Source organism: Panicum hallii, chromosome 6 (assembly GCF_002211085.1).
Source record: "Panicum hallii strain FIL2 chromosome 6, PHallii_v3.1, whole genome shotgun sequence".
NCBI classification, from domain to species: Eukaryota; Viridiplantae; Streptophyta; class Magnoliopsida; order Poales; family Poaceae; genus Panicum; species Panicum hallii.
In genome coordinates, this window is record NC_038047.1 from 36,780,532 (window position 1) to 36,920,206 (window position 139,675).

At 46.3% G+C, this 139,675-nt stretch overlaps 11 protein-coding genes and 2 long non-coding RNA genes across 21 annotated transcripts; 8 read left to right on the forward strand and 5 right to left on the reverse strand.

Moving 5' to 3' along the window:
* The first annotated feature begins 16,088 nt into the window (after nt 1-16,088).
* On the forward strand, nt 16,089-20,147 carry LOC112898559 (lipoate-protein ligase LplJ-like). Of its 3 annotated transcripts, none has more exons than XM_025966897.1 (5): nt 16,089-16,430; nt 16,903-17,446; nt 17,556-17,794; nt 18,108-18,256; nt 19,601-20,147. In XM_025966897.1, the coding sequence occupies exons 2-5, from the start codon at nt 17,259-17,261 to the stop codon at nt 19,844-19,846; spliced, it is 822 nt and encodes a 273-aa protein (XP_025822682.1). In that variant the 5' UTR covers nt 16,089-16,430; nt 16,903-17,258; the 3' UTR covers nt 19,847-20,147. The 3 variants fall into 3 exon arrangements, with proteins under 3 accessions (XP_025822682.1, XP_025822681.1, XP_025822683.1); XM_025966896.1 differs by having other exon boundaries at nt 16,960-17,446; XM_025966898.1 differs by having other exon boundaries at nt 16,971-17,446.
* Nucleotides 20,148-34,372: 14,225 nt separating this feature from the next.
* Nucleotides 34,373-41,819, reverse strand: LOC112896949 (DEAD-box ATP-dependent RNA helicase 29). Its single transcript, XM_025965079.1, has 11 exons — nt 41,290-41,819; nt 39,823-40,984; nt 39,674-39,731; nt 39,415-39,516; nt 37,373-37,409; nt 37,184-37,260; nt 36,987-37,039; nt 36,189-36,270; nt 36,061-36,111; nt 35,390-35,525; nt 34,373-35,000 (listed from the first exon to the last, which is right to left on the reverse strand). The coding sequence occupies exons 1-11, from the start codon at nt 41,759-41,761 to the stop codon at nt 34,690-34,692; spliced, it is 2,541 nt and encodes an 846-aa protein (XP_025820864.1). The 5' UTR covers nt 41,762-41,819; the 3' UTR covers nt 34,373-34,689.
* LOC112896950 lies at nt 34,902-36,558 on the forward strand. Its single transcript, XR_003229552.1, has 2 exons — nt 34,902-35,037; nt 36,230-36,558. It is a non-coding gene; the product is annotated as an uncharacterized LOC112896950 (long non-coding RNA).
* A 619-nt stretch (nt 41,820-42,438) lies between the features above and the next one.
* Nucleotides 42,439-47,829, reverse strand: LOC112896449 (RNA-binding protein 25). Of its 5 annotated transcripts, XM_025964413.1 has the most exons (9): nt 47,305-47,416; nt 47,079-47,179; nt 46,898-47,003; nt 45,965-46,788; nt 45,676-45,828; nt 44,729-45,095; nt 43,971-44,645; nt 43,307-43,848; nt 42,439-43,012 (listed from the first exon to the last, which is right to left on the reverse strand). In XM_025964413.1, the coding sequence occupies exons 4-9, from the start codon at nt 46,241-46,243 to the stop codon at nt 42,761-42,763; spliced, it is 2,268 nt and encodes a 755-aa protein (XP_025820198.1). In that variant the 5' UTR covers nt 46,244-46,788; nt 46,898-47,003; nt 47,079-47,179; nt 47,305-47,416; the 3' UTR covers nt 42,439-42,760. The 5 variants fall into 5 exon arrangements, with proteins under 5 accessions (XP_025820198.1, XP_025820197.1, XP_025820201.1 ...); XM_025964412.1 differs by lacking the exon at nt 47,079-47,179 and having other exon boundaries at nt 47,305-47,446; XM_025964416.1 differs by lacking the exon at nt 47,305-47,416 and having other exon boundaries at nt 45,965-46,218; nt 46,752-46,788; nt 46,898-47,284.
* Nucleotides 47,830-51,309: 3,480 nt separating this feature from the next.
* LOC112896299 lies at nt 51,310-52,208 on the forward strand. The gene is made up of 2 exons (XM_025964229.1): nt 51,310-51,469; nt 51,635-52,208. Exon 2 carries the CDS (start codon nt 51,668-51,670, stop codon nt 51,938-51,940), a length of 273 nt encoding a protein of 90 aa, XP_025820014.1. The 5' UTR covers nt 51,310-51,469; nt 51,635-51,667; the 3' UTR covers nt 51,941-52,208.
* Nucleotides 52,209-66,856: 14,648 nt separating this feature from the next.
* Nucleotides 66,857-69,913, forward strand: LOC112898485 (protein CHAPERONE-LIKE PROTEIN OF POR1, chloroplastic-like). Its single transcript, XM_025966816.1, has 5 exons — nt 66,857-67,041; nt 67,150-67,250; nt 68,381-68,763; nt 69,191-69,267; nt 69,347-69,913. Exons 1-5 carry the CDS (start codon nt 66,962-66,964, stop codon nt 69,495-69,497), a joined length of 792 nt encoding a protein of 263 aa, XP_025822601.1. The 5' UTR covers nt 66,857-66,961; the 3' UTR covers nt 69,498-69,913.
* A 177-nt stretch (nt 69,914-70,090) lies between these two features.
* LOC112898484 (2-oxoglutarate-dependent dioxygenase AOP2-like) lies at nt 70,091-71,529 on the reverse strand. The gene is made up of 3 exons (XM_025966815.1): nt 70,963-71,529; nt 70,539-70,863; nt 70,091-70,458 (listed from the first exon to the last, which is right to left on the reverse strand). The coding sequence occupies exons 1-3, from the start codon at nt 71,394-71,396 to the stop codon at nt 70,237-70,239; spliced, it is 981 nt and encodes a 326-aa protein (XP_025822600.1). The 5' UTR covers nt 71,397-71,529; the 3' UTR covers nt 70,091-70,236.
* A 496-nt stretch (nt 71,530-72,025) lies between these two features.
* On the forward strand, nt 72,026-72,812 carry LOC112897975. Of its 2 annotated transcripts, none has more exons than XR_003229800.1 (2): nt 72,026-72,314; nt 72,420-72,812. It is a non-coding gene; the product is annotated as an uncharacterized LOC112897975 (long non-coding RNA). The 2 variants fall into 2 exon arrangements; XR_003229799.1 differs by having other exon boundaries at nt 72,446-72,812.
* A 6,162-nt stretch (nt 72,813-78,974) lies between these two features.
* On the reverse strand, nt 78,975-80,579 carry LOC112897088 (probable inactive 2-oxoglutarate-dependent dioxygenase AOP2). The gene is made up of 3 exons (XM_025965284.1): nt 79,974-80,579; nt 79,517-79,841; nt 78,975-79,421 (listed from the first exon to the last, which is right to left on the reverse strand). The coding sequence occupies exons 1-3, from the start codon at nt 80,324-80,326 to the stop codon at nt 79,152-79,154; spliced, it is 948 nt and encodes a 315-aa protein (XP_025821069.1). The 5' UTR covers nt 80,327-80,579; the 3' UTR covers nt 78,975-79,151.
* Nucleotides 80,580-86,663: 6,084 nt separating this feature from the next.
* Nucleotides 86,664-87,750, forward strand: LOC112897631 (2-oxoglutarate-dependent dioxygenase AOP3-like). 2 transcript variants are annotated; one of them, XM_025965977.1, is made up of 4 exons: nt 86,664-86,732; nt 86,824-87,090; nt 87,174-87,304; nt 87,382-87,750. In XM_025965977.1, the coding sequence occupies exons 2-4, from the start codon at nt 87,024-87,026 to the stop codon at nt 87,502-87,504; spliced, it is 321 nt and encodes a 106-aa protein (XP_025821762.1). In that variant the 5' UTR covers nt 86,664-86,732; nt 86,824-87,023; the 3' UTR covers nt 87,505-87,750. The 2 variants fall into 2 exon arrangements, with proteins under 2 accessions (XP_025821762.1, XP_025821763.1); XM_025965978.1 differs by having other exon boundaries at nt 86,824-87,304.
* A 15,462-nt stretch (nt 87,751-103,212) lies between these two features.
* On the reverse strand, nt 103,213-103,872 carry LOC112898263 (probable 2-oxoglutarate-dependent dioxygenase AOP1). The gene is made up of 2 exons (XM_025966619.1): nt 103,564-103,872; nt 103,213-103,506 (listed from the first exon to the last, which is right to left on the reverse strand). The coding sequence occupies exons 1-2, from the start codon at nt 103,870-103,872 to the stop codon at nt 103,213-103,215; spliced, it is 603 nt and encodes a 200-aa protein (XP_025822404.1).
* A 769-nt stretch (nt 103,873-104,641) lies between these two features.
* LOC112897182 (putative ankyrin repeat protein RF_0381) lies at nt 104,642-111,642 on the forward strand. Its single transcript, XM_025965424.1, has 12 exons — nt 104,642-104,830; nt 104,923-104,976; nt 105,530-105,697; nt 105,803-105,934; nt 106,796-106,935; nt 107,754-107,840; nt 107,958-108,086; nt 109,227-109,379; nt 109,904-110,005; nt 110,658-110,825; nt 110,920-110,999; nt 111,203-111,642. The coding sequence occupies exons 1-12, from the start codon at nt 104,785-104,787 to the stop codon at nt 111,249-111,251; spliced, it is 1,308 nt and encodes a 435-aa protein (XP_025821209.1). The 5' UTR covers nt 104,642-104,784; the 3' UTR covers nt 111,252-111,642.
* Nucleotides 111,643-121,246: 9,604 nt separating this feature from the next.
* Nucleotides 121,247-129,950, forward strand: LOC112898264 (protein TANC2-like). The gene is made up of 15 exons (XM_025966620.1): nt 121,247-121,292; nt 121,395-121,460; nt 121,997-122,164; nt 122,278-122,409; nt 122,677-122,816; nt 123,625-123,711; nt 123,830-123,958; nt 125,020-125,172; nt 125,564-125,659; nt 126,132-126,299; nt 126,419-126,498; nt 126,837-126,914; nt 127,057-127,085; nt 128,848-129,134; nt 129,897-129,950. Exons 1-15 carry the CDS (start codon nt 121,247-121,249, stop codon nt 129,948-129,950), a joined length of 1,713 nt encoding a protein of 570 aa, XP_025822405.1.
* Nucleotides 129,951-139,675: the final 9,725 nt, after the last annotated feature.

Consider the following 139,675-nt stretch of genomic DNA (forward strand, 5'->3'; position numbering starts at 1 on the left):
TAACAATCAAGGAAGCAAAGAAGGACACAACCAGCCGTCGAGTCGACAACTTGGTCAATGCGTGGCAGCCCAAAGTGATCTTTCGGGCAATGCTTGTTGAGATCGGTGTAATCAACACACATCCTCCATTCATTATTCTTTTTTCGTACAAGGACAGGATTAGCTACCCACTCTGGATGGATTACTTCTTTAATAAATCCAGCTGCGAGGAGTTTAGCTATCGCCTATTTGATAGCCTCACGCTTATCGTGGGCAAACCTTCGCAGGCGTTGCTTTTTGGGCACGGCCTGTGGGTGTACATTCAAGCTATGCTCGATCAGCTCCCTGGGCACCCCTGGCATGTCCACTGGTTTCCACATGAATATGTCTCGGTTAGCCTGAAGGAAGCTGACGAGCGCGAGTTCCTATTTGTCACCTAAGCCCGCGCCGATGACAGCGGTCTTAGACGAATCACCCTCCTGGAGCTGGATCGTCTTGAGGGCCACATCGTTAGTCGACTGGATGCTCGACTTGCTGGCCTTTCTCGAGGGAATCTCCAGCCCGGACTGGGAGACCTGCTGCGCAGCCACGAGTACTTCCCCTGAAGCATCTAGCACACGAGTAGTCGAAGCGTACAGGATCGCCTCCTGATTGCAATCATACGACTTCTTCAAGTCGCCTCGGAGAGTAAGTACTTCACTTAGTCCTGTCATCATGAGAAGCAGATAAATGTAATGTGGCACTGCCATAAACTTGGCGAGTGCCGAGCGACCCAATATTGCATGATAAGAAGATTCGAAGCTGGCCACTTCAAATTTGATGAACTCAGTGCGGTAGTTCTCCCTCGTGCCGAAGGTAACTGGGAGAACTACCGTACCAAGTGGGTGTGCCGCGTTACCTCGAACGATGCTGTAGAAAGGGGACTTGCTCGGAACCAGCATGTCCTTGAAGTCCAGGCCCATCTTCCTTAGAGTACTGGCGAAGATGAGGTTGAGACCGCTCCCACCATCGATGAGCACCTTGGTGAGCCTAACCTCACCCACCACAGGATCCAGAACTAGAGGAAACTTGCCGGGCTCCGAAAAGCTCGTCTACTGATTGTCGCGGGAGAACGAGATAGGGACCTCCGACCAACGGAGTGGTCATGGTACCGCCGGCTCGACGGATATGATCTCCCGGAGAAGCAGCTTCTGGTCCCGCCTGGAGCTGAAATCCCCATCTCCCCCGAAGATGACGTTGACGGTCTTTGAAGCGTCCTTGGTACTCTTGGTCATCATCCTCGGGTTCTTTGTCCGCAGGCTTCTTGTTCTTCTTGCCACCACCGGAGTTGCTGAAAGTCCTCCGGAGGTGGTAGCAATCGATGGCCGCGTGATTGGCACCTGGATGCCATGGGCACTTCTTCTGCAGGAGCTTCTCAAACTCCTCCTGCGTCGTCGACTTCTTGCCCCGCGAGGGACGATCCACAGCCGCGATGAGATCATCTGGCTTGCGCTTTCGGGGTGGACCCGAATAGTCCCGCTGGCATTTGTCGTTGTGGTTGTCGTTTGGGCGCCTCAGATTGCTATCTTGGCGTCGTGGAAATCGCTCCCACATCTTCTCCTCCTATTCGGACCAATCGTGCATCATATCACGAAGGCCCGCAACAGTCTCGGCCTGTTCCGCCCAAAATCCCTGTAGATGCCTGGGTCGGTGATGCTGTTGTAGAAGTAGTCGATGATGTCATCCTCCGAGATGTTCGCGATGGTGGCGCGGACGTCGAAGAAGTGATGCGTGTAGGACCGCAGGAGCTCATTATGTTCCTGTTTACACTGAGCAAGATCGTGATGAGTACCTGCGCGAGCAATCGCTCCCTGGAAGTTATCAATGAAGACCTTCTTGAGCGGCTCCCAAGAGTCGATGGAGTTGTTGCTAAGGCTCTCCAGCCATGTGAGCGGCACAGGGTCCAAAGCCATCGGGAAGTAGACGACCTTGGTGATGTTGGAGCCCCCTGTGACCTCAATGGCCGTGGAGTAGCAACGTAACCACTACTAAGGAGCCTGCTTGCTGTCGTACTTGGTGATGCCGATCGGCTTGAAGCCCTCAGGGTACTTGTAGCTGCTGAACCATGCGGAGAAAGCTGGGAATCGATCATTACAGTCAGTACCTTCGGTTTCGACTTCTTCGCGGACCTTGAGCCTGGAGTCGATCATGGACCGCGCATCGCGGCCTTCATAGATGTGCTGGCGCACGTCTTCTGGAGGAGGCCAGAGATTAGCCTGTCGCGGATTTCCCCCTGGAGGTGGCTGCTGCCTCCCGCCAGGGGCCTGGCTCCCGCGAGCGTTGTCGTTGTTATGGCTGGGCTGAGGTCGAGGGCGTCCGCCAGCCGTTCAGCTGTGAGCCTGGCTCCGACTCTTACCCACGCGCTCCTCCCTGATAGTAGATGCCGGGTTTTGCTGATCTAGCTGGATCCAGGCCCTCTGCGCGTAAAGAAGTGCTTGACGCACATTCGGATCATTACTGCGCTCGAGTATGGCCGTAACCCTGGCAATGTTGGCCACCGGGGTCCTAAAACCCCGTTCACTTACGGCGGCAAATTCAGGGTCAAGCTCACGATGCATAGATCGCCTACGCTCATTGGCCCTCCTCCGCCGGATTGTACGGGCCCTGTTCCTGGCCCTCCGCGCCTCACGATCAGCGTCCTTCTCGTCGTTGGTGTTGGTTGTGGCCTCGTCTTCTGAGACCGCTTCAAAATCAATGATGGGGAAGTTGCCATCGTCCTCGCCTTCTTCCACCATCAGCACCTAGCGAGAGACGAGCTCATCAGAGCTTGCGTCGACTAGTTCAGTTGACTCCTCTACCACGGTAGCCAACGGCCTGCCCTCCTGGAAAGGCAAAGGTTCGAGGTGGGCCACAAGTCGACCCTCAGCCTCGAGTAGATCGGAGAGCTCCATGCCCCTCCAATGTACGAAGCGCCCCTCCGGTATGGAGGTAATCATCAGATCACTGGCGCCGAAACAACCCGAAGCCCCTCAACACACGGTGGCTTCAGGCCCTCCAGATTGGAGCAGAAAATCCAGGTCCTTCTCTAACGAAGAGAGGGACCCAGAGATGTCAGCCTCCTGAAAATCAGTGGCCGGATTGCGTGAACCGAGTTGGGATCGGTTAAGCGAGTCCTTAGATTGGAACGAGTCCAACCTAAGGGAAGTTGCCGTAGCGCTTGATGAAGTCGAGCTGGGTGCTGACTCCATCTTGGTCTTTGCGGTGGATGCATGGATCAGCAAGTCATCGAGATCATCGACGAACTTGTCGAGATCGCCGCGAAGATTCACCACGGGAGTCTTTCGCTTCATGTCAACGAACAATCGCCGGAAATTGCCCACACCATCTGCGATGCAGACCCACGAGCCAAAAACAAATGTCGTGCCCTGAGAGGGAGCTGACCTGGAGAATCGGAAAGTTGCCATCGAGCTCACCGGTGGATCTTCGACGCACTCCCCTACTTGGCGCGCCAGCTGTTGGTGTTTTACCGGCTGCCCACCGAGGGATATACCCAAGGTGGTAAGTTTTGGTGTGGAGACACCGGGATCAGGAACTCGAAGGTGCAAGGAACACAAAGCTTAGACAGGTTCAGGCCGCTAGGCACGTAATACCCTACGTCCTGTATGGTGGTTTGTATTGCCTTTGGTGTAGATTGATCTAGAGATCTTGTTTTGAGAGGGGTCCCTGCCCTCCTTTATATATCCGGGAGGTCAGGGTTATAAAGATACTAACCAACACCAGCTAAGGAATCGTACCAGAACATGTCTCGGGTAGATTCCTTCTATATCGGTTAGCTCTATCTCCTACTTAAACGGGATAAATAAGAGATAACCGAGATAAATAAGAGATAAGACGATCTTAATCTCTTAAACCTCTTTAAACTACGTTATGTACATAGTCCCGTGGCCCCAGGTCTGACATCAGGGTCTCGTTCATCTCCTGCTTGACCTGGGACAGATCGTGGTGAGTGCCCGCTCTGATCATGGATCCCGGGAAGTAGAGTGCCTTGGTGGAGTTGGATCCCCCTAAGACCTCAATGGCAATGGAGTAACATCGAATCTATTGGCGCGGATCTTGCTTGCCGTCATAATTGGGGATTCCGATTGGTTTAAAATCCTTGGGGTAGGATCTCACAGTGATGTTGGAGGTGAAGGCGTGGAAGCGGTCGTTATCATCGTCATCGTGGTACCTATCAGGCGGTCCCTTCTTCTTACCTCGATGATGCGCCGCGCATTGCGGCCATCATTGATCTTCGGCCTAAGATCAATTGTGGGAGCGTCATGAAGTCTATCTTCTGGTGGAGCTTCGCCTTGACACCTTGTGTCGCGCAGGTTTTGAGGTGGGCGAGTGGATTGTTCTACCTCTTGCTCAATGTTGCCACGTGCGGACTGCTAGCCCTGGTTGCGCTGGCAATTGTCGTTCCTCTGGTGCCCGGGGCCTCCTCCAAGGGTGCGGCTGATTTGCGCGGTGTCACCATGACGCTCAGACCTCGAGGGCATGTTCCGAGTGGAAGACACTAGATGTTGCCCATCGAGTTGCACGAGTGCACGCTGGGTTAGATACTGCAGCCTTTGTATCTGGGGGTTGGGTGGTAATTATTGAGCTAGAAGCGCTGCTTCTGCAATGGCACCAATCGGTGTACAATACTCCCAATCCACGGCTGCTGCAAAAGCGTTGTTGAGATTCCTTTGGTACATTGGGTTGCGGGCGTGGTTTTCCATGTTTCTCCTGTGCTGGGCGTACTTGGCATTCTTCAAGCGTCGGATCCTTCTGTGCTCCTCATCCTCATCCTGGGGGGGTGTCCGCCGTGCACTTGTCGGCAGACACGTCCACGAGTAGTTCGTCATCGTACTCGGGACTCGGCTTGTCGACATCCACATTGCGAATGGAAGCCATGTAGACTTGATGATCTGGTGAGTTGTCAGTCGTATGGCTGTACTCAAGTAGTTCTATGCTGCCCTCTCCCCCTTCGAAGATGGGAGAGAGGGTTTGCCCTCTTGGAAGGGCAGTTCCTACGTGAAGACCACAAGACGGGAATCGTATTCGAGTAGTTCAGAGGCTCTAAGCCCTTCCAGTACACAAAATGGCCTTGCTGTGTAGATGTTATGATCAAACCTAGGTGATTACCCAAAAAGGAATCGGGGTGGTCATCGAGTTGTGAGTGGTTGTTGAGAACGGGGGCCTCCCGACAAGTGGTGGCTCCCTCGTCTTCGAGTCCCCCTCGCTTCTGACTTGAAGATGTAGTACTAATCGACGAGTACTCTTCGTTGTAGTCCGAATAGTTGTCAAAAATAGGGGGCCCCCGACAGGAGGTGGCTCCGGCGTCCTCGAGTTTGGAAAAACGATCTAAATCCTCCTCCAAGTCGGAGAGGGACATGGACTGTGTGTTCCCCTCAGATCGGTTTGAGTCGATTCGACTAGTCTTGGTGCAACACGAATTGAAGTCGTGTCGAAAACGGACATCCTTTCGATCTGCCTGGCTAGATCAGGGAGCAGCAACTCGTCGAGGTTGTCGATGAACTCGTCGAGGTCGCTGCTTCAAGTTGTTGTAGAGGCCTCCGGCTTCCAGGAGTCAACTAGGTGGCTGTTGAAGCCACCCAAGCCGTTGGCAACGCAGATCCAGGAGCCAAAGACCAAAGTTGTGCCCTCGTCAAGCACGGTGCTGGTGAAGCTGAGAGATGTCATCGAGTTCTCCGGTGGATGCTCGATGAACAACCCTACCTGGCGCGCCAGCTGTCGGTGTTTTACCGCCACGCCCACCGAGGGATACCCCAAGGTGGTGAGTTTGTAGGTAGGGCATCGCCGAGATCAGGAACTTGAAAGTGCAAGGAACACAAAGTTTAGACAGGTTCAGGCCGCCGAGAGCGTAATACCCTACGTCTTGTGTGGTTTGTATTGCCTTAGGTGGTGATCGGGTGATCTGATGTTTGCAGGGGGTCCCTGCCCACCCTTATATAGTTTGGGGGGATAGGGTTACATGGAAGTTCTAGTCGGATACGAGCCCAGGAGTCCTACCCGAGTACTTTTCGGGTAGTTTTCTACTGTCTCAGAGTAGTTTTACTATGGTATGAGTAGTTCTACTATGCTACAAGATGTAGGCCACGTGCACAGTCCTGTAGACTCGGGTCTGACAGATCCCAACAGTACTTGAGAGGTAGCCGAGATTAAGATGCAACAGATCATTGAATGATCTATCTTCTATTTCAATAGGATAAAAGCTAACTAAAGCAAGCTAAACAATGAGATGATAGATTAGAGGAATATCAGCCGATGCAAGATTAATCAAGACAGGATAAATGTGATTCTACCACATCTAGCAAAAGATCAAACAATGCAGCCTTACAAGATATGATAAGAACTGATAACTGGTAGATGACCTAGATGAGATTACAGCGATGCGCCAGTAATCAAAGCCTAGAGCACTTGAGGATGGCGATGCTTGCAAGTGAACCAGAGGTTGAGACGATGCAGCCTTGTTCACCGAAGATGACGTAGAGTAGCTACATTACTCCTACTCCAAGGGTTTGGCGTGAGAGCCGAAAAGGTACATCGAAAAGATAAATTGTATTGTATTGATCAAGAGATGTTTTAAAATAACCCTGGGTGTACATATTTCTACCCTGGACTAATGATTCAAGACTTGCCTAACAAGAAAAATCTAAAAGGAATATTAAGATACATGGACTCTAATTTTCCTTAGGTAGAGCCGTTGCTAATGAAGCTTTCTATCCGACTTGTCCGTGAAGAAACCAATATTTAAATAAACCTCCTAGACTCCAGCATAAGCATTAAATCCCAATGCTCTCTGGACAAGTCAAACTTGTGAATCATTAGCATGCATGCCCGCTCGTTGCATGTGATCCCTGTCGATGCACGCTAGTAGCCGATGATCTCCATACTTTAGATTACATCGGATTTAATGACAAAATCCGGTGTCAACAAAGGTATACTTGTATTGCTTCTATTGCAAAGTCAAAAACTGGATCGAGGGAGAAGAACAAGTCATACAATCAGATCAAGATGTGCACGTGTATGGATACAGTGGATGATTAATGGTGGATGAAATGGAAACTCCTGTTGTATGATCTCTCTCCCTATGTAAATCTCTTTTTGAGAACATGGGTATATTCTTCTTCTTTTTCTTGGACCTTCATGTCTCCAACCTTTTGTTTTTCTTTTTTTAATACTTGGACCTTCATGTTTCCATTTTTTGATAGCCCACATCTCTTTTATAACAATAACTAGAGAGGGATCAACCAATTATGTGGAGCTTTTATTTTATGGAATGAAATGGATGGTACAATGCTAACTTCTCATAGAAGCATAGCAAGGGGTTTATGGTGTGCACGTGAATCTTGATCATGAAAGGATAAAAAGAATTCTCACGAGGGTCACAAGAATTTAACAAAGCTCAATGCAAACACAAGCAGCATATGTGTATGGGGTTTTCACAAAATCTCAACATATGGCTTTGGTAGGACTTTGGCATATCAAAGAGGAGCTTTGCAAAGGTTTTTTAAATTTTCCAATAAATTTCTCAAGCACTCAAACATCAAGAGTGAAGATCATCTCATCAAACCATATCTCAAATATCAACTACTAAGATGAGCATGCTTTCCTAAATATTTTTATTCACAAGCATCAAGATGATAAGCATGGAATAAAGCATATGCAAGCCAACCATGGGAAACATGTTTTCAGCCAAGGTTCATTTTAATTCTAAGTTTAACTTTTATATGATCAGAGATGGGATTCATTTAAACTCATGAATCAAGGAGAGTAGAGAGGTAGAGGATGCATATACCATCGCTCTTGAAGAAGATGAGGATCGAGGTGAGCCAGTGGTGATTCGGCCAAAACACTGGGGCGGCCGACTCTCTCTGGTGCACTCACCTTGTCCCTTGTCATGTTGGCGCAGTCAATGTTGTGCAATACCTATGTGGGAGATCTCTAGTGTGTATGTCAATGATGAACTTGAGAGATCTCCCCCACAATTATGGTTGTACCTGGTGCTTTTATTCAAAAAAAAAAGAAGGAAACAAAAGGGGACTCTGCTGGTTTGAGAACCAAGGAGACTTTATTCAAAAAAATGGGTTTTTTTAGGTTGGACAAGATGCAAGAACTAACACCATCTCCAAACCAAGATAAGATTTGGCACGAAGGAGCTTACTTGGGATACTTACATACCTCACCCACACTTGGAGTTTGCATTGCTGAGCAACACAACTCAAGTGTGTGGAGTTCAAGCTTCCCTTCATAATCGTTCTTCACCAAGAACTACCATAGTGTCGTAGTCGGTGTAGCTCTCATGTTCTTAGGCGTCACCTGTTAGTCATTCTTTTTAATCTTCACCTAAAATGGTTAGCAACCAAAAATACCCTAAGGAAAGTTTATCCTAGAGACATGATCTTGCTTTTATTCGAAAGGGAAATGATAATCCGGGCTATCTCCCGGTAGTGCTTTGTTTATGGTCAAAAGCTCAACCATGGGGACTTCCTCCTGCAACTATCATTGGCGATGTCGTTCCCCACTCACCACCAATTGCTGATGTGTCATGAAGTTTTAGTTGCAAGGTTAGTGCCATAGGGCATCCACGAAATTTGCAATGTTTGTGATAAACATATGCATCTACAACTAGCCTTCTAAAGGTCTTGCAAGACAGGACCTTAAGGTGGTTGCAGTCCTCGTGCGTGCTCAGGGCACAAAGCATGCCTGACTCTGGAGAGGCCTTGAATGAGCGTGGTCCTTGTGGTATTTCAAAAATGAAGCTGCCATGCTCATCTATGGAATCCTTTCCTTCAGGCTCCAGAGTCGGCGCCTCGCAAAATTCCATGGCCCATGGATTCTCTATCTCAAGAGATTCATCATGAGAGATCATGGTTGGATCTCAATCGTGGTTGAGAACAATGTACTCTGGGCCAGTGGGAAGAGGCTCAACCTCGATTGAGGGTGATGATGATTGATCGTTTTCACAAAGGTGAAAGATTTCTTCCGAGTCGTGCTCTTCATGAGTGGCAAATTTTGCAACCTCAAAGAGAACGGGCTCAGATGATATGAACGGAGATGCATGCACCATCTTCTCGAGTGGGTTTTGCTTGGGAAGAGACTTCACCATAGGATTTTCTAAACAAGAGGTAGCGGTGGTAGAAGCGGTTTCCCTAGGCTTTTCATTTAGGCTCCCATGAGATGCATCGAGAAGTTTTTCTAGCGGGTAGCCTAGGAGAAGATCAGAATTAAGGATGTTAAAGATGTGGAAGTCTAGGTTGACCTTGATTCTTTCTATTGTGAGCGGCACGACACTTGCGACCCCCCGACATTTAAGGATGTGTCCAGACGGACAACTTCTGAGGAGCTTGTCGGATGGTCTTAGTGGTACATTGCCCAAAAAAGTGTACACTAAGTGCCATGGCATGATATTGACCTCCATATTGGGGTTAAGATGGGCTTCTACGATATCTCCCTTTATAGAGCAATGAATGATCGTAGATGGTGAACTAATCCAAATCGCTTCGGAAAAGCATCTCACTCCATCCGACCATTCCTCCTCTATGGCCTTCTTGAGAATTGCTTCGCTGGGAGAATCAGGAGAAGAAGTAGGTATCGTAGGCTTGAAGGACAATTCTGTCAATGGAGTTCCTCCCCTAATTGGGCATCGAAGAAATTTGAGGTGTTTGTATGGTTTCTAGATGGATCATCCTCGAATTGGGAAGGGAACTTCGAGGGTTGAATTTCTTCTCCCTCCAATATTCCTGGTTCGAACGAGGGTTTTATGGCTGAATCTGAGGATGTGGAAGGTGGAGGATCGGATTCGACCGCTAGAAGATCCTCGTGGCTAGACTTACGCTCTTCTCGGAGGGGTCTGGGCTTGACTGCGAAGGTGGTGTACTCGATGATACTGTCTAGGATTTCCCTACCTTCAACCGGAGACTTATGGAGAAATACCCCTCTAGTGATGAAGTCGAGATAATCGGCGGAATCCTTATCGAGACTCTTATAAAAGGTGTGAAGAAAAAAAGGATTGAGTATCGATAGGGTAAGGTAGGATTTCACTAAGAGCGAAAATCTAGCACAAGTTGCTCCTATAGTTTCCTTCTCATTCTGCTTAAAGAAAGCGATAGAGAATCTCTTTCTAATGTTGTCCCAGCTACCTGCGGTAAATGTGTACCATCGCTCAGCCTTCCTTTTAAGAGAGAAGGGGAACAACTTCCACCAGAGGACATCTTGTGTCATGCTTGCAGAGGCAAAGCGCGAACATAGCTGCTCAAACTCACATAGATGGTGGTCTGGGTTTTTCATTTTTTAACCCAGAGAAGGAAAGCTCCTGAATCAAAGCGATAAGGCCGGGACAGAGTTCATAGCCAGATGTAGAAGATAATGGTAGCTCATAGAACTCGCCCCTTGGGGTAGAGAGGCTGTGAAAAGAAGGCTTCTCCATGGGTAGCGGGGGTAAAGGTAGAAGGAAAGAAAAACAAAAGATACAAGGACGATTAGGTATGAAGAAAGATGCAACAATCGTTCCCCAGCAACGGCTCTAGAAAGTTTGTTGGGTATTTTAGCGATGTGCGAATAAATCCGCAAGCACACAGATACCGATGTAGCTTTCACCTTAGAGTATTCCAAGGGTTATCAAATCCGAGGGAACGTGTGTGCACTGACTTCTATTCTAGTCGGTCTAAGGACACACGACGATAGGTGGCGAGTGCAGAAAGGATTTCTAAGGTAGCACTATAGGTGAGTTAAAGGTCGATCTCTCGGGCAAAATACTCACTTCGGGCACCGGCTTACTCCTGGTCTGCCAGGCGACTCCGGTCAACAGCTCGACGCTATATCCGAACATGGAGGGTTACAAAGGACCGATATGGCTATCACCACCTACGGCCTATGTCTAGCAATCCGTAGGATATAAGTCAAATGAAGGATAACCCTTAGTCTAGACACCACATCTACACTACTGATTACTAATGTAGTCTAAGTATAGTTGAGGTCTCGTAACAAATTACACTCCGTAGCGGGCAAACCCGTGAGTAAGATAACTCATCTCACTTAGATATAGGTACTACTAGTGTATTCTATAGACATACATACGAGCACTTAAAACTATACTACGATAGTAAAGGAATAAGGCTACTCATGCATATTAAAAAAAATCAAGTATAACACTATGTGAAAAAATTACAAATACAAACTCACTAAACTCCGAAGAAAGGCAGCGGACACTTCGCTGATAGGCCCAAAAGAATGCGGCGTGGGACTCGCTCCCGGAAATATTACCGAGGTCACGCGCGGACTTTTTTCTAAAAAGGGGATTAAAAAAAATTTGAAAAAGGAGTGCCAGTTGGAGAAATTTAGAGAAATGGATGCCTCCCGCCCGCTGAACGGGCGGAAAGGAGCCTCCCGCCCAACCATAGGGCGGGAGGCTCAAAAAAAATTTCCAGGGACCTCTTCGCGAATAAGAAAACTTTTCTTATTCGCGAAGAGGTCCCTGAAGCAGGCCTCCCGCCCAGCCAGTAGGCGGGAGGCCTCCCGCCCGGCCACTGGGCGGGATGCCTACCGCCCGGCCAGTGGGCGGGATGCTCCTGGTCCATTTTTGTTATATTTTTTCATAGATTTTTTATTTCAGAAACTATTTGAAATTCAGAGTTTTTTCAAATATAAGATTTATTCGCCATACTCTTATGTATGCATATAAAATTTTAATTCAATTTTACGAAGAAAATTACGGTATCTAAAACTCGTACGAAGATAGTTAAACGATAACGTTTGCAACGTAGAATCTAAATATTACGATAGTACAATACATGAAGCCATTAAAAATAAAATAATATGATAATGAACATTACAAATATTACAAATACATGAATCCAAATATTGTATCTTCAGTCAATGCGGCAAATATTACAAATACGCATCCAGGTCTGATAGAATCTCAACGCAGCAAATATTACATATGAGCAAACAACGTTTAAATAAAATTACAACTAAATGATGCCTGATGACGTACTAGCACTCGATCGGCAACGTCTCCCACTTCTTGATGCAACCGGAGGTCTTCCATCTGTAGCATCACCTGTAGGGCCAGCTTCAGCACAACTGGGGCCAGCATCATTGGTTGGACAACGTTTATACGTGTGTCCAATCTGATTACATGCACTGCAGCGTTGTATCCTCGGACGGAGCTCTGACTCATCCATATCATTACGAATACGCCATGACTGACGGCGCCCTCTCTTAACCCGTGATGATCTTGGATCTGAAATATATATAACAGGATTCGCTGTCTCAGTGAACGATCCAACCAAACGGAACCCATAAATCTCATACTGCCAGGTGCTAGCAATTGTCTCCTTTCTGAACTAATGTGAAACATATATATCGACAGGATGTCCAATATCCGCACAAGCAGCCATTACATGAGAACAAGGTAAGTGCAGCAACTTGGGCCTCATGCATGAGCAACAACAAGTTCCATCAAACTTGAGAATGCACTCCTTTACAGGAGTTTGACGTCTCATGCCATGTCGCGCCCTGTCTTTAGGAGATACCTCAAACTTGAGCTCCTGTGTTCCACATTGCCGTACATCGTGTAGCCGGGCGCTTTCTGCCTTCTTAGTCATATATTCTGTTACCTTGAATCCAAAATTTCTGTCTGGATCTCGCATGAATACCTGATTTTTAGTGAACCGCTCCCGAAAGTAATCGGTACACCCGCGGACAATGAATTCAACAATTGCAACCAGTGGAAGCCCACGAACATCTCGCAGCACCCAATTGTAAACTTCCGCGAAGTTGGTGGTCATTATACCGTACCTTGCACCATCGGTATCATAAAGTAACGCCCACTTCTCCTTAGCTTCATTCTCAATCCATTCAGAAAATTTTTTCACCGTTGACCCAGACCTTCTGCGAGTACGTGCAGTATCTGTCGGCAAAGGGCACAAAGCCTCTGCTTCATCCTGTGCAGTTATGTTTTTTGATGCGTCCTCGGCTCTTTTCTTCCCGGTCAGTTCATCAAGTTTGTGCCACTGCTTGTTAAATTTTTGCTGATTCGTTTCCTTGCATAGCCTCTTGAACATATCCATAAGGTGCTTGTTCTTGAATTGCCTGAAAAAGTTTGCACCGATATGCCTCATGCACCACCTACTGCGAATATCACGCCACTTGGGCGGCTCTCCGGTCTCCACACACCCCTGCTGCAAATCTAGAATTGCCCTCAGTATGCCGGCGTGACGATCATGAATCAGGCAGACATCTTCCCTATCCCGAACGACTGCAAGCTTAACCCGTTCCAGAAACCAGTACCAACTGTCTGTGTTCTCACTCTCAACAAAAGCAAAAGCAACAGGCAACAATTGATTGTTTCCATCCACTCCAATAGCTGTCAGCATTTGCAATCTATACTTTCCTGTGAGAAAGGTCCCGTCGATGCACAAGATAGGCCGGCAGTGATGGAATGCGTTAATGCATGGACCCAAGCTGAAAAAGACCCGCTGCAATTTGTGGGGCGGACCTTCTCCTCTGTCTAGAGTTTTCAGGTCATAGTAGCTTTCAGGATTTCTCTGACATAGGACGGCCAGCATTCGAGGAACATTATCATATGCAGTCTCGAACGTACCAAACCTCATCTCCAACACCTTTTGTTTTGCACTCCACGCCTTGCTGTATGAGATGGTATACTTGTACTTTTCTTGAATGTACCTGATAATAGACTTTGGTTCATATGACAAGTTCTCTACTATCATCCCGTACATCTCATTTGCGATGTATTGCGACGTGAGGTTGCGATGGCTCTTCTGCACCCCAGGCAAATGACAAGTGTGCTGAGTGACAATGGAGCATTCCCAATAATCTTTCCATTTACCCTTATAGGCATGCACCCCCCATGGACAGCCATCCTTCACACATACCACATCGTACTTACGAGATTTGCACTCGAGTGTCTTAAACTCTCGCATAAGAGAGAGAGACCAGCACTTAACAGCTTCCTTCACCTCTTCAATTGAGTGGTACCTTGCACCCTGGATAATTTCATTCTCCCTGCAATCTGAAGGCCAGCTACATCCGTCATCTATGACAAGATGACTGAAGTCGCTGCTTACCCAATCTTGAGGCACATCATCGTCATCATCAGACGAATCGGCATTCATTACTTCATCCAATTCACGTTCTTCGTCTTGCAGCTGTTCAACAATAAAGGGTATGTTCTCCCCCTCATCAGCCACGCATTGAGGTGCTGCGGTGCCACCTGCCTCAATGTTTGCCTCCTCAACTTCTTCATCAATATTTTCATCCCCCGGAGCAGCTTCAATGTTTATCAAAGGGTTTTGGTGCACACTGATAAGGAGTACCAGTGGCCACTGCCAATGACTTGCATTTTGCAGATAAGTTAACCAGTCCTCGTTGCTTGCAAGTGGCATAAGCTCCCAGATCAAAGCGTGAGTGGTACGATTTATGACGCATTGAACACTCACAGTGTATGTCTCCTGATTAATCCTTAATCCCCTCATTAACCAGTTGCATAGGGATTCAAATGTCCTCTCGTGCGGTCTGGTAATTCCTCTGACCGCACAGTTGAATTCACTTAAATCTACCCCGTTCGGCCCATAAATCACATTTCCTTCTCCGTAATATATACTGAAAATACCCTTCTCGGAAGACATATCTGTCAATCATTAATAAACTAGTTATACTACATATTAATACACAACGAACGACGATCCTAAATTTTAGCGACTCTCAGATTATATTTTACAGATTCTAAACTATTCAGATTATAAATTATACTAAAAACAAATAAAAATACTAAAAACTATTCAAAACATAACTACTTTAAGAAATATTTCCTAAATTATAGTTATTTTCAAGTACTTATATGGCTAGAATGAGAATATACCTCAAAATCGACGTGTGGACAGGGCTTCGCCGCTTCCTCTTCTCTCTTCCTCTCCTCTCTTTCTCTTTTTTCTGATTTTTGCTGGATAAAATGGCATTTTTGGGGCAGGTTGCGGCTTATATAGCCTGTGGGGGGACCTCCCGCCCTACCAAAGGGCGGGATGCCCTCAGCACAACATCCTGCCCTTTGGTTGGGCGGGATGCCCTCCCAGGGACCTCTTCGCAAAGAAATTGTTTGCGAAGAGGCCCTCGGGGGACATCCCGCCCGCTGGGTGGGCGGGATGTCCCCGGCCCAACGCGTCCCGCCCGTTCAGCGGGCGGGAGGCACCTATTTCTCTAAATTTTCCCAACTGGCACCCCTTTTTCGAATTTTAGTTTTTTTTAATCCTTTTTTGAAAAAAAGTCGTCACGCGCGTGGGTAGCTGTTGATCTGTCGCAGAAGGTCCAATGCAGGTCTGACGCGCGCATGCAGCAGCCCAGAAGCCTGTACACAGGCCCGAGCGATTGCGCGCGCATGCAGCGGCCCACCCGGCCTGATGCACATGCAGACATTCATTGAGTTTCGTGCAAATGTAGACTCAAACAAAAAAGCAACAGTTTACAAACTTATAATTTAAATCAAATTTAAATTTTATCATTATATTGCTTATAACAAGATTTTTAAAACTAGACCACACTTAACTATATTTAGATGAATTTTATTTCTAAAACATCCTTTTTGTAAAACTTGTTCCCGCTTAAAAAAATGTTTCAGCTTCTTAATAAAATTGTGAGGCTGGAACAATTATTTCGGCTTAAAAGAAAAGTTCCAACTTCTTAATAAAACTATTCCCCTTTAGAAAAAATATTTCACCTTAAAAATTATTTAAATATAGCTAACTGGGATCTTATTTTGAAGATTTCATCATAAGGAATTCAATGGTGCAATCCAAATTTGATTTGTACATTTCAGTTGAAAATTACAAATTTAGTTGCTTCAAATCTTTATTTTGAACCTCTCCTCGGGAGGTACTCACGTACCTTTTCCGCGGTAGATCTGCAGTCAGTCACACATGCTACTAGCGCCCCTCGCTCGCACTCTCCACGAGTGGCGGACCCAATAGGTAGTCCGGATAGGCCGGAACTACCCTAGATTTTGATCAAAAAAAAATTTAGTACTTAAGACTTTTTAGCCAGATGGAATAAACAGCCCAACAATCAACCCTAGCCCACCTCAGCCCACGTACGCGCCGCCAGACGTCCAACTCCCCAGTCCCGACTCCCGTCTCCCAACCTGGCGACCCGCCCACCGCCGGCCGCCGACCGCCAGCGCCGGGCACCACCGCCTACGAGGTTGTGCCTCCGCTCCACGCCGCGCGGTCTCGACGCTCGACTCCTGCATCCCGCTGGGCGTCGGCCCCTGCTTGGGCGCGCCGCTCCCCCGCTCCCGCTGGCCGTCGGGGCCCCGCGGCGGCGCACCTCGGGGCCTCCACGGCTGCACGCCAGCCGGCAGCCGCCTGCCCGCCTCCCGCCCGGCTGCCGGCCGCCCCTTTTTGGTACTGCTGGTCCGTACTTCTGTCTCTCACTCTAATCCATGATTCCATTTAGTACTGATTCCATTTGTATTGTTTCTGAATTCAGACATTGAGTGATTAGTTGAATATTCGGTGCATCCATTTGTATTGTTGTTGTGTGTTCTTGATCCTTAAATTGGCATTGATTCTACCGGTGGCAATTGCAACTGTGGAAGGAGTATTTTCTGGATTGAATCTAGTGTAGACTTAAATGAGAAATCGCATGAGTGATGAGTTAATGAATGATTGTTTGCTCACTTTTATTGACGGTGAAATTTTCTCTAATATAAGTGAGGATGACATAATTCACACTTTCATGGCCATGAGGAAACGTATAGCAAAAGCATCAGGCTAGACTAGTGTTGTCATCTTCTATTTATGTAAGATCTTATTGATGTTACAACTTTTTATATTGTAAATTATTCGAGTTCTAAACTAATTTGTTGAATTGAATGTATTATAGGACTTTTTTACTTTGCTATTAGATAATACTGGATCGCGCTTTGAAATTTTGTGCCAGGACTACCCTAGATTCAATTCCTGGGTCCACCGCTGGATAGAATAGAAGGAAGGGAGTCTACCTAAAGCCAAATCTCTGATCGTCGCCCTCCCTCCCCTAACGCCGCTGAATCATTCCGTCGCCGCTCAGCGCCCACCCCGCGCGTCCGTTTGCATCGAGCCTCCGGACGCCGGGTAGCACCCATCTACCGCCGCCCTAACCTCCTCCGTTGAAGCCTGAAAGCTCATTCGGGAGGGGCCGCACGCCGCCTGCTTGACGGAATGCGTCACTGAGACCGGTACCCTGTCAGTCAGCCAACAATGTCCGTTACCGGGTCAGCCGTAGGGCGTGGCGCGGCTCGTCCGCTCATGCGGCTGGTCACCATGAGCGGCGCGCCGATCCTGCGGCAGCTGCACCTGGAGGAGCGGCTCCTGCGCCGCACGGAGGACAACTGGTGCGTCATCAACGACGGCACGATGCCTCCCACTATCGTCATGGGCGTTTCCGGGTAAAATTTTAACTTCCTCCCGGATTTTGCTAGGAAGGATGGATCCTGTCTTGCATTTCGCCCCCTTGCGACCTCTGTCGAGTTGCTAATTCAGCTGTCGTGATGGCAGGAGAGTCTCGGAGCTTGTCGAGATAGAACCCGTCCTCCGGGACAGGGTGCCGGTCGTCAGGAGGTTCAGTGGAGGTGGCACCGTCATTGTTGATCAGGGGACGGTGTTTGTGACATTCATATGCAATAGGAGTGCTGTCGAAGGGTTGCAGCCCTTCCCGAGGGACATCATGTCATGGAGTGGACAGTTATATGGCAAAGTGTTTGACAGATTTGGTGAATTTCATCTGCGTGAGAATGGTACAGAAGATCAGCACAAAGTTTCATCATTTTCCAAGCTTAACAGTGAACTGCTTGTAGCGAGCAAAAATGCCATGTTTTAATGCAGTGTATTCCGGTGTATCTTTTATGGATCAGAATTGTAGCCATTTTTCATTATATTAAGTGGACAGGGTTTATTATCCTTCAATTAGCATAATGTGCTTCTAAATTCGAATTCACTTTGTTACAAAATTACCTTGGCACCAGTATGTATCCCAGATAACTGATTTGCTATGTTCAAGATCTGCAATACTGTCCAAGAGATTAACTTCTTATGCGTTTGTTTTTTCAGACTATGCATTTAATCATCGCAAGTTTGGTGGAAATGCTCAGTCAATAACAAAAAATCGTTGGATTCATCACACATCATTCTTGTGGGACTATGATGTGAAAAATATGGATTATCTCAAAATCCCGAAGCGTGCACCTGAATATCGACTGGTACGACTCTTAACTGCTTATGTCCTGATCTGATTTGCAGCATCCTTGCAGATAGAAATTGAGAATAATGTTTAGCTATTGACATCTCCAATCAGATTATCAAATTTGAGCATCTTTAGTTTTCATTTATATCTGCGCAGATGTAACTGGGTAGGAAACTCGTACATGAGTAGCGCGCGTGCTATCATGTTCACTGGTTCCTAAGCAATTGAGCTGTAAAACACTGAACAGTACTATGTTAATTTTGTTTCCATAACCACCTGAAGTGAACTTTTGGCCCTAATTGTTGTGAACCGCCAGTAGTTGTTGCAATCCTTGATCTGGTAAGGTCCAAGAACTGGTGGTATTTGATTAATCTTGGCTTATTTTACCAACATTAGTGATTACTCGACTAAAAAGAACCATCCATTTTTATTGTGTAAGCAAAAGTTTCTAGAGTGACTGCTAGACCAAAGGGTTTAGCAGTACTAATACGGAAACATGGAAAGTTTGATGAGTTTTACTGGAAGTGCTCTATTGTTGTAGTTGAACGATGATCTCGATGTCAAGCAAAGCACTGGGTAGAAATAAAGTAGACTGGCCTTTTATCAATTCTGGATGTGAGGATATAGCATTGCCCAAAATAGTGCAATAAAGTCAAGCTGTTCCAAATAGCGACTTAGCTTCACTAGTTGATTTCTGGTGGAAGTATCACCTAGTAATGGTATGGATTGCCAAACCTTGGTGCAGACCCACTTTACACAAAAACTGGCTTTTCTGATTAACCATTTCCTTTTTGTGATGACTCCATATGAAGGTGGAGCGAGACATTTTAAAGGACAAAACTATTGCACTTGGGTCTATACCAGAGTCGAGCAGTACTGTTTTATCATGTAACTTACATTAACATACCTGAAGAAATAGAGCTCATTCGCTATAAGAATTTTCTGAGCACATGTGAACAGTAATCAAGTAGCTGAAAACCAGATGGTATTATACTGCGAACTGATATTGGTTTCACCACTGGTTGTTGACTGTCTTGATTCTTGCACCTGTATTTAAATGGAAATGGTGCGATGTCCATGGAATTTGGCTGGGAATGAGCTGAATTTGGTTTTTAAAAATGTTGAACTCTGCCTGTGTAGGTTTGGTCCCAAGCTGTTGAACAATCCCTATTTGGATTTTAAGAATTGTTGTAGATGAACTGTACCCATTTCAGAAACAGTATTACACATGTTCCTGGTCGTGTATGATTTACAGTTGAATGAGCCTATTTCAGATATAGTATATCACTCATTTTCTACAGATTAGGTTTACAATTGGCAATTCTCAACTTAGTGTGTGCATCTCTCATTCTCTTTTCAGGCAAGAAACCACACAGATTTCTTGTGCCGCATGAAGGAGTATTTGCCTTCGCGGTCAGTCTTCACTGATAGGGTCATCACGGCCCTGGGAGAACACTTCTCAGTCCAACCCACAGACTTGGAAACAGTGCTTTCTACCGTCGAAGAATTCTTGCCTTCAACAAAGCTGTTGTCTGAACAAGACCTAGAGGAAATTGTTTCCTCCAAAGAATCCTCCCTTAGAGTACAGAAAGCAGAAGAGGCATGATCATGATTACATGAACTCTTTTCTGCTGTGCAATCTGAAAGCAAATCGTCGGCAAGTGTCACACTACAGCTTAATCCGAGCAATTTTGCGCATATATTTGCTGTGATTGGAAGCGATATTGGAACGGTAAACCAGGAAAAATTTGTCCCTTGTCAGTTACCCACCGTTTGTAGTTGTAGCTTGATTGTTTCTTATACGTGCTACTCTACCTCTGAGAACACACTCCTGGAAACATTGTTGTATTCACTGATAGATAACGGAGTGCCCGAGCAATCGATTCTGGAAACTGAACTGGTGGCTACCGCCTGGAAATAACGTGTATTAATCTCTTGCAATTTGCAAAGTCTGCGTTTGGATCCGCACGCAGAACCGGCCTGGAGCGCGCGGTTGGTCGCGTCGTCATCGCGAAACGCCCGGCCGACGAACCCCGTTCCCCCACCATGACGCCGGAACAGTGGCGCGTCGCGTGGTCCGCGGGTGACTGGCACCGCCGCGCCGCACCGGCCAGGACCAGGCGCCGCGTCATGCACGAACGCGGCTACAGCGGCAGCGGGGGCGCGTACGGCACCGGCGACGGCCGTAGAGGATCCCGGGCGCCCGACCGGCTCTGTGGCCTGCGTGCGTGCGGTGGGCTGCACGAGGGATGAGAGGGGAGAATCCTCTGCCAGATCTCGATTGCCTGCCGGTTGCCGCTGAACTGCTCGTGCCTCACGCCGGCTAGCTGCCCCAGCGAGCCCGCCGTTCGCTTCGATCGCCGTCACGTGCGGCCGCGCGACGCCCGCACAGGAAAGAAAAGGGTCGGACGTGTCGCCCGTCGCTGCCACGCGCCATGCGCCACGCAGCTCTATCGGCGGCGGCCGTCGCGCCGTGCGCACACGGCCGGGCTACAGATCCACGGCAAACACAATCAGGCCCGTTCGGAGCGCGCACGAGCAAACCACCACCAACCGTGCGATCTCTAGCAGCCGGTCCGGTACCGCGACCTCCAGAGGAGGGGGACCGATCCGGACCAGGTTGCTGTTCGCGCACGTACGAGTGGTCCGAGCGATCCAGCGGGAGATCATGTGCCGTCGCGGTCTCGGACCAGCACACGGGAGCAGAAGGGCCGCTCGCCCGGCTAGCTACCTTGCCGGCGCCGGCGCCGGCGGGGTAACCACGGGATACACGAAACCACTGTACCAGGACCCCGACCGCGCGGCGGCCCTCCCCGCCTGGCCGGCCGACAAGCGACGCGCGCGCGCGCCGTGCGTGGCACGCGGCCGCGACGGCGACCCGCATGGCTCCACGCGGCAGGTGATGTGCCGCGACCTGCAGACACACGGTCGAATAATCCTCGTGCAGGGCGTGGCGCGAGGCCGGGAGCTGGATGAGGAATTGTCATGGCCGCCGCCGCCGCCGCGAACGCCGTGCGCGCGGGGACGCGTGCCAACATGCCGCCCGTCCGTTCCACGGACCGTGTCTCGATGGGCACCCGCAGCCGGAGGCGCGCGCACCACGCCGGCCGGCCGCCGCGGTATCGCGGCGGCAGGAGCGGCAGAGTCGCGGCCGGAAATCAATAGCCTAGCTAGCTAGCTAGCTTGGTCACGGGTCGCGACAAGACCCGCGCTGTCGTCTGTGACGAGGAATATACTCTACGTGACTACCTCGCTCATGCGTACCTGACTGCAGGTGTGTTCCTTTCATAGGGCGTAAAGTTTACATCTCTCACATCAAAAAGAATTTTATTATTTAAAAGTATTAAATAAAATCTAATTATAAAACTTTTTGTACAGATGGGCGCTAATTCGCGAGATAAATTTAATGAGCCTAATTAATCTATAATTTGCCACAGTGATGCTACAATAATAATACGCTAATCATGGACTAATATACCTCATTAGATTCGTCTCGCGAATTAGCCCTGGGGTTCTGCAATTAGTTTTGTAATTAAATTTATTTAATACTTCTAAATGACAAGATTCTCTTTGATACGATGAGTCTAAACTTTAGTCTCTAAAAAACGAACACACCCTACAACTGCCGATCGATAGTTTCCAGGTATTAGCTGCGAACGAACGTTCCTAGCGCACAAACACCAGTCGGTTTTTCTCTTTCCATTGTTCTAGCTTTCCCTTGTTCTAGCTTCCTCGGTACCTCCTTTCCTGTTGCACATACTTCTTCCATATGCATATGCATATTTTATCCATTCCTCCTTTCTCTACCGTCATTTACTCTTATTTTTCCCTTTTAAGATAACGGTGTGCGAGGGAAAATATAATAAGGGTAAGTACCTTAGAGTTGTCTAATAGAGTCGGTTTAAGAGGTGATCTCATGCAGTGACACGTCATCTTGAGGCGACTCGACATATAACCTGTACAATAAGTTGTTGTTTTTGTTGTCTCGTAGTAGTACCATATCCCTAAATTGTGGAAATAAAAAAAAGAAATACTATGAGTAGTATGACAACAACAACTCGTATAATGGTGAGAAAACGGTCTCATAGTCCTTAATTACGATCTCATAGTCCTTAATTTTAGCTTATGAGGCGGTTGTTTCGCGAAACAACCATTTTGTTCTTTCTCTTCCCCCTCTCTCCTCCACATCATCAAAAATCCTGCATGGAACTGCATGAGACAACTTATGAGACCACTTACATGTAGCAATATACTTACCCTAAGCGTGAGATTGCTTTCACAAAAATTCAAAAGCAGAAGTTAAATGTTATTTTATACGTTCAAATTGAAATGAAGAAAAAGACACAAAGTAACAGAAACATAACTAGTGTCAATATTTAGGAAAAGAAATATTAGTACTATACATTTTTTAAGCGTAAATATTAAATTTGAAATAATAAAAACCCTACATGAAAGTAAAGCTTTCCGTGTTTCTCTCAACTTGTAATTACATGAATAAAACTCATGATGAAATCATGAAAAACTTACACCTCACGTGCCCAAAACTTTCAATGTCCTAACTTTTAACTTACATACTCGAATATTAAAAACTTACAAATCGCGTATACTAAACTTTCTACATCCATAATTTTCAATTTACAGATTTAAAACTTCATACTCAGATTTAAAAATCCTTTTGAATCATGTACACGATTCTTCTCTACATTCCCTCTTTCAATTCACATACTGAAAACTTCACAATTGACTTTCAGATACTCTCAGACCATGTATACAAAACTTTGTAGATCCCTAACTTTTAATTCATATATTTTAAAATATATATATCTGAATTCGAGAAACTTTCAATTGTAAGACTTTGTACAGTCTACTTACAAAATTCAATTGTAAGATTTTATACCAAAAGAATATTACGAAAAAACATACAATACACATTATACATTTTTAGCTTTCAAGTGACACATCAAAACCTTTTGCAACCAAGATTTAAAAATTTTGAATCACACATTCAAAGCTTGTAACATATCCAACTTTTAACTTGTAAAATGAAAACCTTGTACTCCAAATTTAGGAACTTTCTGGTATAACATTTCAAATTTGTACTTCTAGATTCAAATGTGTACTGGTTCATCAAAACATTTAAACCCAAAGTACTGATATTAAATTCCCACTCCACTCTTAATCTGGTAGGAGCAAGGTAGGTGATTGGTGGTACGGACTTGCCGGGATGACGACGGCGACACCGGCGCCGCGCCTTACAGTGGTGACGAGCAACCGAGCCGGTGGAGGCGTGAGGCCAGCTGTAACACCCTAATGTAATTTTTCCAAATTTTAAAGAATTTATTTGGGCTTAAATAAAATTTTCAGGATTTTCCCTAATTTATCTTGCATTTAAAGCAATTTATGACACAAGAAAATAAAATTAATTATTATAGGATCAACTTGCTTGTGCATTCATGCTGGTGCATCGTTTTATTTGTGTGAGTGCATAAGGTTTGAATTCGAATTTATTTGAATTCAAATAGTTTTATTTGGATAGTTTGAGTATAGAAAAGGAAAAGAAAAGAAGAAAAGGGGGAAGCAGCCCAACCCAGCCCAAGCTCCCCTCTCTTTTTCCCCCCCGGGCCCATTTTTCCCTCTCCCCCTCCTCTACCCGCGTGGGCCACGCCCCGGCCCCCTTCCTCCCTCAGCCGGCCCAGCACTCCGCGCGCCCCCCCTCCCTCCCCTTCTCTCGCTGCCACACGGGCCCGCTTGTCGGCGCCAGCACCCCCCCCCCGCTCGCGCGCCGCTCTCTTCTCTCTCTGGCGAGGTGGCCCCGCACGTCAGCTCCTCCCCCTCCTTTCTTTCCCCCTCCCCTGTTTCTTCCCCGCCGGCCGGCCGCTCGGCCACTGCCTGTGGCCCCGCTCCGCCGCGCCCTGGGCTCCTTCCTCCGCGCTCGCAAGGCCCGCTGGCCAGCGCCCGAGCCTCCCCTTCCTTCTAGAAGCCGCCCACGTTTGGATTAGGTCAACCCGCACGAGTTCGCGGGCGATGCGGGGGCCGTTGCGTGAACGACCCGCACGCCGAGGCTGTCGCACCCTTTTTCTTAGCCCGGCCGCTCTCTCGCGCTTCCCCTCGGCCGCCACTGCCTCCCTCAGCTCCCCTCTGTGCCCTAGCGCCGCCGTGCCGCCGCTCGACCTGAGGACAGCGCCGCCGCCAAACCACCCTGCGCCACCGCGATTCGACACCGGCGCCCTCGATCTTCGGCCTCCAACCGTCGTCGCAGCACCCCGGTGTGGTAAGGAGCGCGCCGTGCCCCTTTTCCCTCTCTATCTCCCTCTGCGCGTGCGCGTCCCCCTTGCCACCGTGACCTCGAGCCGCCTCGCCGTGGGGATCACCTACCCGAGCCCTAATTCACCTTCTTGAGCGCCTAGATGGGTTCCCCACGTCGTGCTCGACCTCCAGGACTTGACCTCGTCCCGGATGGAGGCCGGACGGCCAAGATCGGCCAACGCCGGCGAGGCGCCGCCGCGGAGACGAGCTCCGGTGACCATCCCGCCACCGGCCGTGCCCCTGTGAACCCCAGCCAACCGATCCGTATTCAACGCATAGGATTAGATCGCGGTTGGGTTGGATCTGAGCCACGGGATCTAAATCCAACGGACGGAGTCCACGCGTACCGGTTCGCCCGGGGTTTTAAATCTGAGCCGTCCGTCGTCGATCCAGCGCACCGTATTAGATCTGAGCTAAGGGAGAGTCTGGAGCGTCGGATCGAGATCCGACGGCTGATACGCGTAGATACCGTTTCGCTGTTAAGATCTAATCTGGACCGTAGAAGTTAGATCCAACGGCCCTAATTAGAGCGTACCGCTTCGGCCTGGCGTTCTTGCTAAAGAGCCCCTATCTTTTAGAGAAATCAACCCGCAGTACTCTTTAGTTCAAAAGTATTTTCGTTTAGACCCCTGAGCTTTCCAGTTTTAGTGCCCGCCGTCCAAGCCCCGGGTTTTCACGTGCTAGCCCCTGTGTCTACCCTTTATTTGCGTTTAGACCCTCGGTTTTTGCGCAGAACCCCTTAGAACCTCCAGTTTTCTTATAAATAGGTTCTTGGATCTTGTTTCAAGCGTAGTTTTCGCGTCTTAGCTCCGTTTTAGGTGTTCTTTATGTCCACGCGATCGTTGTAACGCGTAAAATAGCTTTAGAATAGTTTTGTGTGCTGTTTCTATGTAATGTTGTACTGTTTCTTATAGTTTGCTATTGTTTGTGCATGTGTGTATGTCTGGACCATGCTTGATGATCGTGAGTAGACGCGGAGCCTTTGGACCAGTACCAGGAGCCACCATCTTCTGAAGCTTTTGAGCAGCAGCAGGAGAACTTTGAGGAAGGCAAGTATAACATGAATATCCTATCACTTTTTAATATAATTTCATGCTGCATTTTAATTCTGTATGCCTATAAGGATTTCCTAGCCACTTTATATCCTTTATATATATCCTTTGGGTTGCATTTTGGTTAGTTGTGCTAGGTTGCTGCGCTATAACACACCTCGGTCCTTTTAATTAATCTGATTAATGGTTATATGCAACTTAATTCTGAGAGTGGCCCTCTGTGCTGTGTGCTTGAGCGGTCCACGTCTCCTTAAAAGGTGTTTTTGTTAGAAACTTGGTTTAGGGGGCCAGCACGGTGCTTAGTGCTTGGTTGGCTACTCTCCATAAGGACCGGTTCATAGAGCGACAACCTGGGATAACCGCGCAACCACAAGACTGGAATGGGACGGTCTTGACTTACTAATTAGGTCATTTTGGTTCGGGAGTAACTTACCTGCGTGGGCAAGAGGGGTGGTAAGCTTCAATGGTCCCTGCTCCTCCGGCTTGGTCTGTGCTGTGTGTCTTGTACCCCCGGAGGTGGGCCCATCGTCGCTGATCCAGAATCTTTAGCGGTTACACCTTACTAACGTGATCCTTTGTAACGGTCTCGTAGTGTGCTTACTAGCCATCTCACCTAAGGAAGTGTGATGAACCACTAGCGTAGCTCACGACTTGTGGGTAAAGTTGTGCAACCTCTCGAGAGTGTAAAACTGATATATCAGCTGTGCTCACAGTCATGAGGGGCCCAGATCCTCCTTTTGATTAGTGGGGCTATCAACCTTTGATTAGGGAGATTCCCCGGGTGGTTTTGGTTTGGGTGGTTCTCAGTAGTTCTTAATTAATATTGATTAATTTATTATGCAATTGGGTTTATGGTAATTCATCCACTTGTAGCAATTAGCTTAAATAAAATCTTGCCAAGACTAAAAGCTAATGCAGTTGAGTCAGCCAACCTAGAGCCTCATAGTTTGTGTTATACTTGTTGAGTACGAGTTTGTACTCACTCTTGCATTTCTACTCTTTTGTTCTCTTGGATATCTTCAACTGCTGCTCAGTGCCCGGCAACGTGGAGGACTACGTCAGCGGCTTCGACGACTTCTAGGCGTTTGTCTCCCAGTCGACGTCCCTGTGGCGCCCAGCTCTTCATGTACTTCATTTTACGCTTCCGCAACTCTTGAACCGATTCTTGATTCGGTTGTAATAAAATAACTCATTTACGATTTATATTAATGTTTTACGTGATATGTGTTATGATATCTTGATGATTCTGTTGTATATATGCGTGACTTGATCCTACCGCATATATGATTGCTCGATTTATGTTCTTTATAAATCGGGTGTGACACCAGCCCTGCTGGCTGGCTCCGCTCTGGCCACGAGCTAGGCAAGATCTCACTCCGCTCTGATGAGCAGGAGCTCCTCCGTGGCTCCATGTCGAGTCATAAAGGGAAAATGAAAAAAGAAAAGAAAAGCGATAATAGCAGATGGATCCAGTCCACAATCCTGACTATCGCCTGTGTGCCTCCATGTGCGGACTCGCTAATTATGTCACGCGTCCGTTCGTTGCTAATGCTCGCGCGCTCTATAAGAATTTTGGATCGATACAGTTATATATACAGACACATATAAAACAATTCGGCTTATATTCCAAAAATCAAGTTGGCGCCCCAGAATGCTACGAGATCATGCCTGGACCGACCTGGGGGAGGGGGAGCAAGGCTGGTACGACGGCGACCACAAAGCAACTGTACGAGGAGGAGTGGCCCGGACCCTGGCGACCCTCCCGGCCGGCAGGCCGGCGGCGCGCGCGGCACCCGTCGTTCTCGCGTCGCTCCTCCGATCCTATCCCCATCCCACGTATAGGCCTGGCAACGGGTACCCGAAACCCAAGACACGATGGGTAAAAACTTCGTTAGGGTTTGGATTTGGGCAAATTGTTGGACCCACGGGTCTGTTAATGGGAAAAAAGAGGATCCAACGGGTATAGTGGGTACGGGTTCGTTCTCCATGAACCCATACCCATTTACCCATGGGTAAAAAAAATCCAATTAAATCATTTCTTGTTGGCTGTTGGCTGTTGCAGTTGATGACAAAGATAAGAATGCTGCTTCATTTTGGTCTTGTCTCCAAGATATTCAAGAAGGTCTTCAGGAACTTAAAGTTTAATCCATCAAGTATTTAAGTATTTTGAGACTATATCAGTTCTAATTGTAATTAGTTTCGGCGACTATCATTTTAACTTTTGAGACTAGCATTTTGAGACTATATCAATATTATTGTTGCTGAATGGTTTGCTTAATTTTATTGTTGAATGATTTTTGTTTTGCTGGAGAATGGTCCGTTGTATTCAATGTTGATTTGGGTATGGGTACCCATCGGATACCCATCACCCACGTGGGGATGGGTATGGGGAAGAACCTAAACCCATGAACGGGTATGGATTTACCCGTGGGTATGGATTTGCCTTCGTGGGTGTAGGTTTGGATGGGTAAACCCGGTGGGTTTGTACCTATTGCCAGGCCTACCCACGTAGCTAGGTGTGGGCATTCGATCGAGTTGGGTCGCGCGGCGCGCACGAGGGAGAGCGCCATGGGGATCGACGGACGGCCGATCGCTCGGCCACGGCCGCGTACGCCGGCGTGCACGGACCCCATCGCTCATGATGGGCATCTCCATTGGCCGGATCGGCAGATGGGCACACGACCGGACACCGGGTCGCGGCCTGGAATCAATGGATTATTGAAGGACCTATACCTAAGCGTGTACGAGGGCCGCAACACGCGGCGTGGCTATATACCATCGCCTCAAGAATTTGGTGAGACCAATTCGGCCCACTATTAGTTAGCGCACGAAGCCCAATAGCTATTTGGCTCTATCGTGCAGTGGGCTACTGGGATCCGCATACTTTCAGTGGATCAACCAGCTGTTGTACTACTACTGTGTTACTAGTGCTTGGTGGGCTTGCTGCAGCACCTGCTAGCAGTTCTCTTTGTAGTTTTTTTCTTTTCTTTTCTTTTCTTTTCTTTTCTTCTTCTTATTTTGTTTCTCTTTTCTTTTCTTCTTTGTTGCTTGCTTCCTTCATGCTTTTTCCTCATTCCGACCTTGCTTCCTTCATGATTTTTCTTTCTATTTTCGTTTTTCTTTTTAATTTCTGTTTTAGTAATTATTTTATAGATATTCCTTTTTGCTTTTCTTATTCTTTGCTTTCTTATCTCTCAATTCAAGAAGTGCATTCGAGTTCTGACCGAAATTGTTGAATAAAAAGAAATATGGGTAGAACCAGACCTCTCCTATATTGAATATCCTATCATGGTTCTTGATCAAAAGGAAAAGGTCACCGGGAAGAAAGTGCTTGAAATATATAAAATCCAATTGAGTCATCATATTGAAGAAGAAGCCACTTGAGAAACTGAAAGCTATCTAAATCAAAATTTCAGAGGTTTTCTAAATTCCACCACAGGTACATGCACTTTCCACACTAAGCTTAATTATCCGAATCTCGGGACGAGATTCTTTTTAAACGGGGAAGGCTGTAATACCTTAGGTGTTTAAATTGCTAACACAAGACCATGCATCAAGCATCACGCATAATGCCCAAGAAAAATTCAAACAATGCACTTCATATGTGTGTGTATGCGCATATGTATGTGCGCAAGTATAGTGTACTTTTGTAGGCTTTCATAAAAACCTCAACATGACTAGCAATATGCATTCACATGTCCATTTTGATAAGTTCTACGAAAGAGTAGTTGACAGCATGGTCAAAATTTGAAAATTTTCACATGAAATAACAAGTTCTTTAAGTCCTAGGGAATCTAAATTTAAAATAACTTTCAAACTATAGCTCCAATGAACTTTGTCCTAAAACGAAAGTGATAGAATTTTAAATTTTCCACAACTTTCATGTTGAAAGTTTTCAAGTCTCTGTTTGAAATTTTGAATTGAATCCAGGCCTCTCTTTCTCTCTCTTTTTCTCTCTTCCCTCTCCTCCCCTCTCCTCTCCCAATGAACTCTCTGTTTCTTCCCGCCGCCGCGTCCGGCCAAGCCAACGCCCGAGCTCGCCGCCCGGCAGACCGGTAGCAGCCGCGCTCGCCCAACCCCGGCCCCCTGCAACTGCAGCACGCCTCCCTTCCCCGCACGCCACTGCCCGCCCAGCCCCGCACGCTACGCGGGCTTTGCCTGCCGCCCCGCCGCGCCTCTGCACGCCGCCCCCGGCGTCCAATGCCGTGCGCCCAGCCGCGCCCGAGCCCTGCCGCACCTCCCCACCCGCCTCCAGCCCTCCCCCCCTCCCCTGGCGCCTATAAATGCCGATCCCTGCCTCCTAACGCGCGCCCGAGCACCACGACCACCACCTCCGCCCGCCATTAACGCCGCCGCTAGGAGCTCGCCGTGGAGCCCCACCCTCCGGCATCCCTCCGCCCCGAAGAACCCACTGGATAGCTCGCCCCCAACCCCGTGAAGCTCCTCGACCCGGCCTCCCACGCCGGAGCGAGCCGGAGTTCGCCGGAGCGAGCCCGCACCGCCGCCAAGCCCCTGCTCCACGCCGACGGCTCAACTCCGGCCACCCGAGTCCCAGACGAGCCACTTCCCAGGTCTCTCTCGCGCCTCTAATGCTCCTCTCCCTCTTCTTCCCCATCGACGGCGAGCCAGCTCGGCCGTGTCCCTTCCCCACCGTGAGCCATGGCCGAGGGCCACATTGCAAGGATTCAGATTTTTCCAGGGCCCTTAGCGCAAAACCCAAGGGACCTCCCCGTAAACTTTCAATTCAAGTTTTGAATCCATACCAGTGAACTTGTAAATTCGATTAAAAATTGTATATAAATCCTAAAAATACAAAATAAAATATGTTGTGATCCTCTTGGTGAATCCTACAAGCTTTGCACAGGACCATATCTAGTTTCTAAATATTTTGTGTTCTAGAATAAAGAGTATTTTTATAGCATTTCATTGTACCTCATGTTCTAGGAAAGTAATGATGGTGATTTTTGGAAAGTGGATTAGACTCTAGGATTGTATCTCTGTGTAAAGGTTTCAGGACCGGAGCACCTCTCTAGCTCTAGTTGTTTTTAAATCTTGCTTCGTGCTCTAGTTAGGTAGATTTATTTATTTACCATGTTCTACAGTGATTATAGAGATGAAACATTTACATTAGTGATATTTTGGCATATATATGCTAAATAAAAAAATTTAGAATTTTTTCTTTAGTAGAACTTGCTCATATGATTTTAGCCATGGATAAATGCATTAACTCAAGATAAATAGTTACTGTGCTTAGAAACTTATGATATTTTTACCAGAGAGCATATTCAAGTAGTTATTCTTGCTAGAAAAATGTGAGGTTCAGAAACTCAGTATATCTATCAGTTAAAATAAATCTTGAATAATATAGATATATTTTACTGTATTTTCCATACTCTGTGGACTGCTCAATAAAATCTGATACATTCACAATAGAGTTACTATAGATTTGTGAGCACTGTGGAAAATTTGGAGCACCAATACTTGCATGTTTCGTTCTATATAAATAGAACTAGATTGTAATAGTAACTATTTATTTTATTTTTCATGTTTAATCTGCTACATAAAAAGAGCTAAAATTTATACATTAAACTAGTTACTCATAGAGGTACCTTGTGTAAACATTTCAACAACAGAAATCTTACCTAACTACAAATATAAATTCCCACATGTGCCTTGTGCTTAATTATGAAAATAGAAAATTCCGGCACGTGAAGAACACACACTTACCTAATGAAATAAGTAAAAATAATGAATATTCTATAAATGATTTTCCAAGGAAATATAAATAAAAAGTTCCATAACTTCCGAGTTTTGTTGGATTACTACTTTATAGTGTAATAATTAATGAAGCTTCACCATCAAAATAACTTATACCTATACATTCATATAGAATCGACCGCTCTCGCAGACAGAACCTACGAGCTGGTGCCGGAGCCCGAGAGTGAGCAGCATGAAGCTCAAGTGAATCTAATTGAAGTCGCTGGAGATCCGAACCAAAGTTCGGAAGAGCCCAAGGCTAGCGTTGCTCAGGAAGGTAAGCCCGGAGCATAAACCCTAATATTGTCAGTTACATGAAACGTTATACTTCTATTTACTTGTGCATTAAGTTTATAGAAGTTGGTTGAAACCTTAGTTGCATGATCCTAGGTACCTATACTTTGAACACTAGTTGTAAAGTTCATTAGATTTGCCATGCTAATAGTACTTCAATAAAATTTGAGTGATTTCCTATCACTAGCGAGAAATAGGAGTTGTTTGTTTACTTACTTTGGAACCATAAGGTCGATGGGCGGGGCTGTTTTAGAATATTTATGTTGATGATTGAGGCCCCGTCTGTGTAGCGAAAATGGCTACTTGTTTTACCTTTTCCTAATTCTACTTCCATAGCTTCCGTAGCATTTTCTAAATTGTGTATACTTTCATCATCTAGGAAGTCAATATTATTATCAGAGTCATTGAATATATCACTATTATATTTTTCTTCTTCTTCTTCTTCATAACTTTCTAAAAGTATATTATTATTTATATCCCATTTTTCTTCTTCATTTGGAACCATATCTTTTGGGAGTTTATGACTAGCATCATTTTTTGCAAAACTTTTATTTTCTTCTATTATACGTGAACTATTTGTAGCTAGACTTTTATTTTTCTGTAGCTTTTTAATTCTAGAAATTTCTTTTATTAGAAAACGATCCTTTTCTCTTATCTTAGGCCAATCTATTGTCATTGCATTTTTATATTCCCCATCTATTTTCTTTAAGATTTCTTCATAATGTTTAATTTTATCATTTAAAACTAGTTTTTCCACACATTCAGATATACTATATCTTCTGCTATCTGATGCTTCTGAGTCTAAGTTTCCTATGGATTTTATCTTATAGTTTGTAAATCTAATACTAGTTCCTCTTATGTTATTGTTATAGCTAATATAACCCTCAAGTTGTTTTAAGGTCTTGCTTTCTATAAGCTCATTTATTTTCCATTCTTCTCCCGCTCTTTCTTCAGAACTAATTTTTAAAGGGCTCATAAATTTTATTCCTTTTGACTACATACTTTCAATTACATCATTTACATTTACTTTATATCTGGTACCACTTCTATTAGTTAGTATTTCTATAAATTATATACTAACCAAAAGATTTGTTCCTTTAAAATCTTCATAACCATTTGTTTGAAACCCAAGGCTCATTTTTTCTATGAATACTTTTATAGGCATTATTAGGTCTGGAGCTATATAGATGATTAGATTATTTTCATTCATATCTCCTTCAACAAATTCCATTGCTGCTTTATTTATGCAGTCCCATCTTTTATCTAATAGTGATATTAAAACTTTTGTTCCTAATCTTTTTCTAGTCATCCCTTTTATTCCTATAATATCATACCTTGGTGAATATATTTGTAGCTTGAATATTTTAATACTTACTATTTTTAGTTCAACTGGATGTGTTAGGACACTTAGTTCTACTTCTCTTGATATTCTGTATAGTCCACTTCTACTTTCAAAGATTTCCATTTGATATAGTTGTTGTGGTCTTAAGCTTTTTAGTGTATTTCTTTGGTACCTTTCCATATCTCTATCCACATCTATGATTTCTTCTAGATTATCAATATCATCTGATTTACATTTTAATCGACTAAACAGAGTGAGTGGCTTGGAATCTTGTCTTACTAATTGGATGTGCTTGTCTCTTAAGGCTTTAGATAATTCTATTTTTCTGAATTTATTTATTTATTTTTATCTATTTTTGGATTCTGCGGTATTTTTAGGATATGTCTTCCACGCCTAAAGATTTGATAGTACCACTATCAAATTAAGGGAATGGGAATGTTATTGAAGAGAGAGAGAGAGAGAGAGAGAGAGAGAGAGAGCTGCTAATACAATCTTCTTGGTAAAAAGAGGGATTTACAACATGAGGTGGCTTATATAATATATATGATGGGAAATGTATAAGTCCCTAAAATTCAAAAGGAATTAGAATTGGGGATAAGGGATTTAAGTTTTGAGGTGGGGAATTCCGTACGCTGGTGGCTTAAGAAGGATGTAGAGCTAGGACTTGAACTATGTCATTTCCGGGATGTCTGAGACGGATGTTGGCACGACATGACAACACGACATTATGATGAGCTAGCTAGTAGGACAATCGAAGGCAAATTAATCTCTTTTAGCCATTATCTATACTCCGCCCGTGTTTATTTACTGAATCTGCTAAACTTCATCGGGTCAGGTAACCCCAATAAAATCCACTAGCTCCGATCCTAGTGGTAGGTGGAGTCAGCGAAAGAGGGTTGAATCTGGACCCAATGATATTGAAATTTAACGTACAGAAATGTTGATCAACTTCGAAGGAGGTATGTAGAGAAAAAAGAATTGTTTGGAACGTTGTCAACCGCAGGGTTCTGCTTCTGCAGTTCATCCCTTACGAAGAGGCTGAAGCTTAGATTTGAGTTGAGGCGTGTGCAGGCTCCCCTACCCACCATGTTGGCCAAGATGCCGGGGCTCTCTGGTCTGGCTTTGGCAACCAGTTGGCGGGTGGTAGATGCCGCCTTAGCAGTTTGCAGGCAGAGGGCATCTCGTGGTCGCCATGAGCAACAGGGGCAGGTGGGGTCGGTGGCGGTGGACCGTCACGTCACAGAAAGCTCCAGCCGTCGTCCGTCGATTCGTTTCCACGGGGGTAAAACGCGCGCGCCCACGCATCGCACCAGACAACGGTGCCCAACAAACACCTCGATCGGAGGAACTTCGGCGGGCAAGCAATGGCACACCATGTGTATTGAAAAAAAAACGTAGACTCTACTTGTATGCTAACAAGAAATATACCAATGAGGAGAATCTTGCTTCGTCATTGATCCACATCCACGGATCCACCCATCAAAACACATGACACAGTGGTTTCGCACTAAGGTCCTGCCTATCTTTGCCCACTACCAAAAATCAAAGTGTCAAACAAAACTGTGAGCAGCACAGGTGCTGTCCCCTGCAATGCTGGAACATCGCCGCTCTTGGATCTTACACCACTACCCTTCTGCTTCCAAAACATACCGCGTCAGTTAGACGCTCCGCACCAAATCCGCTCGGCCGGAGCATCAATCACCTGCCGCCCTTGCCCTTCACTTTGCCCTTGCCTTTCCCTCCTTTACCGGGACCTTTCCCAAACCCTCCTTTCCCAGCTCCTTTCCCGTTCCCCCTCCCCTTCCTGCTCCCTTCAGGCCTCCGGTTCTTCTGGAACTTGCCATCCTTCGCGGATTTGTTCTTCAGCCGGGTGATCTCCATCGCCTTCTGCTGCCTGCTCTTCTGCATCTGCTCGGGGTTCCTTATCTCAGAGGGCACGTCGGCGTTCGGTATGAACCTGCGTCCTCGGCCACCTGGGAAGTGTTTCTTGTTCCCTCCATGATAACCACCTGCACCAGGTCATGGCGTCCATCAGATACGGGTCAGGTATATAACCTTTCAAGAGTTCAGTGCTTTTTAAAGTAGTACTATTAAACAGCACAAGCTCAAATGAGCCATGTCAACACACTTGCACAAGAAGATAACGGAAGAACTACATTACAAAATGACTGATTAATTCACTCAACTGACCAAGCACTCGCAACAATCTTAACTAACTTCTGTTATGAGAAAACAGATTAGTTTTCATGCCAAGACTATGAGAACTGACAAATCCTTTAACAGTCCAAACAAATTGAAAACATAACACAAATTAAAATGACTGGGTGCTTAGCTCAAACTCATAGCAACAGTGAATAAAACCAAAACAAGGAATAGCATGCAGCTCAGAAAGCATTACCTGTACTGGATGTGCCCTCTTCTGCAAAGTGGCCAGATTTCCCACCAATATTGATTGATTTGTGTGTCCTCTGCTGCCATCTCTTATAGATCCCTGTTGCCGATGCCTTTATCTTTGCACCACCTTCCGTTTTAATCTAAGAAAAGTTGGGAACAGATTTTAGAACTTATTTGGCCTTTCACTGACATCAGGCAGAACATATGGACATATCGGTGTTCTACATACTAACCTATCTCAGTATTTCACAGGAACTACTGAACTAGGAAAAGAGCTCGAAATCCACCCTCATGATATAAAACTAGTTACCAAAAAAAGACATTGATGAGCTACTGCTTCAGTGGACCTATTGTCCACTTTTGTGAAATTCCATTTTCTGTTTGACTAGAACATCCGAATTCAGAAAAGTGGTTCAACATGTACTTTGAAAGTACAATTGATGTTTTCCAGATAAATTTCATGCTACAAAACATCATCAAACGCCCATATATTCACAAGTCACAGCAGGTCCAACATGGCATATTGGGAGCACAATAAAAGGAGGGAAATGACTGAAATGCAGCTTGTGCCTGTCAATTTATTTTAGATGACAGTCGCAATTTATGCATGTCAACAAACTGTAAATTTTCAGAGTTGCTTAAAACATAATAGCACATAGCATGCAAGGGATTTACCTTTCCAGTAGCTGTCACACGATCCCCACTGTTTAACTTGACAAACTTGTTCTGCAGTAGTAAAATAGGCATGCTGACTGAGTATGCAATATGTTTAACATATTAATGTTACTAGGAAAAATTTATACCTTCATCCAGTGATACCGAGTTTTCTGTGCTTGCATACCAGAGGCTTCATCATCGACTAAATCAAGAACAGCAGCATCCAATCTGCATGACAGCAGTAAGCTTGATTTAAAGCGTGGCACAGGACTGCATCTTCTCAATTTCATGAACTAGATAAAATTTGAGATATGCCAAAGTATTGTACATCCAAAGTATTGTCTTTAACAATATAGAAAGAGCATGGCAGATCCTACGAAGCATGAGGTTGACCGCACATTTTGCTGGATCATGATATGCTCAAAATGCTGGATATGAGAATATCAAATGACATTAGGAGTCCATTTGCTATTTATGTGGGTTGTGATAATCTCTTGATGGAACTGCTTTCAGATATTTGGTGTTTGTCAACTGCTGTTACATTCATGTTACAGCAGGAGTCACCATTGCATTTCGAATGACAGAACATGCTGACAGAGTTACTAAAGAAACTATTCACGTGAGATAAAATAGACAGATCAAAACTTGGATCCTGTGATTCGTTGAACTGCAATCAGATGTGCCAAAAGGAGTCCTTTCACAACAGTTTCAAAAATAAGCACAGCAAAGCCCAATGCAACACATGCCAATCAACATTAAACAAATAAAAATCCACTCAAGAATCAAGATCACATTTTCAATTTGTAATTTGACTTGCACTTCAAACAAACATTACTTGGCCTAGAAGAAATAATCATCAATGGCTATTGCGGATTTGCAATAAGGACATAAAGTAAGGCTCACTTCCAGTTCAAAATGCCAATCATATATCAGGAAGCATATACCTATTTTCAACAAATCCTTCATTATTCCTCACTGCCAACCCAGCTTCCAAATGCTGAAGGAGAACAAAAAATAATACAGAACTTGATGTTAGGCTTAAACTACTACAACCAACTGTAAGTTAAGAACAGGATCTACATTTCTAGTGCAGTACAAACTATATAGGAGTAATTCTTTGAGCAGGGTGTACAAAGCATACTTGGTTCTGAGGTATTGAACTTATGTAGTAGTCCTCGTCCCTAAAGCTCTGTGAATTCCGTTTTGTACCACAAACTTCTGGAATGAGCGAAAGGACAAAAAGACAGTAAGAATAATGCAGAGCACAAGAAATACTGACCGAGCTCAAGATACAGTATAGAAAAACTAAAAGGAAATAAAAAATTAAGACCTTTCTTCTCCCAGTTTGAAATGTCATCCTCTTCCTCCTGCATGCAAAGAAGATAGACCATAAATTACTGCACAAAGCATGAAAGCAAAGTGCCATCTTTAATGTAGCACTGCTAGACAAATAAAAAAAAGGGTAATAACAAAAGCTGTCCACTAACATTCATTGCTCCAACTACGAACTGTGAAACTAGAGGCACTACCATTGCAACAATCCAAGTTACATATAAAATAAACAAAGACAGACATTGCTGATGCATGTGCTGGTTGTATAATAAAAAACATTACCGTGTTTTACAACCAATTGTTCAAAAAGGCGCTGCTAGGCGGAGGGGTATCGCCTTGCCTAGGGTGGTAGGCGGTACATAGGCGGTGCGAACATCGGGCGGCGCTGGGGGAGGAAGCGACGTCGGGCGGCAGAGGCGCAGGTGGAGGTGCGGACGTCTGGTGGTGGCGGCGGAGGTGGAGGTGCGGACGTCGGGCGGCGGCGGACGAAGCGGAGGTGGAGGTGCGGATGTCGCAGTGACAGCAGGGACGGCGTGCGGCGGAGGAGGAGGCAGGGGCTGGCGGCGGCGGAGGAAGAGGAGGCAGGGGCAGGCGGGCGGAGGAGGAAGAGGAAGCAGAGGAGATGGGCGGACGGGCGGAGGAGGAAGAAGAGTCGTAGTTTAGATCCCGGGGGTGAGTGGATAAGGGGGAGGCTGGGAGGTGGGTTGGGCTATTTTAATGGGCTTTTGTCCAAAGTTAGACCCATTCGCTTCTTATTTTTCTTTTTCTTTTAGAGATATATATGTATGTGTATGGCAAGATACATATGTATATGTATGTATGTGCTGCCACCTAGCAAACCGCCTTGAAACGCCTAGGCTCTAGGCGGTGGGTCACCGCCTAGAAACCGCCTAGCATCTTTTTGAATATTTTACAACTATGTTTAAGCACAAATGCAGAACACTGCAACACATGCTGGATATTATAATGTAATACCACTGGGACTAAGGGAATGGCAAGAGCACATGTTGATTGCTTGGGGAAAGGACATTAAAATAACTTTTCCTTAGTTATTTCTTTCCTTCCTAAACAATGAAAACCCCAACCAATACAGAGGTCTACCTACTGATATTCTTAAACAAGAATGCAACAGCAAAATCTTGAGGAAGCCAAAAATAAATACGCTAAATGATCTGTAGTGCGCATAATAAATGTCACAGTTTGTCTGCAGTTAGCAGACAAAGTTGAGTTAGTAAACAATTCAGCTTACTCGTTGTAAGCACTGCAGAAGTAACCAATCTCTAAACATGCATGTGGTACGGTTTTAACTAGCATACCTAAGTACGAATTGTATAATGCATAGAGTTGTTCAAGGCGATGGGAGGTGTTGGTGTGCCCTCTGACCGCCCAGGCTCATCTTTGGTTCGAATTTAGGTGTCTATTTCTTCTTCTTTACAATGATATGTTTTCTAATGAGATGTAGTTCCTCCTAGGTTGGTCGAGTATTTATATTGAGCCAACAGACAAAAAACACAAAACAAGATTGCCAAAATCCTACTCGGTGTTCTAAAAATGTTACTGAGCACTCAGTGCAATGGGACTGTGCAATATTCACCTAGTTGCCAGTCTCTGCATATGACAAAGTCAAGCCTAGGCAGGCAGGCTGGGCAGCATCTACCTGACCTAACCTTTGGTGTTAGGTAATAACTACCATTCACATAACACTTGTGAGATACTGATCCTGAGTGCAATTAACAGTTGTGATGAGCATTTCAGCGTAGACATATTTGCTGGAACAACTGGCCTTTTTTAATTTTGTGTGAGATCCACTTAAAGATATTCAGTGTGTCTAATACTACACCCCCGAATGAATAATATTATCAATAGTAAAGGTAGCATTTCAGAGGTTTTTACCATGGTCGAGCTCTGATAGTATAGTAGAACAAAGGCTATGCCTTCAATGGTGCCCAGTTTCTACGGTTTGCAGTACTGTATATTCAGCTGGTTGTATGCAAATGCTAGGTTTGATAGAACAAACAAGATTAACTTTTCAACAATTACCTCTGGCCTTGGATCAACAAAACTCTTTTGATGAACTAAATTTATAATCCCCTCGTGAACTTCTCGTTTCTTCTTCATCACGTCTAGCCATTGATTAGAACCCTACAAGCAAGCCAAAATGAATTAATAATGTTTCTGTGACATAATGTGAAATGTAATAATCATGTTACAGCATATATTGGTATTAGAGGCTTTGGCATGTTGACTGCTTATTGCAGATGAACCTAAGAATATGATGTAGAAGAAGGTTTTGTGTTACCTTAGAGTTTCTTGCTTTAGCAGCTTCACCTTCAGCCTCTAAAATAGTCTGCTTTGGCCTGAGAATTGATTTGGGATGAAGAAGCTCCATTAGATGACACCACTTAAACAGAAACAAGATAAACATGTTTTTTGAGAGAAAATAACTACCTAAATGATTTCAGGCGTTCTGAGAATGCAAGAGCTGAAAGCTCATCTGACCGAAGAACATCCCTGAAAATTGGATGAAGACCCTCACGAGGTAAATCTTTCGCCCTTTTGATAGATTCTTTAGAAGGCACAGCACGAGTCTTCAGATACAATCTGAAAGCATTAGCACATGGCTTTTCCAATGCAATCAACTCCGAACATCCACTAATGACTTCTTTTATTCCGTCAGAGACAAGATCAAGGACTGTTTGAGGAAAACGCCCATACACTGATTCCCCATTTGCAATGGCTTGATCGATTTTCATATTTATACTGTCCATGTCTTTTAGAATCTCCTCTTCTGTTGGAGCAGGTTTGAGAGGCCTTGAAAGGAAAAGATGTAGGTCCAGTAAGTATGGCATGTCCTCTGAAGTGACAAATGTATATGCTGTTCCACTTCTGCCTTGTCTAGCTACTCGACCAACTCTATGAATAAACAACTTAGGCTTTGCGGGGAAGTCCCAGTTCACTACATTATCCAGCAATGGAATATCCAAGCCCCTTGCAGCAACATCTGTCACAATAAGTAGCATGGTCTTCCTTGCCCTGAATTTTGAAATATGAATCATACGAGCTTCTTGATCCATAGCACCGTAGGATAGGGAAGGTTCTAAACCCTCTTCTCTGAACAAAATGTTCAAGAACTCTACATGATGCTTGGTTGAAACAAAAATTATTGTCTGCTCCTCAGAACTGATGCGCTCCCTGACCAAATACAGTAAAGCAGCAAGCTTCTCTTCCTGCCGCAGTGTGAAGAAGACAAGCTTGAGATCAGGACTGATCCTTTTGTCCAAATCAAGCCTCACAATCTGCGGATCACGCAAACCAGCTTTTGCAAAGTCTGCGAGGGCACTCGGCAAAGTGGCACTAAAGAGCAATGTTTGTCGTGTATCACTTAGCTTCTTCAGAATATCATGCAGATGCTTTGCGAAACCCATGCTAAACAAGGAATCGGCTTCATCAAACACAACATATTCCACCGAACGAAGAGTCATGTCCTTAACATCATTCAAATGGTGCATGAGCCTGCCTGGCGTGGCAATTATGATATCAGGGCACTCTGCCAGCTCCTCAAACTGACTCTCCATGCTATCACCACCAACAATTACACTGGTTCTTAGGTCTACAGGATGAAAAAAATCAAGTCACTACTCCACAATTGAATTGTTGCAATATTTTCCAGTGAAAAGGCACACCACGGGAAACATAAAAAGTGATGTCCACATTGCACAAGGGTACAAACACAATATACTCAAACAGGGCCATCCATGTATTGCAAGTAAAGCCCCCAGGCCCCCCACTATGAGAGTGCCACAGAAATCTCAATTGGTAAAACAACATAACCCACAGCTTGATTGCTACACAAAGCAACGCTGAGAACGTGCATAACGACGCATTGGCATGGCTAGGAGCGCAGGGGGCACGCACCTGTGAACTTGCCGAGCTGCTTGGTGAACTTGAGCGTCTGCATCGCGAGGTCGCGCGTGGGGGAGAGGATGAGCGCGCGGACGCCGGCGCCCGGGTCGCGGCGGCGGAGGCGGTGCAGCATGGGCAGCAGGAACGCGGCGGTCTTCCCGGAGCCGGTGCGGGCCATGGCGGCGACATCGACGCCCGCAAGGATGAGCGGCATGGTCTTGCGCTGGATCGGCGTGGGCACGCGGTACCCCTTGTGGCGCACCCCGCGGTACACCTCCTCGCAGAGGCCCATCGACTCGAACCCGCCCGACTTGGCCTTCTTGCTCCCGCCGGACTTTTTGCTGCCGCCCCCGACCGCCGACCTCTCCCGCTTCGGCCGCCGCTGCGGCTCCAGGTTCGGCGCCGCCGCGGCGGCCATGCCGGAGGACGACGAGGGCTTGGGCTTCCTGCTGGATTTGGGCTTGGTGGGGGTCAGGCGAGCCATGGATGGCAGGAGGGAAGGAGGGAGGGAGGAGGGAAAGGGGAGGAGGGAGGGGTGGGTTTAGGGCTTTATCAGTGTCGGCCGCCGCGGCGAGGTCGAGGGTGGGGAAGGAGAGACCGGGAGAGAGGCAACTTGCGCGGCGAGGCAGGTCGGGATAATGGGCTGGGCCGACGAGAAACATTCGTGGGCCGAGAGAGAATCTTGCAGAGTTTGCAGGTACTACTACTACTAAAATTGTACGCAAAATGTACGGATTGTTTCAATACAGAGCATCCAGCTGCGGATTATTAAAGCTTGATTATGCCGTCCGGAGCATGGGTAACGTGACGAGTCTCAATAACAGGAAGTGTGGATAGAGAGTAAAATAAATTGACAAATGACAATACAGAAGAAAAACCGGCAAGCAGAATATGGAGTTAGAGACGCGAGAGAACTTTACAGACCATACACAGTCGATAACATCTCCTATTTTGTCTATTTACAAACAACCACAAGCTAACAAGGCAACAAAAGGGAGGGCACAACTAAGCTGAAAGTTCATCTACCCAGCAAAACAAAACCACAACAGTTCAAAAATACTGTGAAGAGTGTAAAATTAAACTGCGAAGAACATCATCTACACAGATAGAATAACTTCTTGGCTTCTTGCAGACACACACATAATGTAGCAAGTACAGGACTTGGGAGTTAATCGTGGCCATTGCCAGCATTGACATTCATGATTCATTGTCATACTCGTACACAAGAGACAAGGTGGCTGCAGACGATGAGAAACTGCATCACCAATCCAATAATACAATCTATCAAAAAATGTAATTACGCAGAATATCTCATTGGTTCTCGTATACATTTCTACAACGGAAGAGGAGAAAATAGAAACCATCAATTCAGTCTCACTAAAATTGTTTTTTCCGCTTGTAGTACAGTATGAGCTTACAGGTGAGATCACAGTTGATGAGTAACATAAATCAGAAAAGGTCATACAAGGTAAGAGGCTTAGCTTCACGCCTTTGCTCTTCCTGATAATCCTGATTCAACTTTTTTTATCTCAAATATAAGCATCCTCCACATCTTGAGGACAAACATCTCTGCCTCGACATCCAAAATCGACTGTAGGAGCTCCAGCATCTTTTCTGCCTGGACATGATCTTTGGTGCAGGATACAATGTAATCCACCAAAGTCGATTCCTCCTCGCCAAGAAATTCAATGATCTTTTTTGAAATCCAAGGCCTCATTCTCTCATGCAACTCATGCTGCACCAAGAACAAACAAATCATAATGTTGAACAATGACAACAGAAATACATGTGCAACCAGATAAATTGAATACTATATGTTTTAGGTGGTTTACAAATCTATCCTAACTAGAAACTTGAGGAAACAGCACCAGCTGTTAATGGATGACTCACAAAATACAAAAGCATAGTAAAATCAATAGAAATAACATGCATGCGCAAAGTAGTGAAAAAACTTGAGAGCAGATGAAATAGCACATCACTATTCAGCTTCCGAGTGAATAAAAAAGAAAGTTCATAGATTTGATTTCACCTTGTCATATATTGCCCAGTTTATATCATAGGCAAAAAGCTCTTCCTTCGTCCTTGGGATCATGTCAATTAATTGTTTTGCATCCAAAATCTTCTTGTTCTCTGACTTAGGCTTCTCTTTATCTCGATCATGAATCTTTTCCCTCCGCTCATCATTAACACGAGCTTCACTGGATCTATCACTGGATCTCCTATTCCTATCCTTCTCGGCTTCAGTCTTCTCTTCCTTCGAATTTGAGACTGAGATGCGCTTGGCAAACTCAGCAGCTGCTGCAACATTTGGCCCAGCAGAAGAATTGGCCTGCACAGCTTGTAATTCCTCATTGGAGTAATCGATAGGTACTAGAGGTCTTATGCTTTTATCAACATTATTCTCGTCATCCTCTTCAGCAAAAACTGATGGAACAGATGTCCTTTTACCCAAGCCAACCAGACCAAAACCCAGTTTCTTTGCTGGGACACTGCTATTTTGCTTGGTATCTGGGATTTGACCGGGTGCCATGCTTGTTTCATCACTGTTATTTTGTTTATGAAGTCCACCACCTGGGAAATGAGAGGAAAAGAAAAGGATGAAACTGGAACATGGTATTCTCAAATAAAAAAACGAAACAGGATCAGGGCAATCGGCAAATGAGATAAACTGGTAAGAAAATGTTCACACTCACCAGCACCAACACCATTAGCAAAGCTAGCAATGTTATCAACTTCCACGACACCTGGCTTGTTTTGTGCATTTGTTTCTTTTTCATCATCACCATCAACATCCATAAGTGTAGCAGACTCTTCAGCAGCTGCAGCAGCTGCTGCAGCTGCTTCATCTGCCTGCCGTTGCAACTCTACAGCCAGCCTCCTTGCTTCCGCAATTTCCTCTTCCTCTCTTATTTTATCTGCTAAATCATCCTCCTTTTCACGCTGCCTCCTCCTTTTCCTCTCTTCAAGTGTGCTACTACCCCTTCGCTTCCTTTTCCGATTATCCTCTTCATCACTCTCATCTTCCTGCCTCATGATCTCCCTTCTGCGGTCACGCTCTCTATCTTTCTCCTTATCCTTTTCATTCTGTCGTTGATATTCTTTTTCTCTCTCCCTAGATTCCCACTCCTTAAGGCGATCCCTGTATAGTTTTTCTGCTTCTCTATGCTTATAGTCCTTCTCTCTATCCCTTTCTCTGTCCCTCCTGACTCTTTCACGCTCCCGTTCACGTTCATGCCTTTCAAAATCTTTGTCCCGTTTGTCCTTATCACGCTCTCTATCCTTCCTCTTATCAGGAGAGCCAGTTTCTGATCTTTCAGTTTCATTAACTGCCCTTTTATTGGTATCAGCATCATTCTTATCATCAGAATCTGCATTGACAACAAAGTATGTTTTAAGGCAATGCAATTATCAGGAAAAGCGCAAAAAAAACACAATTAGCAGAACTCTGTACCAGGTTTTGTCATATCTGCACCAGAGCTATCTGCTGATGGTTGAACTGGTGGTGGTGGGGGCGGTGGTCTAGTCTTTAACCACTCTTCAATCATACTGCTGATTTTTTCTGCAACATCCTTATCAGCCTCAGAATCTTCATCAGTAACAATCCCAAATTTATTAGTGTTCTCTTCACTGTCCTTATCTCCAGCATCTCCTGTTGCTTTATCCGATTCATCAGGGACATGCTTTGATGATTCGTTTTCAGCAACAGCTGTAGTTCCATCCCTGTCTCCATTTCCTGTTTCTTTCGCCTTCTCTTGTGCCCTCTTCTTTTCCTCAACATATTTTTTCAAGTACTCCTTGGTGGCATCGTTAATATTAATCTGGTATAAAAAAGATGAATGGACACATCAAACAGAATTAGCATTGGTTTAAGAACCTACAAAAAGAAACATTGGATTAACAGGATGAAGGAAGGTTAACTTAACAAATACGAAACTGGAACCAAACATCATTTCATAAATTAAATAAGCTACGTTACAGATAGCTTCTACGCTTTAAGCTTAGTTTAGTACTGAACCAAAGAAAATTCAATTCGTAATCACAACCATAAAACATTTCATTTGTATACATATCCAAGGATATCCAAGATTGTATTTGTGTTAAGTTTTGTATATGGAAGCAAATCCGGTAAAGGTGCTGTCTGATTCGTATTCAATCCATTTCCACCCCTAAGTTTGGTTCCTCAACTTTGCACTCTGATCATAAAAAAACCAGAACAAGATCATGGCATGATGAAAGACTAATTTGAACTATTACCCCTATCGTACGGACAGATATCAAAACAACATGCAAATGGTTTTCAATTATCATGTCATGTCATATAGTTATGTACGCCCTAGGAGCCAAAGGAACCTAACTGCTAGCCAATATGTTTTTTAAGAAATAGGCAACAACACATACCACCAGTTCCTGACCATCAATGCTCAATTTGTTGAGAAGCCGTGTTGCACGAAGGATGCCTTCAGCAGATTCAAATTCACAAAATCCAAAACCTTTAGGTTTTCCATTACTTGGATCTTGGGCACGCTTCCAACTCTTGACAGATCCACAAAGCTGAATATGGTCAAAATTAGATAGAAAATACCTTTAGTTCAGACTTGCGTACTAAAGCACAAAACCCTACTGATATAGGGACAAATCAAACCTTCCATATATACATCTTAAAGTCATAGGAGAAAAGAAGACATACCCGAAGAAGTGAAAGAAGGAAATCATTGTCTACTGTTGGAGCAATCTTGCCAACATAAACTGCAGTTGGTGGTTTATCTGCTGGTGTAACAGCTGGAGGAGGTGGCCTGGCAGCTGGGGCTACCAAAGGAGGAACACCACGCATCCCAGGAATTATTGGTGGCCGCTGAATTGGCACGACACCAGGTGGAGGCATTGGACGTGGAACAAAGCCTGGACGAACCATAGGATACGGAGCAGGATAACGAGGCATTCCTGCAGAGACAGACAAAAGAGACATCTATGCAACCACATTAGTAACAACCCATGAAGTAAAACACATAGTACAGAAATTAAACCTCTAAACACATAGTGCACAAGTTAAACCTCTGAACACATAGTGCACAATTAAGCGTCTGAAGACATGGAATCAGAGATTATAGAGACTATAGAAATGTGGAAACACTTTAAGGTACACAATGGCATCAACAAATAAAAACTGACTGAATAGATAAGCAAGTATCTTGCCGGTTCAGAATACCATAGCGAACATCTAGCAATATCTTGCTCAAATGAAAGGAGATAGTAAAGCTGGCCTTACCTGTCAACGCCTCAGGGACAGGCATACTTGTATTGGTTATTTGTGAAACTTGGTATAGCTCACACCATTGCAATGCACTACTCAGATATAAGAGCTCAGGCAAATGTGTCACTATCTCTACACTTCGTATCAACAAGAGAAATAAATGAAACCAAAACAGAAAGGTATAGCCGGCATACGAAATTTAAACAGCAGAAAATCATGATACCTTAGCAAGTTTTTGGAACAACCCACAGCTGAAGCATCTAAGTACATAAAGAAACTGAGCCTAATTAAGCAGTGAGTCGAGCTAAAGCATGTAAATCAATTAGATAATGTAAACATAACCATTTCAAATTCAAACATTCGGCATACCACACTCAGTGAGGGAGCAAATGATCTAGAGCTTCAGTTAGAGCTGCAGAATGAAACATGAGCCGGCACCTCTCGCTGTGGGGAGTAACGGCTGGCACGACCACCGCTGTAGCAGAGAAATATCCGGTCATCGTTATCAAGCGAGCGGATCCCAGTTTCTCTAACACTAAACTCACCACACCTCTAAACGCTAACCAAAACCCTGCCCACGTCCAGTGCACAAATCCTCTCAATTCCCACCAAACCCACTGGAGATCCTCAACACCGCAGCCCATGGAACGCCTTGAGAATTCGGTGGTGACACCAGATACGAATAGTAGGTGAGGCATAGGTTAATCGTCGTTAATTAATTACTACGGACAATCGAGTGTCTCTGAGGTTAACGGAGATGGAGATCGGGGACCCACCGGGATGGGGGACACCAGCGCCGGGCTGCGGCATGTAGGCGCCCGGCTGGGGCGGCGCGTACATGGTCGGCGGGCGCACGGCGCCTGGCGGCATAACGCCGGGGACGCCCGGTGGCTGCATCGGCTGCGCCATCGGGTATCCGGGGTTCGGCGGCACCACGCCGTACTGCGGCACCTGGTGCGGCGGCGGCGGGGGAGCGCCGAGCGGGCGGAAGCTGGCGGCGAAGGATACCGGCGCGGGGGGCATCGGCGGCGCGACCGCCGCCGGAGGTGCGGATACGGGGGCGGGGGCGGGGGATGGGTTAGGGTTTGGGCTTGGCGCCGCGGGGCCGGGGGTCGCGGGGTTCGGTGGGGTGGAGGTGACAGCGGGGGGCGGGGTGACCGCGGCGGGGGGAGCGCCGGGAGCGGAGGAGGTGGGAGTGGACGGCGGCGGGTCCAGGTTGTCGGGCGGAGGCGCGACGGCCGCCATGGTGGGAGGGGGAGGAGCCGCCGAGGAGGTGGTTGTTGGTTTGGTTCGAGTTCGAGCACGAGGCGGCCGCTGGGGGTGATCACGATTGACTGGGTCGATGGATCTGGAATCTGGATGAACTGTTGGGCCCCTGGCCTGTTCGAGCGAGAGGATTAGGCTTCTCTTAACTGGGCTCATTGACCTCCGTCCATGTTGATGGGCTAACATTTATGGATGCGATTGGGTCCGTGAGCAACATGACCGTTAGTTAAATCATATTTGATTGCAACCTTAGTGCGATGACTAAATAGTCAGCTGTACTTTCTAGTATTTTCGCTACCGTAACTTAATTCGTATTGTTTTTCAGCCACATGACCGATTTGTCATCGACTCATTTTATTTCGTCCAACTTTCAACTAATGTTAGACGGTTAATTGTGTAAGCTTAGTCTTACACAAGAAAGTGTAGCAAACTTACTTCTAAATCCCCTCCCCAAGAAAGTGACACTCCAGCAGAAATCAGACAGGTTAGGAAAATACCAATCCAAATACTACTAAGGAGCCGTTCGGTTAGCCCGTTCCGGACGTGGAACGGCCAGGAATCGTTCCCACGCGATGTAAATTAACGAAGGAACAGTGCGTCCGGGAATTATTTACACGTAACCGAACCAAGCTTAAATAGTTTTTATACATGTCGTGTCATATAGACTTTACGCACATTAACTAGCTTTATAATGGGTAGCTTCTTTAAAATAAATTATCATTCGATCGTTCCTCTTCTCTCTTTTGTCGTCCCCGTATCCATTCTCTCCTTTCATGATTTTCACATACAACTGGTTTCTTGTATGAGAAACGGTTTTCTTCTCTGTCATCCTTAACTCGCCACATCACCATTTTGCTTTCGTGTCACACTAATTAATAATATGGAAAACATCCTAGTCATCCTGCTGGGACTACCCTTAACTAAACTTCCTCATTAATTAACATCATTTGCTATTTTCAAGCCTTACCGCTTGGGTAATTGGCAGGGAATAACTATAGCATGCATGCTTGCAGGTAATTGGCGAATTAATGCGGATGAGGATGATATGCGCTCATTTAGATGGTACATAAGTTGGAATGATGTTCTTTGTAGGACATCTCTGAATGCAAGAGTGCTACTTTCTGTGGGGATAGGTGTAGTAGCTCTGAATCAAACATGCACAAAAAAAATCGCTACGAACTGAACACACCAGCTGGCAAGCTCTCTTTGACTTAACTTGGTAAGGTGTTGTTTCAGTTCAATTTTAGTTAGCAAGCTTATGCCATGATTGGCGAGCTCTAGATCCGGAAGATTTGTGGGCCTATTATTGCTATGTACCAGTAGCTCCAAAATATTCTAGATCTGGAGCTGGACGTATGTCGGGAAAATTTAGATGGATCATTTTATTTATGTTTAAACTAAATTAAATATTGAAACCACTTTAATTCCGTTTACAAATTACCTATCCAACCTGGATTCCGGAGCAGAATGCGCCGAATATGCCTTTAGAATGTGGTCTTTGGGAGGTGTACGCCTAGCCCAACGAGGCAAGGTGCCGCCGTCCAAATCATGATGGGTGCAAATGGATGGCTTTGGTGGAGTGGTGGTGGTCAGGCTTTTTTTTAAAAAAAAAGAGCTAGACACTATTGAAACACGATTGTAAGAGTGTTCTGCTTTTTTAAGGGCGGTTCAGAAGATAATTTGCTCCTACAAATGGATCGGGTTACCGCAGCAATTCACTCGCCTCTGATAATATATTTTTAGGGACGGGTGATGGCGTCACCTGCTCCTACAAATTGATTTTAGAGGTAATACAAAAGAATAGCATATATCTCATAGAGTCACAAGTAATTGTGCAGTGTGGTGGAGAAGAAGGTACGCGCGAGGTTTGAGGTAAGCAGATAGTAGTGGGGCCTGTGGTGGTGGCCGGTTGGCTGGGATATTTTTTTTCTTTTTTATTTTGCTATTTTTAATTTTTTTAATTTTTAATTTTCTAAAAATTGAGTTGTAAGGGCGGGTAATGTCATGATCCGCCCCTACAAATCAATTTTTAACAACAGGTGGGCCTATCAGCCGCCCCTACAAATGGATTTTTAGAGACAGACGTGTTATCCATCCCTGCAAATACCTATTTCTAACTGCGAAAAGCAGAAGTGGATAACTTATCCGCTTCTAGAAATATATTTTTACCCGCGCCTACGAATCCGCGGAAAGCGTGGTGTCTTGGGGGGGGGGGGGGCACAAGGCAGCATGCATTCGCGTTTTCTTCTCCTCCTCTCCTCCACGTTGGATTTACAACCGACGGCGATCCCTCAGCCGACGCTAAAAAAACGAATTTGTGGCGCAAATGACGCCTAGGGCGTCTCCTTTCTCTTTTCTTTTCATCGTGATTGTGCCTTTTGTTGTCCGGCAGGGAGAGGGTTTCCCTTCCCGTGTCTCACCCTCGCGCTGATTCATGATCCATCGGACCATCCCTCCTCTTGTCTCTTACCAGCTCGTCCGTGTACGGGCAACCGCTACCGCTCACGGCATATTGCATTGGCGTCGCATGCACCGTGCGCTCCCGCGTCAGCACCAAAAAAAAAGGGAGGACGAGACCTCCGAGCACGCTCGTCGTCCACGAGCCACACGGCGGCGGCCGCACCCTCCTGTTCCGGCCTGCCGCCGCGGCATCCTGCTGGTCCGATGATGCCAGCCAGGAGCCGAATGTGGCCGTCGCTTTCAGCGTGCAGTGCCGATGGATGGAAGACGAGAGAGAATCCCGGGCGGCCCTTGGCTCGGCTCGCGAGCAAAGTGACCCTGACCCCTTCGGCCTCTAGCCCTGACCCGTCTGGTCCATAACCAAAATCGCGGTGCAATACTGCAATAACAATTATGCGCGTAGAATCCGACGTCAGGAGTTCATTCAGAAAAATAAGCCGTACGTGCAGAGTGGAGGTACTGCGGCCTCGAGGCCGCGTCAGGGGAATTCAGGATCGGAACGGCTGGTGAAGCTGGTGCGGCAGCCGAAGGCACACCACCACCCATCGAAAGGAGCACGAGCGGCAGCAGGATCGCCCCAGATTTCCCGCGATGGATCGAGCTGCCTCATCAGTATGAACTGAGCCAGATCCGCCGTGGAAATCGACGAGTCTGCTCGGCTTCAGATGCGCACGGCCTCACGGGTCGTGGTCGCGCGGGTGAGTGAGCTGCCCCGCCCGGGCGCTCTCGCTCTCCTCTCGGCGGAACGAATTGATTGGACGCACCCGCCTGACCGCAACCGCCCGAGCCCAAATTCCTCACGCAACAACGGTCTCGACGGCTCGGCTCCGTTCCTCTCGCTCGGCGGATCTCTTTCGCCATCACGCAAGCCGCTTCCGTCAACAACCGTCCCTGGCTCCCTGCTACGCATTGTTTATCCCGCTTTATTAAAGCCCTTTTTCTATTCAATTTCCAGGTCGTTTTCTTGCCTGGCCACAGTTGGTCCTCTCTCTCTCTCTCTCTCTCTCTCTCTCTCTCTCTCCCCCCGCGATGGAGCCGCTCAGACCGGTGTGCAAGTGTCCTGACATCATGTGTGTTGCCATAAATGCAGCCATCACCGGTACAAACGAAACGACCCGCCCACCTCTGCGACCTGTCGTCCTGTGTGCCGGTCTCTCCTGCCTCTTGCCTTCGCTTCAGCTCCAGCTCCTCATCCCACTCCCTCTTCCTGCCAAGGTACGTGCCCGACCCGATTCCAGCTACGTACCCATGGCTCCGTTTCCACAGCTAGCGGCTAGTAGCGAGCTCATCCCTGGAAGAAGCTGTTTAATTATGCGGAAGAAGCTGTGTAATTATGCGGTGCTTGATTTGGATGTCTCTCTCTGTCTCGCTGTTCTGCAGGGTTGGCGGAGGAAGAGCGAGCGAGGCCGATAGATGGTGATGATGGGGCAGCTTGGGCGGCTGGTGGACGGCATCAAGTCGAGGCTGCGTGCCGGCGGCGCCGGGAAGAGGGGCGGCTCCTCGGTGAGGAAGGCGTCGGCGTCGGCGTCGTCGGCGGGCTACGACAAGGTGGAGAAGACGGACAGCATGCGGGTGGAGATCCGGAGCCGCCAGGCGCGCAAGCTCATCGCCAAGAACCTCGACGCCGCCGACTCCATCGCGCGCGCCGCACGGGCCAACAACAAGCGCTTCTTCCTCGCCTTCTGAGTTCTGACCACCATCGAGGGGATATAATATGATCCAACCAAGAACAAGCCAAAGAGCTCCATCAGCAGCTGCTGCTGCTGCTACTACTACCTGCCCGGCTCTCTACATCTGTTTTAGCTACGTGCAGTGATAGTCCAAGCAGGCCCCAAAAATTGCATGCCAAGTTGCCAACTACGTGATTCTGGAGTTTCTTTACTGTACCTGAACAGAAAAGACTGTAGCACAATACGATGATATCTTGTCGTGACAGTATTCGAGCAGTATTTCAGCTTCTGTCTTCGAAACCTGTGGCGTCTCAATCATCCACCATGCCCTACTAAAATTGATCCATCCACCATCTGATTTCATTAATAATTATATATATTATTATCCGCTAACTAGGCGCAATCACGCAGTACACGAGTATCCGTACAGCCGCAAGGAATACTATTCTCGTCGCGGTCTTAGAGAAAGGTCTGATTCGGTAAGCCGTCGCTTTGGAAGCAGATTAAGTAGATCATCACAAATCACATGTGAGGCTAATAATGAGGCCAAGAGGACCGCAAATGTTAAGGGTCACCACGCGGGTGCGAGTGGATCCGTCACAAAAACTCCGCTCGTGGTCGCAGCAGGTGGGCCTAAAAGCTCGTGTTCTTCTTCTCCACGAGCTTGCCACCGGAGTTCGGGAAGGGAGGACTGCCGGGGTTTCCTGTGGCTTCCGGGCTTAGAAAAGGGAGGGAGGGGGTGGTAGGGAGGTCCGGCGGCGGGGGCGGGTTGAGTGGGTGGCGCGGCGAGGCGGCGAGAGCCGGTAGCCGCCGGTGGTCGGAAAGGCAACCGGTGGGCCAGGCACCGGATGGGAGAGCGTGAGAAATTGCTGGGGACGATTGCTCAGCGGCGGTTCCAGCGGCATGGGCGAGCTGCAGGTGGGCCGCAGGTGGACCTTGTGCGATACTCATGCTCGCAATCGCACATGCCACCCCAAACAGCCCCTGAGAGGACGGGCTCCTAGCGACACACCTTCCTGTCTTGGTTTTCCAAGAGATCGATCGTTCGGGGCGCTCAGTTTTCGTGTCAACCCTCTTTACTTTTCGTGGTGTTGTGTGGTGAACGAAGATTTTGACTGCTAATCGCAGTTCGCTGCAGCCACAGAAAAAGGCGCGGTGTGCTGCCAGCTGAGGGCAAGTCCAGGCGCCTCTTCTTTTGAATGCGGCATTATTGGCTTCACTCCTCTTTTACAATGGACCAGATTAACCCTATTTATCAGGACATCAGGTGACCTAGTGATTCAAGAGTGGGTCGAAAAGGCTGTCAACGAGAGAGTTGTGTCTTCCATAAAAAAAGAGTTAAGAGCTATAGAGAGAATTGTGTTCTACTACGGGCTTATTGTAAAAGGGAGATGGCAGGATGTCAAGTTGGATCGGACCAGTGCTGGAACTAGAGGCTAATAATCATGGGGGCTCTAGGAGCAGGATGGCGAAGTGGCAGGATTGCTACTAGCTACGGGCGATGCATGGAGGACAACAGGATGAGAAGAATCGGGCCAGGCACGATGCTCGGTTATTATATTAGCGTGGGAGAGGGCAGACGGCCGATGGCAGCAGGAGGAGATTGACCGGTTTGTATAGATGGGAGGTTGAAGAAACGGTAGAAGCCTTCTTTCGATCTTGATCCAACGGTTCTAATTGGCCCGAAAACGTCTGCCCACATGTGCATGCTGTCACCAGGTCTATCGCCACCGTCCATCGCCGATTGTGGACCCCTGCCCTGGCCGGCTGTATTGTTTGGTTATTCTTATTTTCGCGTTTTGGACTAGGGGTAGTTTCAGAGGCTACAAAAGGGTTTATCCTTTCGGTCTTCTCCAACCTGCTTCCTCCACAGTTTGCTGCGGCCATTTCCAATCGCTCCACCGCGGCCGAGACGAGAAGAAGCTCCAGCTTGCCCGGCCTTGCCGTGATCCTCCTTCTCCTCACCACTCACTCCGCCGGTGCAGAACCTCCACCTCGCCGTCACCGTCACCCTAGCCGTGGCCTCGCTCCTCCCAGTGCTCACCCTCGCCGCGTTCTTCCTCCTCCTCGCCGCCGCGTGCTGGAGATGGGGACGACGCGGATTAAGGTTAGGGATTCGGGTTTGGGATTGTTAGGGAGTTATCCATGCCCAACGGCCTTAAAGAGATGGCCGTAGGTGGCGGCTGGCCAGGCGGAGGAGGCGGATTGGGGGGAGGGGATGGTTGCGGAGATCCGGTGACCGACGGAGGAAGAAGAGAAAGGGAACGACAGAACGGAGGAAGAAGAAGAGAAGAAAGAGATGCCGGTACCGATTTTTCAATTTTACTCCGCAGTACATACGTATCACCATCCTGTTTCTGTACTTTCCGGATTCCGGTACTTTTCACGAATCTCCACACGTAAACACACGATACTTCTCCGACGGTACTGGTAACCCTGGTGACTGTAAGGGCATATGGAAAATCCAACTTCCTAATTGGCCGATCGAAAAGTTTCCTACTTTCAGTTATTGTAATTTAAAAAAAAATTACGGCTTCTTCCCTTTTATTTTTACGGTTCATCCATCACGCTCCCATCGCCCCTCTTTTCCTCTTCTTCTTGTCCTTTAGAAAAGCTCATGCGGGAACCATAAATAAGCCACGACGCATGGCCACATTCACCAGCACTATACTATCTCAAGCCGCTTTCGATCTCTCTTATTCTACGCGCACACACTCTCGCCAGAATCCTTTTTCACGAGGTTTGACTGCTACTTCGTTGCGCCGGCGTTGCCGCCGCATGACGCATCGATCCGCCACCTCACGGGATCGTACGGCGCCGAGGCAGGCGGATGCATCTCTCCTCTGAAAAATGCCTTTCTCTGACCATGCAGCGTTCGGTGAGGGTGACGTGCATCGCATATACTAGTAAGTACTTGGAATTGAGATTGATTCTGGCTGTTGGAAGCAGCCATGGGGCAGTATTTTTGTGGCGTGCGCCTCGTCATCTAGGTGACAGAGAACGCACAAGGGGTAGTATCTAGCTAGGCGCGGTGTCAAGTGGGAGATGGTGTCTGGAAATTCGTGCTTGGAATGGAGTAGAGCCCCTGCCTTCATCATCCGGACAGGGGAGGTCGGGACTTGCTGCGACCTAAACTGAAAAAAAATATGAAGAGCGCTTGCAGAACATCTCATCATCTCCAACACGTGAATTTCCGCAGGACTTCATTTCTTGGATTCAGTTCACGCTTGAAACTGCGGCGAAGACCGTTAATTATATATACTGAATATTTGCTGGTTTTGATAAGTCGACTTTATATTTTACTTGTGTTTAAATCACCGTACCTTTTCAGTTTGATTCTCGAACGTCGTAACTCACGATTGGCGTATGATTAGCTTAATAAAAGGTGACTTATATGGAATGGTTTGTACGAAATTAGATGTTCTTGGGTAGAGGTGAAAAGTTGTACTACTCACAGAGAAAAAAAAATGTTCCACCTTGAAAGAGAGGGGAAAAGGTTCTTTCCTATTTTTTCCAATGATAAAATTGTAAGGGACAAGGAACACGTAGGTTAAAAATAAGAGGCAGGCATGAACAATCCCATATAAATCATGTGCTCAAAATGTGGCTTCAAGCAGGGGGAATTTGGTTCTTATTACTTCTCTCCATTAGTGAACACGTAGAACAGGGAAGAAAACTGCGAAGCGTCGCTAGTTTTTTAGAAACACAGTACAGACGCAGACGCTCGTAAACACGCACGAACACCCTCCTATGAATACACGTGCGCAATCCTACCTCTATAAACATCTCCGAGAGACTGAGGCGATAAATCTTCAAGATTGATGAAGTCACCACAGACACCTCGTTAGTTCGCTTGTCAACTCTTCAATAACCTCCAAATTTGTTACCGATCAGCCTCATGTGATCTTCAAGCAATCACATCATCTAGTAAGGATTAGTTCGGCTGCACGGTCATGTCTGGGAGACCGTTTCGGCAACGCCTGGGTACGGGTTGAGCCAATGAAGAAAGCCTATCGTTTTCGGGCTGTCTCACGAGATGACGTGGCACCTTCCAAAGTTGCAACCACTCCGGCCGTGCTTTATATTGTAACTCGAAAAGTAACGAGGGAGCAAATGAACAGTAAAAGGGGTAAACTTCATTGATCTTAAGCTCTGTATTTATAGATTACATCTATAGATCGTGGTTAAAGGACGTGCAAGGGCGGGAGCTTTTCTCTGCCACGCAACGTGCGCGAAGACCATGCTGACTTCGTCCTGGCGGCCGAGCGAGCACGGGCTTTTTCCCGCTTCAGAGTGGATGAGGTCATCCAAAATATTGGTAACACTCCTACTTGGCCGAATCACCGCTAGAGATTAATAAATTAAATATCTTCCAAAACCCTGTGGGCAAAAGAAAGATTTGAAAAGAAATACTCTATCATGAACTCATGAAGTTTAAGGAGTATTTTATGTCCTTTTGATATCTCTAGAAAAACCCCGGTGAGGAGAACAAGAGATAAGACATATGCTTATGCTAATATTGTCTCATAAAAAAATTTACATAAGAAAACTCTTAAGGAAAAAACTCATCAAAAAAGAGTTCAATGTGATGTTAACATGGCCAATTTTCAAGAGACACTCCCCTAAATCCTGCAACTCTCGAAGCCGTCTTATACCGATCCCTCGAACACATTTTTCAAATTAGGAGTTTGGTGAAAAGATCGGCTAAGTTGTCACAAGACTTTGTAAGATGTTTATTTCTCCGCTCTGTTGTAGCTCATGCAGGAAAAATAATTTGGGGACGATGTATTTAGTCATGTTGCTGTTGATACAACCCGTCTGCATATGTGTAACACAAGCAGCATTATCCTCGTAGATAATGGTAGGTCATTTCATGGAACCAGTTTCCACATGATTGGTCTATGTGGTTAATCATCCTACATAGCTAAACACATTCGCGTGAGGCTTCATTTAGTGCAATGACCTCAGAATGATTTGAACATTTGCTTAGACAATTTCCATGAAATGGCCATTTCTCCGTGAAGGAAGACAAACCCTGTATGTGATCTGGCATTGTGCGGATCAGACATGTAGCCATCATCAGTACATCCAACTAAACTAGGATCTTGGGCTTTCTGAAAGAACAACCCAAGGTCCTTTGTGCCATTTAAGTATCTGAGGATCTGTTTCCCCCCAATCCAATGGCGCTTCGTTGGAGCAGCACTACGCCTTGCTAATAGGTTCACTACAAACGCAATGTCTGGCCGGTGCTATTTGCAAGATACATCAGCGCTCCAATGAGAATAAGATAAGGATATTCAGGACCCAATATCTCTTCTCCTCCTCCCGTGGTCGGAAAGCATCTTTCTCTAAGTCCCATGACCGAACAACCATGGGGGTGTTATTGGGTATGGTTTGTCCGTATTGAATTTTTTCAATATTTTCTGGATGTAGACAAATTGATGCACTAACATCCCAGATTGAAGGTTCTCAATTTGCAAACCTAAGCAATTTTTTTTACCCAAATCCTTCATCTCGAATTCTAGCTTTAGATGATCGCGGGCTTCATCAATATCTTGAGTGCTGCCAAAGATATTTAAATCATCTACATACACGGATATAATGCAAAACCCCATAAGAGATCTTTTAATGAAGACGCACGTGCAATCATCCTTGTTGGAATAACCTTTCTGGATAAGGTACTCAATCAGCCGGTTGTACCACATTCTTCCCGACTGTTTAAGACCGTATAACAATACATGTTGTGATTCACGCTAGCAATCGGTATATAGATTCTATCGGGGACCTTCATGTATATATCCGAATCTAACGACCCATAAAGATATGCGGTCACGACATCCATCAACTTTATAGATAGACGCTTTTGTATTGCCAGACATATTAAGTATCAGAAAGTAATTACACCCACTACTAGAGAGTAAGTTTCATTGAAATCAATGCTGGATTTCTGTGGGTGTCGGTGTTTAACCTCGAAGCCCACCGAGGGATATCCCCAAGGTTGTAGATTGTAGGTGGGGTGTCGCCGAGATTAGGAACTCAAAGGTGCAAGAAACACAAGAATTCATGACAAGCTCATCTAATAGAAGTAAACACACTCACAAAAATTTAAAGCCAGAGCCTCTGTAGATTTCAAACTAAAAATAAAACTTGTTATCTTAAGTTTGAATTTGTTCATTTTTATACCACTATTCTATTAGGTTTAAAAATATGAAAAATTAACATAAGTCTTGTATTAACTTCAAGTGTGTGTAGTTAAATTCCAAGCCTCAGTACTCCTATGTTTGAAGCTATAGAAATTAATTATGATGCTAGTAAAGTTAATTGGTTTAATTTATAATAAGTAAATCTGAATTCTTGGAATTCAAACCCATTGTTTTGTGATGTATTGAATGTGAGTTTTTAGATTGAAATCTTATCGTGAAGGAAAGTTATTAACTTAATAATCACTTAATTCAAATCATTGCATATCATATAGAATCGACGATGTTTGAAGATGGAACCTACGAATTGGTCCCGGAGCCTGAGCAGGGTATATTTGAAGACCAAGTAAACGTCGTCCAGGATCTTACTGAAGCCCCGAACCAAAGTTCAGAAGTTGTTGACATTCCTAACCCCAGCCCCACCCAAGAAGGCAAGCCCCGGTGTATAACCCAGTATTTTAAATTATGCACTTATATTGTTATATATTTATCTTGTGCATTAAGTGCTAGGAGTTGTTATGAAACCTTAGTTGCATGGAACCAGGAACCTATGTAATGTTTCCGAGTCCTTATCAAGTAGATGCTTTGCTAATAGGACCGACAGAAGTCGAGTGATTTCCTGTCACTCGCGCGATATAGGAGTTGCTTGTTTACTATTTTACAATCACTATAAGGATCACGGACTGAGTTATGTGCAGTACCATGATTTGGAATGGTACCCCGTCTGTGTTGGTCAATTTGATAAGGCCGTAGTGTGTGGTAGTGGTGATCAAGTATTTAAAAGTACTAGCCACATAGCATAAATATGGTACGCGGTAAGCCTATTACCTAATTAGCCTGGATAGTGGACTTACCCCACCACTCGAATTTTGGTTTTGTCACACACACGCCCCGACGTGTGGGAATACGTTCCGCATAGCGGACGGGAGTACGGCCATACAGTCACGCTGTAGACGTACGTCCCGCACAGTGAATGTTCGTATGGTCCTGCAGTCGCTTGTGGTGGCCCTGTTCCACACCCCGGAATAAGATGGGAACGGTTGCCCGAAAAGTTAAGTTTCCGAGCGTGTGAGCTAGTATCCCTTGCAATTATGAAATTCGATTCAGAATCGTCCGTTTCTCGCGGAGATTGAGACTACTTGATACTTCTACCATATAGAGCAATAACAGTAACAGTTAATGGAATAATTTTGATGTATGCTTAATATATACCTTGCTTGACTAGTATAGGTGCTTACCTAGAATGGTTAAAAGAAACTAGTATCTAAAAGTTAATATATGAAAGTAAGGTCATACTCTTTGTTGCTTTTCAGTAAAAAAAAAACTAGAGCCGTTCAACCTATCATGGTCTAGTTATGGGTTAAGTATACCCAATGTCGAGTAAGCCTTGCTGAGTATTAGCATACTCAGCCTTGCTAGTAATATGGTTTTCAGGTATTTTGTTCGTGACTCAAGAGGATAGTCTGACTTGGCCCAGTACTGTTCCGCTTGGCTGGTCCGTGGAATGGGATCCGTCCCCAGCCGACAATGACCCTTCGATGTAACGCCATGCTTTGGGCGAAGTATGGTACCTACCTCTGCGACGTATGTAGTCGCGTTGTTATTCCGCTGCTAACTCTGAATACTGTCCGGTAAACTTGAAGTTTCGAATAATACTTGTATAAATTTGTATTAGTTAGGGTAAAATAAAACCTATGTGTAATAATATTTAATTATCCTGTGGTGTAAAAGTTGCGAGCTGTTGTAAGGCTGGACTCATCTTCGTGCGAGGTAAACCTGCATCAATCCTGTGTAACCGTGGTTGAATCGGGCGGTGACCCGACAAACCAATGAGTTGTTCCGTTTGAAGTGTGCTGAGCTTCTATCGCCTGCCTAAGCGAGGACTAGCGCGCTTGAGCCGGAATAATTCCAGCGGTTCTGCCACAAGTGAAGCATCTCGTGACCACAAGGATGGCCGACAGCAAGCGAGAGTGCCTCCAAGGGGAAGGAAAAGGAGTGTAAGGCCACCATCACCACCGGAGACCGGTGGTAATCAAGTAAGTGCTCCGAAGCTGATCTGCAGACCCTTGTTGACGAGGGTCTTCTCTAGAGCAAAGAAGACATCCTATGGCGCCCTGCCACTGGGGCCAAAAGGCCATATGAAGTAGTTGATGAGATTGTTCTGTTTCAATACTTCTTCAAGCGGGGATTAGCCGTCCCGACTTCTGACTTTTCCTGTGGTCTCCTTCTTTTAGCATGGAACCCAGTTGCATCACCTTAATCCCAACTCCATCCTTCATATTTTGATCTTTGTTCAGTTCTGTGAAGTATTCTTAGGAATAGAGCCGCACTTTGATATCTTCACCTATCTTTTCCACCTCAACTCCCAACCCAATGATAAGGTCCCGTACGAGGTCAGAGGTGCTGGGCTGCATCTAAGGTAAGGGATGGAGCAAAAATACATCTCGTACAAATTCCCGAGTAGTTTGTTAGAGTGGAGAGAGAAGTGGTTCTACATTGGAAACCACGCGCCTTCCTTGCTAGAGAGGACCACGGGAGCACTAAAGATCACGCGTGAGTGGTCCAAACCCTGCAGGGATGAAAGCCAGATCCCAGAATTGCTTGATATGATAAAAAATAGAGGAATGCGGGTGTTATTAGCATAGCGGTGATGTACACGTGGATCGGCAGGCGGATCCAGCCACTGGAGAAGCGGGCAAGGTTTGGCTTTGACTATCATGGAGTCTTAGACCCTTCTCGATTTTCTGCAGAGCCGATTTAGAAATTAGATGCCGTAGCTCGAGGGGCTGGGTACTCATGGGCGCTAATATAGGGCATTTCTGCTAAGGACCCTCCAAATCATGTAAGTATCCGTATCCTTCTGTACTCATTCTTGTTTTGGGTGAAACTGACTCATCTGTCCATTGTGTTGCAGCAGGATATGGATGTATATAGAAGTATGCCGCCGATGCTGGACGTCACACATCCGCGGCATCTGGTGCCATCGGCGTATTAGAAGCCAGTCTTTCATCCTTCCTATGATCCAATAAACATAGACGACGATCAGGACAGCGACAATGATCGCACCTTGGTTGAAGTGATAAAAGGCCACGGTAAGAAGACCGCCTAGGTTGTAACACCCTAAGGTAATTTCCTTAAATTTTAATGAATTTATTTTGGCTCAAATGAAATTTCCAGGTTTTTCTTTAATTTTTGTGGCATTTAAAGCAATTTATAACACAAGAGAATAAAATTAATTACAAGATCAACTTGTTTGTGCATTCATGCTGGAGCATTATTTTATTTGTGTTGAGTTTATAAGGTTTGAATTCAAATTTTTTTGAATTCAAATAGATTTGTTTGAATGGTTGAGTGTAGAAAAGGAAAAGAAAAGGAGAAGAAGAGAGCAGAACCCAGCAGCCGGCCTGCTTCCCTTTCCCTCTCTCCCTTTGGGCCGGCTCTTCCCCCCCCCCCGGCACAGGCCCACCATCCTCCCGAGGCCCAGCTCCCTCAGCCCGTTCACGCCGGCCCACTCTCCTTTCCTCCCTCGGGCTCCCTTCCTCTACTTCCTCTCCACGCGGCCCAGCCCGAGCACTCTCTTCTTTTCTTTCTCTGCCAACCGGGGCCCACCGGTCAGCTTCTTCTCCTTTCCCCTCCGCAACGGCCGTGCAGCCCGCCGCCGGGATCTCCGCGCCGCCCGCGCCTGGGCCCGCATGCCGAGGGCTCCGCCGCCCCATAAGTGGGACCCCCGACCCCTGCGTTCTCATCTCCCCACCAGTGCTCCGCCGCCTCCAACCCTAGCACCCCGCCCGTGTAGAGCCTCTGCGCCGCCGCATTCCTCCGCCTCTGCTCCGCCGTGATCCGGCAACGCCGCCACGTCTTCGGCCGATTTCCACCTCGGTGAGCATCGTACCCTTCCCCGGATTAGTTTGCGCTAGATATTGGGGTCCCTAGGTCCCTGCAACGGCCGGACGCCGCTCACCCGTGCCCCGCCGCCGCGTCCAACCGCAGGCCGTCGTGGTGAGTCCCCTGCTCCGCCAGGTGTGCCCTGGTTCCGGCCTGCCTAGCACCGCGCACGCACCTAGTACCTGTTCGCCAACGTTCTGAGCCCGAGCCGCCCGAGCGCGTGCGCACCGGCTAGTGCCACCGCACCAATCCGCCCCGCCGCCGAGCGCGCCGCTGCAGCCGCTGCAGGTCCGTGCCATCTACTCTGGTGCGCTCGTCATGTTCCTCTGGTGCTCCCGAGCTTAAGCCCCGCTCGAACAGACCCTCGGAGGGCGGATTTAGCTAGCACCGGCGAGGCACCACCGCGGAGACTGAACTCCGGTGAGCATCCATCGCCACACCGCCGCCGGACCCCCTTTTTTTCTTCTGAGCCGTCCGATCCGCGGCCAGTGGGTAGGATTAGATCCCTAGCCCCTTGATCTAGACCGTCAGATCGTGATCCAGCGGATGTGATTCCCTCGTACCGGTTCACCCTTGTCTTAAATCCCGGCCGTCCATCCTTGATCCGGCATGTGGGATTGAATTTCCGTTATGTTGGGCTCTGGCGCGTTAGATCCCGATCGGATGGATTAGAATCAAGCGTACCCCTTCGCGTAATAGATCTAATCTGAGCTGTTAGATGGCGATCCAAGGGCCCAGAACAGAAGCTACCGGTTCAGCCCGTCGGTTTTGCTAAAGAGTCCCTGTCCTTTTGAGAAAACAACCCGCAGTCCACTTGTAGTTCAAAAATAATTGCGGTTAGGTCCTGTTTTATGCTTTTAGGCCCCTGAGCTCTCTAGATTTAGGTTTTTCCAGTCCTTTCTTGGAGTTTTTGCGTGCTGGCCCCGGTATCTACCCTTTATTTGCGTTTAGACCCTCGGTTTTTTGCGCAGAACCCCTTAGAACCTCCAGTCTTCTTACAAATAGGTCCCTAGATCTTGTTTCAAGCGTAGTTTTCGCGTCTTAGCTCCGTTTTAGGTGTTCTTTATGTCCACGCGATTGTTATAACGCGTAGAATAGTTCTAGGCCAGTTTTGTGGGCTGTTCTATTGTATTGGTGTAATGTTTTCTTATAGTTTGCTATGGTTTGTGCATGTGTGTATGTGTGGACTATGCTTGATGATCGTGATTAGACGCGGAGCCTTTGGACCAGTACCAGGAGTAGCCATCTTCCGAGCAGTTCGAGCAGCAGCCGGGAGAGTACGAGGAAGGCAAGTATAACATGAACATCCTATCACTTTTAAATACAATTTCGTACTGCATTTTAATTCTGTATGCCTATAAGGATTTCCTAGCCACCTTTATCCCTATATTTATATCCTTTGGGTTGCATTATGGTTAGTTGTGCTAGATTGCTGCGCTATAACACATTTGGTCCTTTTAATTAAATTTGATTAATGGTCTTATGCAACTTAATCCTGAGAGTGGCCCTCTGTGCTGTGTGCTTGAGTGGCTCACGTCTCCGTAAAAGATGTTTTGTTAGAAATTTGGTTTAGGGGGCCAGCACGGTGCTTAGTGCTTGGTTGGTCACTCTCCATAAGGACCGGTTCATAGAGTGATAACCTGGGACAACCGCGCAACCATAAGACTGGAATGGGACGGTTTTGACTTACTAATTAGGTCGTGTTGGCTCGGGAGTAACTTACCTGCGTGGGCAAGGGGGGTGGTAAGCTTCAATGGTCCCTGCTCCTCCGGCTTGGTCTGTGCTGTGTGTCTTGTACCCCCGGAGGTGGGCCCCATCGTCGCTGATCCAGAATTCTTAGCGGTTACACCTTACCAACGTGATCCTTTGTAATGGTCTCGTAGTGTGCTTGCTAGCCATCTCACCTAAGGAAGTGTGATGAACAACTAGCGTAGCTCACGACTTGTGGGTAAAGTTGTGCAACCTCTCGAGAGTGTAAAACTGATATATCAGCTGTGCTCACAGTCATGAGCGGTCCGGATCCTCCTTTTGATTAGTGGGGCTATCAACCTTTGATTAGGGAGATTCCCCGGGTGGTTTTGGTTTGGATGGTTCTCAGTAGTTCTTAATTAATACTGATTAATTTATTATGCAATTGGGTTATGGTAATTCATCTACTTGTAGTACTTAGCTTTAATAAAATTTGCCAAGATTAAAAGCTAATGCAGTTGAGTCAGCTAACCCTAGAGCCTCATACTCGTGTTATACTTGTTGAGTACGAGTTTGTACTCACACTTGCCTCTTCCTCTCTTCTGTTCTCGTTGGGACATCTTCGACTGCTGCTCAGTACCAGGCGACGTGGAGGACTACATCAGCGGACTCGACGACATCTAGGCGTTTGTCTCCCAGTTGACGTCCCTGTGGCACCCCACTCCTCATGTATTTATTTTACGCTTCCGCATTCTCTTGAACTGATCCTTGATTCAGTTGTAATAAAGATATTCATTTTATAATTTATACGTTTTTAATTCGTGACATGTGTTGTGGTATCTTGATAATCTGTTGTATATATGCGTGACTTGATTCTGACGCATATATGATTGCTCGATTTATGTTCTTATAAATCGGGTGTGACATAGGTCCACTCTCCTGGTGATGATCTTTTGCCCGGCCATCCGCATGGACCAAGAGCGTCTGCTCGGAAGTGCAAGGCGAGCGCCTCACCGGCTGGGGATGATGTTGTAGCATCCAAGTCATTGCATTCTGAGTACTTTTTCTACTTTCGCTTGGGCATTTTCTGATTAAATTTCCCCCTTCTTCTTGATTTTTGTCGGTAGTTCCCCGAACCCCAAACATACCAGGGGTACAGTTAAAGAAGAGGCCGGGGATGATATTGCAAGGGGACAAGGCGTGTCCACCATTGTAGTGGACACGTCAAGCGGTACTGCTGAGGCCACGCCAGAACGATCGCCGCCCCCGGCTGACCGCAGTTTGATAGTGACCGTTGCGGTTGCCCCACCCGGGCAGAGGTCGTCCTCGACTGGCGAACCTGCGGCGACGAGTGCTTTGGGTACTAGAGCAGTGCCCCGAGTCCTTGGTCCTCTCGGCGGTGCCTAGGCCTCCCCCTCGCCGGAGCGAGTGGGGCGAGGCCGGGAGCCGCGCAAGGGCTCCCCAGACTGGACATGTCCCGTGGGGATCATGTTCGGCCAGCGTAGCCCTGGGCGGTGGTTGGCCGCAGCCGTGGTGTTGGGGCGCGCCCGCGCCAGAGGTCGAGGTGGAGGTGCGAGTGCCGGCTCGGAGTAGACCATTGGTGCCGCCGCGCCTTAGGTTGTCGCGTCATTGTAGTACGGCGGAACTCCACGGCGTGCGGCCATGGTGTGCAGAGGCTCGAAGCTCGGCAGCTCCAGAGGCGTCGCACGGCCGCCGCGCTCCTCGGCAAGCATCGGCATGTAGGGCAGTGTCCCGGCGAGTACGAGGCGAGGAGGAGCGGACCGGCGAGTACATCGGTGAAGGAGACCGGCATGGTGGGGTGAGACTGTAGGCGTGCGGTGCTGCTGTCGATGGCCCGCCCTCATCGTGGAAGTACGAGGTCCATCCATGGGCGGGGTAGTAGGCGGTGACCTCCGGTGGTGCCGGCGACCCTCCGCACTCGACCCGCACCATGGCTCTCCATCCATGGGACGGGCAGTGTCGTGGGGAGCGCACAAGGATGCGCTCCTCCACGAAGTAGGAGTCCGGTGGCACATGAGGCCCCCGACGAGCTGCGAGGTTGTCGGCATGGTGAACTGCATCAACAGGGCCTCCACCACGGCGACCACAACAGCGAGGGCGGCGTACTAGAGCTCGGAGTGCCTCCAGGAGCTGCTGATGGAGAAGACCACGGAGTTCGAGCATCTTGGGTGAGCGCCTTGGCATCTTACCCTCGCTGTCGGCGGCAATCTCCTCCTTCTTCCTTCTCAGTTGCTTAGAGCTCGTGCTGATAATGTGTTGTAACTCATAATGTAATGAGGGAGCAAATGAACAGTAAAAGGGTTAAACTTCATTGATCTCTGTATTTATAGATTACATCTATGGATCGTGGTTGAAGGACGTGCAAGGGCGGGAGCTTTTCTCCGCCACGCGACCCACGCGCGACGAGCGCGAAGACCACGCTGACTTCGTCGCCGAGCGAGCGCGGGCTTTTTCCCGCATCAGAGTGGATGAGTTCATCCAAAATATTCGTAACACTTAAGTTGTCATCATGTGCTGTCCATTGCATGCAATTCGCTCCCTCTACTCATTTGGATGTTTGCGTGCTTACATAATGCCCATAAGAGCAAAACATGAGAAAACCCCACTCGGAAATATCACAGGCAAGTAAGCAAAAGCTACTCGTTACGCAGAAGTCCCATCAAGTGCCCTTTCTGCCGTACTTGAACGTGGACTGAAGCAACTCTTAACCAAGATGAAGCCAGCAATCATAGAAAGAGGATGCCAACTAGTAATATTTTTTTAATACATAACATTCAAACTAATAATTTAACATAACAAATAAATGTGTACAAAAAAGTTCACATGGAGCATGGAGGGGCCCACTAGCTTCGTCTCTGCTCTTAATTGAATTTCAGGTCCAATAAGAATAAGAAAGGTCCATTATTGATAGGATATTTGGTAAATCGTGGGCGTTCTGCTGCAGATGCAGCTAGCGCACGTTCCAATTGTTCAAACTTAGCCCATTTAAGGCCTGCTTTAACGGGCCGAATCACGGCTCATCCTCATGGATCGAGCCCAGTTTTGGCCCATTTACACCTACCACGCCGCCGGCTGCCTTCGTCGTCCGTCGTCCCGCACGATCCCCTATCCAATCACCCCACACACACCTTCTCCATCTCCTCCGCCTCGCCGACCTCGCCTGCCGCACCGCCTCCGGCCCGCCGCCCTCCCGCCCCCGCCCCACCCCACCCCCGCCACGCGCCCTCGCCACGGCGGCGGAGATGCAGGCCGCTGCAGCTTTCAATCGGGCAGCCTTCAGCGCCCGCCCGCTCCATCGCCCCCCGAGGCCTCTCCTCCACATGTACGCTCAGCTCAATTCTACCCTCTCGATGCCTTAGCAAGTTAGCTCTTAGCTTCCCGTTTCACGCGACGCGCTGATTAGAACGTGTGGCTTTGGTGAATTCTGCAGAGCCGGGGCGGAGGATGGTCCGGCGGGAAGAAGTGGCGCGCCCCTGACGCGGCTCCCGTGCTCCGGGAGCCTGTCCGTCAGCGCCGGCGGCTACGGCAACGGTAAGGACGGAGAAACCGTAGCTCAGTTAGTGCCATGCTCGATGTCCAAATTCATACTGCTACCTTCTTTACCTATCAAGCTAAACCTGGGAGGCATTGCAACTCGCAAGTATAGATACGTTGTAGTTTCTCTGGTTCAGAATGAAAACAATTCAACACGGTCCTAAAGGGAGAGACTGATGCAGAAAGTTTTGATTTAATGTATGAAAGGCTACAGGCTTGCCAAATAAGGTTCTTTCAGCCTAAGCAAAAAAAGCTTAGCAATTATCCGAAGGCAATCAATGTGACCAACTGAGCATGCCCCCATTCTGTTGCCTATCTGCGAGAATCATCTCATCTGGTCAGCGCTATCATTCTGTGAGATAAGTGGAATGTCCAAATACAATTTGCCCTGTGAAATCCACAAATCTTTACCTGTTTGGATTGGTAATCAGTTAATCACAAATACCCCAGTCCAGTTTGCCTAAGTTATCCCTCTTTTTAGTGATTCTAGGAAATGGTCACTGTCTGATAGGAACTGTTTCCTTGTGGACTCATTGTTCTGATAAGACCAAACCAGATGGAATCTTAGGTACAAAACTTACTCGCCATCTCATGAGACTGAGATTTACCTGTCTTTGTTTATTAAGGCTCTGCAGAAGCACCTATAACTTTTGTTGGCATTCTTTAGGTCTACAATTGTTTCTAGGGCCACAGTTTGTTAACATAGAGTTAGTCAACCCTGTTTCGGCTAAGCTCCTCTATCATATTGTCTAACCAACTGGAAAAGAAATCAAAAGTTTCATTCACTTAGTTGGGACAAACATTTTGAATTATGTCTCGCTGTTTTTGATTTTTGATTTGTGAAGTGAAAATCTTGCAATTGAAGCCTCTTGTTTGCCAACTGTCCCTGGTGGAGATGCTTAGCCTAAATTGTAACGAATAACCTTGAATACATGCCCTTTAATGCTGGTTTTGCCAGCTAACAGTTAAACTTTCTGTAGATTTTTCTTCATCATAGCTGTTATTTCAGTTTTATTTTTTTTTAATCTGGTAGGTTCTGTATTCAGTTTTGTTTTTGTGCTGGTGGTTGTTTTAGTACCAGAATTAGCTATTGTTTCTGCTTCTGACCTATTTGTGTGTATCGGCAGAGCGGGTTCCAGTGTTTCCAAGACAACAATCATGGGATCCCTACAAGCTTCTCGGTGTTGATCATGATGCATCTGAAGAAGAGGTCCGGAGCGCAAGGAATTTTCTTTTAAGACAATACGCTGGGTACGAAGAAAGCGAAGAGGCTATTGAAGGTGCTTATGATAAGATAATAATGAATAGCTACTCACACCGTAAGCATTCCAAAATCAACCTTAAAAGCAAGCTAAAAAAGCAAGTTGAAGAATCCCCATCATGGGTTAAGGCACTGCTTGGATACTTTGAGGTGCCATCACTGGAGATTATTTCAAGGAGACTTGCTTTTTTTGGTTTCATTGCTGGATGGAGCATTGCAACTTCTGCTGAGTCTGGGCCTGCATTTCAGGTATGCTCGGATTCATTTCGAACCTTTCACGATTCAATTTTAAGTTTTGGAGTTTTTAAATTTGGGGAGCTGTTATCCCTGGTTTATTTAAGAGCCAAAACTGTTGGTTAGAGGGAGAGGTCATAAGTTTTTTGAGCCAAAACTGTTGGTTAGAGGGAGAGGTCATAAGTTTGTTTTCCTCATTATTAAGGCCTCAAGTGTGCAAGGGGTTTAGACGATTTTCTAGTGTCTACCTTCAAAGTTTTGCTCTCTAGTGTCTAGACACCTCCAAAAAGTCAGATAGTCAGTGTCCGGAAGATCTTTTCCCATTTGATTTGACAATTAGAATCATAAATGGATTTCATATCTAAGATGAAGCTTACTACAGTAATCTTTTCAGCTGTAACAAAATTTGGACACAAGCCATTGACATCTTTCTCTTTTGCAGCTTGCTCTGTCACTTGTATCATGCATATACTTCCTCAATGACAAGATGAAGAACCTTGTTAGGGCATCCACCACAGGGTTAGTGAGCATTTCCACTGCATGCTATCTTAGATGTTATTGGTCATGCCCCAAGTTTTGATTTGTTCGTTTTTTCCAGGCTTGGAGTCTTTGTGGGTGGCTGGATCTTAGGTTCTTTACTTGTCCCAGCCATACCAGCTTTCATCATCCCACCTACTTGGTCCGTTGAGCTCCTTACTTCGCTGACGGCCTATGTTTTCATGTTCTTGGGGTGCACTTACCTCAAGTGAAACTTTGCAACAGTTCTCCAGTTGGAAATTCCTGCTGTTGTCACAAAGAAAAATTGCTCTTGCTGATATCTCCACTGCAAATCCAAACTTCCTGATGAGTGACTGTCTGACTGAGCGTGAGCGACCTTCACATTTTTGGTTCGAGAGTATATTATGATCTATGCACTACTGTACCTTGCCCCAGGATGGTTCAGACTTCAGATACATAGTTTTTTGTTAGATATGTACGTTTTTGTTGTCCCCTTTAGTCTTACCCAGGTGTATTGATTAGTATTCTACCCATAGCTAGTTGATTAACTTATGTTAGTACGTTGGTAAAGCATGCTATTGTGTTTTTCTACCTGTTTATTAGTGTCCCATAATTGCAATCAAGCATTGCTGCAGCAATATAATTTCAGTGGCTTGTTTGTGATTCCTCTCTGCATGTTGAAAGTGATGGAACTCGAGTCCAATTCAGCTCGAATTTGGGGGTGTTTCCAAACCTGTACAGCTGGTACTTTGTGGCAGGAATTCGGATGCCTCCCTTCTCCGTATGGCAGATACTAATATCTACTTATTTTCGCTTCCGTTAGAGTGTGACAAGAGCATCAAAATTGGCAAATTTCCTGATGTTTTATTCGCTTCTTGCAAGTATTCTTCTTTCAAGAGCCAGACAATTCCGGTAGTTATTGAAAAGGGATGTAAAAGTTGGATTCTTCCATAGCTGCAACACGGTTTCCCTCCATAGAGTGAACAGAAATCATGCCGTTTCATCAGTGGAGCTACGGATTTGCGCGCTGGAGTACTCCTCGTACCTCACGGGCTTGTACACCAGCGGTTGGCCGCCGCCGACGAGCTCGTCCATCGCCCTCACCGCGGCGTTGACCCTGGCTCGGCAGCCGAACAGCACCGAGAAGCGCTCGCGGTTGCTCGGCGTCCTGACGCGGTGCAGGCACGCCGGCACCCGCCCGTTCGTGACGACCTGTACGACGATGCTCGTGAGATTCAACCGGTGAATCGTTCGTGACGGGTCGGGGGAGCGAGGAAGTCGATCCGACGTACCCTGAGCTGCTCGCCAGCCACGAAGGTGACCGTGCCCGGCTCGGGAGGCACGGCGTGCCAGCGCCCGTCCCCAGCCCACACCTCGAGGCCCTCCACCTCGTGCTGCACGATCCCGGTGACCATGGTGTCGTCGCGGTGCTCCTTCATGGACACGCCGGTCTCCCTGTCCAGAGGCGCGCCGTAGCGCGTCAGCCGGACGCCGTGGGTGAGCGACGCGAGGTGGTGGCCGATGCTCTCGTCCCGGACGCCGAGGCCCTCCAGGGTCAGCGTCTCCACCATCCGCTCCAGCCTCAGCATGTTCTTGGCGAACGACACGATCGTGTCGCTGAACGGGTCGACGCCATGAGGAATTTTACATGAGATGGTTCCGGTATGTTGAAAGATCGATGGTATGAAATGCTATAAGAATCAGTGGTTTGCATACCAGAATTCCTGGTTGCCCTGCGGCCAGAGGACGCCGGCGAAGTCGCGGACGCGGCCGGCGTCGGCGGCCTCGGCGACGCGGATGCTCTCCATGGCCATGCCGGGGATCTGCGAGATGTAGCCCTTGAACGGCCCCCAGCGGGAGACGTTCCGCTGCTTGGTCTCGAGCGGGAGCGCGAAGATCTCCGGCATGGCCCGGCAGAAGAGCGCGCCCCGGAGCTCCGGGCCGAGCGCGTCGTGCGCGACGACGACGACGGCGCAGCCGTGCGCCACCATGGACGCGGTCACCGCGGCGCGGGCGTCCTCCCACCCCGACCCGCCGGGCTCCACCCCGCGGAGGTCGATCTTGGCGAGCCCCATGGACTGCTCCTCCGCGGCTTCGCTCAATCCGCTTTGCCCTCGAGTACAAAAGTCAGCGTATGAGCAATTGAGCATGAGTTCATCGTGTGCTCACGTGACGTTTTATCCTGAGCTAATAGTAGATGTGATACGGTGAGAGCAGCACCAGCGTATAAATTACGAGGTAGTTGGACAAGTCATCCGGATTCTACGTGTAGCTAAGCATGCTAAGTCTTACCTCGAAAAAAATATTCATTCTTGTCAAACTTTTCTCGCCCCCCTACTGTTTACTTCCTGCGGAGTTATTATAGCATAATATTATTTTATTTGAAGCACCGGGTGCAAAAGCAAGCTGCGTAGCTAAGGCGGTGCTTCGTAGCATCCTCGTCTCCAGCGTATAGCCATGTGAATGTTTCTCTGAAACTTCGGAGCACCCCCAAAATTCCTATGCTGGAGCTGGTCTGATAGTCTCATGTTATAAAAATGGTATTGACTCAAGAACGGCCGGCCGTGCGGAAGCGCTCACGTACGGCACCCACGCCGCCTCCGCACTGTACGCGCTCATGAGTGGATCCCACCGACGCCAAGCCTTATCTCTCCACTAGCCTGCCGCTAATCGGAGCCAGATCCGCTGCAGTACTGCAGCCTGCGGTGCGCACGTCCATCTTAAATCCAACGATTCTCCTATTTTCTCCATCCACGTTGTGTACATACTGGCCCAAGATAAGGCCCAGCTTCTTTCCTTTCGTCTCTTGGGAGCTGGGATCGTTGTTCCCCTTTCTCTCTGTCCTTGTAGCTTCAGGCAAATCGACGCCGCTGCCGCCGCCGCCGCCTGGCCGCCGCCGCTGAATCACGTCCGCGCGATGCTGCTGTCAAAATGGAGCCGAAGCTCGACCCCAAGGCTGGCAAGCTCGCTGCAGAGTCCGGGGGCTCTCCGCTTATCACACCTCGCCGGGGCGCCTAGCCGTCTCGCGGTCGCTGCAAGTATGGACGGAACTACATCGAGCCATCAAGGTGCTTGTGCTGATGGAACAATATTTTCTGGTTCACGCTGAACGTTCAATTCAGAATGAATGCATTTTCAATGTGTCTTTTTAACAAAATACCCTACAATTGCAGTGTAACTTAAACCTCACAATTGCCAGGAACAAAATACAGGGGTCAACAACAAAATAGCTCTCCCGGTTTGCTCAAGAACTAAAAGAATCTCTCAAATTTCAGATCATCACTGCTTGCCCCGTTCAATAGTTGAGTGAAGGAGCTGATGGTCCCATATTCTTCAAAGTTCCTGTGTTTGTCACTGCTTGCTTCTTTCCCAATATCTTGTGCCTTGCGAGAATAGAAAGTCGCAAGAGAAAGCATCAGCGCACGAAAATGTATAATAATGATGTAATGCACTTGTTAAAGAAATTTGACATACCATTGGTATTTGTACAGACTCAAGAGTTTTTCTTTGTCCTTTTTTTCCTCCCATTGTACTTTTCTTCCCAGCCAAGTTTTTGTCTCTTTGAACTTCTTGTGCGACCCTCTTTTTTCTTTAATTGTGCATTACTCAATGTGTCATTCTGTGCAGCAACATTAACATGAGCTGCACTTTCACCAGCATTAGAAATACTTGGGCACAAACTAATTTTGTCTTCAAGCCGTTGGCTGAGGAGGTCTATTGCATTCTCCATCAATAAAGTGCACTCGGGAAAGTAGGTTACTCGGTGTGCCAAATTCAGAAGTTTGTGAGAGAAATATCTGTAACGAAGCATTGCATCAAGCTTTTGATTTTCAATTACATTTTTTCCATTCCTATCTAGTACAATGCCACTCCTTGCTTGTCGTGTCCAACGCTTTAATATATACTGTGTAGGCAATGACTTAATATTCATTAAATCAAGAACTTTCAAAGCATGAGCACATATTATTCCGATTCTATTAAATAAGTTGCAACTGCATGTAGCTGTTTGGTCCAAGGGGTTGCCAATAACTCTATACTCTTCATCAAGGACAAGTTCCTCACCAAGGCTCCCTGTTGCAACAAGATATTCATAGTTTCCATCCAATACTCTGGTGCATGCTGTCATAGACCTTGCATATTGACCTTGAAAAGCTTCAAATATGATTGGTGTATACATTTTGCTTGCTTGCAACAGCATAGGTACCTTCACTATGACCCTTGGTAATTTTTTCCTTGATTCAAATTCTGAATTCAGCTCATTGTTTCTTTTTCCTTCAACCACTCTTTCAAAATGCTTCAGAAATCGAATGATGTTAAAATCTGATTTGAAATGAATTTTTAAATCATTATTTAGACTCACTCAACTGTGTGCTTCGCATGCCCAATGTGTAAACATCTTTCATATAACATTCAGCCAATTTTTCTTTTAAACTGTAAATACTGTCTAACCAAGTTTGCTTTTGTACCTTTGTCCTCAAGATGGCAAATTCTCTTTCAAATTTTTCCTGGTCCACATACTCAAACATGCATGCCCTGAAATCAGCTAGAACATTTGAGCCTTCATCTTTTTCTTGCTTAGGCAAATGTTTGATAGCATTTTGCATTATGTGAAAGGTGCACAATCCATGCCATGACTCATGAAACACTAGCTCAACTGCCTTTCCCATTGCAAAATCTTGGTCTGTATAGAATGTTTTGGGTTGCTTTCCATTATGTGCTTGTAGAAAGGTCTCAAAGAGCCACCGAAAAGACTCAAATGTTTCATCATACATTAGAGCAGCACCAAAAACTACCGTTTCTCTGAACTAGTTGAATCCAACAAAAACACCAAAAGGCCGACTCTCTCTATCTGTCCCAAAAGTAGTGCCAAAGGAAACAACGTCACCAAAATGTGTATAGTCAGCAATCATTTTAGCATCAGCCCAAAATATATTTGCAATCTTCTCCTCAATATCCATTTGTGTCGCGTATTGAAATGATGGGTTTGCTGCTATTTTATCTCGAAAATATTGGAGCATGCTTCCCGCTTCACCATATGCCATCTCGCGTTGCCGCTTGCCTCGCAAATAGTTTTTATGGTCGCGTAGGGTGTAACCCAGATTAAGCGGCCCACCCACTTGGCGACACGCTAATTCATGTGATGCTTTAGGACCTATTCCTGAATCATCAGCTGTTTCTATTTCAAAAGCTTGCAATTCTGAAATTTTTCTTTGTGACACCATCAAGTGAAAAGTTTCTGCTGAATGAAGTTCATGGTTGTGTTCCAACTTCAGATCATAAACTTTATATCCATCTGTCTCTTTATCATTTACAAGACACATACGCACTTCACAGTCTGTTCTTGTTTCAGCTCGGGGACATTTCACTTGATCACTCCTCTTGTCCTTCCCTCTATGACCTTGCTTGGCACAAACAAATCTACATGATGTTACCTTTCCATCAATCTTACTTTTGTTTGCATATTGCTTCCTAACTTCAAAACCAATCCGCCCAGTGTAGGCTAGCCAAAACTTCTAACCCTCTTCTGGATTTGTAAATTTCATGCCAACATGAGGAACTAAAGAGGGTAATACTTTCTCCCTGAAATTCATTACTACTTTTATCAATGCTTATACAAGAAAATCATAATTATTAAGGTGATAAGTCGAGTTAAGGCAAGCGACCCCCTTTTTAACTTTTAAGCGTAAAGGCGTAACGCGAAGTGACGCTTTACTAACTAGTAAATATAGAAAAATAGTACCAATTATAACTTGAATTTTTGAAATAGTAGATGACAAGTTCAAAGTAAGCTGCTCTGCTCAACCAAATACAAGAAGCATGCAGTAAGCTAGCAGGTCCAGACGTCCGGCACGGCCAAATAAACAAAGCAAGTAGCACAATCATCTTGCGTAGTACACAGCTGAATAAAAAAGTACTAAAAATCTTGCTGCCAGAGAGTATTATTATATTATCTAGTAGAGAGAATGACGCCTCAGAGAACCTGATGGTATGACAAAGAAAATAGAAGAATCTTACTCACGTGTAGGATCTGTAAGTGTCTCCGTTCACATCCTCACCATCTTCCCTTGAAGCAGATGAATCGCTCTTTGCCTTCAAAATCCGTTCTTCTTGCCGTCTCAACCGCGAACGATACTGCTTTCCCGCTGCTTTTTCCCTCCAATCTACTGCTTTCCCGCTGCTTTTTCCCTCCATCGGCACTGGCGGTGGCTCTTATAACGGAGCTCTCGATGAGAAAAATATTGGGCCAGAACATGGGCCGTAGGTGCAAAACATAACCAGCTAAGTGTACAAGCCCATCTGAGTTGCGCACCGCAGGCTGCAGTACTGCAGCCGCTAATCCTCCTCCCCATGCTGTTTCTATTTCTCGCCTCTCTCTTCCTCTAGAGCTCCGAGATCCAGCCGGCGGCGCGCCCTCTCCCGTCCCCCCGGACGGCTGCTCCTCCTTCCTCTGGCGTGGACGCGTCCCCTCCCCAGCAGCTGGTGGCTCCGCGCGTCCACTCCCCGATGGATCCAAAGCGGCACGGCATGGACTCCCTCCCCGAGCGGCAGCGCGCGGATCCAGAGCAGGCGGCCCGAGCTCCTCGTGGTGTTGTGGCTTCCTCTCCGACCCTGCTCGGCGGCCCGGACTCCCGCACGAGGCAGGCGGTCTCAGCTCTGGCGGCGCGGGATCCCGACCGAGGCAGGCGATCTCGGCTCCCGACGGCTTCTCCCGTGCGGCGGACCAAGCGCGTGCGGCAGTGGCGGCTCGCGTCCTTCTCGGGCGAGGCGCAGGCCAGGCGCGGTTCGGCGCGGAGCATGGCGTGAGTTTCCCCGGCGGCTGTGGAGGCGGCCCTTCCTCCCCATGCGGCTCTCTCCCCTGTGCAGGCTTCTTCCCCGCCGGGGGAGCCGAGCAGGGTGGGGGCGATGGAGGCGGGGGCGGGAGCTTCTACCTCCGATTCGACGATGAATGTGTCAAGAACAGGGGCAACTCAGTGCATTTATCCATGCAATTCTTTAGAATTCATATGCGCAACTCAATACATTTTATTTAGGCAATAATGCGTTAAGAACAAGGCAACTCAGTGCATATATCCGGGTATTTCTTCTGATTTCCATATAGCAACTCAATACATATATTCAGGCAATAATGTGTTAATAACAAGGCAAAAATGTGTTATTAATAAGGTAGAATAATTGAAGTCCTTAGGCAATTATCTGTCACGCCTCACTGTTTTTCACTGAACTGCAGGTATCCAGCAGGAAAGGAAGGGAACTGCCTGTGAACACTAAAAGTGGAAAGCTAACGTATTTGCTTTCCCAAAAAGGTGCGGCCGTAATTTGCCGCATCCTATAAAATAACTGTGCCCAATCGCCCCACTAATTAGTTGCTGTCGGGACACCAAACCGGCTATTTAACATATTTCATATGAATATGAGGGTATTTAGCGCTTGCTCAGTTTGCAAATAGTGACACCACCATTCCCATCCGAATCCACCTGTTTCGCGTCTATTTTTAAGGTACTTCACAGTATGATGTGGTCCCAGAAAATCAAGTGAATTTTTTTTTACAATAATTGCATGGAGACACTCCAACTAACGTGTAGGTCCAATAGCGATGGACTCATCAGTGAGGGAGTCTCGTTGAGGTAAAGAAACAACTTCCCAAAAAATCGGACTCCATCAGAAAATCCTAAACTCGTCATGGAGACTCTCAAACTAACGTTACATCAAAAGGCATTGGTCTTGGAAGCCCACAGTGAGCATCGATGACAGTGGGACTTTACGATTGAAAGAAGCCTCAAGTTCCGACTTTCTTTCCATGACGTTTCACCCTCTTCCTTCAGTATTTCCAGCGACAGATGGAGTGAGGCAAACCCAACTGAGTTTGGTGTGGCCTACCGAACGACGGCATAAAACCAAACTAGAAACATCATTCAACTTATTCTAGAAAAAATGCTTTTCCCGTGCAGATGTGAATGAAAACTGCACAAAAATCTATACAGCAAATATGCTTTTTCCCTCTTGTTGAATACTTCGATGACCTGCAAATGTAATGTCAAAAAAGAAAAGTGGTAATTAGATAGCAGCAGTACATGGCTAAAAAATAGGTCAAATTTGGGGGGAAAATGTTCTGGAAAATTTGTTTCTACATCCAGTGACAGTACACTATACGGCCGCTGAGATTCAGCTCCTGGCCACGTGAAGTCGGGAACTGAGGTATCCATCACACAAATCTTGGTCTTTGTCACCGGAATCGAGCTCCCCACCAGCTTCTTCGAGACGGGAGGTGTTATGGCCTCTTTAAAAAAAAAACCAAGAGAAAACCCAACCAAGAGGAGGAACCAGTACTAGACGTATCACCTGGAGGCATCGTTCGTCATAAACTAGACCTTTTGCCTTTTTTTTTGGTGGTATCTGTTGCTAGTTATGTGCCAACACTTTTCTTGGACAACTTTCCCGGTGTTATGGCGACTATGATGTGTTACAAACTTTGGCATATTAGTGCTCTGTTTTAATCTTCAGGACCACTTGTTTTTTGAGCTTTTGCTCTAGAATTTGTCGTGCATATTTTATTGGCCTAGAATAGTTTGCAACTCCCATTCCGAATGAATTTTTTCTGAAGACCCCCTCTTAGATCATATCACAGTTCTGCTGCAACTGTTGGTTCTTTTTTGTTGCCCGAGTTGAAGGATCTAATGTGGTAACGTATGGCAGTTGCCGTACCTACGCGAATCGGTACCAACATTTTTTAGGCCGCCCGCCCGCCCTGCGCCTGCTCCCGCCGCCCGCTGCTCCGGCTCTGCTCCCCCAGCGCCGCCGCCCTGCCCCCTCCCCCCCCCCCCGAGCGCCGCCGCTCGCCCGCCCCTGCCCTGCTCCCCCCGAGGCCCGAGCGCCGCCGTGCGCCGCGCCCCTGCCCTGCTCCCCCCCTCCCCCCGCGACGCCGCCCTGCTCCCCCCGAGGCCCGAGCCCCGCGCGCCGCAGCCCTGCTCCCCCCACCCCCCCGCCGCCGCCCCCTCTCTCCCCCGGCCCCCCACGGCCCCACCCCCTCCGGCCTCCGCGCCGCCACCGCTGCCCCTTGCGTGCTGCCCCTGCTCCCCCCCCCCCGCGGCCCGCGGCCCGGCGCCGCCCCAGCCCCCAGCCCCTGCACGGCTGCACGCCTGCACAGCTGCACTCCTGCAGGCTGCAGCCCGTTTGGGTAATTGGGTCTTTAGGATTTGGGAATAACAGGGCTGTTGGAGTTGCAATTTTGCAAAGCTTCAAGCCTTCAAGAACTTAAATTGTTGTTGAGTGTTGATAATTTGATGCTGTATTACATCGAAAGAGAAATATTCAAAGGTCTTGATCTTCAACAAATTAAAAAGGCATTTCAAAAAAAGAAAGACAGGAAAATGCAATTTCCTAGATCTTGATTGGTATGCATATTCTAGTTTTGTTATGAATTTTTTTCTATACATGTTAAATTAGTTTTGATCACTAACTATGTCTTAAATTTGCAGGTTCATCGTTTATTGATATGTTTATGTGGATTGTACTGCTCGCAAGTAATTTTAATGCATCATATAAGAGGTAACATCTATAATCTCTATGGTGTTTTGATTTGTATCTTGCGTTTTAGTTTGTGTCATGCACTCACCACACCGTAAATTTGTTGCTGGCTCCGCCACGGCTGCATATGTTGCCCCAAATTGTCCAATGAGAAGCTTTCCATCGGAGGGCTTCAGGCACTATCAGTGCTCTATAACAGATAATTTTGTTTTCAAAGACAAATATACTCTCATCACTTCTGAATTTATAAAGTTCAGTTTCTGTTTGTAAGATGATAATTATTGGTCACAAGTTTCAATAGAGCACTGGATAACAGTACAGCACATTTATTCACAATGGCGACTTCCGAACGGATCGACGAGCTGACATGCAAGCTTCCATCAGACCATGGCTCCGACCTTCTCCACACCGCAGAACACCTTGAGTGGATCCTCGAACTTGAGCCCTTCCTCGGAGTAGCGCCACTTGGAGTACTCCTCGTGCCTCAGGGGGTTGTACAGCAGCGGGTGCTCCGCGTCGACGAGGTCGTCCAGCGCGCGCACCGCGACGCCGTCCTTCTGCCGGCGGCCGAACAGCACCGTGAACCGCTCGCGGTTGCTCGGCGTCCGCACGCGGTGGAGGCACGCCGGCACGCGCCCGTTGGTGGCGACCTGCGCGCGCGACGGGTACGCAGCAACTCAGTCCAGGAATAATCGCGACGGCCGGCCCCGAGCGAGAGGAGGGTGATAGATTAATCGTATCGTACCCTGAGCTGCTCGCCGGCGACGAAGGCGAAGGTGCCGGGCTCGGCAGGGACGGCGGCCCAGCGCCCGTCCCCGACGTGCACCTCAAGGCCTTCCACCTCGTGCTGCACGATCGTGGTGACCATGCTGTCGTCGTAGTGCGCCTGCATGGAGATGGCGGCCTCCGTGTCCGGCGGCGCGCCGTAGTGCGACAGCCGGATGCCGTGGCCGAGCATGTCGAAGTGGGCGCGGACGCCCTCTCCCCGGACGCCGAGGCCCTCCAGGACCAGCGTCTCCACCATCTCCTCCAGCTTCAGCATGTTCTTGGCGAACGACACGATCGTCTCGCTGGGCGTAGCACATCACGAAGAAAAGGGATCGATTTTAATTTGTTCTCCCCAATTCAGAACAGAACGAGAGCGTCTCAAGGTGGTAGCAAATTAAAAGATAGGCGGAAAAGGATCTAGCGGGTGGTCTCACCAGAACTCCGGGTTGCCGTCCGGCCAGAGGAGGTCGGCGAAGCCGCGGACGCTGGCGGCGTTGGTGGGCTCATCGACGCGGAGGCTCTCCCAGTTCATGCCGGGGAGCTGGCCGATGTAGCCCCTGAACTGCCCCTTGGCGGACACCGTCTGCTTCTTGGCCTCGAGCGGGAGCGCGAAGATCTCCGGCAGGGCGCGGGCGAACAGCGCCCGGCGGAGGTCCGGGCCGAGCGCGCCGTGCGCGACGACGACGAAGCCGTGCGCCACCATGGACGCGGTCACCGCGTCGCGGGCGGCCGCCCACCCCGGCCCGCCGGGCTCCACGCCGCGGACGTCCACCGTGGCGATCTCCATGGCTCGCGCCTTCCGCCGGATCACGGGCGCCTCTGTGTTGGCTTTCTGCTGGATCTTGCTTCGCGGTGATGTGACGACGCAGGCACGCAGCTGCAGAAAGTCAACAGGGTGCGGTGGATCAGTTCATCATGTGACGCCGCTGGGGGGCTTGGCCTTTTGCACCCGGACGAGCGAATCGTGCTCCTCGTGGCCTGGTGGGCAGCTCAGCAAACTTTTGTTTTTGTGTCAACTTTCTCCAACTTTTGAACACGCAAGGTGCACTAACAGCACAAGAAACAAAATTCTGTGCGTTTCAGAATCAGTAGTACAAGGCACTTAAAACAAGTCGGTACCTGAAATTTCTTATCTTGGAGACTTCATGGGAGAGAGCTCCGACTTGCAAGTATGTTTGTATTAGGCTGGCGCCGTACGTAACTCGGATTTGACACTCCAACCTCCTCCATCCTCCGGCCAATAATCGAGAATTGAAGGCTTGAGAAATTCAAAACTCAGACCATTCTCAAAACTCAGACCATTCTGAGTTTTGAATTTCTCAAAATCAAACCTATAAAATCAGCTGGAAACTAAAACAAATTGGACCAAGTAGTGTCGAATGGCAACTATTTTCTTTTCAAATATAGTACTGACTTACCCATACAAAAGTGCATACATATATATGATTATGACTGTCTTTTATGTGACTGGAATTATAGATCTTGAGATTAGTAGCTGTCATAAACATGTCGGTATCAATAGACACATCGCTGAAAAGAAATAGCCACATTATTGTGACATGCAAGACATTAAACCTAATGTTAGTTGGATCCTAACCATAGAAGCTACCCCTACTGCTTTGTAATAAGGCCACTCCCTTCTATCTAAAATATGTCAATGCCGTCTCCAAGAGATGCCCTCCCTAGCCCCGAGCTGCCATACCGGATCTGGAAGCATCACGCGCGGATTGGCCTTCTCAGCCGGAGGCAAACGCCGGCCACCTCCTCGGCGGCGTGTCAGGCGTGGGTCCGAAAACCCTACCAGCCTGGTCGGGAGCTAAATGAGGAAGAAGTGAACAAATAAAGTATAAATGAATATGAAGAAAATAAAAAAAAGATAGATAAAGTAAATAGGTCCTTATGTCCCTAAAGTCTTTTCTAATAATACCCCTGTACCATCTATACTACTCACCTATACTATCCTACTACTAATAAGCTTTTTAGAAGTATAACTATACTGCCCTACTACTAATAAGCTTTTTTAGAAGTATATTAATTTGGATATGCAATGCTTAGATATTTGGGTTAATTAGATATGTGCCATTACAATTGTTCGAATTCAGAGATTTGCCATTACTTTTTATCATATTGCAAACGTGCCATTACAAATTTACAATTCTTCAAAACACACCACTACTTACCCTTTCGACGTACTTATCCCTTCAACATGGTTCTTAAAATTTATGGACCAAAATACCCCAGGTTTCTTCTTCATGTCATCCCCTCTCTTCTCTCTCTCTCTCTCTCTCTCTCTTCTCTCTCTCTCTCTCTCTCCGTGGCGTCCAGCACTCCGATTGCCGCTCGATTGCTAGCTCTCGCGGAGGGGAGGTCCCCCCTGGCCGCTCCCTCCCTCTCGCGGTTGCGCTCCTCCGTGCCCCGCGCGCATCCCCGCTCCCCGGCCCTCGGCCGCACGCGTTGCCACCTCCTCTTCGCGTTCCCGGCGGGCGTCTCAAACTGCACTCTCGTGCCACCGCGCCCGCCCCTCCTTCTCCCTGCCGAGGCCAAGGCACTGCTCCTCCAGGGCTCCACCAACAGCAGAGCGAAGGGGCAAGCTTGGCGCCACCAGGGCCAAGGACTCGGGGGCCCGCGACGCCGCCGCCACGCCGAGGACTGCCCTCAATGCCGGCGCGCTGCTGTGGCTCGCAGTCGTGGCCCGCACTACCATTTCCCGTGGAGGACGGCGATGGGGAGGAGAGGATGGCCTCAATGTTGTCACTAGCCTTCGTGGCATTGGCAACCACGAGCCAGGCGGCCAGCGCCGCCACCGCGGGTGCATCGCGTGCGGCACGGCGCGAAGGGGATGGTGCAAAGCGTTGAGGGCCAAGGAGCCTCTTGCACACCTGGTTTGAAGGGTCTTCGAGCGAAGGGGAGGGCTGGAGGGTGCTCATCGGTGTGGGTGCACCGATGGCGGCAGTAGCAAGCATGGCTTGTGGAAAACCAGCGATTCCTGGCGAGGTGGTGCTTGTGGCTCGTTGTGGAGGGTTGATGGTGGAGCTGGGAAGGTAGGGCAGGTGTGGATGGAGGCGATTTGAAATCCTTGGAGATTCGCCAGCGGGATTGAGGTTGGTGGCGAAGCTTGTGCTGCGGCAATGGTGGCCGGAAATCATTCAATTCTCAGGGGAGAGGTGACGGAGGGGGCTTATATTTGCTTGTAGAGGGCAGGAGTGTGTGACGCAGCTATTGATGGGTGGAATCAAGGAGCGGTGGAGTGGAGCACACGAATTATGTGCGGTGGGTCTCGGCAGTTTTGGGGACGAGCAGAGCAACGTGATGAGAAAAGAGGGCATTTTGGTCCAAATATCTTTATAAACACACCGAAGAAGTTAGTACTGGCATATCTTCGAGAAATGTAAAATTGTAGTAGCATATTTATGATATGATGAATAGAATGCTATATCTCCAAACTACGATAATTATAATGGCACATATTAAATTAACCCTATATATTAACTATTTTCAAACAGTAGTACACATTAATATTATGCACCGTAAAAATCTTAAAAATAATGTGGGCTCTGTCATCCAACTTTTACTGACTCTTAGCAGATTTCAGTTTTGTTTTACAGTAACGTCACGACTTGGCAGCTTCTTTCATTATAGCAATTGCGCAAGCTTGTGCCAAATAGTTGTGGTTCGTCGGACCATGGGAGTGTCGCGTCCATAGTTATATTTTTTTGGAAAAAAAAGATGTTTAGCTTCTATACATGCTAAAATGAGGAAGCCAATCACCATGTTAATGAAATAAGATCACGAAAGCCAGAAATTTGATCTCCATTTGAAACGCTGTGGAGTCTCCTGGCTGGTGAATTTGAATCTTAATAGCATCTTCCCAAATTTTGACCAAGGCGAGGGTGGTAGGTTCTTCACCCCTGATTGCTGTCTTTTCTGCTCAGATTAGAGTCGTTACCGTTTAAATCGATATCGTTAAATTCATCATCTACCATTACAAATAGTATTATTTATTTATAAAATAAATTTAAGAAAATATGAGCACTTGCACCCTAGGAGACTCACACTCCGTAATAATTCAGCTCTACGTAAGATAGCAAAAGTACGGTTGAGCAATCGACGTGATATATTTGCTCACATTCCAGGCAAAGGTCATAATTCGCAGGAACATTCTATAGTCTTAGTCAGAGGAGGTAGAGTGAAAGATTCGCCAGGTGTGAAATCCCATCGTATTCGAGGAGTCAAGGATTTGCTGGGAATTCCGGATCGTAGAAAGGGAAAGAACCTAACAAACTGATATGCTCAGCTTAGAGGCTATTTGGATTCATGGACTAATTTGTAGTTCGGATCCTATCGGATGTTTGGATATCAATTAGGTGGACTAAATATAAGTTAACTATAAAACTAATTGCATAAATGGAGACTAATTCATGATACGAATATATTAAGTCTAATTAATCCATCATTAGCACATATTTACTGTAACACAACATTACCAAATCATGAACTAATTAGGCTTAATGGATTCATCTCGCGAATTAATCTCCATTTATATAATTAGTTTTATAATTAGCCTATATTTAATATTTTAATATCCAAACATCCGATGTGACGGGACTAAAAATTAATCTGGATCCCAAACAGCCCCTTAGTAGGTTGGGGTATACTGTGAGCATAATCTGAGCATATAATTCTAACATCCATTAAGTTTCGATGTGTACAGTGTCATTTTCTCCTACAAATCCTTGAGTGCCAACACTGAAAAATATTTGAATAAAATTTATGAGCAGTTAGCAGCCTTCACATTGGTATCACTCATAGTTTGTTTTCAAAAAGAAAATATTACGTATAGTTTCACTACTGTTCACGCCTCATCGTTACCTTGGTCTTGCTGTGTTTTACACCGGAGTTATTAGAAAATAAACCAGTTTTAATTAAATCTTGAAGTGACGTCAGCTCAAGATTCATAATAATCTCCATCAAGCGCCGTAGGTAATCTGTTTCCATCCTCCATGCATTTCTGAATGGTTTGGCTTGCTCCCAACAAAATAAAAAAGTTACCCTCGCATAGAAAAGAAATAAGCTCGCATGCCACTGTAAACAAAAAAAGTTATCATAGAAAGGGGGAAATGCAAAACTCTCTGTAGTTGACTTGAACATATTTAATTATTGCCTACTGATCGTCTAGTTGGTGTCTCAGTGATACTTGCCTCTCCACCCCGCATCCAGTCACTCTCATCATCCACCTCTAACACAGGCCAACTTTCCTTTTGCCCCTTTAAAGCCCCAAATTCCTAACCCAGTCTTGCCCAAGATGGAAGAGAGGGGGTGAATCGGATCTCGCTGGAGTTGAAGAGGATGGTGAAAATTAAGTGAAAGACAAAACTCAGGTATGGGAAGTAGAAGAAATTGTCTAGGGACAATATAGGACATCCATTCAGATTTCTCACAATGCACCCTACTTTATCTTACATATATACAAATTTATACAGTTCCATGTCATCGTTTAATAGACAATTGTGCTACAATTTATAACCATGATGAGGACCAACTACCAAGCAATAGTTTGGATAATTAACCCAGATGATTATACTCCCTCCGTTGTAAAATGTAGGTCGTTTTGGATTTTCTAGATTCACCTAGATATAATGGATGTCTAGATAAATAATAAAATTTATAAATCTAAAAAATTAAAATAACCTAACATTTTAGAACGGAGAAAGTACCCGCTATCAATGCGGGTGAAGACCTACGCCTGTTTGGATGCCACCGCGGGCTCGCCTGGCCAATACGTCGGCCGCTGCCTGTGGGCGCGCTTTTTCACATCTTGCGCCAACGGTCGTACCTAGGCATGCCAAAATCTGGCAGCAACCCAAATGTCTGGACCGGAGTCAGTCAACGGCCAAAATTTAGCTCGGCCAGTCAGGGTTCGCATCCAAACAAACCCGATTTTAATATCTCGAAATATCTCATTGCTGCATCACATAGCAAGAATCTGTGTTCGTAGGGATGAAAACGAAAATGCTAATTTCTGATTTTCGAGAATCGTTTTCGAGATTTTATCAACTTCTAAGGCTAAACGAAAATTTAAAAATGATTATCGATAAAACAAAAACAAAAATCGTAATATAATATGAAAGTGAAAACGAAATGATTTGAGCATCCTCCGATTGTTTTCGAGATCTATCGTATTTTCAGGATATTCTACCATATTTTACCGATATAAATACCGTATCCACGTACAATACCAGCACCCCTGCTACCTATATTTTTAGAATGTCATATCTATATTTTTGAGAGTCATGACTCATTTATCCTAAACCTAAATCACAACCTAGAGATCTGAATTCACAGGACTATAAATAGTTTCTTGGATGGTGGGATTAATGTCTAAATTTTTAGTACTATGAAATAAGATACATATCATGGATGGATGTATATTTAGATTAACATCTTAACCATCAGTATTTGTGCATGAAATGTGTCAAGTCATATGGCTAGAGTTGTGCTCTATGATTTGACATTATTTATCATTTTTTAAAATATTATTTCCATAGGTTTCGATCATCGTATATTTTCGTTTCCGAAATTACCGTAATACCAATACCGTTTTCATTTCCGATAATATCCTATTGCTTTCGTTTTCGATGAAAAATATGAAAGTGAAAGTGATGGAGCCTTTCACCATGGTTTCCGACCGTTTTCATCCTTGGCCGTTCACAGGGTGCGTGCTTGTGATCCGATCCAATAAAACTGGAAAAACCTTTATCTACTACGAGGGTCTCCTCCTATGCTTCACCAACCATGCGCGGTGATCTTTGAGACTCGTGGTGAAAGTCTTAGTTCTGAACTGTATTTTCATGTCATTTTTACACGAACAACTACTCCCGAATGCCCCATAAAACCGGCGCTCCGGGGTGGTAGGACGCCCGGGCCGCGGTGGCCGCGTCCATGGAGGCCGTCGGCACCGTCGTCGTCAAAGCACGACGCTCTCGGCGCGGACCTCCGCGAGGCCTTGTTCAGCCGCGCCATGCCGGAGTTCTTCGCGCTCCCGCGGGACCTCAAGCGGAGGCTCGTCTCCGGCGCCGTCAACGGGTACATCGGGCGGAGGCCCATACGCGGGCGCGCGTCTGGGAGGCCGCCCACGGCGGCGGCGTGCGCAACTTGGGAGACAACCTCTGGTCACACGGCAATCCTGCGTTCTGGTATGTCCTCTTGGTCCGGTTCTTTGAGCGCAGAAATGGATCTGAAGAAGACGAAGATTTTTACGTTGCCTTGTGACCGGCCGGAGTGCAGCGACACGGTTGCCAGGTTTGCCAAGAACATGCAGGACCTGCAGCGGAAGTTGGGCACGATGATCCTGGAGAGCCTGGGCGTCCAGCGGAGCACCTCGAGTCGCACCTCTAAGCACTCGCCTACAACGTCCGGCTGGTGCACTACGGCTCGCTGTCCGAGACGGGGACGACGACCGGCCTGTCCATGCAACCCCACAGGGAATGCACGGGGGTGGAGCTACACATATTCATCGATGTCAGCTGATATCGATGATTTCGTGCAAAATTAGTGAGGAATCACTATTTTGCACTGTTCATACGTGGAGCACAGCATTGGAACACAGAGCTAACATCGGTGGTTTCGTGTGCCAGCTCCGCCCGTGTGCACCATGGTCGTGCAGCACGACGTCGAAGGCCTCGAGGTGCAGGTCGGGGACAGGAGCTGGGTCGCGGTTCCCCCGGAGCACGACATGGTCACCGTCGTCGCCGGCGAGCTGCTCACGGTGCGGTGGTGGGCTTTCCATGGAAATCTACGTGTACTGGGCCGCGCGGTGGTGACACCACTCGTTGCTGTGTGCAGGTGGTGACAAACGGGAAGGTGCCGGCCGGCGTCCACCGCGTCAGGACGCCGAACGACCGGGAGCGGCTATCGGCGCTGTTCGTGTCCACGCCCAAGGAAGGCGCCACGGTGCGCCCGCTGTAGTGTACAACCACTGCAGCTTCAGTGACTACGTTGATTTCCGGTTCGCCGGAGATGGGCGCAAGCTAAGCGACCCGTTGCAGGCCTTCTGCGGAGCACCCAAAGATAAGCAGTGAAATTGTTGAACTGTGCGTCTCTTGTCTCCATTACTCTGTTCAGGATCAGTTCTCCTTCATGACTGTTCGTGGCCACCGACCCATGTTGCCTGGGTTTCCCACGATTATTCGAGGAACTACCTTTTTGGAAAAAGTACATTTTGCTACACTCGTGGATACACTTTATCTGCTTAACCACGCTCGATCTACTAACTTGAGTCATTTTTGTTGGCCAAGCTACTTAATGAGATTTCTCTTTTCCCCCCTCTGCGCACAAGTTGAGGTTTTTTTTTTCAAATTTTGCGATATAATTTATAAATACGTGAGAAATTTCCACTATTACTTTTCATGCAGTTTTGTATCTCCAAGATCAATTCTATTTAAATTTTTTCTATCCCATGAAAATAGTTATGAAATTTATTAATGTATTTTTCTTAACATAAAGCATCACGTTCTCTATCCTAGCCCCTATAAAATTTTAACTTAAAACTCAACTTGTGTATGTACACAGAGGTAGGTGATGTGTCCACTGAGAGAACTCAGCTTTGTAATAATTTCATCAATCCTACAGGGCTCAGTCTCTCGAAGATTGCTTATAGAGTACGATTATGTATGTATATTTGTAGGGATAAGTGTGCGTGCTTATATTTAGCATCTACGTTTATACTGTATTTTTTTAAAAAAAATTCCATATGCGGGAACTGTACTATTCCGTCACCCAAATCTTTGATCCTCGTCACCGGAATCGAGCTCCCCACGGTCAACCTCGACGCCGAGCTTTCTGCCGCTGGAGCTTGGCACTTTCAGCCTGCAAATCAAGCTTGAGGCAACTTCTAGCTACCCAAATCGAGCACCCATCGCCAGAGCAACTGAGCAAGTAAACCTTACCTTGCTTTGTCGAGCTGGCATTAGCTATCCTTGCCGGCAAAGGGTTCCAATCCAAGCTGCGGCGTTTCTCTCCCGAAAAGCAGCACCTCTCGGCCCGACACGCATTGAAGGCCTCTCTTCCGTGTCTGAGCCCAAGTGAACGTTCTTTGCAAGTTGTCGCCGCACGGGCCGAATGTCCAGTAGAGTATTAATGGGCCAAATATACTACTGCGAACGGCCCGCTTACAATTTCGTCCAGCGGGCTAATGAAACGTAATTTCGTCGTACCGGCTGGCGACAACGTAATTTTTTTTGAAATTTTATACTCCGGAGTATATCTTGATAAATACCGTATTAATTAGTGTTAAAAAATTAAAAGCTTGATAAAAATATGGTTCTGCTAGACATCAACATGAATGACTATGGACAAAATTTCGCTTTACAGGTGCTAGAAGCCTAGAGACCAAGAAAGTAGTAGAAAAAAGACAAAGAACAAAATTAAAATATACATACCGCAAGATATAGTTTCTAAAGAAGAATGAGCTAGCTGGATTTATTAGTATAACTAAAATTGCACTATGGCTAAAAATTTGTTTCAAAATCACCGTTCACCGCCAGCAAGGATGGCAGCTTCGTAGTTCTACACCAACTCAGCCACCAACCACACATCGCAATCTGTTGGCCAACAACCAAAAGAAGCATCTTATCTGTACCTATTTCTAGAGCATGTAAAGTTTTCATCTAAATTTTTAGTTGGTCCGACTTATATTATTATAGGTGGATTTTAGTCCATACTGTATGCGAGTTGGATCAGCTCTCCGTCCATAACTCGATCACGTAAATCCCAACAAATTAATGTACGAGTAGCCATACTTATCTGATACGGCACGTATGTGTTCTCACAAAATTCAGAAAACAATTTTTTTTCAAAATAACTGCCACGCATCCTTAATAAGCTTGTGTGTTGTGTCCATACATACAACAAACCAAATTTGTACCAAATCAACGCACAAATCATTTACCAAAATGGAGCAGAGGAACCTCGTTCAACTTGGTTCCTTCTTTGGTACAAGTAAATGGAGTACAACCCGGTAGTTTGGTTTCTCACAAATTGACATAAATTTGAAAGCTTGAATTGGATCAAATAATATAACAGTGCGAAGTGCCACGACCCTACAATTACTGCTACTTGGTCTGTCTTTGTCATTCGTCCATGGTAACGGGCAACAAAGGCATTTCTCACATCACACTACATGATCTCACTGAAATTCTATAATCTAATATGATGTCCAGGCAGTAGCTCCAGGTCTTGACCCTCCTTGCCATAACATCTGAAAACATGATCTTAATAAGCCTTGAATAGGCAAATGCTTGTAAAACATTGGCACCCTTTTTGGAAAAATTATTAGGATCTGAAACAATGGTAGTCAGAGTACTGATCTCGGAATCTATAGGAATAAAAACAAAATGGGACTCAAAGTTTGTGATGCAAATGCAGCACGACCAGAAAAAGATAAAGTGAAGAATAATAATGCACAACTAAGTAGTTTAAAATGCAAACTAAGCACATAGACATTACCTGCAGGCTAGGGAAGTACCACACATGATTACCTGCAAGAATCTAATTTAGCAAGGCAAACATACATAGGATGAACATAGCCATAGAAAGCGAGAAAGAAAGAAGAGGCCCTGGAGGTAACCACAGAAAGAACACAATGCAGCTCCTTATTGCTGATGTCAAAATCCACAAGCACATTAGACTGGTTGCCCCTTATCAGCAAAAGCAGCACGTGGTGAAATTTTATTCTCTACAACCGGACAAAGATATTCTAGAGGATAAAGCGATAAACACCAATAGATATTAGCGACCGTATCGGTAAGAGCAAGTACTGCCAAGAGTCCAAGATGAAGGGAGAACATAATGTATCAAAAACTTGGTAGTACATGTGTGCGCATAAGAGGGATCAAACCTGCAACAATTGAACGCCTGCTGGGACTGGAGTACCTAGGTCCAAATCGAAAGCTATCCAAATCGGATCCGGGCATATGGTTGCTCCAGTTCACGGACGAACGCCAGCAGGAGCAAACCAGGCCCGTCGGGAAGGATGAGCACGGCGGCAGTACGATGCGGGGAGGGGCTGCCAGGGCCCAGGTGATGCGAAGATGACGCGGCGGTTGAACACGGTACGTGCCTCCGATGCGAGGACGATGGGGTCCGGTGGAACGGTCAGTCACACACCTGGTTTTTTAAAAAGAAATAAAAACTGAATGCATCTTACATATGATAGACGATATAACTATATACTCGAAACAATATCATAACGAATGAGAATATCATAGTACTTTATTACATGACCAAAAGTCTTAATATTAAGCGAATAAATAAATGTTTATAACTAGCAGCGGACTTCAACTTCACAGGCAGATGACTGGGAGGCATACCTGTAGAACTTCTCGAGATCTTCAGGGAACTCCGGACTATTTTGTTCTGAGCAGCATTGGTTTTAATAAAGCAAGCGTGAGTACACTTATGGTTGATACTCAGCAAGTGGAGTAAATTATATGACATGCAAGGCCAAATTTAAGAAAAAACTTATATGATTTGACTGCGATAAGTATTTTTAGTTGATCAAATTTTATTTAGCAAACATTAACTAAGTGTGAGTATATATCGACCCTTAAATAAATAAAAAAGATAAAATAATAATAATAAATAAAGAATCTCAATTTAGATCATCTTTAAATTTAATTATCATATGAGGGTCCAAACCGCTCTTAACCATGAGCACGGCCGATATATCAGTTTTCACTCTGCAGAGGCTGTACACTTTACCCACAACTCATGTTTCTCTTGATGCCCGGGTTTGCAAAGCCCTTACACACTTCCGAGGTGAGTGGCAGGAATTCGCTACGAGACCTTTACAAAGATTCTCTAACTTGCAACGGTCCGCTAAGGTTTCAGGCCGCAGTGGTCATAACCCTCCTAACGAGGAAGACGCCTTAACCAGGATCGTATCTACGCCTCAAGAGGACCGAGTGTCGGTGTTTAACCGGCTGCCCACCGAGGGATATACCCAAGGTGGTAAGTTTTGGGTGAGGAGACGCCAAGATCAGGAACTCGAAGGTGCAAGGAATACAAAGCTTAGACAGGTTCGGGCCGCAAGATGCGTAACACCCTACGTCCTGTATGGTGGTTTGTATTGCCTTTGGTGTAGAATGATCTAGGGATCGTCTTTTGAGAGAGGTCCCTGTCCTCCCTTATATATCCGAGAGGGCAGGGTTACAAAGATACTAACCAACACCAGCTAAGGAATCACACCAGAACATACCTCGAGTAGATTCCCTCTGTATTAGTTAGTCTTATCTCCTATTTAAATGGAATAAATAAGAGATAAACAAGATAAATAAGAGATAAGACGGACTTAATCTCTTAAACTACGCTATGTACACAGCCCCGTGGCCCCGGGTCTGACACCGAGTTATACCCCATCAACGCACTCCCCTCATGCTCTTTCGGTAAGACCATTACAAGCTAAAGTTTCTAATTAATTAGGCAAGACCAGAGACATGTAGTATTGTGGTTGCATTATTTTCCAATTAATGCAATAATCTTAATTATCACCATAAAGGTATTCCAGAACATGAACTTAAACAAGTGTAGCGTGATTTTTAGATTATTCAACCAAAGTTTAAATAAAATCAACTAGCGTAGCTACAACATAAATATAACAACCCAGGTTTAATCAAGAAAGTTCAAAAGAAATTAGGCACATTCTTAGTTTGGGATCCATCAAATTATAGACACATGCATACATATAAAGTAAATGTGTATATTTAGAAAGTTATTAGGACCGAAATATGATTAAGGACCACTTGCCTTCGGCAAAGTACTACTGCTGCTCAGGAACATCTTCAAAGCCTTGCGCTTGCGAACCCTTGAACTGCGCACCGTCTATCGTAACACACAAGTACGTATAAATAAATAAGTATAATAAATAAGAAACAGTACACCAAACAATATAAACAGAGCAAAACAATATTATAAAGCTACTGCAAGGGTCGTGTGAGCGCGAGAATCGATGACAATGGAGTTAAAACGGAGAAGTTATAGCTAAAATATGGTTCCAGGGCTTATTCGTAAAAGATTTGAAACTAGAAGGGCTCTGAACAAAGAAACCGACGGCTAAAACATAATTAAACCTTAAATCTAGGATTTAGAATGAAAAATAGAGGGCTAGGGATGGCGAGTTCTATTTTAGAAAAAGATAGGGGCTTAAACAGAAGAAAAATGATCTATTCGTGAATACTTTTGAACTGTCGTGGACTGCGGGTTGATTTCGATAGAACTCAGGGGCTAAAGTACAAAATATCCTAGGGCTGGGGCGGCACGTACGGCGGCGGCGGACTTGGCTGAAAACGGCCGTCCAGGCTCGGTTTCACGCGCGGGCTGCACGGGGAGAACGCGGACGCTACGGGGAATGCATCTAGGGGTTCGGGTTGGCGAGACGGGGGCCGGAGAGGGACGCACAGTGGTGGCGCGCGGCACGGTGGCGACGGCGAGCAATCGCGCGTGCGGGAAGGTGGGGAAAAAGGGGAAAAGGGACCGGCGATGCTCCTTACCGCAACGCGGAGCTCCTAGGGCACTTGTGCGATGGCAGAAAGCGGCGGAGCGGTGGAGCAGCGGGTGGCCGAGGTGCGGCATCGGCGAGCTTGGGCGGCTAGGGTTTGCGGGATCAGGCGGCGGCTGCGGGTTTTGCGGGACTGAGGGCACAGTGCGGCAGCTTTATGGGGGCGGCCGAGGGGCCTTGGCGTGCGGGCTCGAGGCGTCGCGCGGGCGGAGGCGGGGCTCGTGCCTCGGTCGGACTCGGGTTCAAACCCGAGTCTGGCTCGAGGTAGGAGATGAGCCCGACAGGCGGGGCCCACCTATCAGCGAGAGAGAAGGGAGAGGAGAGAGGCGCACGGGTGGGTCGTTGGGCTAGGGAAGGAAGCAGCGGAGCAGCTGCTGGGTTGGGCCGCGCGGTGGAGAGGAGAGAAAAAAGAAAAGGTTGTTGGGCTGGGCTTTGCGGGAAGAAAAGAAGAGAAGGGAAAAGGAAAGAGAGAGTGGGCCGGGCCAAAATAGGAAAGTAGGGAGAAAAAGAAATGCATTTGAGTGCATTTGAATTTAAATTTAAAATTTAAATATAAATGGAAGACAAGCAATAAAACAATGCAAATGCGGCATAAAATGCACAAGACCTATATTTCCTTATATTTCTTTTTATAGTTAAGTAAATTATTGTTAATTCACGGCAAATGCTCTAAAATCAAAATAATTGAATGAAAATCTTATGGATCCTGAAAAGAATCTAGCAAAATTATTATGGTTCTTAATTTGAAAATTAGGGTGTTACACCGTCACATTTGCGTGCTCCGCCTCCTCCACCCGCGCTCCTCTCATCTGCTGTTGGCTGTTGCCTCTGCTCGCATGCCACCGAATCCTCCGTACGCTGCTGCCATCTACAACGCCACCACCGATCCAGCTACGAGGCCGCAATGCTTGACAAGCTCAGTGTCATGATCCGGAAGGCACGTCATCTGCTCGAGAGAAGGGAGCGGAAGATGGCGTGCGTCGTCTTTGATTCATGTGAGGAGTAGTTGGGCCGTGCGCCTTGGCTGGCTAGTGGGCCGTTTCGGCCGAGTTGTATTCCTTTATATAGCCAAGCTCCAAATAGGGAAGTTGACTTTTGTAAAACATTCTGAACTTCTGAATCGAAAGCTGTCGTCGTCCTCCTTATGACGACACCTCTACCCAAATTCTCTCTACTCTTTCCCTGATTCTACCCTTCCCTTCCTGATTCTGTCTAGCTTTCTGAGTGAGATCATAACAATTGGTATCAGAGCCATCTCCCCCGCATATCCCCCAAATTTTTTTCCAATCCATCAAGTATTGTGCCCTGGCGCCTCCGCGTAAGCCCACCAAACTTCAGACTCAAATGGCTTTGCCGCTTGAGGATCTCGCGACCAAGTTCGAGAGTTTCGATCTTATGATGAAGAAGGTTCTCAACAAGGTCACCGGATTGGAAGCATGGAAGTCCTTCGCGGACGCATCCATGGACTCTCTACTCAGCAAGGCGAACGACAACACATCACGGCTGCAGCAGTTGGAATTGGCTGCCTCCCCGGCCGCAGCCACTTCCGCATCAGCCTCCGCTGCCCCCGCCACCACCCCCGGCGTGGACCGACCCGTTCGACCTCAACCTTGCTCCGGGACAAGCGGCGAGCTTTTCTGCACCGACTTTGGAGTGGCCCAGTAGGCACCGCAGTGATCATGGGCACCGGAATGTTGGCGGAGGGATCCTGGGATCCCATCCGCCACGCCTGGTCACGGGTATGCCTCACGATCCCTCATCTCGTGTGCACAATTTCGTTCCCGAGTCAAGTTCTTCTGCTGTTCATTCGGGTCCTACACCAAAAATGGATTTCCCTAAATTTGACGGTACGAACCCTAGATTGTGGAAGGACAAGTGTGAGCTCTTTTTTGAGGTGTATGGTGTGAGTGAGTCTTTGAAACATCGTTTCACGGCTCTCAATTTCTTAGGCACAGCTGAATCATGGCTGGAGACCTTTGAGAGATGTGGCAGAGTTGGTAGTTGGGAGGAGTTGCATAAGGCTGTGTGCGAGCGCTTTGATAGGGACCAGTACTCCTTGCATATGATCCAATTAGATTCACTGCATGAAACTGCATCGGTTGATGAGTACCATGCAAAGTTTGAGCAGTTGACTCACAACATTCTGTTGTATAATCCCAACTATGATTATACCTTCTTTGTTGTTCCCTTTCTGAATGGGTTGAAAGACGAGATCCGTGCTCCTATTGCTTTACATCGCCCAACAACTGTGGATACTACGAGTGCTCTTGCCTTATTACAGGAAGAGGAGTTGGAATCTCCCAAGCATCATTATGGGAAGCATGAGCAGAAGGATCTGCCCAAACCCAGCAATCGGGTTTTCACTGCTAGGGATAAAGCCAAAGCTCCTTTCAAGAAGGATGAATTGAAGAAGCCTGGCAAGACCATTGGGGATGAAAAACTGGCAGCACTTATGGCTTATTGCAAGGCTAATGGCCTCTGTTATATGCGTGGTGAAAATTGGACTGGTAGGAACCACAAGTGCCCTGATCAAGTGCTTATTCACATGCTCCAGAAGCTGTTGGATCTATTACAGGTGGATAGATCATCTGACACTGATTCTGGTGATGGGTAACAGGAAGTCACTGAAGATTGTATTATAATGATGCAGAATAGTCCCACTCAGGAATCCAAGGTCAAAAGGAAGACAATGAGGTTTTCTGGGTTCTATTGGTAAAAAGGAAATTCTCATCTTACTTGATTAAGACAGTGCCAAGACTTTTATCGGTCCAGCAGTTGCACAATATCGTTCTTCTCTATTGCAACCTTGTGACACCATGTAGTTTTCTACAGCTGATGGGACCCCAATGGTGTCTGATTCAAATCGTTACCGTCATATATTGCATGCCACGATTCTTTTGGATCATTTATTCCAAACCTTGGGGATTTGGATTCAAAGCTCGGGGGCTGCGGGACAGTGTCATCAACGACTTATTTTTCAAATATTTTGGAAGATTAAGATAGAAGACTGAAGAGTAAATTGACCCTCAGCCTGATTCTACGAGTCAATCTAAGGCTCAGGGACTACTTCATATGGAGTATGAGTTCAATTGCACCCCATATAAAAAGAAGACTTGACAACTACTCGGGGCAAGAGCACCTCACAGCCTCAATGTAGCCAAGGAAGTACTCGGAAGACACCTTCAAGATGGAGTTCGGGAGAACTCGAAGACGCCTTTAGAAGTACTCAGAAGCCTGGAGTACTCGACTACGAAGAGCTCGGGGGCTTGTCAGACTGGGGCCCATAGGACTGTGCACATAACGTACATTTCCTAGGATAAGGGATGGAACATAGCCCACGCCCTACATCTGTTGTAATTACTCGTAGCATAGTGGACTACTCATATAGTAGTAAAACTAGTCGGACACAGTAGGAAATAAACTACCCGAAAAGTATTCGGGTAGAACTCTTGGGCTTGTACCCGACTAGGACTTTCATGTAAACCTGTCCCCCCAGGCTATATAAGGGCAGACAGGGACCCCCTCCAAATAGATCACCCGATCACCACCTAAGGCAATACAAACCACACAGGACGTAGGATATTACGCTCTCGGCGGTCCGAACCTGTCTAAACTTTGTGTTCCTTGCACCTTCGAGTTCCTGATCTTGGCGACAACCTACCTACAAACTCACCACCTCGGGGGGTATCCCTCGGTGGGCGTGGCGGTAAAACACCGACACTTAGGTCATCTTACTAGTGCTAAGGGTGTGGCCACTGAGCTATCCAAGATCTCTGTTGTTTCCTATTGGCCAGTGCCTGTCAACCTAAAATAATTAAGGGGGTTTTTAGGTTTAACAGGTTACTATAGAGGATTTATTAAACACTATGGTATGATCAATGCTCCTGTCACCCATCTATTGAAAAAGGGAATTCAATTTCAGTGGACACAACAGACCCAAACAGCTTTTGATGTGCTCAAGAAATCTTTGATACAAGCACCTGTGTTAGCTGTGCCTGACTTATCTAAGCAGTTTACTATTGAAACTAATGCTAGTGATGATGGTTTTGGAGCAGTTCTCATGCAGGATGGACATCCTGTTTCTTACCTCAGCAAGCCCATTCATGGCAGAAATAAGGCTTTATCCACCTATGAAAAGGAGTGCATGGCGGTTCTTTTGGCTGTTGACAAATGGCGGCCATACTTGCAAGCTCAAGAATTCATCATAAAAACAGATCATAGAAGCCTATTGTTTCTGACAGAACAAAAAGCTAACACTAAGATCCAACAAAAGGCACTGCTCAAACTAATGGATTTAAACTTCAAGATCATGTACAAGAAAGGAAGTACAAATGGTGCTGCTGATGCCCTTTCTAGATGTCCTGAACAACAATTTATTTATGCCAGTATCTACAATTTCTACTTGCACTCCATCTAGGTTGGAAAGGTTGCAGGAAGGTTATGTGGAGGACCCTGTCACTAAACAGTTGCTAGTAGAATTGAGGTGTTTCCCAATGCAGATGGGTTCAGCCTTCAGAATGGCATCATCAGATTTAAGGGTAGGGTCTGGGTTGGCAACAATGCTTTAGGTCAAGAGCACATTCTTCGGTCTCTTCACTCCAGTGGTATTGGTGGACATTCTGGCATTCAAGCCACATATAATAGAATTGAGGCTTTCTTTGCTTGGCCAAAATTGAAGGCTTCTGTAATAGCCTTTGTTCAGTCTTGTGAATTCTGTCAACAGGCTAAATCTGAGCATGTTAGATTACCTGGCCTTCTTCAGACACTGCCAGTTGCTGAGAAAGCTTGGTCTGTGGTCAGTTTGGATTTCATTGAGGGGCTGCCCAAGTCACGGTCCTATAATGCTATTCTGATGGTTGTGGATAAATTCAGTAAGTATGGGCATTGCATTCCATTGGCTCACCCTTTCACTGCCTTGTCAGTTGCCAAGTTATACTTTGCCAACATTTAGAAACTTCGTGGGTTGCCTGAAGCCATCATTTCAGACAGGGACAGAATATTTACTAGTCACTTGTGGCAAGAATTGTTCAAGCTCAGTGACACCAAATTTCTGATGAGCTCTTCTTATCACCCACAAACAGATGGTCAGACACAGCGCCTAAACCAATGCTTGGAGGCCTTCTTAAGGTGTATTGTTCACTCTTGCCCTCGAGATTGGAGTAAGTGGCTCTCCCTGACTGAATATTGGTATAACACTTCGTTTCACACTACTTTGGGTCATACCCCGGTTGAAGTTTTATATGGTCATCCTCCATGCCATTTTGGCATCACAAGTCCATGCGAGTGTACTATCCCCGATCTGGCAGTGTGGTTACAAGAAAGAGATCTGCTTACTAAGTTGATACATCAACAATTACTGCAAGCTCAACAAAGAATGAAGGTTCATGCAGATTCTAATTGGTCTGAAAGAGAATTCATGGTGGGAGATATGGTTTATCTCAAGTTACAACCACACATCCAATCTTCAGTTGCATCTCGTAGCAATAATAAACTCTCCTTCAGATATTATGATCCCTTCAAAGTGCTGCAGCGTGTGGGGTCAGTTGCTTACTAATTTGAGTTGCTAGACCATGCTCAGATACATCCAGTGATCCACGTTTCTCAGCTTAAGAAAGACATCTCTCTTGACAAGCAGGTCAACACTGATATGTCTTCAGTTTGTGTCCATCCGACTCATTCTCCCCTGCTGGTGGCTGTCTTAAATGAAGCATTTCATTAGAAGGGCAATGCCGCTGCTCGCCGTATCATGGTTCAGTGGAACTCTCCTTCATCGTTATGCACCTGGGAGGATGAACAAGATATGCACCGCCGCTTTCCATCGGCTCCACCTTGGGGTCAAGCTGCCTCTCAAAAGGGGAGGAATGTCATGACCCCGAAGGCATCCAAGAAGGCGCGTTGTCTGCTTGAGAGAAGGGAGCAGAAGATGGCGTGCGTCGTCGCTGATTCATGTGAGGAGTAGTTGGGCTGCGCGCCTTGGGCTGGCTAGTGGGCCGTTTCGACCGAGTTGTATTCCTTTATATAGCCGAGTTCCAAATAGGGAAGTTGACTCATGTAAGATATTCTGAACTTCTGAATCATAAGCTATCGTCCTCCTCCTCCTGACGACGCCCCTATCCAAATTATCTCTGTTATTTCCCTAATTCTACCCTTCCCTTCGTGATTCTATCTAGCTTTCTGAGTGGGATCATAACACTCAGGGAGACGCTGCCGTGGGGAGATGATCTGTCGACGCTGGCACGCCTCCAAGCTGAGCCACCCAAGTAGCACCGCTCATCCCCGTCGTCGTACCCCGTTGCCGGCCTGGGCGTATCGGACAGATGGGGAGGGGATATGAGGCGCAGACGGGGAGGAAGGCGAGGGGCGCCGCGCGGCCTGCGGATGGGTAGGAAGGGCCATGACTGGATGGGGACAAAAGGTTGACGGGGATTGGGAATGGATCACACACCGAGGCCGCGATCCTCGGGCGGGATTGACGGGCAGGATTGGCCGCAGGTACACATGCAGGTAGGAATTTTTCACGGTGAAAAAAGTGGTGCTAAAATGGCAGAATCATTTTAGAAATGTCTGTTTTTATCAACATCTCAAAACTTTTGCATCTAATGGCCTAGCAAGCAGGTCACCGTGTGAGGGGTATACGCAAATTTTTTAGGTCAATTATTTTGGATCCTTATAGTATAGACTTTGTCCGTTGAACACACGGGTATATTTGTCTAGTTAAAGGAAAAAAAAGAAAACCCAAACCAATAGGAGGAACCAGTACTAGACGTATCGTTTGTTATAAACTAGACCTTGTGCTTTTTTGCGCTATTTGTTGCTAGTATTATGGGAACTATGATGTGTTACTAACTTTGGCATATTGCCCTTTTTTTAATCTTCAGAGCTACTTGTTTTTTTAGACTTTGCTCTAGGATTTCTCGTGCACATTTTATTGGCATAGAATAATCTAACAGCTCCAATTCCACATCACATTTGGCTAAAGACCCGTCTTAGATCATATCATAGTTCTGTAGCAACTGTTGGTTCATTTTTTCGCAAAAGTTGTTAGCAAATGTTGCCCCATATAGTCCGACAGAGAAGTTTTCCATAGGAACGTTCAGGTACTATAATACTATCAGTGCTCTATAACAGATAATCATTTTTTCAAAAACAAATATACTCTCGTCACTTAGGAATTTATAATGTTCAATTTCGGTTTGAAAGATGATATTTATTTACGCCTGATATTTATAACCTTCAACGTAACCATTGTACGCATCAACTTAAACTGAACCGTCACTTAATTATATGACTTACATGACTTACAGATCGAGTACTGGATAATATTACAGCAAATTTAGGTACTACAATTTCAAATTTAGATACTGTTTGGTTGAGGAGTCTTTTAGTTTCATATTTGGTTGTGCGCAAGAGTGGAGAGCCCGATCCCTAGGAGCGAATATTCTCTCAAGATTCGGTACGGCTCCATCCCGCAAATCGAGCGGACCGACCCGTCCTACTTGGATGCCGTCTCGCACCGTGAGGCGGCAGAGCACCTCAGACGTGGTGGGCAGCGATGGCCTGCGCTTCGACGAAGCTCGAGTGGCAGGTACACGAAGCAAGGGCGGCGTGAGAGTCACAGATTGAAAGTGCAGGCAGCACAGATCGAGGCCCAAACAGAGCTTGGGCGGTGGGGGAGGGTGAAGCTCGGTGGGGGACGGAGCCCTGAGGCACGGTGGAGGCCGGCGGTTGGCAAAGATCGAGCTTGAGAGGCGCAGATCGAGACCGGCGCAGGGAGGGCGGAGCTCGAGTGGCACACGGATAGAGCTCCAGCCGCGATTCGAGGCCCTGCGCGACGGCGGCGTGGCGGACCGGGGCCTGGGGCCCTCCGCAGAGGCGCTGTGGACCGGGGCTTGGGGGCCTCCACGACGACTGGAGGCAGACCGGTGGGGTGGTGGGGGGGGGGGGGGACCACCCGCGGTGGCAGCAAGGCGAACCGGGGGCGGGGGGCCTCCACGGCGGACTGGGGTCTAGGGGCGGAGCGCCTCGGCAGCTGGAGCTGGAGGGCGAGCGGAGCTGTGGGATTGCAGCCGGAGGTCGAGGGCGGCGGAGCAGGCGCGCGAGCAGAAGCAGTAGGGAGGGAGGAGGATGGCTGGCTGACATGCTGGACCCACAAATGGAGGATGATGGTGCAAACAAATCTGTCATCCTATCCTATAAAAAATGGAGCCGCTCCATCACTCCAACCAAACAGCTGCACAAAAAATATTTTATTCTCAAATATAGGGATGTAATGTTCCATTTTACCTCGCTTAGCGACTTTAATGGCAACTTCCGAACGGATTGACAAGCTGGACATGTGAGCTTCCATCAGACCATGGCTCCGACTTTCTCCACACCGCAGAATCCATAACCATATCTTTTGCTTAATCTATGAAGATAATATTGCTCAGCACTATTATTTCTATGCTTTATTTGTACTATAAATATTGTGTTATTGTGTAATGAAATAAAATATTAAAGCCAGATGGTTCTCCCTTTCTTGAAGGGAACTAAAATCTGAGAAACATAACCTAATAAGATAACAAACGGGGCTGAAAAACAAAGTTTCGAAGAATTAGCTTCTATATCCAGTACCAGTGCTGCTAGATCTTTATAACCTACTACTAACGTCGAGCAAACAAAAAGTTTTGTGAAATGCTCAATATTATTGCTTAGCTCACTATTAGCAATATTGTTGCTAAACATAGGGGAACACTACTGGAAAAAAGGTATTAGTATGGGATCATAAAGTCCATCAGTACCAGTCCATCAAAAAGAGCCGCCATGCTGACGCGCACAGGCGTGGTACTAAATAATTTTGGTTTTTATTTCCAGTTTTATTTCTTCATTGCTATTTATTTATGCAGAATTGCTATGCACAGTAATCTACTATACGTCCACATTATGGCGACTACGACATGTTACTAACTTTGGCATATTGCTCTCTTTTTTTAATCTTCAGAGCCACTTGTTGTTTTAGTCTTTGCTCTAGGATTTCTCGTGCATATTTTATTGGCATATATAGAACAATCTACAACTCCAATTCCAAATGACGTTTGGCTAAAGACCCCCTCTTCGATCATATCACAGTTCTGCAGCAACTGTTGGCTCATTTTGTGGCAAAAGTTGTTAGCAAATGTTGCCTCAGATTGTCCGAACGTTCCGGCACTATCAGAGCAGAAAGTGAGGAGCAAAGAAAGGTTGAACTGGAAACCACCGAGCGAAGGGTGGGTGAAGTATGTTGATGGGGCTTTCTATGCTGACCAACGGCAGGGGGCGACTGGTGCAGTGCTTAGAGATCACCAGGGAGTTTTCAAAGAAGGAGGCACTAAATGGTATGCTAACTGCCTTGATGTTCTTCTGATGGAGGCCCTAGATTGTAGGGATGGCGTGGTGCTAGCACAGCAGTTCGGGATGCAGCAAGTAACCATGGAAACGGACTGCCAGGAGTTGGTGACACTTTGGCACGCAGGAGAACACCAGAGGTCCAGCGTGCCTGCTGTGCTGAGGGAGATCCGGGAGTTGAGCTTTCTGTTTCAGAACTTTTCTTTAACCTTTTCTGGCAGAAATTGTTACAGGGTTGAACATGTTCTGGCAAAACAGGTCTCAGGTAGCGTTCCTTCGGGGAGGTGGCATGAAACCCCGGAGTAGGTTGTTCGCCGGGCGACTGCTGATTGTAATCCCGGTACTAGTTAATGAATGAATCTTCCTTGTCTAGAGAAACAAATATTTTTTTTCAAAGACAAATATACTCTCATCACTTAGGAATTTATAACGTTCAATTTCTGTTTGTAAGCTGATATTTATTAGTAAAATGTTACAATATAGCCATTGTATACAACTTAAACTATGGGGTAATTTTTCTTATATGCCATCCAGAAAACTCATAATCTCTTATATGCTATCATTGTGTCTATGACACATGGGTCCACCCATAGTCGCTGACAGTGGTATATAAGGGATTTAAGGTTTAGCTAATGGCATGTGAAAAAAATTGTACTCTCCAAACGAAACCGTTTAATTATATAACTTATTCAGAGTACTGGATAACATTACAACACATTCATTTAATAACAAGCACAAGCTGGACACGAGAGCTTCCATCAGATCATAGCTCCAACTTTCTCCACACCGTAGAACATCTTGAGTGGATCCTCCAATTTCATCCCTTCGTCCGAGTAACACCACTTGGTGTACTTGTCGTGCCTCAAGGGGTTGAACAGCAAGGGGTGCTCCGCGTCGACGAGGTCCTCCAGCGCGCTCACCGCGACGCCATCCTTCTGCCGGCTGGCGAACAGCACCGAGAACCGCTCGCGGTTGCTGCTCGACGTCCGCACGCGGTGGAGGCACGCCGGCACTGGCCCGTTCGTGGCGACCGCACGACGGATACACAACAACTCAGTCGAGGAATAATCGCGATGGCTCCGAGCGAGAAGTGTGGCAGTAGATCGTACCCTGAGCTGCTCGCCGGCCATGATGGCGAAGGCGCCGGGAGGTACGGCGACGTGCACCTCCAGGCCTTCCACCTCGCGCTGCACGACCATGCTGACCATGGTGTCGTCGTAGTGCTGGAGCATGGACATGCCGGTCTCCGTGTCCAGCGGCGCGTCGTAGTGGGCCAGCCGAATGATGTGGGCCAGCAAGCCGAAGTGGCCGCGGACGCTCTTTCCCCAGACGCCGAGACCCTCCAGGACCAGCGTCTCCACCATCCCCTCCAGCTTCAGCAAATTCTCGGCGAACGACACGATCGTCTCACTGGACATAGCCGGACATCAAGGGGATTCAGCTCTAGCACGAGTCTGCATGTCCTTGCATTGTTTTCCACCGCGTGCGGACGCCGAGCAGCAACCGCGAGCGGTTCTTGGTGCTGTTCACCAGCCGGCAGAAGGACGGCGTCGCGCGCTGGAGGACCTCGTCGACGCGGAGCACCCCTTGCTCTTCAACCCCTTGAGGCATGAGAAGTACACCAGGTGGCGTTACTCGGAGGAAGGGATAAAATTGGAGGATCCACGAGATGTTCTGCGGTGCGGAGAAAGTCGGAGCCATGATCTGATGGAAGCTCTTATGCAGCTTGTGCTTGTCCATCCGTTCGAAAGTCGCTATTAAATAAATATGTTGTAATATTATCTAGTACTCCGTAATAAATCATATAATTAAGCGTTTGAGAAGTACAATTATCTTGGTATGCCATTAGCTAAACCTTAAATCCGTTATATACCAGTGACCTTGGGTGGACCCACGTGTCCTCGCCGCGCACGCGTCGGCCATGAGGCCATCCACACCCCACCTGCCCGCAAGCACCCTCTCCACTGTGGGCTATCCATGTCATCGGGTGCAGGGTAGACGCCGCGGCCGTCTAGAGGAAATCACGTGGGGGTCCGGTCGCGCCGAGACGATTCCGTGCGCCGGGTGTTGGTAGACCCAGCTACTGCTCCCAGGAGAGAGTGGGCCCGACGGCTCACCAGCACCCTGTCCACCTCCACCCGGCCGGGCCAAAGCGGAGCGAGGCACGGAGGCAGGCAGGGAAAAACCCCCCACCGCGGCGCGGCGCAGGCTGCGTGTGCTCCCTTCTCCTTCCTCCGGAAGCTTCCTTCTCCCTCTTCTTCACGGGACAGGCGTAGCGAGAGGGGGGAGCGAGAGATAGAGAGGTCGACGCGCCGGGGACGAGGCGAGCCATGGAGGCGCCCTTCATCTACCGCCGCCCCCGCGGCAGCGGCTCCAGTACGCCCACCCCGGCCCGGCCCTGCACTGCTCTGCGCCCCCTGTTCGCATTTCTAATGGGGATTTCCCTTCCGGTGTGTACGTGCGTGCAGCTGAGGACGCGGCCATCATGGCTGCCGTGGATGGCGACCTCGGCCGGCTCAAAGGTTTTGCATCTTCCCTTCTCCGCAGCCCGTATCCATCGGTCCCCTCCCTCGGATGTTTGGCTCTTGCGTGTGGTTGCACACCCCTGTGCTTAGATTAATTAACCCCCTCATTTTGTTTGGTTCTAGAATCTTAGTGAGGCTTTATGTTGTGTTTGTGGTCCGTGTAGTGATGTACTCTCTGATAATAGAGAAAAATAGGAACCTTTTTTTTATGCCATAAATCGTTGATTGTGGGAGTTCTGCCGTGCAGCATGCATATCTGTTATCGTGTCTTTGGAAATTATCATTTTTTGGTGATGCTGTGGATGTGTGACCTGATGCGATCACGCGTTCCCAGCCTCACAGGCACTTAGGATTAGTGGTATGGATGTCCAAGTTATTCTGTCACCTAGCGATTACAAGATGTGTGCTGCAAAAGTCATGAGTTGGTTGTATCCTGCTTCTGCTGCTCCGTTCATCACTTAGTGAGGTTCATTCTGCTATGTTGTGTTGCACATATGGGTCATTCACTTCCTCAATGTGACGATGTTTTCATGTTTGCTTTGGGAGAAAGGCATTGTAGAGAGTCTTGGCAAAGGAAATGGCGACCGAGCTGCCGTTTTTTCTCTCAAAAAGGGTGGCGTTGGGGTGCTGCACTGCGCCGCTTGTACGGGCCATCTGGAGGTTTGCAAATACTTGGTGGAGGAACTTGGGGGGGATGCAAATATGAAAGCAGCTGAAGGTCCTTCCCTACGTCTCTCCCCATCCGCAAACTGGCAGTTGTCATCTATGACTACCTTTGGCACTTGCTATATGAGACTTGTGGACTGTTTTCTTTTCATGGCAGGTGTGACACCATTTATGACCGCTGCTCAGTCTGGTGATGTTTCTACTGTGAAGTATCTTCTTGATCGTGGTGGTGATCTAATGAAAGCAGATGAGAAAGGACGCACAGTTCTACATCATGCTGCATGCACTGGTTACTTTTCTGTCACAAATGCACTAAGAGCTTATCTACTAAATATGCTGTTGTCATGTTGTCATAGTAGTGCATTCAACTAGAAGTCTACTCAATCGCTGCTGGACAGCCGACAGACTAGCTCGATGAGGCCTCCCTCATCCAGCCAGATGTTTGTTGTGTGATCAAGAGGAAGAGAATATCCAACCTCTGCTTGTCGGGTGCGTGTTCTCGAGACAGTTCTGGTTCTCTCTCCTCCGGCGGTTTGGCCTCACCCCACTTGCCCCTCAGCCTCAGGACATTTCCTTTGACGACTGGTGGGAGAAAGTGGAAGCTTCGGTCGCGGGGGACTTAAGGAAGGGTCTTAACTCCCTAGTCATTCTTGGAGCCTGGAGCATCTGGAGGCACCGAAACGATTGTGTATTTAATGGGTCCAGCCCAAGTCTTTGGGGAAGCGCAGTTGTGGAGCTTGGCAGGAGCTAGGGGCCTTACCCTGCTCACTATCCAGGGAGAGGTATAGGGGGTTTTTTGTCTGTGTTTGTCGGTCGTAGTGTCTGTCTTTAACAGGTGATTAGTAGGAAGGAAACAAGGGGGTGTGTGGGGTGTGTTCGGGTCTATGTATGACTCTTTTCTTCTTCTATCAATACAATGATACGCAGCTCTCTTGCGTGTTTGAGGAAAAAAAACTAGAAGTCTACTTGCGTCATTTTTTATGTGGCTAATATAAGCTTTTGGAATATCACGTGCCAAAAGTGATAAGTTTGCTCCTTATGATGCTTACTTGTAGTAGTGCTGCAACTTGTATTATTGGTTGTCTGTTTTAATGTACTCTGTTTATTCTATTGCTCATAATTTATGATTTTCAACTCATCTTGCTCACAGGAAGTACTAAGGTAACAGAGTTCCTGCTTTCAAAAGGAATACCTGTTGACATAGACTATGGCCATGGGACTGCACTCCATCAGGCTGCTATCAATGAGCAGGATAAGACAGTGAAGATTTTATTGGATCACCACGCAAATGTATATATTCCTGATGCGTAGTATTTCATTTTCTTTTATTTTCAAGAGTTAATATGGATAGATAGATATTTCTTTTGCTTGGCCAACTACTTAGATGACATGGGTCATTCATGTTTTTTGGTTTTCTGGGCCATTCTATCCTTAATATTGTAGCTCACTAGCTCATAAACTTTCTTCCATTTTTTTTTGTTTGTTAATTTAGATAGATGATCTTGCGGTATATGATGCCATCATGGTACTATACAGAATTTTTCAGACAATATTATTTGAATACCGTGTAGGATGGTGAGATTGTCTCTCTCCCAGTCTAGGCAACCTTTTAGGATACCCAAGAGTAAAGAACTAAAGATTATATTTAATGATTCAATCAGCCCTCAGGGAATGTATCTGATTAGTCAAATCAGATTGATTTTTTCTCTTAAAATAATTTGGGTGCCAAGTTTGAACTGTAAGCAAGTGTTCTAAATTCAAGCGCTCCTTTTCTTATATTCAGTATACAAAATTATATTTTTAAATGTTTTAAACATGTTTTTTTTCAGCACATCCCATAGAGTTTTTGTTTGTCATACTAGGAAAGACAGTGTCAAAATCAACTTTGACTGTTATTTCAATCCTTCATTTTATATTTACTATCTGCTGACAACTGAACTCTTTATCATTATGTACCTACTATCCAATGTAATTGTTACATGCAGTAGAAGGAAGAACAGGACGATCATATTATCTCATTAGTTCCTCTTACACTGTTTTGCCCTGACTTAATTTGGATTCCTCCTTTATCAAGTTACTGAGGGGAACTGCTCATTTTCTTCTTTCAGCCGAACACAACCTTTAGTGGCGTCGGCACTCCACTCGTGGGTGCTCTTCTTTACCATTCATTGAAGTGCATGAAGCTGCTAATTAAGGCCAGTACTTTCTTGAGTTCTTGACTTGTTTGTTAAACTTACACTACAATGCTACTTTGCTTACTGAAATCATTTATGCCATTTTTTAAAATGAAATTGTATGAATTCTTTTCACAGGCTGGTGCCGATGTCAATGGCAAAGGCAATTTGGCATCTCCTCTAGTAATTGCTACGATGCGGGGAGGTTATACGGATGAAGTTCGGTTACTCTTAAAGGCTGGAGCAGATCCTAATATTCCAGATGATGTATATTTCTTATATATTTTCTTGATGTTCTTCAGATACTGTCTACTCTGTTTTCTTTATGGTTCTTATTATACTGTCTATTATTCAGCTTCTATATTATGTTCTGGATCTGTTTTAGTGATGATTTTTCACTACTTTGACAAGACATTGCACTTGCGCCTACGCAAGAGGGATATCTTTTTTGATTTTCCATTCTATTAGTTTGTAACTTTATGTCATAGATGCATATTGTTGTTTTCTGTTGACTCTCAGATTGAGCTTTAAGGGAAAGATATGCCCTTTTTATTTAATATGTTAGTCTGAAGAGCTGGGAGTACTATGATTGATCATGCAGTCCTTAACCGTCCTAGCTATATAATGCTATCCGGCTACGAAAGAAGATCGGGGATCCATGTTTTAATTGCAGTTTGCCAGTTTCTATTTATTTCTGTATGTCATGCATTTCAACATTTTAATTTTGTAATTTCGACCAGCAATATGTATGTTAACTGTCAAAAAGTGGTGCCATCAGATCCGCATTGAAACTACTTAACTACTTTAGCTGTTGTGGTTATTAATTATCTACCATAAAATAAAGTAATGTTCAAATCGTGCGGTGCCACATATGGAAATCAATGGAGGGAATATGTAGCTATCAATCACCGTCAAATTCATTAAAGTATGCTTTCTAGTTTGTGTAGTTTTTGATCAATTGATGTAGCTAATTCTTTTACAATGAATGGAGAATGGCGATAAGCTCAAAACTTGGTTGTGTAATCTTTATTTTCTTTCCGCTTCTTTTTTTCTCATTTGGGCTTAATGCTCATGTGTATCTGTAAATACTCTTTTTATACATATATAAAAAATAGGTAGGGGCCTGCCCTACTGACTTCGGTCAAAAAAATGGTGGTGACACATGAAGTCTTGTGTCTGCGGGATGCAAAAGAAAATCTTGTGCTTGTTGTCTAAATTATTGCTGAAATACATTTCTTCGGATTCTTGCTGTCAGATGACTTTTCCCCAAGTTGGTATATGAGTTAACTTATGTTCCAATAGTACCTAGTGGGCATTTCAAGTGATATCACAATTCTCTCTCTATCTCTACCTTGTTGAATTATGTCATTAATATTTACAAAGATGGCAATTTCCTTCCTGTTGCAGTTGGGTAGATTGCCAGTGGAGCTTGCTGCATTAAATGATTGCATGGAAGAAGTTGAAATGCTGTTTCCCTTGACTTCACCAATCCTAGGTGTTCCAAATTGGAGTGTTGATGGAGTAATCTCTCATGCAAAATTGGAATGTGAAAAGCCATTGGTATGACATGTTTACCTTGAATTCCCTTGCCGTACAAAGTATTCTATGGATATACTGTGCTTTACTGTCATACTCTTTCACAGTGGAAAATAGACCATTACCCCCCAAACTTTGAAGACTGAGAAATGACTGGACTTTTGATAATTTTGAACCAATAGTTCAGTGTTGCAGAGCAAATTTTGTTCATGAATTCTAGAGTGAAAGCTAGCTATTTTCCAAAAATTACAGAGTGGCTAAACTATGTACAGTGGAATCAGTTCCATCTTTTCCCTTGTCTTTTATTTCTTTGTTTTGCTTTTGTTGCTGTAACTTACATTTCCTCTTTTAGTATATGTAGGGGCTTTCCCCTCCTGGTGCATTAAAAAAAAACTGAGGCCAGATATTCAACATTCAACTCACACCTGTCTTGTAAAAAAAACTGAGGCCAGATATTCAACATTCAAATCATGCTTGAGAAATATGTTTTATTCAGTAATCCAAATATGAAGCTGGGTTGCATCAACATTTATTATTTAATATTTTAGGAGGAACATCACATTGCAAGAAGGAAAGCTATGTTCAAGTCACAGGCAAGTAAGGCATTCAAGCTGAAGAATTATGCTTTGGCATCAAAATTGTATGGGTTGGTAAGTCTGGGAACCTTTTCTATATTTAGCAGGTAGCCTGTTCCATTAGCAGGGAACCCACTGGAACATTTATTGGTTATCTAAAGTAAAGGAGGAAAGGTTGTATGGCTCGCTTTATAGTTTTTTTCCCTTGCCTAATTTGCATCGGTTAAAGTGTTCTGGTAACTCGGTATAGTGAAGACAGTCTTGTTATTTCATCTATTTCAACATGACTGTGTTTTGATGCAGTTACGAGTAGATGCATATGGACAAACTAAAATTGATACTGTCCTGAGAGCACGTCTAATGAAGAATAATTTGTAATGCACACTTTTATCTGTTCATTGTAGAACAGAAGTCCAAACAATGGAGTCCATGTAGGTGAATTCGGGAGTGTCACTCTCTGACATGCTTGAATTAGGAGACAGGAACATGTAGTAATGATAGAACGCTAAACTTTTCTGTTTTCTCCATCTTTCCAAAAGGAAGAAATCCCTTTCCACACAATGGATCTCAGTCCAAGAAGTTTGAAGACAGGTCTTCATCTATCTGTTGTCCTGTGTGAAATCTGTAGTCTACCGACCACAAATAATTGCTACAATCTAGTTTCCATCTGTTATCATTTAAGCTTGGGAAATGTAATTGTATGATTGCGTTGTTTGACCATTTTTAGGCCATAGATCATGCACCAGATGCAACGCTATATTCAAACAGGAGCCTTTGTCGACTGCAAATGGGTGATGGCGAAGGTGCACTATCAGATGCTTACAAGTGCAGGATGATGCGACCTGACTGGGCTAAAGGTTGCTATCGTCAGGGTGCAGCTCACATGTTACTCGGGGTGAGATACACTTCTAGCCTGCCAATAGTTTTTATCCACTTCAAATTTTGCTGAGGTGTGACTACCTTATGTGCCTGGATTTGCTACGTCTTAGGAGCACAAGCAAGCCCATAACGCTCTTCTGGATGCGCAGAAGTTGGATCCTGGAAATGAAGAGATTGAGAGAGAACTACGGTAACCTGCTACCCTTTTGTCTATTCTTTTGTGCATGTATAACAATGAAAAGCAGTTAGTATGTATGTCAAATGGCAACATGACGAGGCCATATATATCTGGACAGCTTTCTTTTCAATGTTTCTTTATGCCATTGTTTCTATCATGGTGGACTGCTTCTGTGATTACGGCTGAAATTTGTTTCGTGGGTTTGGATTTTGCAGGAAGGCTATGGAACTAATGAAGGTCCCTCCCGATGAAGATGAGCAGTGAAGCGTGGCTGTCTGACTACGAGCAGCATGTGGTGGTCAGAGAAGAATAGTGATCAAAGTCCTAGTGATTATGCTTAGTTAGGGAGAAATTGTCAGGTGTCTAACGAATTGCAAGGGGAAGCACGAGACGATGTGTTCTGCTCGCTGCAACTGAAACAGTGTGCAAGTCTGGAAAGTTTGGAGGGCGTTTCTTCAGCTGGAGAGTTTAGGACTGGGCGTCGATAGATGCTGCGACAAAATTTGAGAAGAAATTTCTGCGAACTGAACATTTTGCTGTGCCGTGGAAATCTAAGACGGACATGCAGCGTACAAAGATATGCTTGGTGTGAAATTGCCTGTTCGATTGGCGCACGGTGTTTCTGTTGTTCTGATCGATTTGCACTGACCGAGCACCGGCCTAACGCGCGAGGCGTGAGTTGACAGTGGCACGTCGCCGTAGCCTGTGTGCTGCTAACAGTCGACACTCTTGTATTGCTTGGTGGCTTTATGATTTCATCGAGTGAAATTTTGCAATCATGCAGTACAAAAGCAAAAGGTGAATGTTTTAATGTTTACGAATCACACCACCATCGTATCAGTGATGTCCGACAGCCAAAACTCCAAACACCGGTAAGTACATCTCTTCTACAAGCGAGTTGATGCCGGTGATAGAAACGCACCAGGCCTGAAACTGGATGTAAGCCTGTAACACAATACACGCAAGAACGACACTGTTTAGACTAAAGGAAGCTGGAGGACCAGATGTTCGAGCAAGAAAATTGTATTTTAAATGATATTGGTGTCGGAAAAAATATCTAGGGTTAGCAAATTCTCATGCTGAGATCAGTATACTGGTGGAAAAAAATGAGCACGAAAATTGTTTTCTGGTAGCAGGCCTGACAAGCTGTGTGCAATATACCGTGTGGGGTTAGCGAATTCTCTCAGCCGGTTCGGGCACGCGCCCCGTTTCCTCGGGCCTCGTCGTCATCCTCCTAACGCTCCCCACCCTCACGGCCCCACCAGCCACCCACCACTATGCCTCCACGCCATTCCACTCCGCTCTCGCAGTCCACGAGGAATCCTCTCGAGCCTAGGGTTCGCGCACCCATGGGGGACGTCGGGGCGGCAGCAGCTCCGCCCCAGGCGCGGGCGCCGGCTCCTCCTCCTCCTCGGAGGGACGCGGGGCCGGCTACTCCGCCGGACGGGGACCGCGAGCTCGAGGTGCTCGCTGGCGCCGGCCTCTGCTGCTTCCTCGGCGCGCTGCTGCTGTGCAACGTCGCCAGCGCCGCCCTCATGGCCACGCGCCGGGCCTTCGGCAGGGACTCGGGCGCCGCGGCCGCTGCGGCAGAGACCTTCGTGGTGGCTGCGGGGTACCTGCTCTACTTCGCCATCCTGGCCCTGGTCGGGCACCTCGTCAACAGAAGGCACAAGGGCGAGGCCCGAGAGGCACTGGTGCGCTGCGCGATCCCACTCCATTCCCGTCTCCTACCGAGCTCTGAACTCTGATCGAGAAATTCTAAGCCCTGGGTGTCTGAATTTTGTTGGTATCTGTTGGTGCTCGTGGCAGGTTGGTGGGGCTCGAGATGCCACCAGGCCCGCGGCGCGGCGACCTCATGCTGAGAGCATCCGAGCACGCGGCCATCAGGAGGATGCGCTCTATGGCCCCGTCACTGGGGGTATCTACCTCGCATCGTGCGTGCTCATGGTCGTGGGTTTCCTGATGCTAATGCTTGCGCCGGCAAGGTCGTATCCGGAGAGGGCTGGCTACGTGGTTGCTGAAATTGGGTGGTTCCTTCACTCAGCTGCGTTCTGCTTCATCATTTGCCCAGCACTCTCGGTCCAGTGGAGGTCTACCTATGCCAAGTTAAAGGAGGACTGAAAGGCTGGGCTATGTTGCTATTTTGATCCATGAATCATTCTCGTCTAAGGTGGGCGTTGACTCTTTTCTCCATGATGTTATTGCCAACTGCCAAGTGTACAAACTTTCAAGCAAATGGAGAGATTATCAACTAAGTTCTAGACATGAATTTTAGCAACATGTCAGTTTCAGTGATTTTCCAACTCTGATATCTCTAAACTGGTCTGAACAATTATATTTATTGGTTATTCTTGTGTGCGCTTACTCTGCTCAAATCTTTAAAGTAGTTTGTAGGATTGTTACTGGTGGTTACTCGTAGATATAGTGCTTCTTTTCCTTGTTAGTGTTTTTTCCACATCCAATCTTCCTCCACCTTGTTAAATGGTTATAAATCATACTCGCTGCTCCACTGGCGAGCCATATGCTTCCCAGATTAATTCATTTTAGGATTTCTGCTCAGGTTGCTGCCTTTTTTGTTGGATTGAAATAGTTCAGTTTTTGTTTACATGTGATTTGCATGGGCTTAGATTTTAGCATATGAGCTCATGTCCTAATGTACATAATTTACATGTTAACACAAATTGAATGTTTTCTTACATTTCCAGCTGCCACGTATATGATCCAAAAATTTAAATTGCCATACCATATAACCAGGTGTACCTTTTGTTTGTAAAGAACCTGTTTGATATATGGACTTTATATTATAGTTTGCTGGAGCTGATTTGCGAATATGTTTTCCTCTTCTTATGTTACTTCAGTCATTAGCCCTTAATTTAATTTGATATTAATCTAGACTAGAAATGTTGATTGCTAAGTCCATGGATGAAACTTAGCTGATAGGCGTATATCAGTATATGCTATTTGATGGAGAGGTTGTTTTTCTCAAAGCCTTCATCTGGTCAGACATTTTACTATATCTTTTCTGCAAGTGGTTATTTATTACATTATGCACACAGTGATTTATTTCCGAAACAATTTATTCTGGTCCTCCTTATGAGAAGATGGTTTATGACGTCATAACGAAATTTGTAAACGATGTCAAACAAGGAATTAAATTAGCGCCTACTGTTTAGTAGATGCTTGCTTTGTCTTTCAGTTTTGTCGGTAACTGCATCTTCACTTTGCTTCAATGCATGTGTTCTTGCCTTACTATACTGTTGGGCTTTACATTATTATGGCATGCAATGCAATTCCTACTGACATAAATGTTCTTGTTGTAATTTCAGTTCAGGAATGTGTGACGCTTCCCTGGAGTCGAAGAGATTTGAATAATCTTTCCTGTCAATGAAATGTTGATTACTGTAACAAGTGATTGAGTGGCAGGATATTATATATGCTACATTATTCTCAGTTCCGATGCATTGTGGAAGTGCCGTGATCTAGGATATTATTAGACAGTCATTTTCATTCTTTACATTCGTGTACCATCTTCTGAGGAAGTCAGTTTTGAAACTTAGGATGGAGAAAGGTGCAGTACATCACTTCTAGGTTAGACCCGGAACTATTTGCCGTATCTCCTGCGAAATAATAAGATATGTAATTGCTCACTTGCTGTGAAGCTGATGACAAGCCTGACGTTCCGTGTGCCCTTTTTCCATAGTTCATCTGTTGGTCGCTGAATTATGTTGTGCTGACGAGATGCCATCTTTTTAGATGGTTCGATGCTGATGGTTGCATATTGTGGTGTCCGGTGGCAGTGCAATATAATTTGGACGCAAGCAGCTTGAATTGAAGCGGCCGTAATTTGTACATGGTTCGGCCTACGGCGGCCGGCAAGAGAGAGATCCTTTTGGAGTTCGGAGCGTTGCCCGGTGATGGTGGTCATCTGATCTGTCCAAGCCTCGGACTCGATCGGACAATGGCACCGGCGATGGGCAAGGCGGCAACCCCGATCGGGGGCATGCCGGCGCCCGGCGGGCAGCGGTGTCTGGCATGGCGCGTCGCCAGCCGTAACTACCGCTTTGGCGCACCGAGACGGGCGCGGCGGGTGGCTTGGGAACGTCCAGAAGCCCGCAGCCCTGTCCCCGTCCCGTGCGGCGCCCTGCGCGTTCGGGCGCACTGGCCGCTCGCTGTCAGGTCGCTCGCGCTCTCGCTGTCCTAGGGTGCCAGCGGCTTCGGCGGCGACGTCGACCCACTCCCACGCCCATTGAAAAACCACGAGCAACGCGGAGAGCGAGTACGCCGGGACCGGCCCTGCTCGGGGCCGTTGGTCCAGACGCCCCGCCCTGGCGCGGCGGCTCAGTGGCTGACGCGGTCGAAACGGCCCGACGACCGAGGTAGTCGGCCCGGTTGCGCGCTTGACCAGCTGTGCTCGTCGCGTGATGTGCTCCACAGTGACCAGTGGTCGCACAAGCGGCAGCAAGTGCTGGTCGCGCGGCGTGCGCAAACGCATCTGCCGCGTGCGACGCCCATAGCGCGGGGCGGCCCCCGGCTAGCAAGCGCGCGGCCGTGGCGGTGCGCCGTTCAATATCCCTCGAGGGAAAAAAAAAACGGAGACCATGGCCGACTCGTCACTTCTATCATGTGAGGTTGGGGATGATGCTGGTCGTGTCCAGAACTATCGCCTATCGGTGCCAACCGATCGGTCACGCCCGTGCAGAGCGGCCCTCCCTGCCGGCTGCCGGCCAGTCCGAACGCTGAACATTCGGTTGGATTCTGAATTTTGAGTGCGATATGTACGTCTGAACCTACGGCCGATTCTGACATACGGTTCCATCGCGTTAGAACTTGGAACATTTCATGGAACACAACCACTACACGAATAGAGAGCACTACGGCAATTGGCAGTATTGGTTCCCCAATTCTGAGGATAGAAACAACTATTAGCGTGCAGTAGCACTAGTTACTCCAACCACTTGTAGTTCGATCAACTAATGATCAAAGTCACTCGCAGAAGGCAGTGTAGCTCTTTTATTCCATCAAAATGCTGCATGCTCCGATCCGGTCCCGGAACTGAAAATGGCAACAGCGAAATATCAGTAATGGGCATAGTCCAGACACACAAGAGACAAGACTAGCAGGCAGCAGCTTTGCAAGTCTTATCCGATTTTGGACTACGCAAAAAACACCTACCAAGCATGAACAATTGAGGATATGCAAAGAATCTCGTACCTTACCACACGCTACGCCGCCGCCGCATCCCCGCAGTTCGCCGTAGCAGCCATGTAGTCGATGACCATGACGGGCAAGCCGTGGACGCACGACAGAACGCAGGGAAAGAAGAGCAGGATCTCGACGAGGATGCCTCCAACCCCGCCGAGGCCCCTCCTTGCAGGCGCGCCCAGAGTCGGACGCGGCGGCGTTGCCGGCACCGGCATCCTCTTCCCCCAGATGGCGCCGCCCACGGCCGCGCCCGCGGCGAGCCCCGCGAGGAAGCAGACGGCGGCGATCCAGAGCAGCGCGCGGAGGCAAGCCTTGCCCATCAGAACGCGCTCGCCGAGAGCCAGCACGCCGGCGAGCCCGGGGCCTCGGCACCGGCGGGACTGCCATGTACGGTAACCATGCATCCATCAGGATCCAGACACGAAATAGACCAGAAATCTAGCCAATGCCCAGGAGATTACGAGCGGAGGGACCGGTGGGGGGGGGGGGTGGCGGCCAACGCCGACGGAGTGACGGAGATATACGTACCTCGGGGAGGATCCCGTGGAGCAGGTGCAGCTTGAGGGCGTCCCGGGCGAGCCAGGAGCTGTAGAACAGCAGGGCGAGGTGGAACGTCCTCGCACGGAAGCCCTGGCCGCGGATCCAGCCCCTGAGGATCGCCGCGGCGAGGCAGGCGGACAGCAGCCACGCGGCGGCGGCCCGAGCGTAGAACTCGGCGTCGTCGGAGAGGAGCGCCATGGGAGCGCGCGCGCGCGGGGACCCTAGGCTCCAGAAGCTTCCGAGCCGGGGTGGGAGGCCGGAAGCAGATTGCTCGGGGTTGGTGGATTGGTCGTGGAGAGCGCGTGGTGCGGTGGTGTACTCGTAGACTGCTGTGCCTGGCTGCCTGCCGTTGCGGCGGCGGCGCGACCGAGACCTCGTGGAAAAGCAGGGCGAGTCACGACACGAGCGAGACACTGAGACGGACGGCGGGGTCTCGTCGGGTTATTGGGTGGGTAACGGAACGGCAAATCCTTGCCGGGATACGGTGCGTGGCCAAACATACTAGAATTTTTTTTCACAGTTTCATATCCCGATTAGTATTTTCTGAATAAGTATTCATTTCGTATGTATGGTTTAAGAATTAGAAGCGCAAAGAATTCGGCCACCGGCTGAAATGAATTAGCACGCAGATCGATCAAGATATGATGCAAAGCCATTGCAATCGTTTTTTAGAATCGAAACTTGCAAGTATCTCCTAACCTTTTGTTATGGTAAAGGCTTCTGTGAATTTTATCGCCATGTGGCCATTGTAAAAAGCCTCAAGTAATGCTTGGTGTTTTCCAATGTGCTTAACCTTCTGTTGTAGTGGGTAACATGGGGGATTTGTGAATGCCACATGTAATTCATTGGAGGTCGTTGCAGCAAGGATGCTGATGAACAGCAAGGGTACTTCAGCCTCGGCGTGTCAGGAAATTAAGTGTTAGCAGCCCCTCCACTAATCAACAAGCAAGGACTGCAACCAAGGATTGGATACTAAGTAGCAATACGATTCAGATACAAATCCGGAGTACACGACCTCAGGGAGAGGGAGGTCTCGAGTATAGCAGAGCAAATTGAGAGAAGGAATAGAGAAAAGGAATTGGGGAAGGGAGATAAGCTCTGGACCTAGAGGAGGCTAGAGGAGGAGAGATCGGAGGAGGAAGATGAACAGCACTTGTTCAGGCTCTGAAGTAATTCCTTGATGTCCTCTCCCGAACAGTCCCTGGTTCCTTTATAGTCATCGGCAAAGAAGCCTTCACCCTTCACGGCCCATGGCAGGTACGAGTTTATAGGTGCACTGCAGATGTGCTTGATGGAAGTACTTGCTGATTGGTTTGTTGTGCCATTGTGGAAATTGTTCAGCTTACAAATCTACAAACAAATTGTTATGTTTCCACTTTCCACTCAAACATATGATTAGATCATTGCATCAGTCATGTTTTTGTTGTTGACTCTATGTGGGCTTGTTCTTCTCTAATATATCAATAGCAACTTGGTCGCTGCAAATATATACAGGTTGAAAGCTTTTTAATTTTCTTCTGTGTCAAAAATGATTAGCAGCCTCATGCGTCGTCAATGCTTGGGATCATTCCTTCCACCAGATGCAACACTATTGAATTAAGAAGCTAACAGTCTCAATTTTCATATGGTTGTACTCAGAGATGGATTAGTGCAAATGGCGAATACTCTACAAAGTCAAATTACTGAATGCAGTTCTACGTCTGACATCTCATTCACTCACTTTGATGGCGAGACAATCTTCAGAGCACATGCAGAAGGGAAGCGCAAATTCTTTGCCTGGTTGTTAGTGCAAAGTAGAATACTAACTGCAGCTCAACTCTATCTCTGCATCGTGACTTTGCAATACATACTATTCGGACGTGTTTGCATAAGCATTTTTTTTTACCATCCGAAGCACAATCATTTAGCATGGTACCACAGGCACTATAGATTTTGACCATGCTACCACGCCATGGATGCGAGAGCCCTGCCATACCTAAGATCTGGCATAGTGAGTGGCACAACATGATGCCATGGCACGTCATCTTGATGAGCTAGCATGATGATATATGCAAATTTAAGTTTTTAGTCTTTATATCCTCTTCTTGTGTTTATTTCTGCTCTCTTTTACAATAATATAATTGTTAATGGTTAGGTGGCTAGGCTCCTAACCAGGCTTGGCTAATGCGCCACAGCCTTGTTTAGTTGCCTGTTCAGGTCTTGTAGCAAGCTTACACAGTGCAAAAGGGAGGAGGTAGCCTGTCACGTGGAAATGCAAATCAGTCTCAGCAAGGCCAAAGCAATAAGAGTGCAATGGTCATTTGAGTTGAAATGCTGAGCAAGACATTCAACTTGAAGTCTTCAACCTTTCAATTTCTTTTTATAAATTCAACTTTCTTTCATTTTAATGTTCATGTTTTCATGCTTCGTATTTGATTTAGCTATGTACCATATGAGATCATACGCATCCATATTATTTGCTCCAGTCGGGTGCATCGGTGACACAAGTAATGGGGTGCGTTTGATTGATGACGAAGATGTGAAGCCTGACCAAATATTGGCCTAGGGCAAAGTAAGGGCATGGACAAAATTTGGCTATAAAAGTGATGTTTGGTTTGTGGACAAGCTAGAATTAGGCCACTGCCAACTTTGGAGCTACAATATAGCATTTGGATTGCAATCATGCCATTTCTTTTAGAAAAACATATGAGTACTACAGGTGGGGTCACGATCCACTCATCATTAATTTTCCAGGGATCGAAATATAGCCAAAGAAGATCTTGGATTGTACATTTAATTATAGTTAATACGATATAGATCGTCAACAGATATGCGATCTAGTAGATATTTTGATTTTAAGATCCTATAACAAAAAATATGGAGCTAAAATATGGCATTTGGATTGCAGTCATGACAATTTTTCAAAAATTTATGAGTATAACATGTGGGGTCGACTCGTCATTAATTTTCCCGGCATTGAATTAGAGCCTAAAAATATCTTGGATTGTGTATTTAATTGTAGCTAATGGTGAAAACAGATCATCAACAGATACACACGATCTAGTAGATATTCTCATCTTAAGCTTCCATAACCAAAATTTGGAGATAAAATATGGAGTTTGGACTGCAATCATGCCAATTGCTTTTTAAGAAATATGACTAACAAGTGGGGTGCGCTCATCATTAATTTTCAAGCATCGAAATATAGCAAAAAAAATCTTGGACTGTACATGTGAATTGTAGTTAATACGACGGTGAAAACAGATAATCAAAAGATACGCGAAATAGTAGATATTTTTGTTTTAAAATTCTACAACCGAAATTTGGAGCTAAAACACATAGCTTGGATTGCAATATTTTAAAATTATGAGTATAATAGGTGGGGTCTGTCAGATCCGGGTACATGAAACTGTACACGAGGCATACTTTTCTTGGATAAAGGTTGGAATATGGTCCACGCGCCCACATCTGTGTAACTACTCATAGCCTAGTATAACTGCTCCTACAGCAGTCAAACTAGTCGGATACGGTAGGGAACTACCAGAAAAACTCGGGGTAAGACTCTAGAGGATGTATCCGACTAGGACTTCCATGTAAGTTTGTCCCCAAGACTATATAAGGGCGGACAGGACGTAGGGTATCATGCTCTCAGCGGCCCGAACCTGTCTAAAACCTTGCCTTCCTTTGCACCTTCGAGTCTTGATCTTGGCGACACCCTACCTACAAACTCACCACCTCGGAGATATCCCTCGGTGGGCATGGCGGTAAAACACCGACAGGGTCCACTCGTTATTAATTTCCAGGCATTGAAACATTGCCAAAAAAAAGAGATTGGATTGTGCATTTAATTGTATTTAATACGATGGTGAAAACAAATCATCAATGGATATGCGATCTAGTAGATATTTTTGTTTTAAACTTCTACGACCAAAATTTGGAGCTAAAACGCAGCGTTTGGATTGCAATCATACCATTTTTTAAAAAAATTATAAGTATAATAGGTGGGGTCCACTTGTTATTAATGTCCAGGCATCGAAACATAGCTAAAAATCACATTGGACTGTCCATTTAGTTGTCGTTAATACAATGGTGAAAACAGATCATCAACAGATATGCGATCTAGAAGATATTTTCGTTTTAAACTTCTACAACAAAAAATTGGAGCTAAAACACAGAGTTTGGATTGAAATCATGCCTTTTTTAAAAAAAATTATGAGTATAATAGGTGGGGTCCACTTGTTATTAATTGCTAGGCATTGCAACATAGCCAAAAAAACATATTGTACATTCAATTGTATTTAATACGCTGGTGAAATCAGATCATCAAAAGATATGCAATCTAGAAGATATTTTTTAAGCTTCTACTGTAGCCTCCTCTAATATCTGCTCCTCCAGTTGGTGCTGGTACACCCAGTAGACACTCCTGCGCCAGCTCTGTCCGGTGCACCAACGCCCTGTCCAGCTTTACACCCAGTTTCCAAAAGATTTGGAAACGTGACAGGAGACTTGGGAGGAGGCGTCATGTGACAAGGCGACCCATGGCAGTGCCCTTTATCAACCGCCGTTCCTCCGGCAACAGCACCTGTATGTGATCCAGCTCCACCACTATTCCTGCTGCGCTCATGCTCTCGTGTGGAGATGCCTTTGTGTTTCTGATGGTTGTAATCTCTGTGGCTTCCTGCGTAGATGTGCGTGCAGATGAGGGCGCGCTGTTCAGCGCCACCATGAATAACGACCTCGGTCGGCTCAAAGGCTGCTTCTTCTCTTTGTCGCATCGATCTATCTCATTCCGTAAATGTTTGACTGTTGGGTAATTCATGCTCCTATGCTAAAATTCCGTTTAGTGGATAAATTGTGGATGGCGGGTCTTCTACCATGCTGCATTCATCTATGCCGTCATGCCTTTATTGGAAATAAATAGTTTTTGGCGGTTCTATAGATGACTGGCATTACTGGATCATGTATTAAACCTTGCCTTCATAGAGCTTGGATGAGCATTTAGATGTGCAAACTAATCTGTTACCTATATTGATGTTGTTTATACAAAATGGAAAGTTTCTACTCATGTACTCTAAACAAATCCTGGTGGTCAATTACTTTCAATATGTGTTACACTATTTTTTTTTCTTTTCAATATGTGCTACGCTAAATTTTGTGTTACGCTGTTTTTTTTTTCTTTTCAAAAGGGAAATCATTGCTTAGAGAGGTTTTTGTTTGAAATTGTGTAGCACTTGTCGGCTATCCACTTTCTAATGTGATGATGTCTTTATGTTTGCTTTGGGACAAAGGCATAGTGGAGACTCTCGGCGAAATAAGTGGCGGCCGAGCATCAGTTCTTTCTCTTAAGATGCATGGCTATGGGGTGCTCCACTGTGTAGCATCCTATGGCCATCTAGAGGTCTCAAAGTACTTGGTGGAGGAACTTGGGGGTGATGCAAATATGACTGGAGCTGATGGTCTTTCACTTACTCTTTCCCCCTTTGCAAATTGGCAGCGGTCATATATGAGTAATATTGGCCCTTGCTGTAGTATGAGATTTATGAGCTGTGCTTATATGCTTTTCATGCAGGTGTGACGCCATTCATGGCCTCTGCTCAGTCTGGTGATCTTTCTACTGTGAAGTATTTTCTTGATCATGGCGGTGATCTGATAAAAGCAGATGAAAAAGGAGGGACAGTTCTACACCATGCTGCATTCACTGGTTACTCTTTCGTCACAAATGCACAAACCACTTACATTTTGTATTATCAAATATGTTTCTATGATTGTACTTTGGACCATAAATCTGCTTCTGACATTTTCATGTGGATAATTCAATTACTTGTTTGCTTTTGTTATATAGCTGGCGGGAAGTGTTAAGTTTGCTCTTCACCACACTCATGCAACTTGGTCGTTACTACTAGTTGTCTATTATTATGTACTCTGCTTATTCTATTGCTCATGACTTATGAACTCATCTTGATCGCAGGAAGCTCAAAGGTAACTGAGTTCCTGCTTTCAAAAGGAATAGCTGTTGACATAGACTATGGTCATGGGACACCACTCTACGAGGCTGCTATCAATGAGCAGGACGAGATTGTGAAGATTTTGTTGGATCACCACGCAAATGTACAGATCCGTCTTGTATTTCTTTTTCTTTTCATTCCAAATTTAAATATGGATAGATAGATATTTCTTTTGCTTGGCCACCAACTACTTTTTAGCTGACGAGCATATATGTGTTTCTTGGTTGTTGCAACCAGCCTACCATTTAAATGGTATCTCATGATCCTTTCTTCTATTTTTTGGTCTATAACTCTAGACAGATGATTTACTTTATATGATGCCATCAGAGAGAATTGAAAGAATCTGAATCATGTCACTAAACTAAGTTGTTCAAACAATACTACCCCAAGACCTTGTAGGATGGTGTGAGCATTACTCCTGGCAGCCCTTAAGGATACTGAAAACTAAACATTATATTAATTAGATGACCAAGTAGCCTTCATGGAATGTGATCCAGTTTGTTGAATCCAATTGAACTTCTCTCTTAAAAGAATTTGGATGTCAACTTGAACTTAGTTTGTGTCCTACACTCTGAAACGAACTACTTTTTCTCTTTTTATCATGTTCTTATCTAAAAACATATTTTAAACATTTTGAACATCAATATTGTTCAGCTTATTCCATGGAGTATTTGTTCGAAAAACTCTGTGTTATAATCAACTTTGTTTGACTGTTATATTTACTATCTGGTGACAACTCAACCCTTCATCATTATATACCTACTATCCAATGCAAAAATTTAACCTTAATTAGAGGTAGAACAGTAGGACTGTGTTATCTCATTGGTTCCACTTACGCTGCATTGCCCTAACTATAAAAATTGGATTCCTTGCTCACCGAGTTACTGAGATAAACAATTTTGTGCTTTCAGCCAAACATCATATTTGGTGGCATCCACACTCCACTGTTGGGTGCTCTTCTCAATCATTCATTGACGTGCATGAAGCTACTGGTTGAGGCCAGTAGTTTCCTGACTCTATTTGTTAAACTGCTGATAAGCTTCAATTTTGCTTAATGCAACTATCTGTGCTAATTAATTTTTTGAAAAGAAATTTTATGCACAATCCTTTCCACAGGCTGGTGTGGATGTTTATAACGAAGGCTCCTATGCATCACCTCTAGTGGTTGCTATAGGGAAGGGAGGTTATACAAACAAAATCCGGTTACTGTTAAAGGCTGGAGCAGACCCTAATATTCCAGATGATGTATGTTTTCTACATGATCTAGATGTTCTTCTGATTCTACTGTTCAGTATTCGATGCTTTTCTTAAAGCTTTTGATTACTGATCAGTATTATTCAGCTCCTATTGTTATGCTGGGGAGTAGTTTTAGTGTTGAGTTTTGCTGATTTAACAAGGCATTTGCACTTGTGTGTTAGGCAATATGGATATATTCTTGACCTTCCATTCTGTTGGTTTATAGCTTTATATGATATATCGATAGATGGGTATTATTGTTTTCTCTTGACTGTTAGATTTTGAGTTCTTTGGGAAAGGATACGGTCTGTTATTTATATATGTTAAAGATTATATATATACAGGTCAGTCTGAAACGTTGCATCTACTATCGTCGACCGTAGAGTCCTTGGGTGTCCTAGCTATATTAATGCTGTTCGATTGTGAAAGAAGATTGTGTCCACGTTTTAATTGCATTTTGTAGTATTCTGAGATGTAAACATGTTATAAGTTACCGGTATTTGTCATCTACAAATGTTCAAACTCTGAAATTTTGATCAACAGTATGTATGTTTACCAACAAAAGTGACTCTTGAAATTACATTCAATTGCTTCATGATGCTGTGGACACTAATTATCATGAATAATGTAATGGCAAAATTTTGTCATACCGTGTCTTGTATAGAAATCACAGGAGGGAGTGTATATGTATCATGGACAAGTTCATTAATATAGGCTTTGTACCTGCTGCAATTTTGGATCAGTTGGTGTATCTTTACTCTTTTATAACTGATGGAGAATAGTGACATGTCAAGTAGGTCTGCAGGATGCAAACCAATTTTTTGTGCCTGTTATCTTAACTATTGCTGAAATCCTTTGGATGACTTTTCGCCAAGTTGATATATGAATTGCTATAATTTTTAATAGCACAAGAATGCAGTAAATTTTATGATTTACTGGGCACATATGTTTGCCTAGTTAGATTTTTCTTTTTCACTAATTTGGAGGAATAAGTTCCAATATCATGTAGTGGTTGTTCAAATACGTCATTAAGTTTTACATAAATGACCATTCCCCCCATGTTGTTTCAGTTGGGTAGGTTACCAGTGGAGCTTGCTGCATTGAAGGATTGCATGGAAGAAGTTGAACTGTTGTTCCCCTTGACTTCACCAATTCCAGGTGTCCCAAACTGGAGTGTTGATGGAGTAATCTCTCATGCAAAATTGAAAAATGCAAAGCCATTGGTATGCTTTTCATAGCTTCCATTCCCTTGTATAATATTTTTTTTCTTGAGTGGGTGCTACGGATAGGCTGTGGCACTGTGCTTTGTTTGTCGATTTTGGTCCCTTGTAAAACTGGGACTTTCATATAGTTTTTTCCCGTTGGGTTTCTGTGGATAATGAAGACTGGAGCTATTTGACACATTGAGCTGTCAGAATATGTGCATGTGCACTTGCATTATTGCAAAAGCATGTGAAAGATCTTTCCAACCTGAATAGCTAGCATCCACAGAATTTTACTGAGATGAAGATGTTAGATTTGTTTTGTTATCAAAATCATCCTAGACGAATGATTTATTTGATCATTCAAATATGAAGCCGGGTTGCCTCAAACTTTTTCCCTTTAATTGTCTAGGAGGAACGACAGATTGCAAGGCGGAAAGCTATGCTCAAGTCACTGGCAAGTAACGCATTCAAGCAGAAGGACTATGACGCGGCATCAAAATTTATGGTTCGGTAAGTCTTGGAACCTTATCTGCAAGGCTTAGAAGGTAACCTGTTCCGTTAATTGGGAACCAGCTGGGACATTATTGGTTCTCTAAAAGGAAAAAAGAAAGCACTATCTTGCATGCCAACTAGTTCTTTCCGTAATTTGCATCAGCTAAAGAATATAAAGCGCACAGATAACTCTTTAGCAAAGATGATGCCACGGTTCCATCTATTTCAAAGTTACTGTGTTTTGATGCAGGTATGAGCAGATGATTATGGACAAACTAAAATCAACCATCTCGAGCCTGTGTATCTAATTAAGAACAATCTGAAATACATACTTTTACCTATTCAAAGTAGCAGATTCCAACGTCGAGTCCATGTAGGGGAAATTGTGAATGTCATATTATTGCCTGTCTCAGGTTGGCTGACCTGAACACTATTTGGTAGTATAAATGTGATTGTCGTTTGACCTTTCTTGTTTGACCATGCAGGCCATAGATCATGAACCAGATGCGACACTATATTCAAACAGGAGCCTCTGCAGACTACGGATGGGTGACGGCGAAGGTGCGCTGTCAGATGCTTACATTTGCAGGTTGATGCGACCTGACTGGGCGAAAGCTTGCTACCGTCAGGCTGCGGCTCACACGCTACTCGGGGTGAGACACATCCAGGCTACCAGTTCACTTACTCTCACTTCCAAGTCTCTAGCTGCATGTGGTTATGCTGCCTTGTATTACTGATTCACTGGATCCGTTACATCTTTCGTCTTAATTAGGAGAACAGCCAAGCCTGCATTGCTCTCCTGGATGCGCAGAAGTTGGATCCTGGAAATGAAGAGATCGAGAGAGAATTAAGGTGATCATCTACCCATTTCATTTTGGGCAATTTGTCTACAAGACACTAATCAAATGTGCCCTGTTGTGTGGACAATAATAAATTTTATTCAATGTCCTCATCTAGACATAGTCGTAGAAAATTAGTTTTCCATATACCAATATCCTTTTGTTCTTCTCTTGTGAGCACCTGTCTTCCCAGTACTGTGGTGGATTGCATACCTCAAATGTGCACATGAATTGATTAAATTAAACAGTGGTTCTATTTTTCATTATATCTTTGTGCCTTATTCTACGATGACCTATTGGTTCTGTGCTTACAGCTGACGTATGTTTGTTTCATCCATTTGGATTCTGCAGGAAGGCTATGGCATTAAGGGATGCCTCTCGTGATGGAGATCAGCAGGGAAGCGGGCCGTCTGACTTCGACCAGCATGTGTAAGAGGAGGGCATGTGTATGGAAAAGTTGGGAGACATTTCTTCAGCTAGGGACGCAATGCATGGGCCCCTAAGGCATCGAAGAAATTTAATTATATGAACTTTATTATCTTCTAGACATGGAAATCTCTGTGGACTGCAGCTGCCAAAAAGAGATGTACCTGGTGGCAAGTATACTTTAAATTGTCGTGAAATTATCTGGTTGATCTGACGGGTGTGCACCGTGCTCAGTTATGTTCCGTGGCATCTGTCGTATGATTTAAAATATCCTGTCGTGAGAGCTGTTTCAGTGGTGGCCTAGGGAATAGTGTTCAAGTGCCCACCGTCATTATTTCGTGGTATTGATACTCTCGGATGAGTCACTTGATGGCTATTTTTTATTTTATCAGATATTGCCTCCATCCTAAATTATTAGTCATTTTGACTAGATGCATAGTTTGGGGTGGTGTATAGCAAAATTCATATATCTATAAAAGCCAAAACGGCTAATAATTTGGGACTAATGACTAAGTTTTACAACATATACCTGCGATGATGGCAGCAAGAAAATAGTAGCACAAGTACTTTTTGCATGGAGAACGTACAACCGATGAATTCCCACCATGCCCCAGCAGAAAAAAAAATTGATACTTGTCCCTACGACACAGCTAGCTAAGGCGGCCATTTTTTTTTATCTCCGCTAGCTTCATCTATTCTCTAATTAATTTCTCAAGAGTTAAGACTGAAAGGAGTAAGCACTTCTTAGCCTACGTGTGGTAGAGAGTGAATGAGGAGAGTGGGCAAAGTTTGTCTATTCATGAAGAGACGGCTTTAGCACAAGATACGATGGCCAACACAACTATTTTATGCATCATCTATATATAATCATCAATTAATATGTGGTTAATAAAAAATATTGAGAAACAATCTAATAAACAAACATTGTATGGGATGTCTAGATTGTTGTCTTTATGTAATATCATAAAAACTTGTAGATGGTTGCCATCAAACCGATGCACATGACCTTATTATCATTATTGATAAGTTAAAAATGATATCCTGTATTGGATTGTTGATGCGCATAATTAAAAATGACGGAATATTGGCACCCCAATTATAGCACCTTGAGCGCAAACACATGAGATTCAAATGTTTTTTTTTTGAGAAATATGAGATTCAAAAGTTAACTCAATCGAATTGCGTAAATATGATAATGGTATTTGAGGATGAAACAGTCATAGAAAGATACAAAAACATATTACAAAATGTAGGGTACTTAACACCATCAGTCATCCATAGTCCACAGAATGCCAATTCAACACTATCAAATGATAAAAGAAGAAAACTATTGCTATGGAGTGAGATATAACCTAACTATAACGATCTTTGGTTCAAACAATCCACAGAACTTGCAAAATTTAAATATTTTTTCTTCATAATTTTGATATGACAATTAGGGTAATACAGAAATACAGTGCAGATTCACAAAGGAGGTCTAATTTCTCATAGGAAAATACAGCAAGCTCCAAGTGATAAGAATACAACCCCTTTGTTTCAAATTGTAGATCGTCTTTGGCAAATCTACATACATAGATTTTGTTATATACCTAGATAAATACCATATCTAGATACAGAGGAAGAACTATATATATCTAGATTTACTAAAATGGTATATAATTTTGGAATGAAGGGAGTATGTACAATATATAAGGTGTATCTAACAATTCTCTAGACTGTTTCCTTTCTTTTTTGTTTTTGTGGTGCTACGGGCACCCACCAATTTCTTCTCCCACACGAGAAAAGGCGCAAGCCCCCGGCCTTTCCGCTCAAGCCTCACGCTCATCTCACCAACCCACCCCGCTCCTTCTCCACTCCACTCCAGACCTTCCAGTACTCCACCCTCACGATCCACAAGGACTCTTCTGAAACCATGGCGCCCACGGCACCACCACAGGCGCCGTCGCCGACGAGGGGAAGGAGCGCGGGGGCAGCCGCTCCGGCGGGCTCCTCGCGCTGGCCGCCGACGCCGCCGTCTGCTGCTACCAGGCCGCGCTGTGGGCGTGCGGCGCCGCCGCCGCCGCCGCCATCGCGGTGCGCCGGGCCTGCGGCTTGGACTCCCGCGCCGCGGCTGTCGCGGAGGCGAACTTCATGGCGTCCGTTCTCGCGATGGCCCTGCTCCACTTCGCCTCCCTGGTGCTGTTCCCCTGGTCCCCTGAGAGCCGCATGGCCGAGGCCGGAGAGGTACCGGTGCGCACTTTCAGGCTTTCACCCCGCTCCCATCGACTAACTCTAATCGATTGTTCTAGTGGTTCCTCCGTGACCATTCCTCAGCCTTTGTTTTGTGAATTTTGTGGGTTTTGGTGCTCATGGCAGATTGGTGAGGGTGGAGACGCCACGGGACCCGGGACGCAGGGACGCCGCTCTGAGAGCACTGGCGCACGCGGTCGTCAGGATGCGCGCCGTAGTCCGGTCCCTCGATGTATCTCCTTTGTTTCGGGCATGCTCGTGCTCCCGTGTGTGGTAATGCTCATGCTTGTGCCAGCCAAGGCGTCCTGGATGGAGAGGGTCGGCTACATGCTTGCTGACGCTGGAGTGTTCCTTTACTCTGTTGCGTTCTTCTTCGTCAAATTCCCAGTACTTCTGATCGAACTGAGGGCTACCTATGCAAAGCTGAAGCGCGGAACTGTCGGGTTTCATTGATATCATGACCCATGAATCATCCAAGGTGCGCATTTGTTCTCTCTGGCATCATTAGCAGCTTACTGATGTGGACATAACGTTATTCTTTGGCATCTTCTGCTTACTGTTCCTTGATACATTTGCAGACCTTGTTGTGAAACTTGGTGTTCATTTGAGCCTTGTTTGATATGGCATATATTTAGATTTTGTTCCATGGTTCTGGTGCGGAAATTTAGCAGCGTTGATCTGTTCTTGTGCTAATTTGGTAGTAACATGAGCTAGAAACAACTTGCTCTGTTACATTATTTCTGTTTCGCTATGCAGTATTTTGCGTTCAATGAAGAATATGCAGTGGGAAAGTCTTGCCAGAAAATTTAGTTCAACTTAATTCATACTGGGTTTATGGGTTCGTGCATTATACCTAGTATAGAACCATACAGTGCAAACTAAGTTTTTCTTCCTTTGCTTTATGACTTCATCCTGGTGGTTTTGGTTGTGCATATTTCAATTCTTAAGCTAAATTTAGTTTTCAAATTAAGCAAAAGTTATGATAATTTCGAGCCTTTTGTAGAAAATATTTTGTTATATCAATTCTTGTGGAATATTTATTTGAATTATTTAGTTCGTGGAAAAAATGTATTGTTTGGCGAAATGTTTTAGTTGACATTTTTTGTATTGAGATTCCTCAGCCGTTAGTTAGAAGTCATGCCTGTCCAAAATGTCTCATTTGATAATAACAACTCTTCCAATGCAAAGTGCTTACAGGCTTTGGCGACTATTCCCTTTGTTTTCACCCTGTCAAGTTTCTATATACCTATTTCATTTGTGATATATGTAAAGCATTTGTATGCTATTATGGGCCACAAAACTTGGTGTCATTTTTTTACAAGCAATTTATTTTAAAAAAGATTTTTTACAAGCAAATCACATGATGACCAACTCGCTCGTACATTGGTCTGCTGCTATGTAGTGATTTCCAAACTCTACTCTGTTTAAAATGTTCTCTAGATTATGTTTATTTATTACTTATAGTGAGGGCTTCCTCTGCAATGAATTGATTACTCATGGGGAGTATTATTTTCCTTTTTAGCTAGTGACCTTTTTCCCCATCGTGCAGTCTTCTTCACCTTTATAAATAGCATGCATTATGGTTCTTGCAACAAGTGAGAAATTATGGTCATTGAAACGCAAGCATTGAGTTAATGCTATGTCTGTAAAGGTGATCTTGGACTATCTTTGCCGTAGGGTGGAGTTGTATTTTGTTGTATCACTTGGTGTTCATTAGTGACAGGAGAATTTTTGGATTTCTTCCGTACCTGAGAACTCCCAACTTCTAATCCTCTTTGATCAATGAATTTCACTTATATTAGTAGCTACCACCGATGTTATCCTGAAACTGTTATTTTTAGCAGAAAACAGTAGGGGAGTCACCTACTGTGGTATTACATTAAAATTCTAAAACTAAATTGGTGCATCATCCAACTGGGTGCTGTTTTCTTTTAATAAATTGCTATGATATATTGACTTTAGCTTAAGTTGAGCTGCTGTTTGCCATCATATGTTGCTGTTCTTGTGTTCGTTTGGCTTTGATCATTGCCCCTTTATCCAATTTGATGGTCATAGTCTTGACTCGTGAAATCAGGGTAGAAGTGTATTCATGGATGAAACTGGGACTATATGTAATTGCGATGAAGTGACGGGCACATTTCCGAAAAGCACCATCTTCTCAGACATTGCTTCATTGTTACTGTACAATCAGTTAGTGTTTGTTACAGTATCCTATTTAAATCATCGTAGGAAAAACTGATTCCGGTCCTATTGACACAGATTTGAGTACTTCAGTAAAGCATCTTTTGTTTACTTGGTGGTAGCTTTGAACTTCAATTTTGTCAATTAGGTCTTGTAGACGCTAGACCACACCATTTTATTCCACACTAGATTTTCTGCAATGCATGTGTTGCTGCCTGAGGATGATTCCACACTAGATGATTATGCATCTTGTATACGGATTGGACTCCATCTATAGGACCTAGGAATCCTACAAACTTAAGCTCATAAACTCGTTAGTCCCATTAACTATGTTGTCACACAATCAACAAAATCACAAATTGCTATGTTCCTTGTATACACCACGTTCCCATCCACAGTGAGGCGCCTGTCATGACTTCGTCAATCTTGAGGATTTGACGGCTCAATCTTCAAAGATGATCATAGGAGTAGGGTTTGCGTACGTGCATTCATAGAGGTAAATCTGCGTATGTTGTTAGTGTCTGAGTTGTACTGTGTAATATAAAAAAATGAATCCATGAGTCCGTGACTGGTCCAAATCTAAACTATACTATCTTTAGGAAACCTGACACTAAATTTCACTATCCTAAATTAATTTAGAGACATATAAATTAATAATAGATAAATCCCCTTTTTATTAAAATTTAAAACAAAAGTATAAAATTTTCAAATGCCGTTATAAAGAGGCCCAAGTATCCTCATAACCTCATTAACCACAGAAATCTTGCACAGCAAATTGAGTACATCAAGTTGGTGTGGACAAAAGAATCTCATTACAGCTGGAGCAGCCACCTATTTGCTCGCACCCGGTAAGATTTCGTCACCCACTGGTGGGCCCACCTCAAAACCCCCGGCCCCTGCTTCGCTCGGCTTCCCCTTCCGCAAGGCCAGCGCTCTGTTTCTGCGCGCCGCCCCGGGAGCGAAGCACCAGCCGCTCCGCCTCCACCGCCATCGCGCAGGATCGGAGGAGCTTCTGGAGCCTCGGGGGTCCCCTGCTCCCATGGAGCTCTCCGGCTACTACGACGTCTCCTGTTACGCCGGGGCCTCGCTGGTGCTCTACAGCGTCGCCAACGTCGCGGCCCGCAGGGGCTGCATCCGCGGCGACGGCGCGGCCAAGCAGGCCCTGGTGTACGTTTCCGCCGTGATGCTCCAGAGAGCCTTCTGGGCGACGGTACCGTCGGCTGACCCCCACTCCCTTCTCGCCCCCTTCCCCTCCGCCTCGATCTCCCTGGATGGTCTCTAACGCTGGATTTGTGTGGGTTTTCTGCTGCGGCGTGCCGGCGTTCCCATCCGCGTTGGCATGGCAGGTCCGTGGGGGTAGAGTCGATTGGGCGTCCGAGGCGTGCTACTGGGTGAGTGCCTTCGCCGTCTCCGTCCTCGTCTCCACCCTCGATGCTTGCGTGGAGGCCGTGATCAGGAGGTGGGAGAGGGAGCCTGCGCCTAGGAGGGGGCGCGGTGGAAGGAGGCCGCATGTGTGATCGTCCAAGGTACAACTCTGCTCCTCGCTGTATGCCTCCATCCCTTCCAAGCTGATCGCCGCATATCGGCAAGGTTGATTTGAATTTCTGCTGATTTGTCCAAATGGAAGCAGAGTTCCAATTGCTGGTTCACGTTTGTGATACTTCGTAGCGCTCATGGGCACCACCTTGCTTGATACTTCGATGCCAGGGGATGTTTGCCTGTTTTACTAGTGCTGTCAGATCGTACCATTTTGATTGCCGCGCGGAGTTTCGCTCCAAATGGAATCATCATCATTAGAATGTTGGTTGAACTCTGTATTTTCTGTCTCATTAATAGTCATACTCGTTTTTTGGCTTGTCTATCTACTGTATTTTACAAGGTGACAGATCTTCACGCCTTCCAAATATGCAGAGTCATGAACTAGCATTAGTGTCAAATGAGCGACAGGTGCTTCTCTCTCTAGCTTCTCTCTCTAAGCGTGAGAGCTCCCACCTCCTTCAGTGACCACTCCGGTCCCGGCGGCCACAGCCTCACCCGTCGGCGGCTGTTCCGGTCCCGACGGCCACCTCCACGCCGGCGCCCACAAATCCCATCGCAAGATGACCAACCCTCCCTCCCCGCTCCTCACTCCGTCGCACCAACCTGCTGGCGGCGGCTCCCGGGCTTCAAATCGTAGATCCCTGAACCCCAACGCCGCCCCCTTCTCCCCTTCCCCGGGTGCAGGTCCTAGCAGCGCCATGGCGGCACCCCCGAGGGTATCTGCTTTAGCATCCCCTCGGACTCCGATGGCGATGATGATGACCTCCTGTGGCCCTCTCCCCCTGCCACGGCGAAGGGCAAGGAGCCGCTCCGCCTGGATCGCTGCTCCCCTCCGCCGCGTCACTCTGGTGGCTTCATGGCTGACGCCCGCCGTCAACAACCTCGGCGGGAGATTCCGCCGCCTGCTCGGTCGCTCGCTAGTCCCCCGCCGGTAGACGAGGATGGCGTTCAGCTCGTGACGAACAAGCGTCGCTTGCGGTCGGAGATTCGCCGTGCTCGTCCCCCGCTATCCACGCATAAACGTGGTATGGTATGGATGCTTTGGTGACCACTTTCCACTGAATGCTGAATTACCACAACCTTCAGTGAGGTGCTGATTTAGAGGTTCATTCATAGGTGCCTTTAATTTCAAAATAATACAGTAGTTTGGTTTTGCTTTCTCTTTGCTTGCGAAAAGTGAATTGATGTTTAGCATGAACTTACCAACTCTGGTGACTAGTGAGTCTTCTGGAGTCTAGACTGGTTTTCCCTTAATTTGCTCCTATCTATCTGCTTTGTGAATACACATACATGTTTGGAAATAGAATTGCCGATGAGCCAAATGATCATAAGGAAGCTCATCAATGCGTGGATAAACTTCTTTTAAATGTAGGTTTAAAGAAGAATGCACGGTTTACTATTCTAACAGCATACACTGCGCCTAGCCTTTAATTGCATCAGTTACATTCAGTTATGGTCGTCCATTAGTGACTGCAACTGAACTTGATCCTGAAGATTAGCGACCTCACTTGTTTGTTATCAACGTGTTTGACCTATCTATAAATTGTCTGAATCTGTACCTCTCAACAGCTAAGGTCATCCAGAAGCTTGATTAGTACATCACCCAATTGGGTGCTGGTTTTATTTAAACTGATGCACAGTATAGACTTCATCATAAACTTGAGAAACTTTATCTAATATAGTCCTTGCTATCCGGCCTTCTGTTCAGTTGTACCCATGTGTTTTTATAGTTACCTTGATTCTAGACTCAAAACGAGAATTGAAATGGCATGCCCAATTAAAATTTTATTCTCTTATTTTATTTCCACCATAAATGGTATAATTTATCGGAGATTATGAGTACTGAAAATGTCGATGTGCAAGTGCAACCAGTGAGTTATTTGTTGTAGCATATATATGGTGTTTCAGCACATGTTTCGGGTGCCTAGAAGGCCAGTGCTATGTCTAGTTTCCATAAATAGGCCATTGTGTACAATGGTCAGTTTTGTGTCAGCAACTGAGATTTCCTCTAGCTGATCTCATCCATATTTTTTTTGGCTTTCAATTTCTTTCAACCAAATGAAGACTGCATATTGCAAATTGTGTTCTTCTATTGGCCCTAGAATTTGATGTAGTGATATAACTGAATGTGTTACTGCTATGCTCGATTGTCAATTTAATCGGTAAAATTGACCTTAGCCCTTGTTGCAATTTCAGTTCTTGGAGGCGCACTTGACATTTCCGATTGGAGAAGAAGATCTCCACTTTACCTCCTCCAAGTTACACATGGTGATTTGCTCAACTACAAGTGGTTGGACTTGGAGTAACAAGACTAGCTCGATGCACTGCAGGTTATGTTGTGCTAGGATTAGCTAATACCTTCCACAGTACCGTGTGTTCACGAGCTTCACCTTTGAAACGAAAACTGGAAAAACCTGTGTCGTAGCTTGTCGCGTTGCCGAGGATGATGCTTGAGCTGTTATTGAGATATGCCCACGCACACTACTAAAAGACGATTTGCAGTAAAAGACGATTTGCAGGGACGTTCTATTTTTTCTTCAGGAGCGGGTCAAAAAATAATCCGTTCTTACAAATAAGCGCGGTTAATAAGCGTGGTTAATGTAGCATCTGCCCCTAGAAAAATATTTTTAGAGACGGGTAATGCCATTATCCGTCCCTGCAAATGGATATTAAAATAGCATTTCTAGGAGCGGGTGATGCTACCACCTACCTCTAAAAATGATAGCATTTTTAGGAACGGGTGATGGTATGATCCGCCCCTAAAATTGGTTTCAAGTAAAAAATTCATAACTTTTTCATATGATCTTGAATAAAGTTAAACTTTATATCAAAATTATAGAGAATGACGAGATCTAAAACTTTATTTTTGATAACTTTTAATTTTAGGTTATTTAATGGTTCAAAAACTTATTATGAACCTACTTATGGCTATGACTATATATGGCTATGACTATATAATATCTCATACAACTTAAAGTCATACTTTGAGGTTTTAACAATTTTAATCTTTATATACACTGAAATAAACTTGGCATATTTTTCTTTGTACCTATAGTTCACAATAATTATAGTGTAGAAATTTTATTTTTTTATTTTTTTGCTATATGGAAGGATTTAAATGAAATTTTGGAATAAAATTGAAAAATATTTTTAGGGGGGGTGATGGCGTCATCCGCCCTTAGAAACGGATTTCTAGGGATGGTTGATGGCGTCACCCACTTCTAGTTAATATAAAAGAATAGTATACTCATAGAGTTACAAGTGACCGTGCAGTGTGGTGGGGAGAAAAGTACACGTGAGGCTTAAGATATGCTGTTTGAACCCTGGGTGATGCAACGTGCAGTGTGGTGGGGAGAAAAGTACACGTGAGGCTTAAGATATGCTGTTTGAACCCTGGGTGATGCAAGTGTATATTTCGTCAAAAGAATTGTAACTCAATAGCATAGGGGCTTGTGGTGGTGGCTGGTTGCTACAATATTTTTTCTTTTTTATTTTCTTTTTCAATTTTTTTGATTTTTATATTTTTTGGAAATCGATTTTAGGGGCGGGCCACGGCGTGACCCGCTCCTGTAAATTATTTTCAGGGACAGGTGCGTTACCTACTCCTAAAAATCATATTTTTAGCTGCGAGAACTAGGTGGGTACCGCATCCGCCCTTAAAAATATATTTTTACCTGCCTTTAAAAAACTTTTTTTTAGCACTGGCACTGCGAATGAGGGAAGAAGATGACATCGAGATTCATTTGAAAATTCTGTTTATTTGCGTAACTTGCCGTTGTTTTGGTTGTCATCTCAGCGGGATATGTAGATGTTAAACCGATTTGAGTTGTCCTCGGAATGAAATCTGTCGCATTGCTTGCATCCTAGATCCTGTTAGGGCGCGTTTGGTTCCCTGGTTCCGAACGAATATGGCTCCTGGCGTGCAGATTTATCACGTTTGGTTGGCTGGAGGAGCGTCAGAGCTGGCTGGCCGCATGCAAGAAGTGCCGTCGGGCCTGGCTCGGGGGAAACAAATCTCGTTTCCGTTTCTCCCCAGCCTGGCTCGCGCGAGCGGCTGAGCGCGCGTCTCGTGGTTCGGCAAGCGTATCTAGATGTGGGCAAGCGACCAACCAAACGAACGCCTTTTGTGGCTAAGCTCTGCTCAACCAAGCGTCCAAACAAGCAGCATGTGTATCACCGTAGCCTAGCCGATAGGAGCCTTCTTCCTTATATGTAAGCTGGCTGCGTTGGTACACAAACCAAACCCGCCCTAGCCGCGTACTGCTACGCGAGCGCATGCTCCGGCCGGCAGAGAGCTAGAGGCCGCCATGGCCGCTCCTGTTGTAGTTGTGGCTTGGGTCGCCGGCCCCCGCGGCCACGCAGGTCGGGCCGGGCCAGCTCAGGCCGTGCATGGCGTCTGGAGAAGGTTACGCAAATAGCACCGGCGTGTCGTGTGGCACGCCGTGGCACCGTGCTGCACGCAGACTGCGACCGTTTTCTGTGGTGCGGCGGTGTCACCGTGTTCCTGAAGTGCGTGGTGGCTGGGTACGTGTTCGTGAATTGGGATCAACAACACTGCCAATCGTGGCCGTTAATTTCCCTCTGACCAACTGCAGCACGGCTGCTCGCCTTTGCGTGCGCGCCCTCTCGGCCGACACGAAGAGTTGCCGAACCCGAACGCCGACTGCTAGGGAGACGACGGTCGGCGCGCATGTCGCGGCCGCGGCCGCTAGGCAAGACCCCCGTTGATGATGACCAGAGCAAGCATCCGGAGCAAAACTGACTGAGGGCACCTGAGACGGCGACCAAGCCAGTGCGCCGGGACGAGCAGATTGCTCCGGCGCGGCGTACCCATCGTGCGCGGCGAGCGGGTGTACGTGCACTGAGCTGCGCGCCGCGGAGCCCGGGCGGGCCCTTTGGCACTCGGGGCGCGACCGTGGGAGTGCTCGGCGGCATGTGGGAAGCGCGCAGGTGTTTGTGCGGCGGCGCCGAACCGGTTGGTCTGCTCGCCACACTAGCGCTGTCCATTTGGGTGGCATTATTATTGCCACCGGAACCGGAGCGGACGGGGCTCTGCTGCAGAGACTCAACAGGGCTCACACAGCCACGCAACGAATTTATCAGCACATATCATGTTCCCTCATCGCTTCCACCGTTGCCTACTTCGCGGAGTTACAGTGCCAAAAGCTTCCCACGTTGCTGTTTCCTCCTCGATATATTGTGGCTTTCATCTAGTCTGTGTGGTTATGACCATTATTTGCCCAACAAAATATGCAGTAGCATGATAATATCATGACGAGCCTTGAGACTCTTTAGCATTCAACAACATGAAATTTGACTATATTAAATTAATCAAGATGGTATGGTAAAAATGGACAAATGATAAGTCATGTTTCTGAATTTCCAAACGCTGGATGCAGAGTGTCTACTCCCAACCGCACTTACCCACATAAACCCCTTGCTCCCTAGAAGCCGTGTACATCAGCCGGGTGCGCGCAACGAAACTCCCTCCACCACAGCTGGAGCTGGCTGGACACGCAGCCGATTTCCTCGCACCCGGTAAGGCTCCGCTTCTTCACCCACTGGTGGCGGTGGGCCACCTCAAAACCCCCTGCCTCGCTCGCCTCGCCTTCCCCTTCCGCAAGAGCACCGCCACCCCTAAGCCCTCCGCCGCGAGAAGCAACCAACCAACCACTCCGCCACCCCGCCACCCGCGGAGAAGCCTCCAGAAGCCTCGGCGCCCCCGCGCGCTGCCTCCCATGGATCTCTCCAACTACGAGGGCGCCCTCTGGTACGCCGGCGCCACGCTGATGGCCTACTACAGCGCCGACATCGGGGTCTGCAAGGGCTGCATCAGCGGCGACGGCAAGGTCAAGAAGGCCCTGCACGGCCTCACCGCGCTCTTCTTCCAGAGAGCCGTCTGGGCTATGGTAATCCTCGCCGGGCGCTCGCCTCCCTCCTCCCCCCCTTTCCGCTCCCCTTCGCTCTCCCCGGGAGTTCGTGAGTCGTGACGGGCCGGATTTGTGGGGTTTTCTGCGGCGGCGCTCTGACGGTTCCCATCCCGTCCCGTGGCAGGGCCGGAGCGTCGACTGGGCGTACGAGGCGTACTACTGGCGGAACGCCGCCCTAGGCATCGGCGCCGGCCTCGCCTTCAACGCTTGGGTGCTGTCCTTGAGGAGGAGGATGGAGATGGCGAGGGAGCCGGCGCCACCGCCGGCGCCGGCGCGTCAGCCTGGAAGGAGGGGACGCGGTGCACGGAGGAATTAGTGTGCGGTCTTCCAAGGTATAACCTCGGCTCTCTGCTCTGACGAGGTACCAGCCTTTGTGATGCTTGGATGTGTATTCGTCCATTCCGAGCTAAACGTTGAAGGTTGATTTGAGTTTCTGTTCGATTTGTGAAAATGGAGGCAGAGTTCCAATTGTGGTTTCATCATGTTTGAGGGATACTCTGTAGTGCTCACTGCTCACTTCTGATGGGTACCAATTTACTTGTTAGTTCGATGTCTGGACGCTATTTTAGTGCTCTCAGGTGGCGCTGCTTTGATTGCCACACGAATTTTGCCCGAAATGGAACCTTCATAAATGAAACGTGGGTTGAACTTTGTAGGTTCCATCTCCTTAATAGCAAAACTTTCTGTTTGGGCTTCTCTGTTTATGTCACAAGGTGACAGGTTTTGGCACCTTCCAAATATACAGTCATAAGCTAGTATTAACATGATGTAGTGGCCTTAAAAAGTTTGTGTCCATTAATTAGTATGTGATATTGTTGTGATCTTGCTGGTATTAGACCCTTCTTACATATACAATGGAAAATTCAGTATGCCACAGGTATTGGT

Coding starts and splice junctions, on each gene's coding strand:
- LOC112897182 (XM_025965424.1), top strand. CDS start 104,785: ATGGAGGCGCCCTTCATCTACCGCCGCCCCCGCGGCAGCGGCTCCA. Junction 106,936..107,753: donor TATTGGATCACCACGCAAAT/GTATATATTCCT, acceptor TTCTTCTTTCAG/CCGAACACAACCTTTAGTGG. Junction 109,380..109,903: donor TGGAATGTGAAAAGCCATTG/GTATGACATGTT, acceptor TTAATATTTTAG/GAGGAACATCACATTGCAAG.
- LOC112898264 (XM_025966620.1), top strand. CDS start 121,247: ATGGCAGTGCCCTTTATCAACCGCCGTTCCTCCGGCAACAGCACCT. Junction 122,165..122,277: donor AAATATGACTGGAGCTGATG/GTCTTTCACTTA, acceptor CTTTTCATGCAG/GTGTGACGCCATTCATGGCC. Junction 126,300..126,418: donor CGGCTCACACGCTACTCGGG/GTGAGACACATC, acceptor CGTCTTAATTAG/GAGAACAGCCAAGCCTGCAT.
- LOC112896449 (XM_025964411.1), bottom strand. CDS start 47,773: ATGGCGGCCGTCGCGCCTCCGCCCGACAACCTGGACCCGCCGCCGTCC. Junction 46,219..47,304: donor CGCTGGTGTCCCCCATCCCG/GTGGGTCCCCGA, acceptor CTGTCTCTGCAG/GAATGCCTCGTTATCCTGCT. Junction 43,849..43,970: donor TGCTAATGGTGTTGGTGCTG/GTGAGTGTGAAC, acceptor CTCATTTCCCAG/GTGGTGGACTTCATAAACAA.
- LOC112897088 (XM_025965284.1), bottom strand. CDS start 80,326: ATGGAGATCGCCACGGTGGACGTCCGCGGCGTGGAGCCCGGCGGGCCG. Junction 79,842..79,973: donor GACGGCAACCCGGAGTTCTG/GTGAGACCACCC, acceptor TGCTACGCCCAG/CGAGACGATCGTGTCGTTCG. Junction 79,422..79,516: donor TCGCCGGCGAGCAGCTCAGG/GTACGATACGAT, acceptor TCGCGCGCGCAG/GTCGCCACCAACGGGCGCGT.
- LOC112898263 (XM_025966619.1), bottom strand. CDS start 103,872: ATGTCCAGTGAGACGATCGTGTCGTTCGCCGAGAATTTGCTGAAGCTG. Junction 103,507..103,563: donor TGGCCGGCGAGCAGCTCAGG/GTACGATCTACT, acceptor TCCTCGACTGAG/TTGTTGTGTATCCGTCGTGC.
- LOC112898485 (XM_025966816.1), top strand. CDS start 66,962: ATGCAGGCCGCTGCAGCTTTCAATCGGGCAGCCTTCAGCGCCCGCCCG. Junction 67,042..67,149: donor CCGAGGCCTCTCCTCCACAT/GTACGCTCAGCT, acceptor TGAATTCTGCAG/AGCCGGGGCGGAGGATGGTC. Junction 68,764..69,190: donor AGTCTGGGCCTGCATTTCAG/GTATGCTCGGAT, acceptor TCTCTTTTGCAG/CTTGCTCTGTCACTTGTATC.
- LOC112896299 (XM_025964229.1), top strand. CDS start 51,668: ATGGTGATGATGGGGCAGCTTGGGCGGCTGGTGGACGGCATCAAGTCG.
- LOC112897631 (XM_025965977.1), top strand. CDS start 87,024: ATGCACGGGGGTGGAGCTACACATATTCATCGATGTCAGCTGATATCG. Junction 87,091..87,173: donor GATGATTTCGTGCAAAATTA/GTGAGGAATCAC, acceptor TTCGTGTGCCAG/CTCCGCCCGTGTGCACCATG. Junction 87,305..87,381: donor TCGCCGGCGAGCTGCTCACG/GTGCGGTGGTGG, acceptor TGCTGTGTGCAG/GTGGTGACAAACGGGAAGGT.
- LOC112898484 (XM_025966815.1), bottom strand. CDS start 71,396: ATGCTCAATTGCTCATACGCTGACTTTTGTACTCGAGGGCAAAGCGGA. Junction 70,864..70,962: donor CAGGGCAACCAGGAATTCTG/GTATGCAAACCA, acceptor CGACCCGTTCAG/CGACACGATCGTGTCGTTCG. Junction 70,459..70,538: donor TGGCTGGCGAGCAGCTCAGG/GTACGTCGGATC, acceptor ATCGTCGTACAG/GTCGTCACGAACGGGCGGGT.
- LOC112896949 (XM_025965079.1), bottom strand. CDS start 41,761: ATGGCTCGCCTGACCCCCACCAAGCCCAAATCCAGCAGGAAGCCCAAG. Junction 40,985..41,289: donor GCAGCTCGGCAAGTTCACAG/GTGCGTGCCCCC, acceptor TTCATCCTGTAG/ACCTAAGAACCAGTGTAATT. Junction 36,112..36,188: donor CTCGGTATCACTGGATGAAG/GTATAAATTTTT, acceptor TTACTACTGCAG/AACAAGTTTGTCAAGTTAAA.
- LOC112898559 (XM_025966897.1), top strand. CDS start 17,259: ATGTCCGTTACCGGGTCAGCCGTAGGGCGTGGCGCGGCTCGTCCGCTC. Junction 17,447..17,555: donor ATCGTCATGGGCGTTTCCGG/GTAAAATTTTAA, acceptor TCGTGATGGCAG/GAGAGTCTCGGAGCTTGTCG. Junction 17,795..18,107: donor ATTTCATCTGCGTGAGAATG/GTACAGAAGATC, acceptor TTGTTTTTTCAG/ACTATGCATTTAATCATCGC.